The following is a 141050-nucleotide window of genomic DNA, read 5'->3' on the forward strand; positions in this document are numbered from 1 at the left end:
AAAAGCCGCGCCCAAGCCCGATGTGAGCGACGACGCCCTATGCGTTTGAGACGAGGAGATAAGGATAAGGGGCACTATGGTCATTTGGCCTTTGTTTTTCAGATTTAGAATTTTTTTAATTCGTTTAATCCATGTTCATCTGACGGACGTCAGAAACAAGGGCAAACGGGCCGTTCAGTTCAAAATAATAGGGGTAAAAACACAAAGTTGAAAAAGGAAGGGTAAAATCACAATTAGCTTACTGAACAGGGGTAAGAACACCATTTTCCCTTATCTTATTGTACGATCCGTGTATTTTAAGTACAAAAGTTTAGTTTTTCCATAGCAACGCACGGACACGCTACCTAGTATAGTAGAAAATTGGTATCTTTAGATCTCTCATCCGACATATTTTACTATTTTCATAATTATACTGTCATAATAAACAACATAAGGCCATTCTTAGTGGAGACTTTTATGCCATCGTTTTCAACATTGCCCCGTCATGTAAAGTGGAATTAAATATGAATAAAACATCCATTTTGAATGTATAGTTTTACTCTAGTGTTTCGTATATAGGTATTTAATTTCATGACTCATAGAGTTAATAATCATGTCAAGAGAGTTTTCTCGGTGAAACTCACTTCTTGTCTCTCTACTAAAAATATTGCTATGTCATAAAAAAGTCTATGTGTCCGCTCACTAAATACAGATGAAACTCATACGAAACTTCCATTGAGACTGATCACTAAATCAACCCTACTTTTTTAGTTATAGAATAATATTTTTTTCTCGTAATAAATTAACTCTACAGGTTTGTTCGCAGAGCCGTGTGCCGTGGTCCCATCCCACCACATTCAAGGCTCGATTGTGGACGCCTGGGCTAGGATTCCTTGCGTGGCAGGCAAGTGCCTCCCAGTCCTCAATCGAACACGCTCTCAGAACAATGACCCTCCCGCCCGCCCCACCAATCGAATTCAAACAAGCTGTAACCCACTGCATGCCGACCCCACTTTCATCCCCGTATGGCCCTTAACAAGCCAGTCAGCCACGTAGCCGTAGGCTTGTAGCCGAAGCGTCACCAGGAAATCGAAAACCCCTGCCGCCCTGCCGCATCGCATCCTCCTCCAACGGCTATTTCGCACGGCACCACTGACACGTGGGCCCCAACTCGCGTCCCCATCTACAAAACAAAGGGAAGTCCCCCGAGATCCCCGATTCGAAAACAACCCAAACAGCTACAAGCGAAGCAAATCGTCGAACAAATGGAGGCCATGGCCGCGGAACCATCCTCCCCGGCGCCGGCTGCCGCCGCCAATCTCCCTACTCCACCGTACCACCACTGCCCAGCTCCAGCTGATGAGGTAGCAACGCCGCCGCCGAAGCCGAAGCCGAAGCAATCAACCGCGGGGCCGGGGCTGAGGACGCCCTCGCCGTCGCCGTCGGTTCAGGTGTCCGGGCACTCTCTGCACGAGCTGCTGCTGCTGTCCCCGCCACCCCCGAGCTCTCGCCGCCACCGGTCGAGGACCCGTGGGGCCACCGGGACGAGCGTGGACGAGAGCCTGGAGATTGTTGCGGTGGTGGGGACGCCCACGCCGCCAAGGCGGAGGCGGCGCGGGGGCGCGGAGCAGTGCGTGGCGCCCGCTCTGGCGTCCCCGAGGAACGCACGACGGGCGAGGCGGAGGCTGGAGAAGGACGTCGAGGCGGCGGAGGAGGACGCCGCCAGGAGGGCCCGCAGGAGGAAGTCCACAAGGGCTGCGCCGAAAGCTGCAGCGGCCGCGGACAAGGCAGCGGCGGTGCTGAACGAGGACGAAATGGACGATACAGCCATGGCTTTGGTCCCGGCTTGTCCTGTTGCTACCTGCGGTGAGCAATGGTCTCTCGGCCCCTTCTATTCGCATACAGGATGGCTGTCGCTGTCCTGCTGTCATGTCTATTGTTCTTACTAAATGTTCTCCTGCTGTTGATGGTTATAGCCTATAATAGGATGTCTGCTTCAATTTTGCTAAGCGTTCCACTGTGATTGTTCCTCTACACATAGGAACTGACTTCGTGGAACAATCTGAGTTGGAAGGTCTCTGGGAAAGGATCGTTGAGTTGGTGATGTGGAGGAACGTGGCTAAATCGGCACTCTGGTTCGGATCTGGATTTATGTTCTTCTCATGCTCATTTTCAAGAGACGTCACCTTCAGGCATGCGAATTTCGATATTCATTTACCTGAAAATTACTGATTTACCTATGTTTCTTCGTTGTAATCTGGTACTTGGCTTTGGGTGATGATTTGCAGCCCAATCTCAGCTCTCTGTCACCTCGGCGTTATGATCTTAGGCTTGGCTTTCTTCAAGGATTCTGTTCCTCAGAGGTATGATTTGATCATATTTGATTTTTTTTTTGTCCATATGGATGATTGAACCAGAGGTAATATGAGTTTGCAATTGGGCAGGCTGCAGGTGGAGAATAAGAGAAGCTTCCAGTTGACTGAAGGAGACGTGCTTCGTGCTTCTCAAGCTGTGCTTCCGATTGCAAACTCCATGATATCCACGGCACAAGTGATCTTCTCTGGTGAACCCTCAATGACTCTCAAAGTAAGCCTCAAATTTGGTTCATGATCTGTCAGTACTGCAAGAGACATTGTTTTCCTTAATAATTTTAGGAGCCTGTGTTTGCTGGAATTTCAGGTACTGCCTGTACTTTTGTTCGGTGCTAAATATGGGGGCCTTGTTACAGTGCGGAGGCTTGTAGCTGCAGGTATAATCGAATGCACAAGGTGCAAGCAGCAACTCTTGGCATGACTGTTGTAATATAATGTTGTGTTTGCTGCAAACTGCAGGATTTTTCACCAGTTTTACAGTCCCAAAGCTATATAGCTGTTATTCAAGTCAAATTCATAAAAGAGGTGTGATTCACTTACCACTAGTGACACATTATTTGTTCGCTCTAGCAATCCTTCTCAGCTTAAGACTGAATACTCTTTGTTCTGTTACCTCAGTTGAGATTTTGAGAGATCAGGCTCTAGAAGCATGGAAGTCTTGCCCACGCAAAAAGCTTGTTGCAGCTATGGTAGTGACAATGTGCTGGAACATGTTTAGTGTGAAGATACGCGTCATGGCAGGTATCTCTAACTAATATGTCTGGCACGGTTGACATAATTTCTTCTGTTCATGTTATCAACCGATGCAGTTTCCATGAAACATATCCTTTATTTACATGTTGTTAGGTGATATAGTATTCAACCGTGCAATTATTGAGTTATATCATGCAAAATATTAAAGTTTGCAACTTCGTAAGAAACTGATTCCTGCTTAATTCAGGCAAATGTGTGGGTATAAAAATGTTGATGCTTGAAATTGTTAAATAAGATAATTTGCCTGTTTCAAAAGGCATTTGAGCTACCCTTTAGTTATGATGATTAATGTTGACGGTCTATTTAGACCAGCATTGTCAATATGTATACAACATTACAACAGTCCAATTGTGGTACAAAGTGGAAATAGGGAACAAAGTGTCATTTCTGTATGTAGGAACCATATTACTGACTCACAAATCAATTATGATAAAAAAAATAAAGACTGATGACAGTAGGCCCTTGCTACTTCACTAGAACAGTTTGCTCAACATATGCACTGTGATGCCAAATTCAGCAATCTGCCAATTTTTTTATTATCAGTGTCATTTCAGAATTGCGCGACTGAAATGTTAATGATGTAGCACTGTTTATTACCGAAACACTATTGAACTTGACAACATGCGCAACTAAAATCTGTTTCAATTCTTTGTGATTCCTAAATGATGTATGATTTGTTTTTTGAGCAGTTGTTGCCATTCTGTTTTTCTGTACTCAAGGAAAAAGAATCATTTGTAATATGCCTAACAATTTAATGTATGCTTAGTTTGTTCTCTTAATAATAAATTAACATGGACGTATATCTTTTGTCCAGCCTTTGTTTCACTTGTAATACTGCGCTATAATCAGAAGTACCACAAGGCGAACATAACGACAGAATTTGGAAGTAGCCGAGATGAGCAAGGGCAGACAATGGAGATGGATGACTAAAGTTTTCAGTACTATGCGGTCCTAAATGATGTAGGGTTCCCAGAGTGCAGCCAGCAGTGCTGCTACTATTTCTGTGCAATAATATTCAGTTAGTTCCACGTCTAGTGGTCGTACTAGCTAAGATGTATTTTCTGCACGTTGCATTGAGGGATCTTTTGTTGTGCGGACTAAAGCACACGTGGAGAGGGGCCCATTGTATGCTGATAAATAAAATGTAAAAGAGCTAGTCGTGTGCATTATAAATTTTGCATATCCCTCTGAACTTGTGGCTGAATTTAAAAAACACCCCAAACTTGAATACCAAAAAACCTACCCTCAATCTAAATGTGTTGAAAAGGATTGGAGTGGAACTTAAACTAATTTCCACTCCTTTAAAACACATGTGGATTGATGTGGATACATGCGCATCTAAAAAAAGCCTAAAATAGTTTATAGTGGCATGTGGGTCCCACAGGTCTTTGGTTTTTTTAGTTATGCCATCTTTTATTGAATATTTGGGCTCCTATATAATCTCAAATGGAAAAAAAAACCTAGAAAGTTTTAGATCTCTTTAAGCACTACAAATTCGGTATAGAGTGTCTCCATATGAGGTTGTTTGAAAAATTACAAAAATGAATTTTATAATTAGAGAACTTAAACATTTTTTTTTGAGAAAGCCAGGAGGGGAAAACCCCTACTGAACTCATTTCATAGATACAAGTCTGTACAAAACTAAAAAGAACTATACAACAAACTAAAAATAGAAAAGCCTGTCCCTAAGAAGAGATTTCTTAGTGGACCTACAACGGAGAATACAAAGAGAAAGCTCCTCATGAAGACTAATTAATCTTCCAACGCCCAAGAGAAGGAGACTTGCCATAAAAAATAATACTGTCTCTCATGGTCCAAATGCACCAGGCAGCCACAATGACGAGCTCTAGAAAAATTAGAGATCCAAAACAGGCTTTAGCTAGAGCCAAACGATCCAAAAGTGACACATTCTGAGGCCACTGTACATTCATCGAATGCCACCACCTCTCACTGAACGGACATTCAAAGAATAAATGCTCCACCGTTTCTTCCACATTACCTTGACTTGACAAGAACACAGTTATAAGATGGCAAAGCGAAATGCTTTCTTTTAAGCAGGTTCCTTGTATTGAGTCTGTCCAGGAGGAGCCAAAAAAAAGAATTTATGCTTGCCCCTGCAACTGCTTTTTCAAAGCCAGGTAAATTGAACTTGCTTCGGCATGATACCCTGTATAGCTGAATATGCTTGCTTGCAACTAAAAGTGGAACCCCACTGATATGTCCAGCAATCTGTACCATGTGCCATGGATATTTAGGATCCTCCCAGCTGCAGCTAGCTCAGTTAACTACATAGATGCTTCAATTGATAAAGGCAGGAGGAAATTATTTTCAATGTCCCTTGATAAGAATGTGATCACTGAAATTTTTGTATCCTTGGCAAATGAAAAAAGCTGAGGAAATTCCAACTTGAGCAGCCCCATATCCCAAATATCCTCCCAGAAACTCACTGATGTACCGTCACCGAAACTACAAGAAGCAAGTCCTCTGAAATCCACAGATAAGCTCATTACATCTCTCCACCAAAATGATCCCTGGCCTTTTAAAATGCGGAGGCACAGAAGAATTATAGAAGACCGACCAAGTTAGATTGACCCAGGGTGTGTCTACCTTGTTATAAATTTTTTCCGCAGATTTCAGAAGAAGAGCCTTATTCTGTGATCTCAAATTTAAAATGCTGAGCCCTCCTTCCTCTTTGGTTCTACAAGCTTTTGTCCAGGCAACCAAGCACCTACCTTGCCTGTGCAGATCTTTGCCTTCCCAAAGACAATTCTTTCTAAAGACATCTATTTGCTTGATCACTGATTGGGAATTTGAAAGTGCTCAGCCAGTACATGGGCAATGAAGAAAGCAGTGAGTTAACCAGGACAATCCTCCCATGATAAGAGAGCATATTTGTAATACCAGCCAGCCTTCTTTCAATTCTGCGTACTAGTAAGAAATTATTGCTGTTTAAAGATGGTACTAGCAAATATGCTCGTGCGTTGCAACAGGAGAGAAAAAAACTATTAAACATTCATGCAAAATGATAACGTGAATGGTACATATCTACTTATGTTTTATGCTTTTATAATTTATTTTGTGATGACCGTCACATCCATAACATAAGTTAATGCTGACAATAAATAACAAGGTCCTATTAAAACTGTATCAAATTAAAAGACACCTTGATATATTTTTCCTTCCATTGCAGAGTACATAATTATTTAGATATAAATATATCAGAACTTTAATTCCCCATACTACCCATGTGTTTCTATGGCGCAATATAGATCTTTGTAGCTTTTTTGACGCATCATATCAACCTCCTTAACTTTTCTGTTGATGTGTAAAGTATTGGTCTGTCCGTCAATGATTATGATCGGAGACCTCTCTTGATTTTTCACATGGCAGCCCTCGTCAGGAATTATATAAATACATTTGTTTAGATTTCATTAGATAATAATCTGCACAAGATTTCGGTTCACAAAATAATTAGTTGTAACATTAACTAATCCATATTTTAATAAAAATAAGTTTTGTTTCTAATCAGAACTACATCGATGGTGTACATATTTCCTCTCAAAACTTAATGTGCAAACAAATTTAATAATTGCTGAAAAGTAGGGTTATACACCGAGGCTTGCCTTGGGTTGGAACCGGACATCGAAAAGTTAATGAAGGCTTCGGGAACACCGGCGATGAGAACATCGTCCTCGTACTTCTCGGCCACCTCCGCGTATTCCTGGTCTGCCTCTCACACGTTATCGGTCATCGCCGGACCTATATATAATTGCTGAAAAATAGGGGTTATGCACCGGGGCTTGTCTTGGGTAGAAACCGGACATCAAAAAGTTAGTGAAGGCTTCGGAAACACCGATGACGAGGACATCCTCCTTGTACTCCGGCTACCTTCGCCTATTCTAGGTCTTACTGTGGCACGTACTCGGTCATCGCCGAACCTAAATGCATGAAACATATGTAAGCAAGATTTAACACACCTATAGATAAAAGCACAACCTAACAAGATTCATAACATTTATGGATAGACCATATTTTTATGAAGCTAAAAAAACTGGTTTGGTATTTTTCTGATTTTCTATGATTTTTGGTGAATTTTGCAAGATATTTGTTTTTTATAGAAAAAGAGAAATACGAAAGAAAAGGAAAAGACTTGCATGTGCTTGGTCCAGCCCACAATGAAGCAGGCATAACTGCAAGGATTCAGCCTAGGTTGAGAAAAAAGCCCACCAGGAGAGACCCACTCGGATCTGGACATTTTGCATTAGGAACCCCGATCTATTTTAAAAACTATTAAAGCCCTCCCACCTTTTCTTTTTCTCTAGCATCTTTATATTTGGAACCCATATTTCTTTCTATTCTCTTTCCCATTCCTAATCTAGGCAATTTTACCGTAACCGTGAAAGGTCGCCAGAGTGCGAGACCAAGCCAGTCTCGAGAAGGCAGAAAAAAAGACCTAGCCGGTGGCAGAAAAAAATACGGCAGAAATTTTGCCTTTTTATTATTACTAGCAAATATGTCCATGCGTTGCAACGGGAGAAAAAAAAACTATTAAACATTTATGCAAAATGATAACGTGAATGGTACATATCTACTTATGTTTTATGTTTTTATAATTTATTTTGTGATGACCGTCACATCCATAACATAAGTTAATGCTGATAATAAATAACAATGTCCTATTAAAACTGTATCGAATTAAAATACACCTTGGTATATTTTCTTTCCATTGCAAAGTGCATAATTATTTAGATATAAATGTATCAGAACTTTAATTTTCTATACTACCCATGTGTTTCTGTGACGCAATATAGACCTTTGTAGCTTTTTTGACGCATCATATCAATCTCCTTAACTTTTTTGTTGATGTGTAAAGGATTGGTCTGTCCACCAACGATTATGATGGGAGACCTTTTTTGATCACATGGCAGCCCTCGTCAGGAATTACATAAATACATTTGTTTAGATTTCATTAAACAATAATCTGCACAAGATTTCAATTCACAAATAATTAGTTGTAACATTGACTAATCCATATTTTAATAAAAACAAGTTTTGTTTCTAATCAGAACTACATCGATGGTGTACATATTTCCCCTCAAAACTTAATGCGCAAATAAACTTAATAATTGCTGAAAAGCAGGGGTTATACACCGAGACTTGCCTTGGGTTGGAACAGGACATCGAAAAGTTAATGAAGGCTTCAGGAACACCAGCGACGAGGACATCCTCTCGTACTCCTCGGCCACCTCCGCGTATTCCGGGTCTGCCTCTCACACGTTCTCAGTCATCGTCGAACCTATATATAATTGCTGAAAAGTAGGGGTTATGCATCGGGGCTTGTCTTGGGTAGGAACCGGGCATCGAAAAGTTAATGAAGGCTTCAGGAACACCGACGACGAGGACATCCTCCTCGTACTCCTCGGCCACCTTCGCCTATTCTAGGTCTTCCTGTGGCACGCCCTCGGTCATGGCCGAACCTATATGCATGAAACAAATGTAAGGATGATTTAACATACATATAGATAAAAGCACAACCTAACAAGATTCATAACATTTATGCATAGATCATATTTTTATAAAGCTAACAAAACTGATTTGACATTTTTCTGATTTTTCTATGATTTTTGGTGAATTTTGCAAGATATTTGTTTTTTATAGAAAAAAGAGAAAAATGAAAGAAAAGGAAAAGACTTACATGGGCTTGGTCCAGTCCATGACGAAGCCGGTCTAACTGCAAGGATTCAGCCCAGGTTGAGAAAAAAAAGCCCATCAAGAGAGACTCACTCAGATCTAGACATTTTACATTAGGAACCCCGATCTATTTCAAAAACTATTAAGACCCTTCCATCTTTTCTTTCTCTCTAGCATCTTTATATCTGGAACCATGTATTTCTTTCCATTCTCTTCCCCACTCCTGCAATTTTACCGTAACCGTGAAAGGACGCCAGAGTGCGAGACCGAGCCGGTCTCGGGAAGGCAGAAAAAAGACCGAGCCGGTGGTAGGAAAAAAAATACGGCGAAAATTTTGCCACTTTATTATTAGTTATATAGAGGTATAGACTATACAGCAAGACCTAAGATGGCACAGATGGCCTCTGTGCAATGGGTGCGCTGTTTGCATGCAACTCTCAAGCTCCGCCTCCCCATTAAGTATGTGAGATTTCTGCGTTGTGTCCAGATTAATGGTTTACTTGTCCAAGGCTCCTCACTTCTGAAGCGCTGATGCTCATTTATAAATCAACGAACAATCTTTTTGCTTCCACATGTTTCGTTCTCCATGTCTGGTTGTAGACTTTTCCCATTCAGTATTGGCAGTAGGAAACCATTCAGTAGCGAGGGCCAAAATCCATGAGTAACATATATTACACAAAAGACACTCATCTAGAGTTTTGGCACCAAGATGAACAAGTACGTTTTGATGATTTTCTCGCTGCTCGAGTGGTTGCTCTATAAATCGAAGGCATATTTATTGCTGAAACCTCCCAGTAATCTTCCAGGCTCCACATGATCCTCATTTTCTTGGGTCATACTTAGTTGCACCAGAGCCATACTTCTTGGCAAGATAAGGCCAAAATATGAAGTTATTTACTGAAATATCAACAAAGTAGTAGTTACATTTTTGTACAGATTATAAATCTAAATATGAGTGCAGATTGCAATATCAAAAAACTTGTATTTAAAATTCTGAAAAACACTAAAAAATCTAAAGATGAGAAAAGATCCATAAGAAAAAATAATCCACAAGGTATATTCTATCTGATAATTCATTCAATACACGCAAACATAATTTGAACTACAAACTGGAAGGGACGTGGCATACTCAAAAAAGTACTATGTTAACTTCATCCCATAACAATAAACTAGTACACTTCATGTATGGACTCCTTTAGAAAACCATACTGTACACAGTAAGAGTTTGAATAGGAAGGTAAGGATGAACATTGCAAATACCTATTGGTAGATAAGAAAAGAGATGGGATAAAATGTTTGGATCTAATTCATTGATAAGCTTTGCAAATAGTTGCTTTTTTAGATACTAGTTCTTTCTTAGATTTTAAATTGATGATTCGTAGTCTGTATTTGTTTTTAAATTATTAATTGGTTAAGAATGTGGAGATTACCTGCTTCGGAATCAGTGGAGTCAAAAATATGGATGTTAGGAACATGCTGAACAATGTGACTGTCACTTCCTTGCAGGCTTTCAACCAACTCCTTTGGCATATCAGTCAGAAACATCTGACGGAGTGTTCTAATATACTTGATACCCTTAGGTAGGGATAAAAACGGATTGAATACGAACGGATATCACCGATATTACATTTGTTTTCATATTTCTATCCGGATTCGGATTCGAATACGGATAGTGTCAACTATGTCGGACAGGATACGATTGGATATCGACATCATAAATATGCGATTTGAGTATTCGGATACGGATACGGTATCGGATGTTGGATATCCGGACTCGGATACGGACAGATCTTAACGCCTCTAAACGGATTCGGTTTCGAATACGGTTGGAAAATATCCATACCGTTTTCATCACTACCCTTAGGTACTACCCTCATATTCCTTAAACCAACAAGTTCCAGATGATGTAGACCCATCATTGTTCCATCCTCTATCTCAATTTGAGCCAGATGTTCCATATCAGCAATTTGCAGAGATTTGAGATTGGGGAACCATCCTGCACAGAAAGATAAATGTTCCCCATAATATGCCCCGAACAGCCACAGATCAACTAGAGTTAACATGTAAGAGAAGGAGCTTATAGGGTCCTTATTCAGACCAGACCAGTCCATTTTTAACTGTGTTAGCTTCTCAAACTTATTGAATATCGGTGGGAGCATGCCTATGTTTTCAGATCGGACGACTAATCGCGATTAATCACGATTAGTCGTCCTTATCGTAACCAGGTGCTCGATAAGGGCTCTCGATTAGTTTAGACCAATTAGAAAACTTATCGTCCGATAAGTTGCGACTAATCACGATTAGTCGTCCGATCAGACTAGCCGGACGACTAGTTCGGGGGAGAGAGAATTTGGCCCAGCTAAAGAATTCGGCCCACCTTTAGCTGGCCCATTAGGGTAAGAAGAAGAGGAGTGAGTGAGTGACTGAGTGACGGCACATTTCCAGCTCCCGCTGCTCTCTGCCTCTCTCTCGCAGCCGGCGGCGGCCTGCCTCTGGATCTCCCTCGTCGGCGTCCGCAGCTCCGGCCGCGCCCCTCGCTGGTGTCCGCAGCTCCGCCCGCACGTCCGTCCGCAGCAGCTCGCCCGTCCGTCCGTCCGTCCGTCCGCAGCTCCGTCTGAGCAGCAGCTCTGTCCGTCCGCCCGCAGCAGCTCCGTCCGAGCAGCTCCGCCCTTCCGTCCGTCCGAGCAGCTCCGCCCGCAGCTGCTCCGTCCGTCCGTCCGCAGCAGCTCCGCCCGAGCAGCAGCTCCGTCCGTCCGTCCGCAGCAGCTCCGCCCGTCCGTTCGTCCGAGCAGCTCCACCCGCAGCAGCTCCGTCCGTCCGTCCGCAGCAGCTCCGCCCGCAGCTCCGCCCGCGCCTCCACCTTCGCTCGCTCCTGTCTCCTCCCCTGCCGAGACCCAGTAGCTCCGCCCGCCTCTGAGGCTCCTTCCTCGACGCCTGGAGGACGGACATGGGAGGCCTCAAGCATCAAGATGAGCCACCAGTCCCACCACTCTGCCTCCTCTGAAGGTTATTGTCTCTGTCTGCTACTCCGCTGCTGTGTATTGCATGTTGCCACCAATTTGTGACACATTTGTGTGGCTATGCCGCTCTGCAGAGGATGCTCGACGGCGTGCAGTTGTTGAGGTAATTCTACCCGAGAATGAAGCTGTCTCAGGAGGGGCTGCCTCAGCGTCGTCAGCTGCTCCAACTGAAGCATCTCTGATAGCTCAAGCGTTAGCTAAATTGCCGCCAGATCTTGCTGCCATGGCTGAAGATAAGAAGAGGAAGGCAAAATCATCAGATCCTGGATGGAAATATGGGTTTTGGCCAGACATAGGGAAGAAAGAGTTCACCCAATGTATTTTCTGCAAAAAGGTTGTCCCTTCAGGCATTAAAAGGTTCAAGCAACACCTTGCTGGGGGCTATTCTGATGCAGTGAAATGTGGTGAAGCACCTGAACTAGGCGTGAGATGAATGGTTACTTGGTCACAAGGTCAAGGACTCAGGTGCAGGTACCTGCGGACACTGGGGTGGAGACAGAAACAGAAGAAGATGGAGGTGGTGCTTCTGCTGCTGCTGAAAATGAACCAAATGCTGGGACAAAGTCAAACCAAGTTCCAAGTTCTGGGACAAAATCAAAGCAAGCAAAAAAGATAGCTCAAGCATCAATCACGAACTTTGTGGTTTCTGCTCCACCAAAACCTCAAACACAGAAGCATTCCAAGTCAGTGAGTTCTTTGCTTTGCAAGAGTCCAGAAGAAGTGGTTGCAGAAAGGCACAAGTCCAAGATGTCACAGCCCACTCTTGAGTACTCCACAAAGAGCAAGGAAGCAAAGCAAATTGTAGATGACCATGTGGCTGATTTTTTTTATGAGAATGGAATACCATTGAATGCTATTAACTCAAGAAGCTGGGAGATTATGCTTGAGTCCATTGGGCAATATGGTCCTGGGTATCGCTCACCTTCATACCATGAGATTAGGAATCCACTACTTGATAGGGCAGTGAACAAGACAGAGGAGCTGAGAAAGAAGCATGAGGACGCTTGGAAGGAATATGGCTGCACAATCATGTCAGATGGATGGACTGACACTAGCCACCGTCATCTCATCAACTTTCTTGCGAATAGCCCAGCTGGAACATTCTTCTTAGGTTCAGTTGACGCTTCAAGTGAGATAGCCAATGCTTCTATGTTAGCAGACTTGTTAGAGAAACAAATTGACAAGGTTGGGAAGGAGTATGTGGTGCAAATTGTCACAGATAATGGATCAAACTACAAGGCTGCTGGAAGAATTCTTATGGAGAGGATCCCAACTTTGTTTTGGACACCATGTGCTGCCCACTGTTTGGATTTGATGATGGAGGACATTGGGAAGATACCTGAGTTTAGCTCTTGCATTAATTCGGCTAAGAAGGTGTGTAGGTTTCTCTACAAGCATGGGAGAATTCTGGATCTTATGCGAGAAAAGATTGGTGGTGATCTTGTGAGGCCTGCTGTTACTCGCTTTGCTACTTCCTATCTCACATTAGCAAGCATGCATAAGAACAAACAGGGGCTGAGGAGTTTGTTTGTGAGTGAGGAATGGCATTCCAACAGCTTGTCAAAAAGTGCTGAAGGGCGGCAGGCTGAGAACACAATCCTTTCCATACCATTTTGGACAAAAGTGGAGTACTGTATAAAAGCAACACAACCCCTTCTCATTGCTATGAGGATAGCAGATGGTGATGAAACACCAGCAGCTCCTGAGATAATGGCAGCAATGGATGTTGCAAAGAAGACCATCAAGGAAACTTTGCGAGACAAATCATCATTACTGAATGATGTAATGGAATGCTATGACAAGAGATGGGAGAACCAGATGGAGCAAAAACTATATGGAGCAGCCCTCTTCTTGAATCCTGGAAAGTACTTTGCCATAAAGGAAAAGGATAGGAGACAAGCTACAAAGCTAAGATGCATGTTTAATGACATTATATGGAAGATGGTGCCTGATGAGAGTGAAGCGAGGAAAATAAACAAGCAAGTTGATGATTATGACAGGGCTGAGGGTGAATGTTTCTCAAAGAGATTAGCAATAGTAGAGAGAAATAGCAAAAATCCTAGTAAGTAATGAGCAGTTCAGCAGTCAGCACTTTCTTTTAATTAAGCTATAATTCTCTATGTGATGAGCTACTGATTATATTATTGTTTTGCTTGTAATCTACAACTACAGTTCTATGGTGGGATGCTTTTGGTGGCCTTGCGTTCGAGCTATAGAGTTTAGCAAAATGAATTGTAAGCCTCTGTTGTTCGGCGTCTGGTTGTGAGCGCAACTGGAGCGCTTTTGCTCATGTAAGTGCAATTTCTATGGCTGCAGGTGCATGCTAATGCATTCTTATATGCTGCAGCCATCTAATGAATTTGCTCCTATTTTCTATGGCTGCAGGTGCATACTAAAAAGAGGAACCATTTGGAGCACATTAGGTTGAATAAGTTGGTATTTGTTAGCTACAACCGTAAGATGGCATTTCGTGAGCTCGGTTCTAAAGGCAAGAAATCCAACCCATTGCTGCTAGAAGAGTTTCAATGGGAAAATGAGTGGGTAGACATCAACTGTGACCCAGTTCATGCATCTAATGGCAGTGATATGCTTTAGACACATGTTGATGAAGCTATTGGTGCAACCGACCAGCTTAGAGGCCGCAATTTGCCTAGGGCTGCTGCTGCTCGTGCGAGGAATACTGTCACCCGCACATGTGGGAGGAATAACAAAAGGAAGTGTCCAAGTCCAAGGTCAGATGCACCAGCAACTGAAAGCAGTGATCATGAAGAAGAGGAAAACAGAGTTGCACCAGAACAACCACAAGGTGCAAGTGCAACAGATGAAGAAATGGAGGACCAGGGAGGGGAGGAAGACTCAAGCGGACCTGCAACAAATGATGGAAATGAAGACTTCCATGTGGACGCAGATTTACTTCTCTAGATGGCTGAATTGCTGGTTCTATGGATCAGTGGTGTCGGTGTTTCGGACCGGGGGGTCCTCAGCCGACTAGTGAATTTGTTCTGCGTGCTCCCGATTCCGGATGGTGATGCAAAGAGACACAAGATTTATACTGGTTCGGGCAATCGGTGCCCTACGTCCAGTCTGAGAGATCGAACTTGTATTCCTTGCACCGAAGTGCTCGTAGTAGGGGGTTACGAGCTAAGGGAGAGAAGGAGCTAGTCCCAGGTCTCAGCAGGGTGTCGTGTGGGCCGTCTGAGATGTTGCTCTCAAGCGGCTGGAATATGTGCGAGTGTGTTCCCCCCCCCTAAGTGGCCCAAGTCCTCTCCTTTTATAGCTGAAGGGAGGACAAGGACCGTACATGTATTACTATGCGGCGTCGTGCCAATAGGGGTGGCACGTCCGAGCCCTGTGGCCTGTTCCTGTGGCGGCGTGGTCGTAGGAGCGGTCCGTCCTTGGAGTACTGGGGCGGCGTGGTCGTCCCATCAGATCCTGTGCGTCGTGGGAGCCCCGGGAATGCCTCGGAGTGGACACGTCGGCGAACGTGCAAGCCACTGTGGACGGACTGTGCGCGAAACCGGGACTTAGTTGGTGCCGAGGCTTGTACCGCGATGGGGAGGTCTCGGCCGGCACGAACCCCAAGATCGCCGAGGCCCTGGTGTACAGTGCCGAGGCCTTGAGCGGGCGGCTGATCGGGGGTACAGCGTTTGGACACAGTGGCCGGTAATCCCCGTCGTACCCTGTCCCAGCCGGTATGGCGCGGATCGTGAACACAGTGTTAGGACACAGTGGCCGGTAATCCCCGCCATGCCCTGTCCCGGCCAGTAGGGCGCTGATGGGACGGGCTGTGCGCGAGACCGGGACTTTAGTTGGTGCCGAGGCTTGCACTGCGGTGGGGAGGTCTCGGCAGGCACGAACCCCAAGATCACCGAGGCCCTGGTGTACAGTGCCGAGGCCTTGAGCGAGCGGCTGATCGTGGGTACAGCGTTAGGACACAGTGGCCAGGTAATCCCCGTCGTACCTTGTCCCAGCCGGTATGGCGCGGATCGTGGACACAGTGTCAGGACACAGTGGCCGGTAATCCCCACCGTGCCCTGTCCCGGCCGGTATGGCGCTGATGCGACCTCGGGTCGCGTCGGCCATTCTGTGGCGTTGAGCCACCGTCCGGCTGAGATTGCGGGAGTGGTTGGAGTATTAATGAGACATGACGTGCTGTCGGGAGGTTGACCGAGGCGGGGGGTGCCGGGCTGCGGACGAGCCGGCCTTGAGCGACACGGAGAATGAGGCCTCGCGCGAGATGGAGATCAGGCTCCTTACCGAGGCCTCGCGCGAGAGGCCTCGCGCGATACGGAGAATACACCTCCTGCCGAGGCCTTCTGTGGAGAGCCTCGGGCGAGGCGGAGACGGCGTTTCCTGCCAAGGCCTTCCTTGGGGAGCCTCGCACGAAGCGGAGTTTGCGTGAGGATGCTGAGACCTCCTGCTCGAGGCTCGAGGCGAGGAGGTGGAGGACCCAGTGGGCTCGGTCGAGGCGGGTGAGGGACCCACGACTTACCTTCTAGTTTTTATTTTATTTTATTTTTAGATGGGACTTTAGCGACCCTTTCGATGTTTGCTTGGGGTACCCCGTTCTAAGGTACCCGACAAGTGGACGGACTGTGCGCGAAACCGGGACTTAGTTGGTGCCGAGGCTTGTACCGCGATGGGGAGGTCTCGGCCGGCACGAACCCCAAGATCGCCGAGGCCCTGGTGTACAGTGCCGAGGCCTTGAGCGGGCGGCTGATCGGGGGTACAGCGTTTGGACACAGTGGCCGGTAATCCCCGTCGTACCCTGTCCCAGCCGGTATGGCGCGGATCGTGAACACAGTGTTAGGACACAGTGGCCGGTAATCCCCGCCATGCCCTGTCCCGGCCAGTAGGGCGCTGATGGGACGGGCTGTGCGCGAGACCGGGACTTTAGTTGGTGCCGAGGCTTGCACTGCGGTGGGGAGGTCTCGGCAGGCACGAACCCAAGATCGCCGAGGCCCTGGTGTACAGTGCCGAGGCCTTGAGCGAGCGGCTGATCGTGGGTACAGCGTTAGGACACAGTGGCCAGTAATCCCCGTCGTACCTTGTCCCAGCCGGTATGGCGCGGATCGTGGACACAGTGTCAGGACACAGTGGCCGGTAATCCCCACCGTGCCCTGTCCCGGCCGGTATGGCGCTGATGCGACCTCGGGTCGCGTCGGCCATTCTGTGGCGTTGAGCCACCGTCCGGCTGAGATTGCGGGAGTGGTTGGAGTATTAATGAGACATGACGTGCTGTCGGGAGGTTGACCGAGGCGGGGGGTGCCGGGCTGCGGACGAGCCGGCCTTGAGCGACACGGAGAATGAGGCCTCGCGCGAGATGGAGATCAGGCTCCTTACCGAGGCCTCGCGCGAGAGGCCTCGCGCGATACGGAGAATACACCTCCTGCCGAGGCCTTCTGTGGAGAGCCTCGGGCGAGGCGGAGACGGCGTTTCCTGCCAAGGCCTTCCTTGGGGAGCCTCGCACGAAGCGGAGTTTGCGTGAGGATGCTGAGACCTCCTGCTCGAGGCTCGAGGCGAGGAGGTGGAGGACCCAGTGGGCTCGGTCGAGGCGGGTGAGGGACCCACGACTTACCTTCTAGTTTTTATTTTATTTTATTTTTAGATGGGACTTTAGCGACCCTTTCGATGTTTGCTTGGGGTACCCCGTTCTAAGGTACCCGACAAGTGGACTGGATGTTGTGTACTGCTAGTTTACTTATGGCTGAATTGCTAGTTTACTTATGTTGTGTACTGTTGTGCACAGTGTGCACTGTGCTAAACTGCTATTAGTTCCTATTTGTTACATTTGTGTACTTGGTTAAATTGTTTTCCCATGCTCTACTGCCTACTACTCTTGTACATTTTCTTTAGTCTTTACAGTTTTGTTTTTCTGCTATTTTGCCTATTTAACTGATTATCTTCTTTCTTTGTAATTTCAGATTCAGAGTTTCAGAGTTCAGACATCAGCAAGCGGCAGCAAGCAGCTAGTTTTTCTTTGGTCAGAGCAGTTTCAGAGTTCAGACATCAGATTCAGCAAGCAGCAGCTAGTTTTTCTTTAGTCAGCAGTCAGCACTCACCATGACACCATCAGGCATCAGCAAGCAGCAGTTACAGGTAAGTGGCCAAATCACCATGATAATGATTCATTGCAAACATGATTACATGCCAAACTGTGCTTGGTTGCTTGCCTCTAACATTTACCTATTTATTATGGCCATGTTTACATATATTTACATCATATATATAGTATATACATGATCGATCAGATCATCTAGGCACAAGGACGACTAAATGTCCGACTAGCCGATTAGACCGATTAGGACCGACTAATCGACCCTTATCGACGACTAATCACGATTAGTCGTCTGATCGGTGGTCATACGACTAGCCTCGATAATACGATCTGAAAAACATTGTGCCTCCCTCCATCTTTCCTGCCAGCCAGAAGAACTTAAGGTTAGGTAAGGGCCTCAGCATTCTCAAGTCAAGAATCTCATCCATATCAGACACAGAAATAATCAGGACGCTCAAGTTAGGCATTTTTGTCAGGGAGGTCCATAGCTCTGCAATGTAGCTTTGCCGCACATTCTTTATAGTCAAGCTTCTCATAAGAGTCAACTTTCCCAGCTGTGAAACCAGATCTTTATTAGCTGAAACGGTATGTAAAGATTGAAGATTCTTTAGGCCACAAATATTGCCAGGAATTTTTGTAGCACTGAAGCAATTCAGTGATCTTTCTTGAAGATCATGAACTACAGCAACATGTAAATGACGTAAATTAGTTAGCATAGTTATTTCCAATGGCTACTCCTCCACATAGCTGAACCTGAGATCTAAAACTTGAAGGTGCACGAGTTTTCTGAATGATGCCGGTATCTGCTTGACTTTTGTGTACGACATATCCAGATAACGCAAGTTATACAGTTCTGTGACCACGCACGGCACTTGTTCAATATTGGTAAATCTTAGGCCTAAGACCCTCAGCAGTCTGAAACGTGATGAGACATCATATATCCAGGAAGACGGTACAAGATTGTCAAACAAAATGAATGATCGGAGATGTGAATTTGCTAAATAGTTTTGGGAATCTGCACTTTTTTGGATGCACAAGTGGCGTGCATCATGGGAAACTTGGGTTGTACCAACATGGCCGTGTATAACCGCGAACTTTTCCTTTTCAGCAGTTATTGAGGTTACTTCCCGCACAAGATCATGCATAACAAATGTTCTTGGCCTTCCGCTTGCATTCCTTTCTATGACCTGAAGAAGAGAACGGTGAGTTAGCTCTGCAAGGTAATGCTCAGCAACTTCCTCCATTGTTGTCCCATCCCCTCACCCTTCCACAAAACCTTCCGCAATCCATAACTTGGCTATCTGTTTTCTTTGAATCCAGTGATCTTCAGGAAATAGGCTGCAGTATAGAAAGCAGCTCCTCAGATGACTTGGGAGATCATCCAAGCTTAGATTCAAGACAGTAGAGATCCAGCTTAGCTCTGAATTGTTAGCTAACTGCCAATTAAGTTGGTTGTAGAAAAATGCCCACTCCCATTCATCTAATGCATGGTATGATAGAATACTTCCGATGGCTATGATAGCCAATGGCAATCCTTGACACTTATCAACAATTTTCTTCGCCAAAGATGTGAGATTCTTAGGACATATGCTGCCCTCCAATGCAAAAAACGCCTTTTTGCAGAAAAGTTCCCATGATTCAGCATAGTTAAGAGTTTTAAGTTCAATTACACAATTGTGAACTGCCAAAGAAGACACATCTTTTCTCCGGGTTGTTATAAGCACTTCACTTCCACAATTGTTTTTGACAAATGCATAGTTCAGAAATAACCAAGCATCTTTCTCCCATACATCATCCAAGACAATGAAATATTTTTTGTCACGCAAATAGCTCTGCATTATCTCAACTAATCTCATGCGACTCATGGTCATGAAGCCACTTGCCAAACTTGCTCTCTGCTCTGTTAACTGATTCATGATTTCTCTCAGAAGCTCTTTAAGGGTTTTAAGTCTTATTATGAACTCATTTGACATTTCTGTCAGAAACATCTCATGGAGTGTCCTAATGTACTTGATGCCCTCAGGTACAACCTTTAGATTCCTTAAACCAGCAAGTGACAAAACATGTGGATTCACCATTGTTCCATCCTCTACCTCAATCCAATTCAGATGTTCCATGTCAGCTAATTGCAGAGATTTGAGATTGGGGAACCATCTGGTGCAAAAAGTTAGCTGTTCCACAGTATATGCTCCAGTGAGCAATAGATCAACAAGATTTAACATCTGAGAGAAAGAGCTAACAGGATCCTTCTTCAGACTAGACCAGTCCAATTTTAACTGCTTTAATTTCACAGAAAATATCGATGGGAGCAAGCCTCCCTCCAACTTCCCTGACAGGACGAATGACGTCAGATTTGGCAACGGCTTTAGCATTTTCAAGTCGAGAGTCTCATTCACATTGCACGTGGAAATAAGTAGTCTATTCAGGTTAGGCATCTTTGTTAGCGAGTTCCATAACTCTGCAATGTAGCTTTGTCGCACTTCCGCAATAGCCAAAGTTCTCATTAACTTCAAGTTCCCCAGCTGTGAAACCAAATCTTTACTGGCTGAAACAACCTGCAAAGCTTGGAGATTCTTTAGACGACAAATGTTACCAGGAATTTTTGTAGCGCTGAGGCAGTTCAATGATCTTAGTAGAATATCATAGACTGCACACACCTGTAGCTGCCGTAAATTAGTTAGCATAGTTATTTCCAGTGGCAACTCCTCTACGTAGGTGAATCTGAGATCCAAAACTTGTAGGTTAACAAGTTTTCTGAATGATGTTGGTATTATCTTCACTTTTGTGTACGAAAAATCAATATAGCGCAAGTTATACAATTCTGTGACCACGGCAGGCACTTGTCCAATATTTGCAAATCTTAGGCATAGGACCCTCAGCAGTCTGAAACGTGATAAAAGATCACGTATCCAAGAACATGGTACTTCAGTGTCAAACAAAGTGAATGAGCGGAGCCGTGAGCTACTTAAAGAATTCATGGTCTGGGCACCGCTTTGGATGAATAAGCGGCGAGCTTCATGGGCAATTTGGGTTGTACTGGCACCACCATGTGCAATACCAAACTTCTCCTTTTTAGCAATGATTGACGTAACCTCTCGCACAAGATCACGCATCACAAATGTTCTAGCTCTTCCACATGCTTTCCTTTCTGTGACCTGAAGAAGAGAGCGTTGAGTCAACTCCATAAGGTAACACTCAGCAACTTCCTCCATTGTCGTTCCATCCCCTCTCTCTTCCACAAGACCTTCCGCTATCCATAGCTTCGAAATATGTTTTCTTCTAATCTTGTAATCTTCAGGATAGAGGCTGCAGTATAGGAAGCATCTCCTAAGATAACTTGGTTGATCATTCAAGCTCAACTTTAAGACACTGGAAATCCAGTTGAGCTCTGGATTGTTCGCTAATTGCCAGCTAAGTTGGTGTAACACCCATGAATAGCAAGGTGTCCAAGGCTTTAGCTGACAGGTGGACCACCCACCCATGGGACCCAGGTGGAAGACCAGATGATGTGTATAAGTTCCAAGAGTATGAACTGGGGAGGCTAGAAAAGAAAATAGAGAAGAAGACAGAGGTAAGGAAGCCAGGCTTCCTACTCCGTATCGAGATCCCCTCCGATCTTCGATTGTTGCCGCTCACGTCGCCGGCTTGATCTCACCGGCGGCCACGGGTCGTGATAGTTGGTATCAGAGACGGTGTATCCTCGGCGTGGGGGGCGACGGGCGACCGCAGCTCTTCTCCGCGCTAGTTATCGGTGGTGACGACGATTGTTGGCGCGTCGGCGGCGGATCCAGTGGTCTGGAGCGGCGACTCCATCCTCTTCGGCTCCGGCGGCACTCGGCTCGGGATCCATTTTGTTCCGCGGCGGTGACTCCATCAAGCGTGTGCTGCAGCGGCTCCTCCCTGCGGCGCATCTTCTGGTGGTGTGTGGTGACACGGGTTCGTTGTGTGGAATCCGGTGGCGAGTAGTGGGGATTCCGGCGTGTGGGCGGCGGTGTGCGACATCGGTGCTGGACGGCGGGCTTGGAGCGGTGGCGTACTGGTGTTGGCGACTCTCGATGGCCGGCCGGCTTCCACTCGAGGCGCCCCGACGGCTGGCGGTGGTGACCACCACAAGTTCCTACAAGCGACATCGGCGTACTTCCTCGGATTCTCTTTGATTTGGCGGGCGACGTGATTGGGGGTGTTTGTTGGAATGTCACATCAAGAGAGTCAGCACCTAATGTTTGATTTGTCGTCTCATTCAGAAGTGGTTTGGGATGAGGAACCGCAGCAGTTAGATGGAGAGATGGATGACCCGCTGGAGTGCAAGCACACCATGTTTAAGGCAGCAATTGTGTCCACCAGTGATGCCCAGAAGGTGCTCGATGAAATGCCTAGTGTGGTTTTGTGGGATGAGGATAGGTCACCCGAGCTCCACATGAACAGTGATTTGTTGCAGCGGCTTGCTCAAGGTGGAGAAGACTTGATTGGCGAACAAAACAAGCCAACCACAGAACTATTCTCCATCGATGAGTTCTGTCATGTCCACAACACTTCCTTTATCTCAGGGCTTGCTGATGATTCTATTAATGAGGTTTTCACAGAAAGGCCTCTTGAGAGGGTGATATGGGATGATGGCAAAGCATCGTATGAGCAAATAGCAGCAGAGGTTCAGTCGGTGTCAAAGGATACTGCACACAAGGTGTTTCATGAAATTGCAACAGAGATCATGTGGGATGAGGAATCGGGGCATGACCTCAACTTGCAGGGTTTATTGCAGCATTTAGCTCTTGGTGAGGAGACGAAAGTAAGTACTGAACCCGCCATCGATGACTTGCTCACTCCTGTGAATGACCAGTTTTCTATGTTGGCAACTGGTGAGAAAAGAATTCTAGTTGCTGAGCCAGCTAAGGATGATATGTTCTTAAATCAACAACACCCACAGTCTCTTCAACTGGGCAGAGATGCTGTGTATGAGGCATTTATTGAAATCTCTTTTGAGGAGAAGGTGGCAGCAAAACCAATGAAAGAGGACACAGTGGTACAAGTGCTTCTTGATGAGATGCATTGTGAGAATGTGGTGTGGGATGAGACGTCAACTAACCTTGCTGTAGTCTCAGATGTATATTCGTGTGCACATGCTATTGAGCTAGACACCCATGATGTTCTTACAAATGTCAGCAGCTTACCACTATTTCTGGAGTTGGATGCATTCTCTGCAGGAAACATGTTAGAGGGCATGCTTAATAAGGACATAGACAAGGACATATCAGTTGGGCTTTATGAAAGGTCCTAATATGGCTAGAGGGGGGGGTGAATAGCCTATTCAAAAATCTATAAATCAACTAGAGCAATTTGATTAGTAAGACAAATAGCATAATGCAAACTTGCTCTAGCTCTACGAGGGTTGCAAGCCACCTATCCAACAATTTTAGTTGCAATGATTCCTAGGCACACAACTTACAAAGTTACTACTCACTAAGAGCTCTCAATCTTGCTACTCTAAAGAGTTCCACTAGATGAACTTAAAATAACAAAGCAAGCTCTCAATTTTAATTATACTAAAGAGCTTGCCACAACTAGTTTGCAAGAATACAAATGAGTGAGTAGGGTGATTATACCGCCGTGTAGAGGAGTGAACCAATCACAAGATAAATATTAGATCAATCACCGGGAGAATACCAAATGGCAAGAGACAACCAATTTTCTCCCGAGGTTCACGTGCTTGCCAACACGCTACGTCCCCGTTGTGTCGACCAACACTTGGTGGTTCGGCGGCTAAGAGGTGTTGCACAAACCTCGTCCACACGATTGGACACCGCAAGAACCTACCCACAAGTGAGGTAACTCAATGACACGAGCAATTTACTAGAGTTACCTTTCGGCACTCCGCCGGGGAAGGTACAACTCCCCTCACAATCACCGGAGACGGCCACGAACAATCACCAACTCGTGCCGATCCTCCACCGCTGCACCAAGCCGTCTAGGTGGTGGCAACCACCAAGAGTAACAAGCGAAATCCACAGCGCAACACGAATACCAAGTGTCTCTAGATGCAATCACTCAAGCAATGCACTTGGAATCTCTCCCAATCTCACAAAGATGATGAATCAATGATGGAGATGAGAGGGAGTGCTTTGGCTAAGCTCACAAGATTGCTATGTCAATGAAAATGTGCAAGAGATGAGCTTGAGCCGGCTATGGGGCTTAAATAGAAGCCCCCACGAAATAGAGCCGTTGTACCCCTTCACTGGGAACAACGCGGGCTGACCGGACGCTCCGGTCATGTTGACCGGACACTGGACCCAGTGTCCGGTCGCCCGATGTAAGCCACGTGTCATTCTGAGTTAAACCTGAGCCGCCAGATTTCAACGGCTATGAAGCGACCGGACGCTCCGGCACAAGTGACCGGACGCTCAGACTCCAGTGTCCGGTCGTTTCCAGTAAGCTCCCAAAACCGATTTTTGCCGACCGGGCGTGTCCGGTCATGCTTGACCGGACACAGACCAGCGTCCGGTGCTTAACCCTAGTCACTGTGCCATCCGACAACTCGACCGGACGCAGTTCCTCAGCGTCCGGTCGCTTATCGACCCAGCGTCCGGTCAGTTGACTGACGCCAGCATCTTTGCGACCAACTCCATTTCACTTCAAACTTCTTCACCCTTGCTCAAGTGTGCCAACTACCAAGTGTATCACCTTGTGCACAAGTGTTAGCATATTTTTACAAATATTTTCAAGGGTGTTAGCACTCCACTAGATCCTAAATGCATATGCAATAAATTAGAGCATCTAGTGGCACTTTGATAACCGTATTTCGATACGATTTTCACTCCTCTTAATAGTACGGCTATCTATCCTAAATGTGATCACACTCGCTAAGTGTCTTGATCACCGAAACAAAATGACTCCTACAATTTTACCTTTGCCTTGAGCCTTTTGTTTTTCTCTTTCTTCTTTTCCAAGTTTAAGCATTTGACCATCACCATGCCATCATCATTGTCATGATCTTCGCCATTGCTTCATCATTTAGAGTAGCGCTACCTATCTCATAATCACTTTGATAAACTAGGTTAGCACTTGGGGTTTCATCAATTAACCAAAACCAAACTAGTGCTTTCAATCTCTCCCTTTTTGGTAATTGATGACAACCCTTTCACAAAGATATGAATTGAGATTTAATTGAATTCACGTTGCTTGCCCAAGCATATTTACCATGTGTAAAAGAATATGGACAAGTTTCATGAACTCCAAATGGTAGCAATTGCTCCCCCTACATATGTGCTAAGAGTTTGGATTGTAGCTTACACATATGCTTAGATAGAACATATAGGAGTCAATTTCTACCAAATGATGCTAAGGTATAAGAGATAGACCTTTGAAGCGTGATACCAATCGGAGTGCACCAATATACCATCCTTAGCATCATTAGTAATTAGACATACACGAAAACTAGAGTACCCCGTGAGATCAATATTACAAGCAAAGGTCTAGTTTCCATAGAATGAACATAAATCTACTTACTTAGCCTATGCATGCTAGTTTTTCATTTCATCATTCAAACCTATAACTAGCATACACCACACAAGCATGGATATTGAAATTTAAGACTTGTGTTATGCAAGCAAATATAGAAAATGCGCATCAAAATGCAACATACAAGTTTATGAGCTTGCTCCCCCTACTTGTGTGTATTTTTTATTTGATTGATCCCCTTACAATGTCATTTCATTTGTTTGCACATCCTATCTTACTATCTTTGTGAATTTCTCTCCCCCTTTGTCAACAATTAGCACAAAAGGTGAGCTCAAATTATAGATAGGTTGGGGTGTAACCATGTGAAATGAGGATCATTTTCCCAATTTGGTTCAATCTAGATTACTTGCAAAAGATATTTAACTCGGTTTGATCCAAGGACAAGTTTCTTCACACCTCCAAATAAGGGTTATCTTGTAACATGTTGAGTTAAACACTTATAGCTCATTTTATAGATCAAACACTAGGTTTACAAGCCCACAAACATGCCATATGCTACCACTAGATTATTTCAAACATACAAGCAATAGTGGTAACATACAAGCATCAAATTCATTTGATTTTCATGAATAAGCCTAGGACATGATAGGAATGACTAGATGCACTAAACAAGTACTTAGCAATGGATGGATGACATGTCAATCAACTTTACCTTGCTTTGCTTGAAGGAGAGGCATGTCATATAGTGGGGGTGCATCAACACATATTTGAGAAGTCAAGTATGTTCAATTCATTCCTTAGCTTGCAAAACCTCTTCTCATCAAGTGGCTTGGTGAATATGTCGGCAAGTTGATCTTCGGTGCCCACACTCTCTATGCAAATATCCCCTTTTTGTTGATGATCTCTTATGAAGTGATGACGGACATCTATATGTTTTGTTCTTGAGTGTTGAACCGGGTTGTTGGTGAGCTTTACGGCACTTTCATTGTCACATAGCAATGGCACTTGCTTGAACTTGATTCCAAAATCACTCAAAGTAGCCTTCATCCAAAGTAATTGAGCACAACAACTACTGGTCGAAATGTACTCCGCTTCGACGGTTGAAAGTGCTACAATATTTTGCTTCTTTGATGACCAAGACACAAGTGATCTTCCCAATAGTTGACATGTGCCCGATGTGCTCTTTCTCTCAACTTTGCATCCCGCATAATCGGAGTCCGAATATCCAATCAACTCAAATCTTGCTCCTTTGGGATACCATAATCCAACATGTTGTGTATGCTTCAAGTACCTCAATATTCTCTTAGTTGTCTTCAAATGATTTTCTCTTGGTGAGACTTGAAATCTAGCACACATGCATATACTAAACATCACATCCGGCCTTGATGCAGTCACATAGAGTAGACTTCCAATCATGGACCGATACATCTTTTGATCCACCATGTTGCCACTAGCATCACTATCTAAGCTTCCACTTGTCCCCATTGGTGTACTAATAGCTTTACTCTCATCCATTTCAAATTTCTTGAGCATGTCCTTGATATACTTGCCTTGACTCACAAATATGCCATTCTTCATTTGCTTTATTTGAAGACCAATGAAGTAACTAAGCTCTCCAATCATGGATATTTCAAACTCATTAGCCATCATTTTGCCCAACTCCTCACAAAATTCTTGATTTGTTGACCCAAAAATGATATCATCAACATAGATTTGCATCACAAACAAGTCATTTCCAAGCTTCTTGGTGAAGAGAGTGGTGTCAGCCTTTCCCATCTTGAATCCCTTAGAGAGTAGGAAGTCCATCAATCTCTCATACCATGCTCTAGGTGTTTGCTTCAATCCATACAAAGCCTTTCTCAACTTGTACACATGGTTGGATTTCTTTTCATCCTCAAAATCAGGAGGTTGCTCAACATACACAAGTTCATTGATGTACCCATTTAGAAATGCACTTTTCACATCCATTTGGTACAACTTGATATTGTGGGCACAAGCATAAGCTAGCAAGATCCTAATTGCTTCCAATCTTACAACCGGGGCATATGTTTTTCCAAAGTCAAGACCTTCAATTTGAGTGTAACCTTGAGCCACTAATCTTGCTTAGTTACTTATTACTATTTCATCTTGATCTTCCTTGTTCCGAAAGACCCACTTGGTTCCAATCACATTATGATCATTAAGCCTCTCTACTAACTCACATACTTGGTTTCTTGTGAAGTTGTTTACCTCTTCATGCATAGCATTGACCCAATCAACATCCTTCAAAGCTTCATCTATCTTCTTAGGTTCAATGGATGACACAAATGATAAATGCTCACAAAATGAAGCCAATCTTGATCTTGTTTGCACACCTCTTGAGATATCACCAATGATAGCGTTCAATGGATGATCTCTTGCAACATTGGTTGGTTGAAGCACTTGCAATTGATTGCTAGCATTTGATTGATTACTTAGTTCAGATGATGAACTAGCCATTTGTTGATCTTGCACATTGCCATTACTAGTGCTTGCTTGGATTTGATCATGAGAACCACTAGCTTGCACATTTGAGTTAGAGAGCACTTGATTCTTATCATCTTCAACATCAATCACCTCTCTAGACCTTATATCACCAATGTCTATGTTTTTCATTGAATTGACCAATTGAGTGCCTCTAACATCATCTAGATTCTCATCTTACTCTTGGGAACCATTTGTTTCATCAAATTCCACATCATAAACCTCCTCAAGAGTACTACTAGCCAAATTCCAAACTCTATAAGCCTTGCTAGTAGTGGAGTAACCAAGCAAGAAACCTTCATCACATTTCTTTTCAAACTTGCTCAATCTAGTGTCTTTCTTCAATATATAGCATTTACAATAAAAAACCCAGAAGTATGCTATGTTGGACTTTCTTCCATTCAATAGCTCATAAGGTGTCTTTTCCATCATGGGGGATAGAGTCGGTTGCTATAGTAGCAAGCCGTGTTGATTACTTTGGCCCAAAATGAATGACTCACATTGTACTCACTCAACATTGATCTTGCCATATCAATTAAGGTTCTATTCTTTCTTTCAACTAGCCAATTTGATTGAGGAGTATACTTGACCGAGAATTGATGTCTAATTCTAAATTCATCACACAACTCATTACTTTTAGTGTTCTTGAATTCACTACCATTGTCACTTCTTACTTTCTTGATGGTTGTTTCAAACTCATTGTGAATGTCTTTGACACATGATTTGAATGTTGCAAACACATCACTCTTATCCACTAGAAAGAATACTCATGTGTATCTAATGAAGTCATCCACAATCACAAATCCATATTTATTTCCACCAATGCTAGTGTATGTGGTTGGTCCAAACAAGTCCATGTGCATCAACTCAAATATCTTAGATGTGCTCATCATGCTCTTCTTAGGATATGTGTTACCAACTTGCTTTCCGGCTTGACATGCACTACATAGCTTATCCTTCTCAAATGTGATATCTTCCAAGCCTCTAACTAAGTCATGTTTAATCAATTTGTTCAATTGTTTTATTCCAACATGACCAAACATTCTATGCCATAACCAACCCATACTAGACTTAGTGATCAAACATGTTGACAATTGAGCTTCTCTAGCATTGAAATTAACTAAGTATAGATTCTCATATCTAAATCCTTTAAATATCAAGTTAGAGCCATCTATACTTATGATCTCTACATCATCCACACCAAATATGCACTTGAAACTAAGATCACACAATTGACCTACCGACAATAGGTTGAAGTTCAAGCTCTCTACTAGTAGCATATTGGAAATGCTCAAATCATTGGATGTTGCAATCTAACCAAGCCCTTTGACCTTGCCTTTGCCATTGTCACCAAATGTGATACTATCAATCCCATTGCTCTTGTTTTCATTAATTGAATTGAACATTCTTGGATCACCGGTCATGAGTTGTGTGCACCCACTATCAAGCACCCAATGTCTTCCTCCGGCTTTATAATTGACCTACAAAAGAAAATCAATTCTTTTTAGGTACCCAAATTTGTTTGGGTCCTTGTAGGTTAGTTACCAAGGTCTTTGCTACCCAAATGGCCTTCTTCTTTGGGCCCACAATTGGTGTACCAATGAACTTAGCCTTCACACCATTGGCACCCTTAAAAAGCATATAACAAGAATCAAATTTAATTGAGGATACATTAGGTAGCTTGTTCTTGTTGGTCTTGTGCTTCTTCTTCTCATCTTCATCATTATCACTAGTATAGGGACAATTTGCTACAACATGATCGGGGCTCTTGTAATTGTAGCATCTTCTCACATACTCTTTGCTCTTGGTGTGATCTCTTCTATTTCTTGCACCATAGCCCTTCTTCTTCATAAATTTTCCCATCTTGCGCACAAAGAGGGCCATAGCTTCATCATCAATATCACTAAGATCATCATCATCACTTGATTCTTTCTTGAACTTGCCCTTGTTCTTTGATGATGATGAGCTAGCCTTGAATGCTATGCTTTTCTTCTTCTTGTCTTCTTCCTTCTTGTCATCCTTGTCATACTCCTCCCTTTCCACACGGTATGTCTCTTGTGTCATGACATCACCTAATACTTGGTTAGGGGTAATATCCTTCAATCCTCCTCTTATGATTAGCAATCTTAATATCTCAAATCTTGGAGGTAGGCACATCAAGAACCGATGAGAGACGTCATCATCCTTGATCTTCTCTCCCAAAGTCTTGAAGTCATTGACAATTGCTTGCAATCGATGGAACATCTCCGGAATGCTCTCATCTTCCTTCATCTTGAAGCTTGTCAATTTGTCCTTGAGAATGTACAACTTGGCACTCTTCACCGCCGGTGCGCCCTCATACGTTTTCTCCAATCTTGTCCACACCTCATTTGCTTTTTCACAATCCTTGATTTGCTCAAACACCTTAAAATCAATGGCATTGTATATGGTGTTGAGAGTCATTGTGTTGCATTGCTTGTTAGTCTTGTCTTGGTTGGTGGGATTGTCGGGATCGATGATAGCATAATCATTCTCGGTCACTTCCCATACTTGATCATTGATTGAACCAAGATGCATCCTCATCTTTCTCTTCCAATAATCATAGCATGTGCCATCAAAGAACGGTGGTTTACTCCCCACATGGTTGAACATAACTTGAGCCATAATTTGACACCGAGGTTGTTAAGCCTTCAATCAAACGATGACCACGGCTCTGATACCACTTAAAAGGTCCTAATATGGCTAGAGGGGGGGTGAATAGCTTGGAGTAGTACTATCTATCTCATAATCACTTTGATAAACTAGGTTAGCACTTGGGGTTTCATCAATTAACCAAAACCAAACTAGAGCTTTCACTTTACCAGCTGTACCAACCATCAACAAAAGGTGCACAGCTAGAGGGCAGTAGTATACCTCTCTCGCCAATCAACAAATGGTCTGATTCTGGTGGTGATCTTGATTCAGTGGAGCTGCACATGACAAGAGCAGAAATATGCCAGGTAGAGGCCAGTTTAACTGATGAGGGTAATCTGAAATATGACTTAGGTGCAGCAGGGAGCACACATCAGTTACCGGCCTGGAGTCATGGAATTTCCAGTCCAGGGGAAAGTGAGACACAGCTTGAGTTGTATAGGATGTCTGATACACAATGGGATCCAGGATTGTGTGCCCAGGATTATAAATACAGAGTTGATGTAGATTTCAATGAGCATCGCACAGCTCTCAGACCATTGGAGAAAGCTCTTATGCTGCAAATTCAACAACATCTCTCTACCAATGGAACTGAAAGAACCATTGTCCTGACAGAAATAAGGCTTTATTGGGCTCCTTATGTTATCAGTCGGTGCACAGTGCTAGAATATCGAGCATTTAAGTGCCAAAAATTGTGCAAACTATACAATTTCAAACGAGATGAAACTAGTCATGGAGAAGATATTCTACATGCTTCAGTACTCAATGAATTCTTGACTTGGATGGTGTGGAGATGCATATTAGTATTACATCTTGATGGTCCATGGGATCCTGGTATTTTTCATGCCGTTGCTTGGGGACAAGCAACATTTTGTGGGGGTGGAAATGATATATGTCAACGCATGTTACAGTCAAGTTGTAAAATGGAGACGCATGCTACAGTCCTGGGTGCCAATGATGTATTGCAGCATATCAGTGCTTGTTCTCTATTCCTACAGCTTGGTCGCAGAAAACTATATAGGGTGTTGTCTAGTGGTGGTGACTCTTCCCAATTCCTAAAACCTAGCATATATGTAACAAACCAAATGTTTCGGGAAATACTTGGTCAATTCTTTTGTTCTAAGGCCCAGAGATTTGCTGCTGAAGAGCTATACAGCATTCTTGACCAAGTGGATGAACTATTGTTGTTTCCTGACCAAAAGATCGGTAGACCATGGTGTGACACTGATCGGATATGTGAACTGATTCTATCTCGAAGAGGCAATGGTTTCAGCCCAAGCAAATGTTTGTTGCAACTAAAGCCATACATAGTGAGACAGTGGGATCTAGGAATTTCTGGGATCTTTAGTCATCGAGATACAATTCATGGTCATAACATTTTGTGGGGGTGGAAATGTAACACCCATGAATAGCAAGGTGTCCAAGGCTTTAGCTGACAGGTGGACCACCCACCCATGGGACCCAGGTGGAAGACCAGATGATGTGTATAAGTTCCAAGAGTATGAACTGGGGAGGCTAGAAAAGAAAATAGAGAAGAAGACAGAGGTAAGGAAACTAGGCTTCCTACTCCGTATCGAGATCCCCTCCGATCTTCGATTGTTGCCGCTCACGTCGCCGGCTTGATCTCACCAGCAGCCACGGGTCGTCACAGTTGGTTGAAGAAAAATGCCCACTCCTGTTCCTTTAAGTCACGGTATGACAGAATACTGCCAATAGTTATAATGGCCAGTGGCAATCCTTGGCACTTTGCAACAATTTAATTTGCCCAATATCTTATATTTTCAGGACAAATGTTATCTTTTGAAGCATGAAAGGCCTTTTTACAAAATAGTTCCCAAGATTCAGCATGTTTAAGGGTTTTAAGTTCAATGACATAGTTGTCAACCGTCAAAGAAGACACATCTTTCCTCCGGGTTGTTATCAGCACTTTACTTCCACAGTTGTTTTTGACAAATGCATAGTTCAAAAATAGCCAAGCATCTTTGTCCCATACATCTGTTATGACCGGCATCCCCTATGCCAGGCGCAGGCCCAATAGTGGCTAGGGGGGCCGGTCTGTTAAGGGGCTTAGAGGCCCCCAATTTATCGCTTATTTGGTATTTTCTTAGAGATATATATAGTTCCTTAATTATAGTATCTATAGGGAAGGTTAAATACCTGTAATCGGGGATGATTGGAATTAAGCAGAAAGCAACAATTAAGTTGCTGGCTTCCCTTGGGAGCCAGCCGTCCCTGCCCTCTCCCTTGCATGAACAGTACCCGCGTTACTGTAGCACTACGTGAACTCTAGGGCTGCAGCAGCAGCCGCCGCTCTCGCCGCCATGGCCCCTCGCCAACGTCAAGAGTACAGACCACGTCCTCCCCTCTTCTACCCCTATAACCTGCGCAGCAACACCGGTAGGGCATCAAGTCCTATCAATCTGGTATCAGAGATCTCTGGTTCGATCATGTCCAGCCCTCTACCGAGTTCTTCCCACCCGCCGCCGCCGCACACCCACCCGCCGCCACCAGCATCTTCGTCGGTGCTGCTGCTCCACACATCAGGCGCGTCGGCTTTAGGCGCGCTGGCGTCCTCAGGGGCGATCGCGCCCTCAGCCCCGGCGCCGTCGTCGCCCGCCGCCCTCGTCCTCACCCCGGAGCAGATGATGGCCGCAATCCTGGAATTAGGGCAGGCCGTGGCGGGCATCAGGGCCTTCCTCGTCGGGCCCTATGCGCCCCAGCCGCAGCCCCAGCTGCCACCTCCGCCGCCGCCACACCAACAGCAGCTACCCCTGCCGCCGCCGCCCTTGGCCGCGACCACGGCGCCGGTCATCTCGTACCAGTATGGGATGCCCTACGACGGGACTGCCCCATCCAGCAGATCAGGTTCCCGTCGTCGCCGTCACCGCTTCCGGCTTGGATCGTCGGTTCGTCGAAACCCATCTACACGGTGCCCAGTACCCAGCCACACCTACCGCCGCTCCCGACCACCGGGACTGTCATGGCGCCTGGCGGCGCCCCGGCTCCGGGCGTCCTCTACGGCGAGGTGGACGGGCCCCCTGTTCCACGGCGGCAGCCTGATGCCGACGCTCTCCGCCGCGTCGCCCTCGCTGGACAGCACGGGCGCGGCGCCCTTGGCCGCCGCCCAAGTTTTACAAGTTGGAGTTCGCCACATACGACGGCTCCGTTGATCCCCTGAATTGGCTCAACCAGTGTGAGCAATTCTTTCGGGGTCAGCGCACGCTCGCCTTTGACCGTACCTGGCTCGCCTCCTATCATCTTCGGGGGGCGGCCCAGACTTGGTACTACGCTCTCGAGCAGGACGAGGACATGCCACCGTGGGAGCGCTTCAAGGAGCTGTGTCGTCTGCGCTTCGGCCCTCCGATCTGCGGGAGTCGGCTGGCTGAGCTGGGCCGGTTGCCGTTTGTTTCCACTGTGCAGGAGTTCGCCGATCGCTTCCAGGCGGTGGCATGTCACGCCCGGGACGTCTCCATGCGTCAGCGGGCCGAGATCTTCGTTGGTGGCCTTCCGGATCATATCCGGGTGGACGTGGAGATGCGCGACCCCCCGGACCTCCAGACGGCCATGTACTATGCCCGGGCGTTCGAGCGTCGTGCGGCTACCATGCAGCCGGTGCCGCCTCCTTGAGCCGCTCGTCCGGCCCAGGCGGGGCAGGCCCCCGCTGCGGCCAATGCGGCCCCCGCGGCGCGCCCGTTTCGCTGCCTTACACCGGCGGAGCAGCTGGAACGTCGTCGCCAATGACTATGCTACAACTGCGACGAGCCCTATGTCCCTGGACATGTGTGTCAGCGGCTCTTCTACCTGGAGTCCGGGGACTACATTGAGGAGGACGCCGCGCCCGCCGAGGACGGGGACGCGGCCATACGACCAGAGGAGCCGGCCGCCCAGGGGCAGGCGGCCGCTAACGCATTTGTCGTGTCCCTCCATGCACTTGCAGGTATCCGGACGGAGAACATGATGCTGCTGCCGGTGATGGTCAAGGGGGAGCGCCTCTTGGCCCTTCTCGATAACAGCTCCACCCACAACTTCCTCCAGGGCGCAACCATGCGCCGCCTAGGGCTTCCGCCCACCGGGGGGCACAGCTCCGCGTCACCGTCGCCAACGGCGATCGCCTGCGTTGCGAGGGCATCGCCCGTCACATCCCCATCAGTATCAGGGCCGAGGACTTCTCCATCACATGCGTCGGCCTCGACTTGGGCTGCTTCGACTTCATCCTCAGCGTCGACTTCCTATGGACCTTGGGCCCCATTCTCTGGGACTTCGAGGCCATGACGTTGGCCTTCTGGTGCGAGGGTCGCCGCGTCCTCTGGAAGGGCGTGGGCGGCTCTGACTCGGCCGCGCCCTAGCAGCATGTGGCGGCGACCTCCGTCGACTCTCAGCAGCCCTTGCTGGACCGCCTACTGTAGCAGCACAGCGCCATCTTCGAGGAGCAGCAGGGCCTTCCACCGGCCCGTCCGTACGACCACCGCATCCACCTCCTGCCAGACACCGCTCCCGTCGCCGTGCGCCCGTACCGCTACCCCCAGCTGCAGAAGGACGAGCTGGAACGGCAGTGCGAGGACATGCTCACCCAGGGCATCATCCGGCCTAGCACTTCGCCGTTCTCGGCGCCCGTGCTCCTTGTCCGCAAAAGCGGACAAGTCTTGGCGCTTCTGCATCGCCTACCGCCTGCAGCTGCCGGAGGGCGCCCGCGTCCACGATGTCTTCCACGTGGGGCTGCTGAAGCGGCACCGCGGAGATCCACCGGCTGTTCCGGCCACCCTTCCGCCGGTCCTCGATGGTCGCGTTCTGCCGGGACCAGAGCGGGCGCTGCAGGCACAGCAACGCCGCGGTGTCTGGCGCGTGCGGATCAAGTGGCGCGGCCTTCCGGACGAGGATGCTACCTGGGAGCCTCTCGGCGAGTTCCGCGAGCACTTCCCCGACTTCCAACTCGAGGACGAGTTGTTCGCGCAGGCGGGGAGAGATGTTATGACCGGCATCCCCTATGCTAGGCGCAGGCCCAATAGTGGCTAGGGGGGGCGGTCTGTTAAGGGGCTTAGAGGCTCAATTTATCGCTTATTTGGTATTTTCTTAGAGATAGATATAGTTCCTTAATTATAGCATCTATAGAGAAGGATAAATACCTGTAATGGGGATGATTGGAATTAAGCAGAAAGCAACAATTAAGTTGCTGGCTTCCCTTGGGAGCCAGCCGTCCCTGCCCTCTCCCTCGTGTGAACAGTACCCGCGTTACTGTAGCGCTACGTGAACTCTAGGGCTGCAGCAGCAGCCACCGCTCTAGCCGCCACGGCCCCTCGCCAACGTCGAGAGTACAGACCACGTCCTCCCCTCTTCCACCCCTATAACCTGCGCATCAACACCGGTAGGGCATCAAGTCCTATCAACATCATCCAAGACAATGAAATATTTTTTGTCCCGCAAATAGCTTTGTATTACCTCAACTAATCTCATGCGACTCATGGTCATGAAACCACTTGCCATGCTTGCTCTTTCTCCTATTAGCTGATTTATAATTTCTCTCAGTAGTTCCTCGACTTGATAAGTCTGAGATACAATAACCCATGCATAACAATCAAAAGATGTTATGATCTTTTGATTCTTGTAGACGGTGCTTGCAATAGCAGTTTTTCCTAAACCTCCCATACCAAGGATGGCAATTAGAGACCGGTCTTGTTTCTCCTCAAGTAGGCATTGTGTCAGTTTTCCAATTTCATCAGCATTTCCCACTATCTCAGAATTATCTATCAGGTAAGCAGAATCTGACAGACAAAACTGACTGGAGAGCTGAAAATTGTTATTCCTGTCTAGTTCACTGACAGAGAAACCATATCGATTCCTCATTTCTGATAGCCTCTGAATCCTTGCTTCAACTTGACTGATCTGGCTAGGGAACTTCTGCCATGCTGCAATGTTCTTGATCTGGTGGAACTTTCTCTTGAAGAAGCTGCTTGTATCAACGGCTTGCGCAGTAAGGTAAGCATACTCATCAATGATGTCTTCTACCTCATGGGCAACATTTCTAACCTGGTCCAGCCATGCATCAAATGCCTTGTCACTGACTCTCTGTGCACTAACTTGGTTAATAAAGGCCTGCAGAACCGAAAGTTCGCCCTCAATTTGTTTCATGCTATGCTCAAAATCTGTCATGAGGGGTGCTGCTTCAACCACCTCTTTGGCAATCTTTTCTAGTGCTCCTTCTCCCAGGGAGAGAGCAACTTTTCTGAGAACAACGAAGAGGGCATCTGCCATATCTGCTAAACTTTTCTGAAAAAAACTGTCACCTTGTCATATATATAATTATATTTCTGAACTAACACCTGAAATGCAAAACAGCATATTATTTATTTAAACAATGGACAGGACTTTACTCAAAACATAAAAGGGAATTTATTCAAAATGGAAGTTATCAGGTACTCCCTACTTTTTCTTTCACATGGCGTATTTTATTTTGTTAGGACAATACTTTGGCCAACAATCACTCTATGACTATTAACATTTTATTTCTATGACACGATAAGCAAGTATTTATGAATAGGAAGACATCAACTTTGTGTCACAAAGATCATGTATCATAGGAGTAACCGGGAGTCAAAATACGCATCCTAACGAAATGATATAAGACCTGTAATTTCAAAGAGAGGAAGCGGGAAATGGTTGCGCAATGATTATTATTTAGCAAGAAAGGTTCGCGTACTCAGACCTACTACCGAATTCGTAAGGGGAAGAGGTTGGACTCCAATATCCAGCTATCCATGAGGACACTCATGGACCGAGCGCACAGGATCTGGCCTTGTCCAGTGCCCTTAAGGTGTTCGACGGATTGCTCCAAACAGCAGCGTGCAGTAAATCTTGGCTCTACTCTACGGGTGAACAGAGCGAGAGGAACGAAGAGTCTAATCTCCACGGTTGGTGGCACCCCAGAGCAAGGATGGTAGAGAGGGAGGGAGGGAGGGAGGAGGAGAAAGAAGGCGTACCTCGGGGAGCAGGTGAGGAGACGACGGAGAAGCAGACGAAGAAATGCAACCGAATACGAGGTGAGCTGAAGGGATGCTCAGCAGTCTGCACTTGGACTTCCATCCTGCTTACTAAACTTTGCTAGAGCCATCTAGGTTGTTAAAAAAGGTTGCAAGATCAAAATCAGAGTTGGATTAACCCTTGACCACAGTGTTTTTAAACCGTAACAACAACTTTAGGTCCAAAACAACGTGTTTTTTAAGTTGAGAGTTGGTTTGATCTTTGACCGGGGCCGTACAGACCGAGGACGCCCTTGACGCACCCGCACTTCCTCGAAATTTTGGTGCCTCTTGTTTCTCAACTCACTAATTTTCAGTCCACGCTGCTTCCATTTGAAACATACGAAAGAATCAACTGCACACAATGTGTGCCTACATCACCCCCCATGTCCACAGTTTGTGCACACTGTTATTGGCAATCCTCTAGTCTAATAATGGAATTAGCATCTAATTCTGCACTGCTGGTGAACTGGACGCATATTCATGTATGTTTCCAGCGCGCGGGCCAGCTACAATCCCTGAAAATCAATTTCAGTTGCAGATCTCTTGAAGCATATGATTTTGATCATTTGGGTAGGAACTATATGTATGTTATTGGCTTATAACAACTTTGTTAGCTATTTCATCAAGTAATTTGCATAATAAGAATATGAGATTACCTGCTTGAGAATCAGAAGAGTCAAAATTATGGATGTTAGGTATGTGCTGAACAATGTGATTGTCAGTTCCTTGCAGTCTTTTAGCCTGTTCGCTTGTTGGTTTCAGCCATGCCTTATCAGCCAGCCAACAGTGTTTTCCTCTCACAACAAACCAGCACCAGCCGGACTTATCAGCCCAGAAACCAACCAGCGAACAGACTGTTTCTATGAACCCACTTGACATATCTGTCAGATACATTTGGTCAAGTGTCCTAATGTACTTGATGCCCCAAGGTACAACCTTTAGATTCCTTAAACCAGCAAGTTCCAAAAGTTGCCCTGTTCGCTTGGCTGATAAGCCATGGCTGAAAGTACCGTTGGTTGATTTGTTGTGAGAGAAAAATATTGTTCGTTGACTGAAAAAGTACGGCTTATAAGCCAAGCGAACAGGGCGTCTTCATTGTTCCATCCTCTATTTCAATATAATTCAGATGTTCCATGTCAGCTAATTGCAGAGATTTGAGCTTGGGGAACCATCCTGTACAGAAATGTTAGCTGTTCCCCAGCATATGCCCCGAAGAGCCACATATCAACAAGATTTAACATGTGAGAGAAGGAGCTAATAGGATCCTTTTTCAGACCAGACCAATCCAAGTTTAACTGTATTAATTTATCAGGAAAAGTTTTGTGGGAGCATGCCTCCCTCCAACTTTCCTGCCAGCCAGAAGAGATTCAGGTTTGGTAATGACTTTAGTGTGTTCAAGTTGAGGATCTCATTGATATCACAAAAAAAAACTGGACCTACGGGGGGAAAGCCACCCCTTGACAGCGATGCCTAACCTTAGCCGACTATATATTTCCACGTGATATCACCGACTATATATTTCCACGTGATATCACCGACTATATATTGATATCACGTGGAAATATATAGTCGGCTAAGGTTAGGCATCGCTGTCAAGGAGTTCCATAACTCTGCAATGTAGCTTTGTTTCACACTTTCACTTCTAGTATACCCAAACTTCTCATCAGTGTCAAGTTCCTCAGCTCTGAAACCAAATTTATATTTACTGAAATGGTGTACAAAGCTTGCAGATTCTTGAGATGATTACAACAAAAGACATTTCACCATTGATGGCCTAAATACACGAGTAACACATATATTACACAGAAATGGCTAAAAAACGAATCTATTACAGCCAAGGCATTTTAACCGTCTTTGTGAGGGTCTGGTAATTTTTTGAACCAATACTTTGGTAAACTCACAATTTACATACAACTAGTACAAAGTACAAACTGTCCAAGTCTAGCGGTGGTACAATGAAAATTCTCATACAGGCCTTGCTATCATAAAATGTTGCAGGTTCCACGGAGATCAGCAAGCCACTGCCACTCTCATATCTCAATCTCTGGCAGCCTGTTCAAGCAAATGTCTACTGTTTTTTTCTGCTGGACATTTTCTGCAAATACAGAAATTTTCGACCAAAACTCATGCTTCAGCCTCCATGGAAACAGATGCTGAATATTTCCTGAATTCATCATTGTTGATGGCTGCAAATTGTTTCAGTAGCTAGGTTAAAAGCCATATATGAGGCACAGTACAAACAATGAGCTCGTCTCAAGCTCTGGCACCAAGATCAACAGCATATTGCTCGGTTGGTTCATAAAATAACTCTCGATGACTGTCACATGCCAGATGAGTAGGGGCATACTTAGTTGCACCAGGGCCAAACTTCGTGGCAAGATATGGCGCAAGGCAGAATTTATTTACTGCAATACCAACAAAACATTTTTATTCTGCTGTACAATATACAATACCTTATGGTGAATAAAGAAGACACAGAACAAAATGTTTCCGGAGTAAACCAACAATTTTTAAATACTATAGATCTTGCCTATTGGGTTAGCTTAACCTTTCCTAACATAAAATTTATCTTGAGAATGTCTCACGACACCCGTATTAGTTTTTTTGTCAAGTAATTGGCATAGCAAAACGAAATTTACCTGCTTCAGAATCAGAGGATTCAAAAATATGGATGTTGCGTATATGTTGAACAATGGGACGCTCGCTTCCTTGCAGGCTTCCTAGAAACTCCTTTGACATATCTGTCAGATACATCTGGTGGAGTGTCCTGATGTACTTGATGCCATAGGGTACAGCCTTTAGATTCCCTAAATCATTCAACTCCAAATTATTTAGACACATCATTGTTCCATCCTCTATCTCAATCCAATTCAGATTCTCCATTTTAGATAATTGCAGATAATTGAGCTTGGGGAACCATCCTGAACAAAAAGTTAGCTGCTCCCCACCATATGACCCACACATCAGCAGATAAACGAGGTTTGACATGTGAGATAAGGAGCTAATAGGGTCCTTCTTTAGACCAGACCAGTCTAATTTTAACCATGTTAACTTCTCAAAATTATAAAACATCGATGGAAGCACACCTGCCTCCAACTTTCCTGCGAGCTTGAAGAAAATCAGATTTGATAAGGGCTTTAGCATTTTTAAATCAAGAATCTCCTCCATGTCACATGCAGAAATAACCAACCTATTCAGGTTAGGCATCTTTGTCAGGGAATTCCATAATTCTGCAATGTAGCTTTGCCGCACTTCTACTATAGCCAAACTTCTCATTAATTTCAAGTTCCCGAGTTGTGAAACCAGATCTTTGTTGGCCGAAACAATCTGTAAAGCTTGCAGATTCTTTAGATGACAAATGTTACCAGGAAATTTTGTAGCACCAAAACAACTCAATGATCTTTGTTGAAAATCATGGACTGCAAACACATGTAAATGACGTAAGTTAGTTAGCTTAGTTATTTCCTGTGGCAATTCCTCTACATAGGTGAATCTGAGATCCAAAACTTGTAGGTTGACAAGTTTTCTGAATGATGCTGGTATAATCTTCACTTTTGTGTATGAAAAATCAAGATAACGCAAGTTATACAATTCTGTGACCACGCCCGGCACTTGTTCAATATTGACAAATCTTAGGCTCAGGACCCTCAGTAGTCTGAAACGTGATAAAATATCATTTATCCAAGAACATGGTACTTCAGTGTCAAACAAAATGAATGAGCGGAGCCGTGAACTAGCTAAAGAGTTCATGGTCTGGGCACCGCTTTGGATGAATAAGCGGCGAGCTTCATGGGCAATTTGGGTTGTACTGGCACCACCATGTGCAATACCAAACTTCTCCTTTTTAGCAATGATTGACGTAACCTCTCGCACAAGATCATGCATCACAAATGTTCTAGCTCTTCCACATGCTTTCCTTTCTGTGACCTGAAGAAGAGAGCGTTGAGTCAACTCCATAAGGTAACACTCAGCAACTTCCTCCATTGTCGTTCCATCCCCTCTCTCTTCCACAAGACCTTCCGCTATCCATAGCTTCGAAATATGTTTTTTTCTAATCTTGTAATCTTCAGGATAGAGGCTGCAGTATAGGAAGCAGCTCCTAAGATAACTTGGGAGATCATTCAAGCTCAACTTTAAGACACTGGAAATCCAGTTGAGCTCTGGATTGTTCGCTAATTGCCAGCTAAGTTGGTTGAAGAAAAATGCCCACTCCTGTTCCTTTAAGTCACGGTATGACAGAATACTGCCAATAGTTATAATGGCCAGTGGCAATCCTTGGCACTTTGCAACAATTTTATTTGCCCAATATCTTATATTTTCAGGACAAATGTTATCTTTTGAAGCATGAAAGGCCTTTTTACAAAATAGTTCCCATGATTCAGCATGTTTAAGGGTTTTAAGTTCAATGACATAGTTGTCAACTGCCAGAGAAGACACATCTTTCCTCCGGGTTGTTATCAGCACTTTACTTCCACAGTTGTTTCTGACAAATGCATAGTTCAAAAATAGCCAAGCATCTTTGTCCCATACATCATCCAAGACAATGAAATATTTCCTGTCCTGCAAATGGCTTTGTATTAGCTCAACTAATCTCATGCGACTCAGGGTCATGACACCACTTGTCATGCTTGCTCTTTCACCTATTAGCCGATTTATAATTTCTCTTAATAGGTTTTCAACCTGATAAGTCTGAGATACAACAACCCAGGCGTGGCAATCAAAAGATGTTATGATCTTTTGATCCTTGTAGACAGTGCTTGCGATAGTAGTTTTACCTAAACCCCCCATACCAAAGATGGCTATCAGAGTTCGGTCTTGTCTCTCTTCAAGTAACCACTCATTCAACCTTCCAATTTCATCGACATTTCCAACTATCTCAGAGTGATCAGTTAGGTAAGCAGAATCTGACATGAAGAGCTGATTGGTAAGCTGTAAATTGTTACTCTTGCCTTGTTTACCTATCGAGAGATCATATCGATTCCTCATTTCCGTTAGCCTCTGAATTCGAGCCTCTACTTGACTGATCTGGCTAGGGAACTTCTGCCATGCCACAAAGTTTTTGATCTGATGGAACTTCCTTTTGAAGAAGCTGCTTGTATCCAATGCTGCTTGCGAAGTAAGGTAAGCATACTCATCAATGATATCTTCCACCTCATGGGCAACATCTCTAACTTGGTCCAACCATGCATCAAAAGCCTTGTCACCGACTCTCTGTGCACTAACCTGGCCAATAAAGGCCTGCAGAACCGAAAGTTCGCCCTCGATTTGCTTCATGCTCTGCTCAAAATCTGTCATGACCGGCGCTGCCTCGACGACATCCGTGCCAATCTTCACCAGTGCACCTTCTCCCAGGGAAAGAGCAACTTTTCTGAGAACAACAAACAGCGCATCTGCCATATCTCGTAACTGCTGTATGCTATATTTCTGAGCAAGATCAAGAGACAGCCCTGCAACAGTCTGAATCCATAAACAGAAGATTAGTCGAAACATCACATAGATTTTGCTCGAAACAGAAGTAAGACCAGGTAACATGAAATGGTAACTAACATTTACCTTCTCCTTACTGCTGTATGGTATATTTCTGAGCAAGATCAAGAGACAGCCCTGAAACAGATTGAAACCCATAAACAGCAGATTAGTTGAAACATCACAAGGATTTTGCTCGAAACGGAAGTAAGATCAGGCAACATGAAATGGTTGTGAGATGGTAATAACTAACAAGAAAACAGCCGCCACGCTGTCCGGCTAGCAAGAAGAGATTTCGGGCTTCAGTGTGTAAGGGAAAGAACGAGGTTCAATAGCTGAGACCAACATCCCATCCGAATTCATCAGGAAAACAAGAAGAACGGTCATGGGTCAACTGCCCCGGATTTGGCGTTGCCCGATGCCCATAAGGTGTTCGACGAATTGCTCACATGACAGACGGCAGCGTGCAAGAAAGCATAAACTCCTGCTGCTCCTATGGGTTGATAACACTAACCGCAAGCGCAAGAGAGGAAAGGGGTAATCTATCTATCTGCCTCCATGGTTGGTAGCATAGCTCGCGCGTGTGGGTTGGAGGAACAAGGAAGGAAAGCGTGCGCGCTTACCTCGCCAGCAGTCTGCAGAGGACCAAGGGAGGAGAAGCCGGCAGAAAATGAGACCAAGGCAGTAGGTAAGAAGGCCGTCTTTCCCATAAAATCATAGCATCAACAAGTTTCTTTTTCCTAAATTTTTGACAAAAAACAAATCATGCACGTCCATGGGTGCAACATATTTTGGCTACAGTATCAGTCGCTGCGTCCAGATGGAACCGCACTCAACGAGGTGTGCTCACGTCGTAAGGTGCGATCAACATACATATAGGTTAGAAAACTTCGGTAACGGTTAGAAAACTTTGGTAATGAATGGTGATGGGTCACAAAAATCGGTAACAAAATTCGAGTTGACAAGAGCTTGGCCATAGTGATGGTAAACTGTTCATCACCCAGTACCAAAGTCTTCGTCTTGACAAGTCAAGGGTTGCAGCAAATGTTCAAGGGAAATTGCATAGTGTAAGTCTTCGTCCTGAAGAGTCACGGGTTGCAGCAAATGTTGAAGGGAAATTGCAAAATGCAACAAGGTTGTGAAGTACCTATCGCTCACTACAACCACCCCACCCAGGTTCCAAACAGAAGCCTATATTTATTCAGCTCGAATCAGCAATCGAAAAAAATGTTTGTAAATGAATATTACAGCATTGTGTCAAAAAAAAAAGTTGGCCAACAACTGTAGTAACTGCAGCGCATTCACGGAGTATATGGTTCGACAGACGCAAGAGCAAATATTGAAGTTCCGGCCATTCAAGTTACAACAAAATCTAACAGACTAAAGGTGACCCAAAAATTGGATTACTTGTCCGTAACCTTCCATCTCTGCCTTCATAAAGAGAACACAACCCGATTCTCCAATGGGAGTACGGGGGAAACTTTACCACCCTACAAGCTTCTGTAGTCAAGGACAGTAACTTCCTCATCAGGGGCATCGAGGTCGTTATAACTGCAACCAAAGTCAGGTATGAGTCGCATGCCATTACTAAAAATCTCACTAAAAAGTACAGTGCCATTTTTTAAGTTTCCCAAAAGAATAGTTAGCCTTCACAGCAACAAAATAACGAGATGAACATCAGAGCAAGCAAACAAGAGGAAAAGGAGATTCTGGAATTGGGGGTAAACCTTCTCAGACGGCGAGGATCATGGCGGAAATTTGGAGGCATAGCTATAATCGGTGCTGGGCCACCCATCATTGGTCCGAGCATTCCTGTGTTGCCATGTGGTGGGCCATTTGCTTCAAACGGAGGAGGTGGCCCTTGCTCTCTCAGCATATGCATGGCTATCTCTGGAGGTGCAGGAACAAATGGTCCCAAGGGACTGAAAACAATAGTGATCACAGTAGTTAGCACTTAGCAGTCCATAATTGCAATCAGAATATACTGAAATGCATGCCTTTTCACTTACCCAGCACCAGGTACTGGCATCAATATCGGTGGAGGGGGGACCTCAGCAACAAAAGGACCATTAGAGGGCCGTCCACGGAAACCATCAAACATCTGATCATCAGGCCCATCACGGCTTGGAGAGTGATCACCTCTACCATATCTGCCTCCATCTCTCTCAGCTTTATCATGTTCTCTGTTACTGCCACGGTCAAATTTCAGACGATTGTCCATGCTAGGTCTCCGTCTTCCTCTGTCCTGCAAATAAGAAGTTGGATCATGTATTAAAGATATCGGCCCAGTTCGCACTTCAATAAGCATCAAATTTGGCAGCAGTCTCCTGTATTTGATACATTTTGTTAGCAGCATACCTACTAAACATACAAAATTATCATGATCCAAATTTGAATTCCCCTGCGTTTTTAACAGAAGATCCCAAAAGCCAGAGACTGTTGATAGAACTCATTAATTGACTAATCCGCTAATGTTGTTTTGCGAGTTATATTAATTCCACCAAGGCTGCTAAAGGCTAAGCAAATCCTTTACTCCGTCACCCAAGCAAGCAGTCAGCCATTCATTCAAAATCCCCAACATGCAGACACATCAGCTACATCCCTAAGGACATAATGCTTCGCCCTCAAACGTTGGCAATGTTATGGCACTGGAGCTCTGGTCCAATGGGTCAGTATAACAAAAGGGCACAAACAGTACAATGTTCATCACCAAAAGAAAGAAAAAACTTCTAACATAGATTAAGTTGCATGAAAGCAAAATGGCCCATAAAATGACTTTAGGTGAAGCAGAAAAATAGATTTACAGAATTTCCCCAGAGATGAAGTGTGTTAACAATTACACAAACAACCTACTCTAATTGAAGTCTTAATCATTATAAACAGACACATGTGATATGTCAGAATAACACTATACTTTGTAGATTAGAAATTTTATTAAAGCAAGAACATGGAGTGTGTTGTTCTTACTGGTGCAGACTGTTGCATCACTGGGGTTCCACCTGGTGCATTAGGATCACTGTTTAAAAAATGAAAGGAATAGATAAGTATGTGTATGACCTCCTAAACTTCAATGATACTGTTCTTTAGCTGTAAATAGAGCATCACATATACATACTTCATGTAGTTTTGGAAATAAAGATCCTCTCGAACTTTTGACGTTGACTCTAATACAAGGTCTGGATGCTTGAGCCTCAAATGCTTGTGAACAAACTCAGGAGCATGAAAAAGCTTTGTACAGCCCTTGGCTCCACAGCCATATTTCCATCCATACTTCTCATCCCTGATTTTCCTGACAAGAGGTTCTAAAACTTCAGCAGCTGCTGCATCAATTTTGTCCTTGGCGGTAAGTATGACCAGTGGGTCCTGACCATTCAGTCTTTCCTGCCAGAAAGTATCCAGCTTCTTTTCCCAATCACCAGCACTGACATCAGATGTGCTAGAAGTCTTACTGTCTACTCTCACATGACGAAGGCCCTTGGCCTCATGTGACTCTGACGTGCCATAGTAATCAACACCATGAATACGCCATAAATAGGTAAGAATAGTGTCTAGGAGCTCAACGCCTTCCAGGCCTTTGACAGTCGTTAAACCTCTGATTATAATTATAGGCCCCATAGATCCAATGTGTGATTTGTCTACGTCTGACTTGTCATGATCACCACTTGACAGCACATTGCCCTCAATGCCCTTCTCAGCATCAAGCTTACGCACAAGAGCTAGAGTCTGCTCAATGTCAGCTTGGACTCGACGTGATTCAGAACTAACTGGATGAGCCTTGGAGGCACCAGAAAGAGAATCAGTTCCTTTTGCGGAATCTTTGCCATGCTTTCTTCTCTTGTCACTGTCCATATCATCCTCAGAATTTCCATCACTACCACCCGGTTTACTTGCTGCACCCGCAGTTATTCCAGGGCCTCTGTTCAGCAGGATATCAAGATATAAACAGCTCATCCATAAAAAGGCATCATGACACAAGCAATGTGAAAATAAACTCACAGGTCCAGAGTTCCATTCTGCAAATCAAGAAAGAAATCCTTTGCTATAACCTTACAACGTTCATTCCTCCTGCATAAACCGACAATAAATCGTTAAGATGAGCTGGAAAGATACCGTTCAATGGACACCTTTATACTAGAAAATATCATGTCCTAGATATTACAAGGCCAAAGTCCACACAGGAATATTCACACAGAATGCAACTCCACCTTTCGATAACAGATAACAAGTTAGTTGGGTGGTACTTGTCTTTCAACCTGCAAGTGTAAGCAAACAGAAAAGACAAATAAGTGAATGGACCACATGTAACTCCTGCATACCTAAAGGGCACACTTAGTGTCTGAAATAAAATCTCTTGGAGCGTACCAATCTTCATTCTTGTGGAGGTCAAAATAAGCGCGTTTCTGAGTAGTGATATACTCAGTTCTATATTCTTGGTACCTGGGTAACACGGCACAAAAGTTGTTAAGAAACACGATGGGGCACATGTATTATATTTCTCAACGTGTTCTTTTGTTATTGGTTTACCTGCGTTCAGCTTCACTTGGTGAAATATCATCCTCAAGAACTTGCATGAACTGTTTATATGTCATCAAACCTTCCCTGGAAAGATTCATAACTAATAAGATCACAAAAGCATGTTGCCGTAAACTCAAAATATGTTATAATACTTCTGTTTGAAATGTTAGAATGGATAACTCCAGAAACTTAAACAAATAGGAAGATTAGAAAAATGGCTGCTCATAAATATTTCATAAAATGTATGGATAAGAACATGGTATGTGCAACAGTAATCTTCAGTAAGAATCATTGATTTGTTTCATTAGAATTAGCTCAGACATCTCATCAAATGAATACCTCGTGGACTCCCTGAGGGGTATGCAGTGAGCCTGTCCAAACCCAAGAGTATCAGAATAAGAAAGCTTTTATTTGTTCCGGTGTTATTCACATGTCAAGTTGGCATGCTTCCACTTGCACATGGAGTTCATGTGAGGTCTTCAAACCAGAGTGTTTTTATTAAAACTTTAAGTGAGAATTGCTTAGAGAGATAAGGATCCCAATCAAATTCTACTTGATTCTATAGGTTCCCAATTCCAACAGTGGACAATGGACACTAAGGTTTATTGCACACAGGCACGCAATGGTACTCTGTATCTTATTTATTTATGTTTGGTAGTGGAAAAGCATTCTCCTTTATTTTTCATTTGATGTTACAGAATTTCAAAGAGACGTAAAATGGCATCATCTCATTTTGCATATGATTCATTGGTCGTTAAAATTAAAGATGGGTGAAATAGGAGAAAAATGGAATTACATAGGTGCAGGATAAAACAAATTTAATCAGGGGGTGTAACGATCTGCGCTTTTCCTTTAAGTTAGCTCAAGCATGAACATAAAACATTAAATGAGAAAGAGCAGACAAAGTATAAATCAACTCTCAACAGCATGCAAAATTATTAGGCAGCCCATTTTTAAGAGAACCAGGACCTGTAATGTTCCATGCTATACTAGGGTTCATGTCCCTCTTCTAAAGAGGTGTCATCAATTATGAGGAGCTTCATTGCACTAATGCATGAACCAATATTGTTCAGAAGTATAAGTTTCTGAAGTGTTTTAAGTTCTTAATCTATGGAGCTGCCAATATAATTGTATGCACAATGTGATACGCAGGGGGGGGGGGGGGGGGGGGGGGGGATCTGAATTCTGAATGGTCCCGTATTACATCGTGAAGGAAAAAACACTCGTGAGTTCCAAATGAAGCCTCTGCCATTTGGTTGTTAACGGATAGAGAATGTTCTCATCAGATTCTCCATTTGACTGCATCCAAAACATATCGTCCTCACTTCGAGTATATAGCTGCATCTCAATATATACATATACTAGTAGTGGTATACTGGAGGAAGCTTTGTTGTAGTAGTACAAACTGTAAAGAGAGCAGAAGGCTTGCTGGTGGTGGGTAATAAGAGTAATTAGGTTGTAAAGTAGAGAGAAACTTTGTCTTGATAAACTATCCACATCTTTTGCTTCCAAACATCAAATATGGGGAATTTTCTGAGAAGATTCTCTATCCGTTAACAATGCATAGAGCATTTAACAGTATGAGGCTTGATTCGAATTCCTCACAAGCAGTGATGAGTTCTGATGATTCTTATACAGCGATAGCAACCAATACCCACAAAGACAAAATTTTGAAGTGGCTCATAATGAGGAGTCAAAAAAACAAGCAAATAAAATGACTGAGTCATTAGTTACATCATCAGTACCTTTGGGTGACCCCTGGACCATCATTGGCCGCCCCATACCCTGAATCAGGCCAATCTGGGTATAAAAGTTGCATGTCAAGTGATAGTCATAAATCATAAAGCAAATAACAAGAAGTCATTCGTCACAAGTTATTTGTCACAAGCCATGAAAACTAAAGAGCAGCCATTTTATATAGAAGCAGAGAACATATAACTACTTAAGTTGAAAAGGTTCATGTGATCAACATTGTACTGTAATAAGGTCACACCAAGAAGAAACGAACTACTCCCTCTGGTCCGTTTTCTAAGGCACAAAGAGATGGATTCCAGATACCAGGGAGCAAATTAATCCAGCCCTTTGATGCCATGCCAAGGTGCCCGTATTAATTGGATTTGATTCCATACTATGCATGAGCAAACTGGTGCACGTGTTAAATCACAGATGCTAGTTGCTTGGAGTCCCATGGACAGACGTCTTGGAATAACCCCAAGCGTTACATACCGGACTTTAGGAAAAACATGAGAACGCCTTATAAAATGGACTGGAGGGAGTAACATCTGGTACACGAAGATCTCCATCTTTTTCAATTTTAAATTTATACACATTTGTTAGACTAGGGGCTCTTGTTGGGTTTCAACTCTAGCCTACCCCAACTTGCTTGGGACTGACAGGCTATGTTGTTGTTGTTGTTGTTGTATATTCACATTTGTTACACTAAATCTTCTATTACCAAGATTATTAATATATTCCTACAACTGAACTTTGCATGAGGAGAAGAGTCCTCACCTGGAGCACGGTTCAGATATCTGCCATGGTTCCTGTCATCTTCATACCCACCTCTGCCACCACCTCGCTCATGGTCATAACCTCCCCTGAACAACCACACGGTAAGCACACATACCCACCTGCAAACACTTGCCGCACAAAGAAACTCCCCCGACGGACGATTGAGCCAGAGCCCCTCACCTCCTATCATCGTACCCGTAACGCGGCGGGCTCCCGCGGCCCCCGCGGCGGTCGTACCCGTCGTCCCTCCGCGCCCGCTTGAACGGTGGCGACGGGGACCTCCTGGGCGGCGAGTGGCGGCGGCTGCCCCGGTACGGCGGCGGGCTGGGGCTGCTCCCGCCCCGCCCGCCGCCGCCGCGGTGGTCCCGGTACCTCTGGGGCCGCGACGAGCCGAGCGGAGGCGGAGGCGGAGGCGGCGGGGAGCGGCTCCGCTTCCGGCTCGACGCCGGGGGCCCGCCGGGTGGAGGCGGGGGGAGCTTCGGCGAGCGGTCGTCCGGGCTGTCCGGAGGAGGGGGCGGCGGGCGGCGCGCGCGCGGCGCGTCGGAGGCGGGGTCAAGCACGTCGGCCATTCGCGCGGTGGGGCTAGGGTTTGGAGCCGAGTCCAGTCGAGCAGTTGGGGACGGAAAGCCGGGGGAACCGATACTACACGAGAGTACTCGTAGATGGCAGGTCCGGCGCAACCGCGCAGGCGCAGGTGACGGAGGCGTCTAGAAATCTGGTGTTAGGAACGATGGAGATTGACGTATGGACACGTGTACGGTTCTAGATCAATCTCTGTTTTAGTACAGCTTCCCTGTCTTTTTTTTTTTTTGGAAGCTACAGCTTCCCTGTCTTTTTGTTCAAGAAAACGAGCCCATGCAATGGTCACATGGAAATTTTGACGTGGAGAAGCAACTTTCTTATAAAGCGACTTGTTACCATATATATAACTCATACAGATATAATAAAATAGCACTTCTTTTATTTTAAATTATAAGACGTTTATTTTTTATACATACATAGTAAAAACAGTGTATAGGAAATAGGAGTATATAGGACTATTAGGGCATATTTGGTATCCTTCCCAAACCAGCCCGGTCCGCACCGACCTAGCCAAGCCAAACTTTACAACCCTGTGTTGTTTGGCTGCCTGTTTAAATAGAACAAGGACACACAAAGATTTTGTTTGGTTCATAGGATGCACCAGCAAAGTTGCATGCGGCAAGGCAAAAATCGGCCACGAGCACGCGCAGGCGGCATCGATGGAAAGGAACCTCAGCTGCGTTCCTGCTCAGCCTGGCCCGAAGGGAATCTTTGCATCTGTCCAGCCTGGCTCCAGGTGCAGTCCAGGACACCAAACGCGTGAAATCAGCATGAGATGGGCCAGGCCGGTGCTGCTCCAGGTCCAGGGTACCAAACACGCCCTGACTGTCTCCAACGGTGGGAAGGCAAACACAAGACCTATCCGAGGATTTGAGTCTCACACAGGCAAAGAGTCACGGACCGAAAAACTTCCTTCTCCAACAACAGCGAACCCAAAATCCTCCGTCCGGGCGGCTCCTCCAAGACGGCGGCGCAACGGACGGCCACCGGCGCCATCCTCCTTGGCAACGGAGTTCGCCTCCGTTCGGATCTCCTCGGGCCGGCGCGCCCGCGGGAGCGCGTCCAGCACGCGGCGCAGCGCGGCGTGGTCCCGCGCCGCCACGGCGTGGTGCGCCGGGCTGTGCGCGTACCTGGCGGCGTCGACGCCGGCCATCACGGCGTCCGTCCGCGCCCGGCGAACCTCGGCCCCCCAGGAAGCTGAGGGAATCGGAGAAAAAAAACGGCGCCTCTGCTCCTCGCTCTTATCTGCGGCGGCAGCGGAAGGTAAGAATTGAGCGGAATGGATGGCGGCGGAAATCAATTGCCCAGTGATACTAAAGAAAAGAGCTTCCTTTCTTGCTTACCAGTCGCCCCCAATCTTGGAGTTCCTCCTTGCTTCCTTGCCTTGCCTCTTTGGGTTCTCTGCTCCCTCTCCCCTCTCTCCTCTCTCCTCCCTCTCTACTCCAAGCCTGGCGGGAAGAAGGGGGAAGAAGGGGGAGGAAGCAGAGCACTACGATGCAGCGACCCCGGCGCGACGGCGGCTTCAGCGGCAGAGGGCGCGGCGCTCCGATGGCTTCAAGCTTCGGCAGCGGTCCGGCTTCTCCATCGCGTGCGGCAGCGGCCACCATCGGAGATTTGCGTAGCGAGCACAGAGCGACGCTTTTTTGCGTTTCGCTTGGGTTGGCAGGCAAAGTGCGTCGCGTGGATGGGTCATCCGTTGGAGCCATTTTTTGATTGGCAAAAGCACTGTACCAGACTTATTTTTGGGTTTGGGTAGTCCGTTGGAGTCAGTCTTAGACTGTCTCCAATAACGAGACTCAAACCCAAAATGGGTCCGGCACAGTACTTTGCCTAGCCGAATCCATCGTCCAACAGCAGACCCAAAGACACGACGCATTTTGCCTGCTTGCCCAAACGCTACGCAAAAAAGCGTCTCCTCTCTCCTCGCTACGCAAATCGCCGAGCTCGCCCGGCCGGGGCCAAGCTCGCCAGCGCGCGCCCGCGGCGGCCGGGGCGGAGCTCGCCCGCACCCGCGATGGGGCGGAGCTCGCCCGCGCAGAGGCGGAGCTCGCCCGCAGCCGGTGTTGGAGGAGGCTCGCCCGCGCAGAGGCGGAGCTCGCCCGCGCCGGGGCGGAGCTCGCCCGCGCCGAGGCGGAGCTCGCCCGTAGCCGGTGTTGGAGGAGGAGCGCGTGGTGAGGCGGGGAGCGGCCATCGGGGAGCGAGGCCAGGCCGCTGGAGCAGGAGGCCGCGCGCGGGGGTGGACGGCCACGGGGCCGCCGGAGCGGGATCCGGTGCGCGGGGCCGTTGATCTGCCGGAGCTGGATCCGGCCGCGGGGCCGTCGATCCGCCGGAGCTGGACGGCCACGGGGCCGCCGGAGCTAGATCCGGCCGCGGGACCATCGATCCGTCGGAGCTAGACAGCCACGGGGCCACCATCTCCCTCCTCCGCACGGGGCGCGGGTGCGAGCTCCACCGAGGCGCGGGCGCCACCGGCCGGATCCGGGAGAGGGAGGGTCGGGGAAGAAGAAGGGGAGGGAGGGGGGCCGGATCCGGCCGGGAGAGGGAGGGAAGAAGGCAGGCCGCGTCCGCGGCGGCCGCCGCTTGCTCCGAGCGCCGCTGGCGAGGCGCTGCTGCCGCCTGGGGAGAGGAGAGTGAGGGAGCATGGGGATTTGGGGCTCATCGTTGGAGAAGTCGAGAATGGGTTGCGTCGGAGATTTCACTGTGCGTTACCTAAAGGATCGAATGCATATCCGATTTGGGTCAGCCCGTTGGAGTCAGTCTAGGCAGCATTTGGTTGCAGGTATCAAAGTTTGCATGAATCAGAGCATCCTGGATGACCACATGGGGCTCACCTGTCCCAAACTCCCAATGTTTGGTTGTTGAACTGCACGGGTCCATTTAGAACCGGACTATCCAGATGCACTGAATATTCTCGACAGATGTCGTATACTCCCGTGCGCCTAGAAACACCGAACGACACCGTCCAAGCAGAACGACTCGCACTCTCTCCCTTACAGTTACATCTCGCCTCCCTCCCTCGGTGACTCGCTTGCTAGCATGCCGAACACAGGCGGTAGTGTCACGGTGTCACCGTAATCTGTACGGGACCCAATGGATCAGGTGGAAACCAAGCTTATGTGCAAACTTTGGAAACCATCAATCTGGACCGCTGGATCTGCATCTGATGGCTTCAGATAGAGGTGGGCGCGTTTTGCAATTAAACGCCCGCAATTAGCACACTAGTTGCGTTGTTTTGCGAAAACCCCCCAGCGCAAATAGGAGCCTGGTCCGTCGTTCCGGCTGGCAGCGCGTCGATTCGCGCAAGAGCCGCGGATCGCGCGTCCTTCCATCTGGCCGCCGCCGGCGCATCCAGGTCCTTCGGTCGCAGGTGAGATCTCGCCGCGTGAGCGGCCCGCCCTCCGCCTTGCCTTTCTCCGCCGCCGCCGCCCTTCCATGCGCGGCTGGCCGCACCCGTCGCCCTGCCAAGCCGGATCGACGCCGTTGCCGGCCCGCCGAGCTGCGGCTCTCAGCCGTCGCACCTCACCACCGTGGCCGCGGCCTCGCCCAGCTGCCTCGACGCCGTTGCCGGGCCGCCAAACTGCGCCTCTCGCCGTCACAGCTCACCCCCGCGGCTGCGTCTCCGCCCAGCTGGCTCGACATGTTAGTTCTGAAGCCAATGAGAAAAGGCACTGAAGAACATAGCAGTCTGTTGCTAGTTTGCTACTGTCTGTTGTAGCCGGGTACTGAAGACAATGAGAAAAGGCACTGAAGAACATAGCAGTAGTGAAGCCAAGCATCAGCACGGACATCTAGCTGCTACTGTCTGTTGTAGTAGGAATTATTGGAAACCAAATAGTGGTTCTTCTGAAGTTTGTCAAGCTATTTTTTATGCGATGTGTATGCTGTTCAGTTAGGATGCATTGTGAAATGCAGTTCAGTTCAGTTTCATGCACGAACTTGATTCCAGTTCAGTGGAGTCACAGAATTGAAAATAAACTATTATATTGTGCATATACATTGTGAACTATGGCTTCGGCCAGATGATCAAACTGAAGGTAGAGTCGAACTGGAATAAAAAAAGGAGCAAATTGACATCTCAAATTTGACAAGCAAGTACATTGCAGTTAACTAAAAGTGTTTTCAAGAAGCATTCCATGGCTGGCGCCGCACAATAGTACATTGTTCAATTGAAATATCAGCCAACAACATTGTTTGGGCAATTGCGTGCATCATGATCCCCTTGTTGCTTACATTTTCGACACGTCCGATTACCTTTACCCTTACTTCCAGCTTTCTTCTCCTTCGTCTCCTTGCTCTTCTTAATTCTTTTGGATCTCCCTCTCGAGTTGACATCATTTGGTGGATGTATATCGACCTCTTTTGGAATTTTACTACCAAGGAAAGATTCATATTCATCCTGTTTTTCAACTCTCAAAGCAGGTGTGATCTTTCAGAGAGGCTCGACTAGGTTGGATAAACTAGAATATAAAAAGTCCATCCCTTCCTCGGAGTTCTTGGCCATTTGAATAAGATCTTCAAACTTGTTGCGTGAATCTGAAATCTTTTTCCGCAAGGCCACCTCCATAGGATCTTTAGGCTTTTCATCTAGTAGGTTACCTTCCTCATCAAAGAATAGTTCCCTATAAAATTAAATATCTGATCAAGACTATTGTACAAAACAGAAAATATAGGTAAACAGAGAAGGAGAAAAAATAAAGTACACACCTTTTACATCTTTTCTCCCATCGCGTCATAATATATAACGATGGTATCTCACTTTACTTCTCAGCTCTAAGCACTTGTATGATATGATGACATGGGATGCCATAAGACTCATATAGTTTACAAGAACACCTACCAAACATGTTTGACTTGTTCATTTGAACAACTCGGTCTTTTCCAGTTTGGCTGCTGAGGGTGAAACATTTTAGATCTTCACTCTCTGAAATACCTTGAATAATGCAATGGTCTCTTGCAGCTAAGATTTGTTCCTGAAATTTAGTGAAAACTTCATGTGTATATATCACACTACATTGCTTCTCTATGGCCCATGGTGTCATCAATTTAGGAGTGGTGTGTAGACTTGCATTGTCGGCTTTCAACTCCTCTTGGCGCTGGCACTCCAAAGCTGTGTCAAACCTTAGCCAGAACTCAACAAAGGTCAACTTCCTACGAATGAAACGGTTGAAAAAAGAATTTGCACTCTCCGATCGTGATGTAGTCCTAAGCATTCCTGCTAGAGGTATGTCCAAAAAATATACCGGAATCCATGACTCGCGAATGGCAAACCTAGTGGAAAACCAATCATTTCCCATGAGTTCATAATCTGTTATGATAGAATTCCATTGTGACACAAAATCATCTGAATTCTCGGTCCCCCAAACACACTTGTTTAGTCTTTCCCAAAACTTTTCATCTTTTCTTATAGAGGGCCCGACCTTCTCAGGCACCTTATCCATGATATGCCACATGCAAAATCTATGAGTTGTATCCGGTAGAATTTGAGCAATAACAGCCTTCATGCTCGCATCTTCATCAGTTGTGATTAGATGAGGTGCTACTCCACCCATAGCCTTAAGAAAGGTGTTAAACAACCATACATATGACTCGATCTTTTCATCTGCTAAGAATGCTGCCCCAAGGAAAACACTTTGCAAGTGATGATTGACACCAGTGAATGGCACAAATTTCATGTTATACCGGTTGGTGGTATATGTTGCATCTACCGAAACCACATCACTGAAAACACTATAGTTTTTCCTGCATAAAGCATCCGCCCAAAATACACGAACAAGTCATCCTTGTTCATCCACCATAAACTCGTAAAAGAAGGCTGGATTTACTTCCTTCTTTCGCTCAAGTTGTGCCACAAACATTTGTGCATCTGCATCCTTAATTTTGGTTCTGAGATCACGGTAATAGTTTTTCAAATCCATCAGTGTGCACCCAACATTCTGAAACCCACCCTCACTGACATGGAGAAGTCGATATGCCTGTGAGGTGCCAATGCTAGCCTTATGACAATTGAACAAAGCACTCTTTGCCCTCTCACTGATATTACGGTTGGATCTTAGCAAATGCCTCTTATCTGGCGACACAAAACCATGACTGTGTTTCTCAACCATTGAAGCTATTCGATACTTCTTGTCGCTGCCAAGCTTCACGACAATATGTGCCTCACAACCACATCTGGTTTCCATGATATTATGTGACTTTCTTTTCTTCCTAGAATCATCACTAACATTTGTTACGTTCTCCTTTCTATACCCTTCCCTTGAACAACAATACCTCTTGAATAATATTTCGTCATTTTGCTTCTTGTGCTGACCAACACGAACAGAGAAACCAGCTTCATGTGCATATGACTTGTAGAAATCCTCCACATCTGTGAGTGTATCAAAGATCATTCCAACCCTTGGCTTCAAATTTTCTTTGGAACTTGACCGTGGTGTGCTAGGATGTTCCAGTTCATCTGCAGAAACGGGATCACTTGCTCCAACGGCATCAGCGACATGATCCATGGCGGCAGCCTCGATGGAGACGGGATCTTCGACGATGACAGCATCAACGGCGACGACAACATCAGCGGGAACGTCACGCGCGCCGGACTCCATGGCAGCGGCGGCGCAGACTCACGGCCTCTTGACGTGCCTTCGCCTACAGACTGATCTGTTACAAATTAGTTACAAGCATCTCACTATCGAAACAACCATGAACGAATCCATGGTACACTCACGTACCAACAGGAGGACCGAACTCATGTAGCAACGAACTCCACGGCGGACTCCAAATCGCAACTGTCTCGATCCACGCAGGGGTCAGCTTGTGGAGGCCGATCGCTTGCCGACGAGCGCGACGGCGTCCCCGGCGTGCCCGGCTCCCGGCGGCCAGACGGAAGAACCTCTTGCCGATCGCTTGCCGACGCAGGGGTCAGCTCGTCGAAGGACCTGGATGCGCCAGCGGCGGCCAGATGGAAGGACGCGCGATCCGCGGCTCTTGCGTGAATCGACGCGCTGCCAGCCGGAACGACGGACCAGGCTCCTGTTTGCGCTGGGGGGTTTTCGCAAAACAACGCAACTAGTGTGCTAATTGCGGGCGTTTAATTGCAAAACGCGCCCACCTCTATCTGAAGCCATCGGATGCAGATCCAGCGGTCCAGATTGATGGTTTCCAAAGTTTGCACATAAGCTTGGTTTCCACCTGATCCGTTGGGTCCCGTACAGATTACGGTGACACTGTGACACTAGTGGCCTAGGTGACACTACCGCCTGTGTTCGGCATGCTAGCAAGCGAGTCACCGAGGGAGGGAGGCGAGATGTAACTGTAAGGGAGAGAGTGCGAGTCGTTCTGCTTGGACGGTGTCGTTCGGTGTTTCTAGGCGCACGGGAGTATACGACATCTGTCGAGAATATTCAGTGCATCTAGATAGTCCGGTTCTAAATGGACCCGTGCAGTTCAACAACCAAACATTGGGAGTTTGGGACAGGTGAGCCCCATGTGGTCATCCAGGATGCTCTGATTCATGCAAACTTTGATACCTGCAACCAAATGCTGCCTAGACTGACTCCAACGGGCTGACCCAAATCGGATACGCATTCGATCCTTTAGGTAACGCACAGTGAAATCTCCGACGCAACCCATTCTCGACTTCTCCAACGATGAGCCCCAAATCCCCACGCTCCCTCACTCTCCTCTCCCTAGGAGGCAGCAGCACCTCGCCAGCGGCGCTCGGAGCAAGCGGCGGCCGCCGCGGACGCGGCCTGCCTTCTTCCCTCCCTCTCCCGGCCGGATCCAGCCCCCCTCCCTCCCCTTCTTCTTCTCCGACCCTCCCTCTCCCGGATCTGGCCGGTGGCGCCCGCACCTCGGCGGAGCTCGCACCCGCGCCCCATGCGAAGGAGGGAGATGGCAGCCCCGTGGCTGTCTAGCTCCGACGGATCGATGGTCCCGTGGCCGGATCCAGCTCCGGCGGCCCCGTGGCCGTCCAGCTCTGGCGGATCGACGGCCCCGCGGCCGGATCCAGCTCCGGCAGATCAACGGCCCCGCGCACCGGATCCCGCTCCGGCGGCCCCGTGGCCGTCCACCCCCGCGCGCGGCCTCCTGCTCCGGCAGCCTGGCCCCGCTCCCCGACGGCCGCTCCCCGCCTCACCACGCGCTCCTCCTCCAACACCGGCTGTGGGCGAGCTCCGCCCCGGCGTGGGCGAGCTCCGCCTTTGCGCAGGCGAGCCTCCTCCAACACCGGCTGCGGGCGAGCTCCGCCTCTGCGCGGGCGAGCTCCGCCCCGTCGCGGGTGCGGGCGAGCTCCGCCCTAGCCGCCACGGGCGCACTCCGCCCCGGCCGTCGCGGGCGCGCGCTGGCGAGCTTGGCCCCGGCCGGGCGAGCGTGTCGATTCACGCAAGAGCCGCGGATCACGCGTCCTTCCATCTGGCCACCGCCGGCGCATCCAGGTCCTTCGACGAGCTGACCCCTACGTCGGCAAGCGATCGGCAAGAGGTTCTTCCATCTGGCCGCCGGGAGCCAGGCACGCCGGGGACGCCGTCGCGCTCGTCGGCAAGCGATCGGCCTCCACAAGCTGACCCCTACGTGGATCGAGATGGTTGCGATTTGGAGTCCGCCGTGGAGTTCGTTGCTACATGAGTCCGGTCCTCCTGTTGGTACGTGAGTGTACCATGGATTCATTCATGGTTGTTTCGATAGTGAGATGCTTGTAACCAATTTGTAACAGATCAGTCTGTAGGCGAAGGCACGTCAAGAGGCCGTGAGTCTGCGCCGCCGCTGCCATGGAGTCTGGCACGCGTGACGTTCCCGCTGATGTTGTCGTCGCCATTGATGCTGTCATCGTCGAAGATCCCGTCTCCATCGAGGCTGCCGCCATGGATCATGTCGCTGATGCCGTTGGAGCAAGTGATCCCGTTTCTACAGATGAACTGGAACATCCTAGCACACCACGGTCAAGTTCCAAAGAAAATTTGAAGCCAAGGGTTGGAATGATCTTTGATACACTCACAGATGTGGAGGATTTCTACAAGTCATATGCACATGAAGCTGGTTTCTCTGTTCGTGTTGGTCAGCACAAGAAGCAAAATGACGAAATATTATTCAAGAGGTATTGTTGTTCAAGGGAAGGGTATAGAAAGGAGAACGTAACAAATGTTAGTGATGATTCTAGGAAGAAAAGAAAGTCACATAATATCATGGAAACCAGATGTGGTTGTGAGGCACATATTGTCGTGAAGCTTGGCAGCGACAAGAAGTATCGAATAGCTTCAATGGTTGAGAAACACAGTCATGGTTTTGTGTCGCCAGATAAGAGGCATTTGCTAAGATCCAACCGTAATATCAGTGAGAGGGCAAAGAGTGCTTTGTTCAATTGTCATAAGGCTAGCATTGGCACCTCACAGGCATATCGACTTCTCCATGTCAGTGAGGGTGGGTTTCAGAATGTTGGGTGCACACTGATGGATTTGAAAAACTATTACCGTGATCTCAGAACCAAAATTAAGGATGCAGATGCACAAATGTTTGTGGCACAACTTGAGCGAAAGAAGGAAGTAAATCCAGCCTTCTTTTACGAGTTTATGGTGGATGAACAAGGATGACTTGTTCGTGTATGTCGGTGTTTCATACAAGCACCGGCAAGTAAATTTATAGTAATGCGCGTTAGGCTCGGATGGTGCGCTAAAGGACACAAGATTTATACTGGTTCGGGCGGAACGTCCCTACGTCTAGTTTGCTGCTGCTTGTGTTATTAGCACCGTGAACGGTCTGTAGTAAGGGGTACAAACTGTCGAGAGAGGGACTGGTCCCAAGTCTCTGATGGAGGGATTGAAAGGTCATCAAGAGCTTCGTAGCCGCTTGAATGTGTGTATGAGTGCGTTCTATTGTTCGGTCCTATTTTTCCGTCCCCCCTGATGGAGGAAGCGCATCCCCTTTTATAGATGAAGGGGCTGGCTTTACAAGGGTGAGGGCTCTAGGATGTGTACTCTACTTAGTCATGTGGCTCACGTTTACCTGGTCAGGTCCTCCATTCTGATGAGTGCGAAGGAAGATAAGTGCTTACCCTGTTGTCGATGTCTCTGTAGGATGTCAGATTAATCCCAGAATGCTGCTGGCAGGGTATGGGCTGTAGTACAGTGGTTTTGACTTATGAGCCTCCCTCCAGCCTTGCTCCGCACGCCTTCTAGTTCCCATGATTCCTTGTTGGGAGAATTCGGGGTCGGGGTCCGGTGTAGCGCCGCGGCCAAGGCCTTCTGACTGGGAGGACCTGAGGGATCGGGAATAGGGCGTCGCTCCCTCGGGTCCACAGCATGGTGACGGAATATCCGTCGTTCATGGAGATAGCCAATCCGTTCTTGGAGCGCAGCGGTTGTCGTATATCTTCGTTGGGTTCCGTGTCCCAGAGCTAAAGACGGCGCCTACAACTCTACAGGGTGAGACGCACGCACCTGTAATACCTTTTGGGCTCTACGGCGCCCGGAAGGGTCTAAAGCATCAGTCCTGTCGTTCCCTGGCAGTCCTTTTCCTGCCAGGGCGCAGGGTATGGTCGTTGGAGCCATGGTTGACCTGAACATCTTGTCTCGTCCTGTACCCATCATTATGAGGGATAGATATCGATCAGGGCGAGGCTCATTCTGGGCCGTCGGGTGAGGCGGAGACCAATCCCTATCTCTTGGGCGAGACTAAACCTATCCCTCTAGGATCGGGCGAGACGGAATCCATCCCTTTGCCTTCGGGCGAGACCGAGCCCGCCCTATAGGCGTCGGGCGAGACGGAGATTAGCCTTGAGCTTTTGGGGCGAGGCAGGGTTATCCCACAAAGGCGTTGGGTGAGGCTGACCCCGCCCCTCTGGGGTCAGGCGAGACGGAATTCATCCCTCAGCCCTCAGGCGAGACCGAGCCCGCCCTCAAGGCGTCAGGCGAGACGGAGTTTATCCCTCGGCCCTCGGGCGAGACCGAGCCCGTCCCGAAGGTGTTGGGCGAGGCGGAACCGAACTCCTGTCACTCGAACAAGGGATGACATGGAGCCCTTATGCGTCCAGAAGTTTTTCACATTCGGTGGTCATCGGTTCCACCTTCTGGGGTACCCTGGTATTAGGTCCCCGACAGTAGCCCCCGAGACTCTAGGTGATTCGGGTAGAACCGCCTGGAGGGTGTTTTTGATTTCGTTGAAGCTAATTTGCCGGAGGGTGCGCGCGAGCGCACCCGATGGGTGTAGCCCCCGAGCCCCCGGGTGACTCGAGTAGAGTCGCCCGGGGGGTTGTATCGACCCCTTCGCGGGTAAGGCTGAAGGACTTAGTTTTTCATCAACTGGGTGTTTTTCCGAGTGGGTCGTGGCGTCCCGTTCGCTAGGGACTGATTCGAGGCCGTCCAAACTGGTGCTTCTGCCCTTGGTGGCAGATTGTTCGTGGATTCCTTCTTAGTTGGGCCGGCCGGCGAGTTGCTGGGCCCTAGGTGGGCTAAAGAGAAAAGAACAGGCCTTTGTGGCTTGCGCTTCCCCAGTGGGTAGAGAGTCTGGATTCGCTTGGGGAAGGCGAACCGTCCGCCGAGATTTTTGGGATGAGAGGATAGGGACTGCGGGCGCGTGTCCCGCGACGTGACGCGGTGGCGCGCGTGGCAGGCCCGGAGATCGAGGCGGACGGTTGCCATTCTCGCGTCCGTCGCCCCCTATAAAACCGCGGGGTTCGCCCCCAGGGTCCCATGTTTCGCTCCCCTTCCTTTGCGTTCTGAAACATCCGCCGCCAATCTTCCCAGCCTCTCGTGCCCGCATCGCCACCGTCGACCGGCCTGCGTTCGTGTTCCAGCCGCCGTTAAGCTCGCGCCTGCCCTTCCCCCCTACTGCTTCAATGGAGTTGTGGGGCAGATCAAGCATCACTTCCCGGCGTCTGGAGGGCCTCGTCCGCCGTGGCCTTCTCCGCCCACTATCCGCCGTCCAGGAGTGGTTACTCCCCGGCGACGAGGGTGAGCCGGTGCCGCCTGAAGGGTATGTCGTCTCCTTTGCCATCTTCCATGAGCGGGGATTCGGGGTACCCGCGCATAGATTCCTTCGGGGGCTATTAGATTACTATGAGGTAGAGCTGCAGCATCTCACTCCCAATGGGATTCAGCATATGGCGGCGTTCGTTGCCCTGTGCGAGGGTTTCCTGGGGATCGATCCCCATTTTGATCTGTGGCGGTATTTCTTTAGCATTAGTCTGTCGAAGAGGAAGATTGGGGGGAAAGAAGTGAACGCGCCGATGGGGTGTGCCAGCATTCATCTGTGCCATACCCGGTCGAAGGATTACCCGTACATGCGTCTGGCTACATCCAACAAGGGATGGCATTCGCAGTGGTTTTATGTTAGGGATGATGTGAGTGCCACCCTACCGAAGTACACCGGACGTCTTATTGTGGATGCTCTGGAGTCGTGGGGCTGGGGCGTCCAGACTAAAGACAAGAAACATATCTCCAACCTTCTCTCTGCCCTCCATGCCCTGAAGGGTCGGGGTGTAAAGGGGTCGGGGATTATCGGCGCCTACCACGCGAGGAGGGTGGCACCACTGATGGCGCGTGTGCTTCCCCTGCATCGGATGATGCCCGGGATATCGTTCGAGGGGACGGTGCTCGTTGACGAGGTGCTCCCTTATTCGGAAGTGGCGCAGCGTATCAAGGAGGCGACGGAGCCGATGAAGGATTCCGCCGGCAGGGTCCTCGACATCGTGTATCCGGTGCCTGGGCATCCTCCAATGCGGCCGGAGCCTGGGTTCTTCGAATTTGTAAGCCCTCTTCTCCTGCATTCTTTTCTTTCTCCTGAATCTCCCTCTTTTAACACTTGCTTTTGTAATGTTGGGGCTAGCCGAGGGGGCTAGTCTTCAAGGATAGTCCGGCCCCACTGCCGAAGGACAAGGTTGTGGCGGCGGCAAATCGACTCGCGGCCGAGCGGGACAAGAAGGCAAAGGAGGAGATGAAGAAGGCGAAACGACTGAAGCAGGAGGCACGGGATCGGGGAGAGGACGTGAGTAGTGAGGATGACGACGATGACGACGACGAGGTAGCCGTCGACGTGGATTGGGGCGTCCTGGAGGATGAGGAAACGCTGACAAGTGGCCACCCACCCGTGTAGGGGCCCTTCGCTTTCCACGCAGAGGGAAGTGAATCAATGAGGTCGGTGGAGGCCGGCGAGTCCGCCGCTTCGCACGGCGTGCCGGGCGGGGATCGGTGGATGGGGGACGGCGGGCTTGCTGCCGCCGACCCTGAGGCAATCGTGGAGGGGGGGTGGCACCGGAGCCGCGCCCAGCTTTGGTGCCGCGCCTTGTGAGGTAATGGAGGGGAGCAGCTCCGGTGCTGCACCCCGTGAGACGATGGAGGGGGACGGCTCCGGTGCCACGCCCGACGAGACGATGGAAGGGAGCGACTCCGGCGCTGCGCCTGACGAGATGAACCCCCCTACCCCGGAGCAGGGGGCAGGCATGAAACGGTCCCGTCCGGACGAGTCAGGGCAAGGATCTGGGGATCCGTCCCCAAAACGCCTCCGCCGGCCGAGGACGTCAACGTAAGCTCTTGACTCCTCTGTTTTCATCTTTTTTCCATTTTTATTTTGACTTAACGGTTATTACCTTTGTGTAGGTTCTTGCGGACGGGTCACCCCCTGGGGCTGGCGCCCAAGAAGAGTCTCGCCCTTCAAGTGGGACAGACGGCATCGCCTGGAGCCACCCCTGTTTCGGGCAGGAGTGGTGCCGATGTCGGGGCCGCGTTGGCCGAACCGACGGCGTCCATGGTGGCTCCTACACCCGCGGAGGTTACTGAGTGAGCGGTCTCTTCCATGGCGGGCGTGGAACAGCCAGCCGAGGACCGCATACCGCCGGTGAAGGTGATCGTGACTGCGCCAAGCCAGGATCAGCCGGGCACGGTCGTGGTGGCACCCGAGGGCGTGGTGCAATCCGCGCCGCCAGGCGCCCCTGTGGATCCGCCCGTGGCGCCCGAAGCGGTCCAGACGGAGGAGGGTCCAGCCGGAGGGTCCTCGAGTGCGGCGGTGGTGCTGCACAGGGTCAGGAGGGAGCCGCCACCGACCCCTTTGTCGGGAGGAAGCCGCTCCCCTGCGCGGGGGGAGCAGCCGCTCCAGTGGATGGCTGCTCAGGACCCGACGTCGGCTCTTTTCTCGCTCGATGATCATTCCGAGAGCATGGAGCGGGAGGGTCTTGACATCGGGATCTCGACCATGCTGAACGCCTTGGACCAGGACAGAGGAGCCCTCCGTGAGATCGGTATCCCTACCACTCAGGTATTTTCTGGACTTTCTTCTTTCTTCATGTGTTTTTGTGTTCTCGCATTCCTGATATCAGTCTTCTTCCTCCTCAGATTCTTGTTGCTCGTAGCCGGAATAAATCCCAATTCCTCCACGAACAGAAGGCGGAGAGGGACCTCCTTTCCGAGGAGGCCCGGCTGCGAGCAGACTTGGCCGCCCAGCTTGCTACTGTCCAGGAGCGGGAGGCCCAAGCGTGTCAGGATGCGGAGGAGGCGCACGGGATGTTCGAGGACCTGTCGGCGAGGTCTAAGCTGGATGGAGAGGAGATTGCCAGACTCAAAAAAGAGCGAGACGAGCTGCTGCAGAGGAATGCCGTGGCCAATGAGAAGGCCGGTGAAGTCCTGAAGGAGCTGGAGATGGAGCGGGACCTCCGGCGGAAGGCCGAGAGTAGGGCCACAGCCCTCCAGTAGAAGGTGGACGAGGACGTCGAGGTGGTCCGCTCTCTCCGGGTGGAGCTTGATGACGCGGTGAAAGGAAAGTTGAGTGCTGAGAACATCGCCACCAAGCTGGAGAAAGAGGCTGCCTATACGCGAAGGGCCCTTCAGGTTGAGAGCGATGAGCACGATCTTCTACAAGCTGCGGTCGGGGTGGTCCTTAGCGCCCTGAATGTGACGGAGCCGGTGGAGACCAGCCCGCTCGCGGCCCATGTCGGAGGTATCACAGCTCGGGTGGGCCAACTTGAGGAGAGTGCCTTTCACGCCGGGATTACCCAGGCCTTCACCGTCGCCCACGCCCATTATGAGAAGGAAATAAACCTGAAGGTGATGAGCGAAGGCTTTCCATCCACCTACGAGGATGAAGAGCTGGAGGAAATGGAGAAGATGGTCGCTCCCCTTGCGAAGAACCTGGCAGACAATCTGAAAGAAATGGTTCTCCCTTCGCGGGAGTAATTAATCGAACAATTTTGAGAATAGCTTATATGTAATATGTGGACAAGTGTTGGTACTTTTCGAGTCTGGACGCCTTTCGTGCTTTTGCGTCTTAATTTCGTTTTGTTTGATTTTTTGCGATTTCATTTTTTACGGTCTTACCAATATGTTCCCCTAAATTATGCCGCTGATTATAATGCGAGGAGATTGAGGAGGTAGCCGTACCTTAATAGCCCCCGAGTAAGGTCCGACCCCCGCACCTGCTGGGGTCGGGTGTTACTGGAGACCGGAATCGTGGTTTTGGTGACAATGGATGTCATCGCAATAATCCCCGCCCTGTCTTCCAACAGAAATCCCAACTGGGGACTTTATAGGCTCGGCAAGGTGGGGCCTTTGTCCCTGCATTATTTGGCTCGAGCCCCCGAGCCTTGTTAGGGTCTGATAGGGGTCGGCCGTTATTTGCGTGTTACCCCGTCCTCGGTTTTCGCAATCGGAGGGGCTGAGTGAACGATACTTGCCTCGACGGCTTGAGTACCGCACTCAACGAGCTCGCTAACGGGTACGTTCGTGCGGAATCTGGGTCCATCATTTGCTGATGGGGTCGGTAGAGCCCTCTGGTGGCACTCCACAACTTCTTAACCCGCCTCCCGGCAGATGCCTGAGTCGTTCGATAAGCTCAGGGGGCCCGATGGCCTCTCCTTGATGGAGATTCTGTGGGTTTGGCTCAAGGTTAGAATCGAACAAGAGAAGGTCGAGACGTCCCGGTTTGCTTCTGAGCGGGGTCGGGCAGGGCCGCTGGGGCTCGTCTCGGTTATCTCTCCCTGGCTCTGTTCGGCGTGAGGCGGCCTCGAGCCCTTTGCGGGCCAACCTTCGAACCTCAGCCTGTGGTTGCCTATATCGAAATGAGGCGATAGCCGTTTCGTGGTGCGACACGAATCGTTGGGATGCAATTTTTTGCATATGAAATATTTTGAATGCAAGATTTAATTGAAAGTAAAGGTGGTGACGTTACCTTGGTGGTATGAGTGGCGGAAAAGCTCCTACTTGATGGGTTCGGGCCCTGACATTTGTGACGAGGTTGGAAAAACCTGCGTAAGAATTGCTATTCTTTGTTTTCGTGTCTTGGTGACAATCCGAGCTGTTCGATTAACTTGGGCAACCTGACAGCTTCTCCTTTGGGGGAGATTCTGTAGGCGGACCCCTCCGATCCCCTCTTTGGGAAGGGAGACGTCGAAACTAGAGACACGAGGGGCGTTGAGCATGATTTTTCTGGTGAATAGAAACACCGTAGCAATCGGGGCGTAGGGTTTGCTAGTTCGTCCAGTTTTACTCAAAGCTTTGTGCCTGTATGTCGCGCCCTTAGTTTCAAGCGTACGGAGGGGTCGGGTGGAGAGGATGTCTAGATTGGTAGTCATCCTCGACAGCCCCCGAGTGATGCTCGCGTCCCTGCTATTTGACGGGGTCAGAATCTTGCGAACAAATTTTAACGCATAAAGTGAGAAAGCTGAGAGGCTTATCTTTCTTTGGTCATTCGTTCGTCGTGTCTTCTGGGCCGAACGGCAGACCTAGGAGATCTGAAAGGTCCCGTCGCCGGGTCGTCCGTGGTCCTGCATGGGGAGGCAAAAAAGTTGTCTGCCTATGTGGGTGCCTCAATCGCCGCGTCCGGAGCGGGTTAGTGGCGGGCCATACCCAGGCAGTGTTCAGTTTGACCAAAGAGGGACGCCTCGTAGACCGGGGTTCGTCCCGTCACCTCTGGCGCGTCCCCTCAGATATCAATCAGCATTGATTGCGTATTAAAAAAGGGGAAGGGAGAGGGTTTTTCGTCCGACCTTTCGCCTTTCCTTAGTTACAGCGCTTCCTCTTTAAATAGGGAGGGGAGAGGAGTTCTCATCCCACCTCCCCTTCTGCCTCCGAGCCGCCATCTCTCCTTCTTCTTCCTTTCCGCCAAATGCGTCCGTGCGTCACGGTGGTTCCTGAGTGAGGAAGAGTAATGCCAGAGAGAGATAGAGAACTTACAAACTTGCTCGTGAGTCTGGTGCGTGATGTCGAGCCGGAGGTTATCCAACGTAGATGAGATGGTGTGCGCGGCCCTTGCTGAGGAGTCGCTGCTGCTGAAGGAAAAAAGGCGTCGGTGGGCGTCGTACGTCGTTGACTGCGCCGTCGTTCGCTGCGCTCCTCCCTTGGCAGGAGGCGTTTCCTACCCATACGCCGTTGTTAGGGTTATAGCTGGGGATGATGGCGTAGTCCCCAGACGCCATGGTGGTGGCATTGCTGCTAGGGTTGTGGCTGACAACGATGGCGTAGTCCCCGGACGCTCCGGCGGAGGCGTCGCAGATGGTGGCGCCTTCGAGGATCGAGCGAAGATGTCGCCGATGGAGAGCATGGCACGGCGACCGCAGTAGACGAGCTGGCCCATGTACACGCCCCAGACATCACCGATGGAGAGCGTGGCGCGGCGACCGCAGTAGTACTTGTGGTAGAGCTGAACTGAGACTGTAATGAAATAACGTTGTGGGGAAGCCCCCGAGTAAACAGTCCTTAGAGTATATTGTTCCTTTTTTGTAATGACATCGCTTTGTAAGTGGGGAATTTGTGCAAAAAATGAACAAAATTACATCCTTTGCTTATGGCAAGTCATTTTAACGCTTTCCAACTCTTCTCATGGTCTAAGTCATAGGAAGCTAGGAACATCCTGGGAACTAATTCTGATTGAACTGGTGAGCAAAGAGGTTGCAGCCGCTGGAGCGTGGGTGTCTCGCAGTCCTACCAGTTGTATTCAGAATTGGTTCCCAGGATCTTAGCCCTTGAGACTCGTTTACGAGGCGAATGGAAAACTTAGAGAATGTTTGTAAGTATAACACAGGGATTTTTTACAAACGTAATTGTCGGTGTTTTGGAACCGGGGGTCCCTCAACCAACGAGTGAATTTGTGTTGCGTGCCTCTAATCCCGGATGGTGATGCAAAGAGACACAAGGTTTATACTGGTTCAGGCAATCGAGGCCCTACGTCCAGTCTGAGAGATCGATCTTGTATTCCTTGCACCGGAGTGCTCGTAGTAGGGGGTTACAAGCTAGGTGAGAGAGGGAGCTAGCCCCAGGTCTCGACGAGGGTGGCGCGGGCTGCTTGAGGCGTTGTTCCCAAGCAGCGTAGAAGTGTGTAGTTCTATCGGTGTGTTCGTCTTTCTGCTTGTTGCCCCCTTTAGAAATGGCCCCGGTCCCTCCCTTTTATACTCTAAGGGAGAGCCAGGAACGTACATATGTTGCTACATAGCGCTTTATAAATGGGGGTGGCGTGTCCGAGCCCTGTAGCCGGCCACTGTCGTGGTATGGTCGATGGAGTGGCCCCGTCCTTGTCGTGCAGAAGTGATGCGCCGGTCATACTTGGTCTTGTGCGTCCTGGGGCTCCCGTACAGCTTAATGCAGGACATGGTGGGCGACGTGCTGGTCATCGTGCGATGACGTCGTAGGGAGCCGTGGCTCTGTAGATGCCGAGGCCGAGCCATCGTGGGGGGCTCGGCGGACATGGATCCTCAGGCTGCCGAGCCCCTGAAGCAAACTGCCGAGGCCTTGGAGGGAATTATTGGTCCTGGGTACTGATTCCGAGGCCACAGTATCCCAGACGTGGCTCCCCATGCTGCGTTGTTCTCGGAGCAGGAGTTGGCAGCACAGTGAGGCATGGGCGTCAACCATGTGCACAGTGGTTGGCACAGTGGCGGGTAACCCCTGCCCAGTCCTGCCTCCTGTCCCGTTAGCCATTCCGCGGTACTATGCCGAGCATGCGGCCGATGTCAGGGGCAGCAGTTGGCTGAGTTAATGTGACACGACGTTTTGTCAGAGGGACGGGTGAAGGAAGAGGCAGCGGAGTGCTGCCGAGCCCGCCTCGCGCGAGACGGAGGGTCGGCGGCCCGGCCGAGGCCTGCGATGAGAGGGGGTTGGCCGAGGCCTTTAGTGGGGGATCGCCCGAGGTCGGCGGTGAGGGGGCCTCGGGCGAGTCGGAGAATCGGCCGAGGCCAGCGGTGTTTAGCTGGTTTCGATTTTTACGAAGTCTAAGCAGTCGTTTTTTGGTTCTTGCTTAGGGTACCCCTTCTCATGGTATCCGACAGTAGCCCCCGAGCCTTGGAGGGAGTGGAGGCACTTCCCCTGAGGTTCTGACGAGAATTGGCTCTTGATAGTTCCTGTCGGGATGGTGTTTTGTACTCGAGGTTTCGGTGGGTGCGCGCGAGCGCACCCGCCGGGTGTAGCCCCCGAGGCCCTGGAGGAGTGATTTCACTTCTTCAGGGGCTTTTTTCTCTTTCGAGTGAGGGGTTTTCATTGTGTTTGCCGGGCCCGTGGGTGCGAGTTCGGATCGCAGGGCCTCGACGATGCTGTGGAAAGAGCCCCTTAGCCTCCGCCTGGAGCGAGAGGGCCGTCAGGGGTTCCCCCGGCTTTTTGTAGGACCCTCGTGCTTCCTTTTCGCTCGGAAGGAGGGGTGGAAGATGCCATGCTACCCTCGGTGGGCGCGAGCGATGGCATTTCCGGTGAGCTGTTATCGGGTAAGTCCGAGTGGAGGCCCGTACCCCGTTCGCTGGGGGTCAGCTAGCGGTCCGGAGACGCGCTCCAAGAGTACCGACGGGTTTCTCTAGTGGGTGCCGAGGCCGTTCGCTGGGCCTCGGTGGCTCGGTGCCTCCCTACGGTGGGATCCCATTCGGAGACCTCCCTGCCGGTCTCGGACACGACGCAGGGCGCGCTCGTACAGGCTCGCCCATAGTCGTCCCTGACTCTTTTGCCCTGGGGCAGCTGTCGAAACCCCTGGGGGCCCAGCCTTCGAACCCCTGGACCGTAACGGGCTTGGGTCGCTTGTCTTTATCTTGGGTGCAGGAAGAGCCCCCGAGCCTCTGCACGGAGCGAGAGGGCGGTCAGGGGTCCTCCCGACTTTTTTGTCCGTCCCCCGCGCGTCCTTTTCGCTCGGACGGGGGGCTGTTTGCCGAGCCCACTCGTGTGCAAGCCTGAGCCGCTGGGTCTCGGCAAAGTTGCAGGAGGAGCCCCCGAGTCTCTCGCACGGAGCGAGAGAGCGGTCAGAGGTCCCCCTGGCTTTTGGTTCGCCCCTCGCGCGTGAGGGTCTGTCTGCCGAGCCCCCCTCAGGTGCGAGCCTAGGTCGCGGGGTCTCGGCGTCTTTTGCAGAAGGAGCTCCCTAGCCTCTGCACGGAGCAAGAGGGCTGTCAGGAGTTCTTCTGGCTTTTTGAACGACCCTCGTGCTTCCTTTTCGCTCGGAAGGAGGGTTTGTTTTGCCGAGCCCCCTCGTGTGCGAGCCCAAGTCGCTGGGCCTTGGCAATGGTTTGCAGGAAGAGTCCCTTAGCCTCTGCGTGGAGCAAGAGGGCCGTCAGGGATTCTCCTGACTTTTTATTCGACCCTCGCGCTTCCTTTTCGCTCGGAAGGAGGGGTGGAATGTGCCACGCTACCCTCGGTGGGCGCGAGCGATGGCATTTCCGGTGAGCTATTATCGGGTAAGTCCGAGTGGAGGCCCATACCCCGTTCGCTGGGGGTCGGCTAGCGGTCCGGAGACGCGCTCCAAGAGTACCAGAGGGTTTCTCTAGTGGGTGCCGAGGCCGTTCGCTGGGCCTCGGTGGCTCGGTGCCTCCCTACGGTGGGATCCCATTTGGAGACCTCCCTGCCGGTCTCGGACACGACATAGGGCGTCCCAAGCGTTTCGCTTGCTTGGGTCTCGGCCTCGTACAGGCTCGCCCGTAGTCGCCCCTGACTCTGTTGCCCTGGGGCGGCTATCGAAACCCCTAAGGGCCCAGCCTTCGAACCCCTGGACCGTAGTGGGCTCGGTGCCCGGTCCCTTTGCCTGAAAGGAATCGGGTGGGGGTCATTTCTCTTCCTACGGCTAACAACGGCAGGCGCGTCTTTTGAGGCGGCTTTTTCGGGGAGGCGAAACGGCGCCTGCAGCTGCTACAGTTGGACGCGACGTGGCATTAGCCGACGGGACGTGACTGCACGCGCAATTAATGAGGAGGGAGTGGGTGCGTGGGCGGTAAGACCGGATCTGGATAACCGCGCCGGATTTTTTGGGGGAAACTTCCCCAATTTCGTCGCCCGGTGGTTTCGTCTCGTCCCGCCATAGCAGCGTCCTCCACCGCGCAATGGCTGGTGGTTCCGTCATCCTCCCGGCGGATCCCTGGGAGCGGTCTAACGTCACCGAGGAGAAGCTGCAGTCGCTCGTGGAGGCCGGTCTTCTTCGCCCGATCACCGACCCTGACGAGCCGGAGTGGATCGCTCCGGGGAACGAGTCAGAGCCGAGGCCGCGCGACGGCTACGTGGTGAGCTTCATCGTCTTCCACGAGCGAGGCCTCGGGTCGCCGGTGGATCAGTTCATGCGGGCGCTCCCGCATTACTACGGTGTGGAGCTTCACAATTTCAGCCCCAACTCCATCGCGCAGGCGGCCATCTTCATCGCCGTCTGTGAGGGGTACTTGGGGATCGCTCCCCACTGGGAGTTGTGCCTCCACTTGTTCCGAGCGACGTTCACCACCAAGCCGGGGGGAACGAGGGGGGCTCGGAAGGTGCAGAGGGCCGGTGGCTGCACCCTTCATGTGCGCCAAGACCGGCAGTCCCTCTACATCCCGGCCCAGCTGTCATCGTCCAACCGTCGTTGGCACGACAGCTGGTTCTACCTCCGCAATGACGACGGAGGACTTCCTCCTTATACCGGGCGGGTTGTAGAGAGTCAGCCAGAGAAATGGGGATACGGCGTTATAAAGGTTGATCAGCCTAGGCTGGAGCCACTCTTGCGGGCCTTGGGGAAGCTGCGTGACCACGGCCTTTCGGCGGCCGTGGTCGTGGTGGCTTTTCACCGCCGGAGGGTGTTGCCGCTGATGGCCCGGCGGTGGCGGCTGTTCGAGATGACCCCGAGCGATCCGATCGCCGGTATCAAGATGTCCGCCTTCGCCCTTACCGACGACGAGACCCTACATCGGGTGAGAGAGGCGGTAGACGGGAAGCCGAGGATTGATGATTTGGTGCCGTTCCCGATGCGCCCGTCACGGGGGTATGTCTCACTGGTAAGTTGGATGTTGCTGAGGCTTTCGCGGCCTTCTTGTTTTCCGCCTTTTTTGTCTGTTGTCTTACTTCGTCGTTCCCGCAGGGGATAAGAGACGTGCGAGACTCCCCGCCGCCCGTTCCCGAGGACGCCCGGTGGCGAGCCGTGAACAGGGCGCGCGCCGAGGAGGAGAAGAAGAAGAAAGATGCCAAGGAGGCGAAGCGCACGAAGAAGCTCCTCGCGCGCGAAAAGCTGGACGCCCGTCGCCGGCGTCAGAAGCTCGACGGTCTCCCGTTGGAGCCGTCTCCCTCGTCGTCGGTGTCGGATTCTTCGGGCGACGGCGGCGGGTGCGAGGTGGGGACGGCCTGCCTAGAACACCTCCCCGACATTAGGGAGATGGTGCCCGGGGCGCCAGCAAGGAGCCTGACGCTCCTAGGAGGAGGAGGAGGTGTCCCGGGGCCGGTGGCTGCCCGTCCCGGGGCCGAGGCCGACATGCCCAAGGCACGGGTGTCGGAGGAGCGTGCCGTCAGCCCGATGGGTTCGACGGTGGAGGTGGAGCGAGCGACGGTGGGGGCGACCCCATTGTCTCTGCGAAGGGTCGAGGAGGTGCCGGGGTCCGGCGGAGGCCAGCTAGCACCGGTGGACACCGAGGCTGCGTTGCTGCCGCCACCGCCGCCGTTGCAGAGGAGGCTGGCGGTGCCGAAGCGGCTGCATCCCCGCTCGCGGTAAGCGTCTTTTCTGGTGGAGTCCGTAGTACTTCTTGTTTGCCCCTTGGTCGCATGCTGACCTTGGGAGTGTCTTTGCTTCCAGCCAGAAGCATCTGGTGGAAGATCCTGCCTTGGCGCCCCGTAAGGCGCTCAAGGTGAACGTTAGCTCCTCCGCCCATCAGGCGGCGGAGGCGCAGGCTGGCGTGCAGCGTGGCGCGGCGTCGGGCGGGGCTGTTTCGGAGGAGGCGGCTGCCTAGGAAAAGGGTGCCGAGGCGGCCGCGGAGCGAGTGGAGGAGGAGGAGCCCACGTCTCACGATGTCGTGGGTCTTGGGGCGAAGGAGGCTGGGGCATCCACTGCCGAGGCCATTGAGGGTGAGGCCGGAGCCCCCAAGACCTCCGAAGTCAGGGCGGTGGACGTCGGGGCCACCGAGGTAGAGATGGTGGAGGCCAGAGCCCCAGGGTCCGTCGAGGCCGAGGTGATGGAGGTGGAGACAGAGCAAGTTTTGGCGCCGCCCCTGGTTCAGACAATCTCGTCTGATGATTCCTCCCAAGGGAAGGAGGTGGCGGACGTCGAGGCGGCCAGTACCGTGGAGCAGCCAGTCCCAGATCCCGCCGAGGGGAGTTCGGCCCTTGTCCGGCTACGGCCCGAGCCCCGTGGGTGGAACTTCCCGCGTGTTTTCTGGCGGAACCGGGCTGACCCCGAGGGGGAGCCCGTGTTCGCCCTTGAAGATATCACAGAGGGGGGCGATGGGATACCCTCGAGCAGTACCGCCAACTGGCAGTGCGGTCGCTGCAGACAGCGATGACTATTATGGGAGGGGACTTGCCCGGTGTCACCCAGGTAAGTACTTTCCCTTCTCGTGCCGTGTTGTTTTCTCTCCGAGCCCCCTCGCAGTGTTTGACGTGCGTTTTTTGCCTCTTTAGGAGCTCGAGACCCGGACCCTTGGGAAATCGGTGTTCCTGCGAAGGGAGAGGGATATCTGGGACTAGCTCTGGCGGCAGAAGGGCCTGCTTGCTGATGCCCAGTAGCTTTTGTTGGCGCGGAGTGCGGAAGTGGAGGACCTCCGCCTCCGTTGTGCTGACCTTCAGGCCGAGTTGGCCACGACTAAGGAGCAGTCTGCCCCTCTGGTGGCGAAGATCAAGGAAATGGAGGAGGAGCGAGACTCCTTTAGGTCTCGGGCCCAACTAGCGACGGCCTCTGCCAAGGCCATAGCCGGGCAGCTGGGTGCGAAGTAGAGCGAGCATTAGCTGACGAAAGTTGCCTTGGCAGAGGCTACCAAGGCGGCCGAGGCCTCTCGGGTCGAGGCCTTAGCCCTGAAGAGCAAGGCCAAGGGTAAGTTCTGCTGAGTCGTGCTCCTTGTTCCATTTGTTCTGGTTCACGTTTGACTCCTGACCCCTCGTCGCGACATAGATCTGGAGAAAGAGGCCTCCCAGGCAGCTAAGGCCTCCGTCGCAGCGCAAGCGGCGCTGGATGTTGAGGTCCGGGAGCACGAGGCGCTACGCAGCTCTGTCCGTACTGCCTGTGAGGCCCTGGATGTCGAGGGGGTCCAATCAGCCAGCTCCCTTGGGAGCCGCCTGATTGCGTTGAGCAGCCGCGTCCGCGAGAGGCTCCGGGGGGCGTTGCACACGGGCGTCAAGCGCGCCCTGGCCGTCGTCTCCTCGCACTACGCCATCAACCTCGAGGCTGTTAGCGACGGCTATGTGTTGCCAGAAGATGACGAGGAGGCTGATGCAGAGGTCGTGAAGTTGTTGGCGGCGGCCGAGGCACCTGGCACAGCGCTGGCCTGTCTATTTGAAGAAGAGGTGGTCCCTCCCGCGCCGGTCGCCGATCCTTGAGCTTTGATCTGGGCCAAAAGGGGCCATGTAACCGGATTGAGTTAGTTGCCATACCGTGACATTTTTGTGGCCGTCGAGGCCTTTAAAGTATTTGCGTACGTGGGTCTTTTAACCGTTATCTGTTCTACTTCCGAGCCTGTGCCCTCTGTCTCGATCTTGGGAACCCGCAAAGAAATCCCTCGGAACCTAAGCCGTCCTTCGGCGAAGGGTGGTGAGGGAGCTGCCGTAGCCCAGAGGCATAGGCCGTTCTCACGACTCGATTGGCCCTTTGGCCTCGAGACAAGCTTTCGGTCTTTGGGTTTCTTGTGAAGGTCCCGTCGGAGCGCGAGAGAGTTTGGCGTAGAAATTTTTTGAAAGACCATTAACGAACAGTGTTCGGGACTTAGGGGGTTCCCCCTTTTTAGCCCCCGAGGGAGGCTCGGCTTTGCAGAGGCAGAGCCGAGTCTCCCTTATAGCGCTATTGTGACTTCGAGCCCCTATTGATAGACAAGCTCTCTGCACAGAACTTCCTCGGAGCCTAAGCTGTCCTTTGGGTGAAAAGGTGGTGAGGGAGCTGCCGTAGCCTGGAGGCATAGGTCGTTCTCACGGCTTGGCCGGCCTTTTCGCCTTTGAGATGATCATACGGTCCTTAGGTTCTATACAATCGACTTGTCTATAGAGGGGCTCCTCGAAAGATTATAACAACTAAGAACGCTTCTTTATTGTATTTCGAGAAACAATGTAAACAACGTTTGGAAATTTAAGGGTAGAAACGACGTAGCTGTTCTATGTTCTAAGCGTTGGTGAAGATTTCGCCCTTCTCGCTGGCCAGCTTGTAGGTCCCAGGCTTCAGCACTTGAGCGATGATGTACGGCCCTTCCCAGGGTGGGGTCAGCTTGTGGCGGCCCTTGTTGCTCTGCCTCAGTCTTAGCACCAGGTCGCCCACCTTCAGGTCTCGGCTTTGGATGCGCCGGGCTTGGTAGCGTCGTAGGGCTTGCTGGTACCTGGCTGAGTGTAGCAACGCGACGTCTCGGGCTTCCTCTAGTTGGTCGAGGGCGTCTTCGCGGGCCGTGCGGTTGCTTTGCTCGTTGTACGCCTGTAGCCTCGGGGAACCGTATTCTAGGTCAGTGGGGAGGATGGCCTCGGCTCCATAGACCAGGAAGAACGGTGTGAATCCCATGGCTCGGCTCGGGGTGTTTCTTAGGCTCTAGATGACTGACGGGAGTTCGGCAAGCCATTTCTTGCCAAACTTCTTCAACCAGTTGAATATTCTTGGCTTAAGGCCATGTAGGATCATGCCGTTGGCACGCTCTACTTGGCCATTCGTCCTTGGGTGTCCTACGGCCGACCAGGCCACCCGGATGTGGTGGTCGTCGTAGAACGTTAGGAACTTGCGACCAGTGAATTGTGTCCCATTGTCAGTGAGGATGGTGTTAGGAACCCTGAACCTGTGGATGATATCCGTAAAGAACAGCACCGCTTGCTCGGATTTGATCTGAGTGATCGGACAAGCCTCGATCCATTTGGAGAATTTGTCGATGGCTACCAACAGATGGGTATAGCCCCCGAGGGCCTTCTGCAGAGGCCCAACCATGTCCAGCCCCCATACAGCGAATGGCCATGTGATGGGGATGGTTTGGAGGGCTTGGGCCGGGAGGTGCGTCTGTCGAGCGTAGTACTAGCATCCCTCGCAGGAGCGTACTAGCTTCGTGGCGTCGGCCACCGCCGTTGGCCAATAGAAACCTTGACGGAAGGCGTTACTCCTCGAGGGCATGCTTCATCGGACCTTAATGGTAAGGACAGGGCTTCTTAAGCATGTCGTCAAATAGCCCGGGGCCCCGGGGGCCTCGGGGATTCCTGCGTTCTGCCGTGGCGACATGGCCGGCCTCGAGGACCTCCTGCTTCCCTAGGCGACCCTTCTTCTTTCTCTTGGGGATGCGGGTGGGCGAGGCCTCGGGGGCCTCGTCCTTCTGCTTCCCCTTGGCGTCGTTGTTGGGGAAGATGGCCCCCACCGCCTCTTCGCCCGAGGCGAAGTTGGTGGCGATGTTGAGGAGTGCGGCCGCTGTGGTTGGTACGTTCCGGCTCAATTCTCGGACCAGGTCTCGGTAGGAGGTGCCAGAGAGGAATGCTTGGACGATTTCCAAGTCACCGACGCAGGGCAACTCGGTGCATTTCTTGGAGAAGCGTCGGATGAAGTCTCAAAGGGATTCGTCCAGCTTCTGGCGGCAACCTTTGAGGTCCCAGGAGTTCCCGGGGCGCACGTAGGTGCCCTGGAAATTCCCGACAAAGACCCTCACCAAGTCGCGCCAGTCGTGGATCTGTGCGGGGGGAAGGTGTTCGAGCCAGGCTCGCGCTGAGTCTGACAAGAACAAAGGGAGGTTGCGGATGATGAGCAGGTCATCGTCCGCACCGCCTAGCTGACAAGCCAGGCGATAATCGGCTAGCCATAGCTCGGGGTTCGTCTCGCCGCTATATTTTGTGAGGTTGGCAGGTTGCCGGAACCGAGCTGGGAAGTGAGCGTTGCGAATGGCTCTACTAAAGACCCGAGGGCCAGGTGGCTCGGGAGAAGGACTGCGGTCCTCTTCACTGTCGTAGCGACCGCCTCGGTGTGGGTGGTAGCCCCGGGCGGCCCCGTCGTCGTGGCGCCGTCGCCTGCCAACTACTTCGTGGTCGCCTTGTGCCTCGCATTGGTCTCTAGGTCGATCGCGCACCGAGGGGGCCCTGTTGACCGTTGGCGCGCGAGCGGCCTCGGGACGGACCGAGGCATCCTGGCCCCGGCGAGGTTGCGCTGTGGGTTGCTCCGAAGTGCCTCAACGCCGGCGGGAGGCGGAACTTTCGGCCTGCTGCACCGCTGCGGTCTCAAGGAGGTCGCGGAGCTCTCCACGGACCCGTCGCCCCTCGGTGGTGGAGGGCTCGGGCATCGCTCGGACCAGCATCGCAATCGCTGCGACATTCTGGCTAGCGCGATTAAAGACTGGGGGTGGCTCTCCCCCCTCGTTGTTGTTGATGCGGTGATGGACGTCGCGGGCCCTCCCTGGGGCTCCTCCGCCCTCACCGCGCCCTTGCTGCTCCTGCTCGAGAGTGTCCCGAAGCTGTTGCAGAAGGAGTCGGTCTTGTTCAACCTTGGCTTGAAGCTCGCGGAGCTGCTCCAGGTCTGGGCGTCGATGCCCCCCGCGAACGGGATTCTCGTTCCGTGCTGCCGGGGCCTCGAGACACGGAGGTGTGGCGTCGCCCGCCCTTGCCTGGGGCGGGGAATGGTTGCCTGTCCCCTCGTCCTCTTCGCCTGCCCTTGGCATCCCGAGCCCGACGTGGAAGCACTCACAAGACGGATCGTAAGTCCCTTCATCGTCAAAGTCAGAGTAGCCGAAGCAGTAGTCGCTTGCGGCCATGAAGCGATGCATGGCTTCAGGGTCACAGAGGCCTGAGAAGTCTGCTCCGACCCACGCCTCGTCCTCTTCCGAGGACTCAGCGCGGGTGTAGGCCGAAGTTCCGGCGGAGAAGTCGAGGGCGAAACATTGGTCTCCCGAGGGCTCCGAAGGCTCCGCGTGAGTGGAGGCATAGGCGAGAGCGTAGATGGCGGCGGCATTTCTCAACCCGAAGGGGTACAGAGATGGGGCCACCGCCGGGTTCAGCTCCGTCGGAGTTGGTTCCTCAGGAGGCGGCGGGGCAGAGCTTGCTGATGGGGCGTTGCTGCGTGTTGCCGGCATCTCCCTTTCGCCCAGACTTAAGCTGGATAGGTCCCCAGCCAGGGACTCCATACCGATAGCCGGGTGGGGAGACTAGCGGTGCGTGGAGCGTCGCCCTAGTCTTGCGTGATGTTGAGGTGGTCCCGCGCACGCCGTGCTTGTCGGTTGCGGTGGGAGCGTCGGCCCGAGCGCCGCCTGCGCGCGGGCTGCTGGTGCGTGGCATCATCGTCGGTTGATGAGGCTCTGGGTGAGAGGAGTACCATATCGTACTCATGTCCTAGAGAAATGAACTCTAGGCTCCCGAACCAGACTATCGTGCCGAGACGTAGTGGTTGAACGGGGTCTGCCATCCGGAACTTGCTGGGACGATGAAGCTAACACGCAGCGGCCCCTACCTGGCGCGCCAACTGTCGGTGTTTTGGAACCGGGGGTCCCTCAACCAATGAGTGAATTTGTGCTGCGTGCCCCTAATCCCAGATGGTGATGCAAAGAGACACAAGGTTTATACTGGTTTAGGCAATCGAGGCCCTACGTCTAGTCTGAGAGATCGATCTTGTATTCCTTGCACCGGAGTGCTCGTAGTAGGGGGTTACAAGCTAGGTGAGAGAGGGAGCTAGCCCCAGGTCTCGGCGAGGGTGGCGCGGGCTGCTTGAGGCGTTGTTCCCAAGCAGCGTAGAAGTGTGTAGTTCTATCGGTGTGTTCGTCTTTCTGCTTGTTGCCCCCTTTAGAAATGGCCCCGGTCCCTCCCTTTTATACTCTAAGGGAGAGCCAGGAACGTACATATGTTGCTACATAGTGCTTTATAAATGGGGGTGGCGTGTCCGAGCCCTGTAGTCAGCCACTGTCGTGGTATGGTCAATGGAGTGGCCCCGTCCTTGTCGTGCAGAAGTGACGCGCCGGTCATACTTGGTCTTGTGCGTCGTGGGGCTCCCGTATAGCTTGATGCAGGACATGGCGGGCGACGTGCTGGTCATCGTGCGATGATGTCGTAGGGAGCCGTGGCTCTGCAGATGCCGAGGCCGAGCCATCGTGGGGGGCTCGGTGGACATGGATCCTCAGGCTACCGAGCCCCTGAAGCAAACTGCCGAGGCCTTGGAGGGAATTATTGGTCCTGGGTACTAATTCCGAGGCCACAGTATCCCAGACGTGGCTCCCCATGCTGCGTTGTTCTCAGAGCAGGAGTTGGCAGCACAGTGAGGCATGGGCGTCAACCATGTGCACAGTGGTTGGCACAGTGGCGGGTAACCCCTGCCCAGTCCTGCCTCCTGTCCCGTCGGCCATTCCACGGTACTATGCCGAGCATGCGGCCGATGTCAGGGGCAGCAGTTGGCTGAGTTAATGTGACATGACGTTTTGTCAGAGGGACGGGTGAAGGAAGAGGCAGCGGAGTGCTGCCGAGCCCGCCTCGCGCGAGACGGAGGGTCGGCGGCCTGGCCGAGGCCTGCGACGAGAGGGGGTCGGCCGAGGCCTTTGGTGGGGGATCGCCCGAGGTCGGCGGTGAGGGGGCCTCAGGCGAGTCGGAGAATCGGCCGAGGCCAGCGGTGTTTAGCTGGTTTCGATTTTTACGAAGTCTAAGTAGTCGTTTTTTGGTTTTTGCTTAGGGTACCCCTTCTCACGGTATCCGACAGTAATACTTGTATTACACATGACATATGTTACGATCACATGCCAGCCCCCGAGTGAGGTCTGACCCCTCGCGATTTGCAGGGGTTGGAAGTCACTAAGGATCGGGGGCTGTTAAGGCAAAAACTGATAAGGAAAAGTGTAAGCTTATTTTAAGGATAGAAATGACGTAGCTGCTCAATGTTCTAGGCGTTGGTGAAGACCTCGCCTTTGATGGTTTTCAACAGGTAGGCGCCTGGGCGAAGTATTTCCGCGATGATGTAGGGCCCTTCCCAGGGCGGGGAGAGTTTGTGGCGATCCTTGTTGCTCTGCACAAGACGGAGGACGAGGTCTCCGACGTTGAAGGCTCGACCCCACACCCGTCGGCTGTGGTACCGCCGTAACGCTTGTTGGTACTTAGCTGAACGGAGGAGGGCGATGTCGCGGGCCTCATCCAGTTGGTCCATGGCGACTTGGTGAGATGCCTCGGCTCCCTGTTTGTCATATGCTCTGATTCTTGGTGCTCCATAGTCGAGGTCCGTCGGGAGAACGGCCTCGGAACCGTAGATCATGAAGAAGGGTGTGTAGCCGGTGACCCGGCTAGGAGTCATCCTTAGGCTCCAGAGCACAGCTGGGAGCTTCAGCGAGCCAACGCGCGCCGAACTTGTTCAACCGGTTGAAAATTCTGGGTTTGAGGCCTTGAAGAAGCAGGCCGTTTGCGAGCTCGACCTGTCCGTTCGTCCGGGGGTGCGCGACGACTGCCCAATCGATTCGGATGTGTTGTTCATCACAGAAACGAACGAATTTCCTATCGGTGAACTGCGTGCCATTGTCTGTGATGATGGAGTTCGGTACTCCAAAGCGATAGATGATGTCGAGAAAGAACAACACAGCTTGCTCGGATTTGATTGTGGATATTGGCCGAGCTTCAATCCATTTTGTGAACTTGTCTATGGTGATAAGCAGGTGGGTAAAGCCCCCGGGCGCCTTTTTAAGTGGCCCAACCAGGTCAAGCCCCCAGACCGCGAAGGGCCACGTGATGGGGATCATCTGGAGAGCCTGGGCCGGGAGGTGTGTTTGCCGAGCGTAGTATTGGCACCCTTCGCAAGTGCGTACAATTTGCTCGGCGTCGGCTACTGTGGTGGGCCAATAGAAACCCTGTCGGAATGCCTTCCCAACCAAGGTTCTTGGTGCGGCATGGTGACCGCATGCTCCACCGTGGATGTCGCTCAGTAGGAGTTTTCCCTGTTCGCCAGGGATACAAAGTTGCAGAATTCCGATGTGACTTCGTTTGTAGAGTTCGCCCTCTACAACAACCAAGTATTTGCGCATAAGGCCGCATTCCTTGTATAGGTGCTTGGCCGGGAAGGCGTGGTTTGGGCATGGCCCCTCGAGCATTTTCTCGAAGTGGTTCGGAGTGCCCTCCGCGGGCTTCCGGCCACCTTTGCGGTCGGCAGCGGCCGCGAGTGAGTTGTCGTGCCGTTGCTTCTTATTTTTCCCTTTGGCAGGACGGTTGGAGGCACCTTCGCTGGCGTCCTCGTCCCGCCTTGTCTTTCCGTCAGAGCGATCAAAGATGGCTCCGACCGCCTCTTCTCCAGAGGCGTGACTGGTGGCGATGTCCAGGAGTTCCTTGGTAGTTCGCGGGCCCCTGCGTCCCAGCTTGTGGACCAGGGATTCGCAGGTCGTCCCGGACAGAAAGGCTCCTATCACGTCGGCGTCGGCGACGTTCGGGAGCTCATTGCACTGTCGGGAAAAGCGCCGGATGTACCCGCGGAGGGTTTCATCGGCCTTCTGACGGCAGTTCTTGAGGTCCCATGGGTTTCCAGGGCGTTTGTACGTGCCCTGGAAATTACCCACGAAGATCTCAGTCAGATCCGCCTAGCTCTGAATAGCATTGGACGGTAGGTGCTCCAGCCATGCTCGTGCCGAGTCGGCCAAGAACAGCGGGAGATTGCGAATACTGAAGTTATCATCACTCGCACCACCGGCCTGACATGCAAGCCGATAGTCTTCGAGCCAAAGCCCGGGATTTGTTTCGCTAGAATATTTAGGAATGTTCGTAGGCGGTCGATACCTTAGAGGGAACGCAGCGTTGAGGATGTGCCGGCCAAAGGCCTGAGGGCCTAGCAGGACGGGGCTCGGGCTTCGGTCCTCGTTGCTGTCGTAGCGCCCGCCACGTCGGGGATGATAGCCGCGGCGCGCTGCTTCTCCCTCGTCGCCGTGGGCACGTCTCCGGGCGTCAATGATGCTGCATACGTCGCGGCCACGACCGAGGCGTTGATGTACAGGGACGACGGAGGGCTGCCCGCTGGCTGGCGGTGTTTGGTGTACGGATGCGTCCTTGGTGGGACGCACTGAGGGCGTGCGCTGGCTGGTGTCGGGTTCGCGTCGTTGAGACAACGAACTTTTCGCCTGCTGCGCTGCTGCATGCTCGAGCAACGTGCGAATCTCCCGATAAGCGCGTCGATCCTCGGACGTCGTGGCCTCCGGGAGGCCATGCAGCAAGGCGGTTGCTGCGGCGATGTTCTGGCTGGCTCGAGCAAAGTGAGGAAAGGCCCCATCGTCGGTGAGGATCCTTTGATGTACGGTGCGGGCTATGGCGCGCGCGCGCCCCCCGTCTTTGCGGAGTTCAATCTCGTGATTGATGTCCACGTATTCCCGTGCGAGCCCTTGCCCGGCCTCATCGATCTCTTGCTGACGAGCCCTTAGCTGCTCCATCCTCAGGTGAGATGGGGCTTTCCCCTCTTCCCCGGATCTGCTGTCAGGATTGTTTGTAGGGGTGGCCTCTTCCCTGGAGGCGCTTTCGACGTGACCCTCGGGGGTCTGCGTCATGTAGCATTCCCAGGAAGGGTGGTGGCTCCCCCTACTGGAATCTGAGGTGGAGAGCGATACAGGTTCCTCGTTGAGAAGCTCATAGAGGGTCTCCGTATCCCGCTCAATCGCCCCCACGAACTCGATGTCCGTGGGTGGTTGAACCACACGTAGCGCCAGAAGGAGGCCAGCGGTTGCCGCAACGTTGCGGAGACCGAACGGAAACGCTATCGGGGTGCTCCATACGGACCCTTCCGGACACATGGTGGCGTTGTGAGAGGCCTCCTTGGGTGACGGGACTCCCCGGGAGTTGCCCGGTGGGCCCCTAAGCCTGAGACGGCTAAGGTTGATCGAAGGGGGAGATGGGGCGGCTGAGTGAGTCAGCGCCAGCTCTCCTCCTAGTGTGATGATGAAATCCAAGTCGCCGAAACGCACGTGTGCGCCCGGGGCCCAGGTGATTGCGTGGGTGGCCATCCGAGACCTGATTTAGAACGCGCAAAGCCCCTACCTGGCGCGCCAACTGTCGGTGTTTCGTACAAGCACCGGCAAGTAAATTTATAGTAATGCGCGTTAGGCTCGGATGGTGCGCTAAAGGACACAAGATTTATACTGGTTCGGGCGGAACGTCCCTACGTCCAGTTTGCTGCTGCTTGTGTTATTAGCACCGTGAATGGTCTGTAGTAAGGGGTACAAACTGTCGAGAGAGGGACTGGTCCCAAGTCTCTGATGGAGGGATTGAAAGGTCATCAAGAGCTTTGTAGCCGCTTGAATGTGTGTATGAGTGCGTTCTATTGTTCGGTCCTATTTTTCCGTCCCCCCTGATGGAGGAAGCGCATCCCCTTTTATAGATGAAGGGGCTGGCTTTACAAGGGTGAGGGCTCCAGGATGTGTACTCTACTTAGTCATGTGGCTCACGTTTACCTGGTCAGGTCCTCCATTCTGATGAGTGCGAAGGAAGATAAGTGCTTACCCTGTTGTCGATGTCTCTGTAGGATGTCAGATTAATCCCAGAATGCTGCCGGCAGGGTATGGGCTATAGTACAGTGGTTTTGACTTATGAGCCTCCCTCCAGCCTTGCTCCGCACGCCTTCTGGTTCCCATGATTCCTTGTTGGGAGAATTCGGGGTCGGGGTCCGGTGTAGCGCCGTGGCCAAGGCCTTCTGACTGGGAGGACCTGAGGGATCGGGAATAGGGCACCGCTCCCTCGGGTCCACAGCGTGGTGACGGAATATCCGTCGTTCGTGGAGATAGCAAATCCGTTCTTGGAGCGTAGCGGTTGTCGTATATCTTCGTTGGGTTCCGTGTCCCAGAGCTGAAGACGGCGCCTACAACTCTACAGGGTGAGACGCACGCACCTGTAATACCTTTTGGGCTCTGCGGCGCCCGGAAGGGTCTAAAGCATCAGTCCTGTCGTTCCCTGGCAGTCCTTTTCCTGCCAGGGCGCAGGGTATGGTCGTTGGAGCCATGGTTGACCCAAACGTCTTGTCTCATCCTGTACCCATCATTATGAGGGATAGATATCGATCAGGGCGAGGCTCGTTCTGGGCCGTCGGGTGAGGCGGAGACCAATCCCTATCTCTTGGGCGAGACTAAACCTATCCCTCTGGGATCGGGCGAGGCGGAATCCATCCCTTTGCCTTCGGGCGAGACCGAGCCCGCCCTATAGGCGTCGGGCGAGACGAAGATTAGCCTTGAGCTTTTGGGGCGAGGCAGGGTTATCCCACAAAGGCGTCGGGTGAGGCTGACCCCGCCCCTCCAGGGTCGGGCGAGACGGAATTCATCCCTCAGCCCTCGGGCGAGACCGAGCCCGCCCTCAAGGCGTCAGGCGAGACGGAGTTTATCCCTCGGCCCTCGGGCGAGACCGAGCCCGTCCCGAAGGTGTCGGGCGAGGCGAAACCGAACTCCTGTCACTCGAACAAGGGATGACATGGAGCCCTTATGCGTCCAGAAGTTTTTCACGTTCGGTGGTCATCGGTTCCACCTTCTGGGGTACCCTGGTATTAGGTCCCCGACAGTGTATTTTGGGCGGATGCTTTATGCAGGAAAAACTATAGTGTTTTCGGTGATGTGGTTTCGGTAGATGCAACATATACCACCAACCGGTATAACATGAAATTTGTGCCATTCACTGGTGTCAATCATCACTTGCAAAGTGTTTTCCTTGGGGCAGCATTCTTAGCAGATGAAAAGATCGAGTCATATGTATGGTTGTTTAACACCTTTCTTAAGGCTATGGGTGGAGTAGCACCTCATCTAATCACAACTGATGAAGATGCGAGCATGAAGGCTGTTATTGCTCAAATTCTACCGGATACAACTCATAGATTTTGCATGTGGCATATCATGGATAAGGTGCCTGAGAAGGTCGGGCCCTCTATAAGAAAAGATGAAAAGTTTTGGGAAAGACTAAACAAGTGTGTTTGGGGGACCGAGAATTCAGATGATTTTGTGTCACAATGGAATTCTATCATAACAGATTATGAACTCATGGGAAATGATTGGTTTTCCACTAGGTTTGCCATTCGCGAGTCATGGATTCCGGTATATTTTTTGGACATACCTCTAGCAGGAATGCTTAGGACTACATCACGATCGGAGAGTGCAAATTCTTTTTTCAACCGTTTCATTCGTAGGAAGTTGACCTTTGTTGAGTTCTGGCTAAGGTTTGACACAGCTTTGGAGTGCCAGCGCCAAGAGGAGTTGAAAGCCGACAATGCAAGTCTACACACCACTCCTAAATTGATGACACCATGGGCCATAGAGAAGCAATGTAGTGTGATATATACACATGAAGTTTTCACTAAATTTCAGGAACAAATCTTAGCTGCAAGAGACCATTGCATTATTCAAGGTATTTCAGAGAGTGAAGATCTAAAATGTTTCACCCTCAGCAGCCAAACTGGAAAAGACCGAGTTGTTCAAATGAACAAGTCAAACATGTTTGGTAGGTGTTCCTGTAAACTATATGAGTCTTATGGCATCCCATGTCATCATATCATACAAGTGCTTAGAGCTGAGAAGTAAAGTGAGATACCATCGTTATATATTATGACGCGATGGGAGAAAAGATGTAAAAGGTGTGTACTTTATTTTTTCTCCTTCTCTGTTTACCTATATTTTCTGTTTTGTACAATAGTCTTGATCAGATATTTAATTTTATAGGGAACTATTCTTTGATGAGGAAGGTAACCTACTAGATGAAAAGCCTAAAGATCCTATGGAGGTGGCCTTGCGGAAAAAGATTTCAGATTCACGCAACAAGTTTGAAGATCTTATTCAAATGGCCAAGAACTCCGAGGAAGGGATGGACTTTTTATATTCTAGTTTATCCAACCTAGTCGAGCCTCTCTGAAAGATCACACCTGCTTTGAGAGTTGAAAAACAGGATGAATATGAATCTTTCCTTGGTAGTAAAATTCCAAAAGAGGTCGATATACATCCACCAAATGATGTCAACTCGAGAGGGAGATCCAAAAGAATTAAGAAGAGCAAGGAGACGAAGGAGAAGAAAGCTGGAAGTAAGGGTAAAGGTAATCGGACGTGTCGAAAATGTAAGCAACAAGGGGATCATGATGCACGCAATTGCCCAAACAATGTTGTTGGCTGATATTTCAATTGAACAATGTACTATTGTGCGGCGCCAGCCATGGAATGCTTCTTGAAAACACTTTTAGTTAACTGCAATGTACTTGCTTGTCAAATTTGAGATGTCAATTTGCTCCTTTTTTTATTCCAGTTCGACTCTACCTTCAGTTTGATCATCTGGCCGAAGCCATAGTTCACAATGTATATGCACAATATAATAGTTTATTTTCAATTCTGTGACTCCACTGAACTGGAATCAAGTTCGTGCATGAAACTGAACTGAACTGCATTTCACAATGCATCCTAACTGAACAGCATACACATCGCATAAAAAATAGCTTGACAAACTTCAGAAGAACCACTATTTGGTTTCCAATAATTCCTACTACAACAGACAGTAGCAGCTAGATGTCCGTGCTGATGCTTGGCTTCACTACTGCTATGTTCTTCAGTGCCTTTTCTCATTGTCTTCAGTACCCGGCTACAACAGACAGTAGCAAACTAGCAACAGACTGCTATGTTCTTCAGTGCCTTTTCTCATTGGCTTCAGAACTAACATGTCGAGCCAGCTGGGCGGAGACGCAGCCGCGGGGGTGAGCTATGACGGCGAGAGGCGCAGTTTGGCGGCCCGGCAACGGCGTCGAGGCAGCTGGGCGAGGCCGCGGCCACGGTGGTGAGGTGCGACGGCTGAGAGCCGCAGCTCGGCGGGCCGGCAACGGCGTCGATCCGGCTTGGCAGGGCGACGGGTGCGGCCAGCCGCGCATGGAAGGGCGGCGGCGGCGGAGAAAGGCGAGGCGGAGGGCGGGCCGCTCACGTGGCGAGATCTCGCCTGCGACCGAAGGACCTGGATGCGCCGGCGGTGGCCAGATGGAAGGACGCGCGATCCGCGGCTCTTGCGCGAATCGACGCGCTGCCAGCCGGAACGACGGACCAGGCTCCTGTTTGCGCTGGGGGGTTTTCACAAAACAACGCAACTAGTGTGCTAATTGCGGGCGTTTAATTGCAAAACGCGCCCACCTCTATCTGAAGCCATCGGATGCAGATCCAGCGGTCCAGATTGATGGTTTCCAAAGTTTGCACATAAGCTTGGTTTCCACCTGATCCGTTGCCCCTAGAGTAGACTGTTTTGTACTATCACATATCATTGCAGAAGCAACAAATCATTTCAGGAGGAACAAATCAGTTGCGACTTGTCTCGCTTAATTTAGTGCGTGTGTTGGCGGGGCGGCTTCTCCTGCACCTTGTACCGTAGTGATACTGTTTATTGAAGTCGTTTTTCTTTCTCTGTCAAAATGAACCGGGAGCCGGAAGAAGCCATGATCGAGGCTCCTCCGGCTCCGACTCCTATCGTACTGTAGCACAGAGACGGAGCCCGAAAAAGCCTTGCCAATCACGCTCTTAATTTTATTATTATCAATTATTTGTGCACTTACCTCAGATGGATCCATAGAAGCAATCAAACATGATCTTGTACTGAACAGTGTTACCCTAAACGCTAAACGGTAAACAGTTGGTCACCTACCGTTTAACCCATTATTCGGGCAAAACGGATGTTTAAACGGGAAAACGGCCGTTTAAACGGTCAAAAACAACCGATTAAACGGAAACGGTGTACCACCGTGTAGCGTTTAAACGGTGTGTAAACAGGCTAAACGTCCGTTTAGGTGAAGAGTGGTACTGAATCACACCATTCCATACACCCATCCAAACAAAAATCATATATCATCCCATACCGGTAACCAAACAATCGAACACGTACCATGTCATCCTGACTTGTCTCGTTCATAACCCCCACGTCCAACCAAACACTGTACTCCTTTGTCCTAGATACGGATTTACCCTACACCATAGTAACCAAGCAATCCCTATATTTTGATATGAAAACCTTCGTCACTGTGCTATTCTTGTTGGACTTAATTGGGCTTAACTCAACCTTGGGTAGTTCGTTAAATCAAAAAAAGTTAAGGTTCACAATAAATGTTGTGTGTAATAACTTTATTAGTCTCAGCGAGGGAAATTGACTAACCAGATCTAAATTAGAAACCATGTACATACGACAACCGAGACCGGCCCTAGCCCATTTTGTATCGATTCGCTTAGTCGTAAATGATCGTGGATTATAAACCAGAACAATATTTTTCTCACGTCACACCAACAGCAATAATAATCCACCATTATTTCCGACTAAACGAATAGGCCGTCCATTCGGTGGCTTCCTGCAAAGGAAAAAGTCTACTTAACCCCCCACCTTTCATACATGGTCTACTTCACCCCACAACTATGAAACCGTCTGTTTTACCCCCTGAATTTTCCAAAACCGTCTATTTTACCCCCCGGGCGGTTTTTGACAGCGGTTTTGCTACAGTAACAGCGGTTTTGCTACAGTAACGTTGGGTTTGCTACAGCAATGGTGTGCTTGAATTTCCTTTTTTTATTTTCGGTGAATCTTTGAAAAATCACAGTAAATCATAGAAAAATCATAAAATAAAAAATCTAGTTTTGTTGGACTCCACATGAGTAGATCTACATAGTGAATATATAATACGGTATGCTTTAGTACAAAATTTTCACTGTAGCCTTGGATTAATTGGAAAATCTAATTTTATCTGTAATTAATTGGAATAATTCATAGCTGCAGCTTCTATGGTCCAATTGTGGCGAAATTTTTATGGTACGCTAATTATTGTATGCTTGAACTATAGTAAAAATTTCGTACTCATTGGACTATATATAACTTAGTTATAGATAAATTCTAATTAATTATAGACAAAATTGGATTTTCCAATTAATCTAAAGCTACAAAAAAAAATTTGTACTAAAGCATACCGTATTGTATATTTACTGTGTAGATCTACTCATGTGGAGTCCAATAAAATTAGATTTTTCATTTTATGATTTTTCTATGATTTTTAAAAAATTCACCGAAAATAAATAAAAAAAAGAAAATTCAAAACCACCGGCACTGTAGCAAACCCACCGTTGCTGTAGCAGACCCGCTGTTACTGTAGCAAAACCGCCGCTGAAAACCGCCCAGGGGGTAAAATAGACGGTTTTAGAAAGTTCAGGGGGTAAAACAGACGGTTTCATAGTTGGGGGTGAAGTAAACAAGTATGAAAGGTGGGGGGTGAAGTAGACTTTTTCCTGGGGGGTGAAGTAGACTTTTTCCTCCTGCAAACGCCCACTCCGCTCGTTTTAGCGGAGCCAGGCTTGGCTAGCGCGCGCAGAGTACTCGTCTCACCGCCCGTCGCTCGTTCACCCCCTACGCGCTCGCACGCCGCCGCACCTCTACCCCCTCCACGCTCGCACGCCGTCGCTCGTCCAACTTCTCTACGCTCGCGCGCCACTGCTCCTCCACCTCCTCCATGCTCGCGGCAGCGGGGTCGTCCGGCAGGGCTCACGTCGCGCGGCGGCGTCACGACCTTGGCCTCGCCAGGCGGCAGGGTCACGGCCGTTGGCTCGCTCGGCGGCAGGGCCGCCCGTGGAGCTCGTGTGGCGGCTTACCTGCATCCCCAACTTCGACGAGAGCCGAATGTAGATGCAGATGCAGCGGCGGCTAGACGCGGAACTGGTCCTGCCAAACGAGCGAGGCGCAGGCGGATAGATGGAGCCGCTCGAGCGAGGGGAACGCGCGGAGCACCTGCACGCGGAGGCGGCGGCGAGTGCGGCCCCGGTAGGTGCACGCGCGGAGGCGGCAGCACGAAGGCGAGGGTCTCGAGGGCGGAGAGGCGGGAGGCCACGGTGGCGAGCGGGCCCGACGAGGCCTTGATAGTCGCGGCCGAGTTGTTCTGCTTCCATGGCGAGATTGAGTTGGGAATGGAGCATGTGCTGTCGCCGGAGCAGTTGGCGTGCAACCGGCCTCTTCCACCTCGGTCACGTCCTTCCAGATCTCGCCGCTTCGGGTGGCAACGATGCCGCCATGGCTGTGCACGCCGACGAGCAAGAGCAAGCGGAGGAGGGAGAGAGGAAGAGCAGGCGCAGAGCAGGTGTTCGATGAAGGGTCTCTTTGGCACGGCCTGTGCCGACTTCGGCTTCATCTATTTTGCGCAAATCGAGGCACTGCAGCGTGAAGTCGTTTTGTAAGTCCGGGTTAAAATGAACTAGAAGCCGGAAAAAGTCAGTTTTTCTAGACTTCACCGGCTTTGGCTTCACCGGTGAAGACGTTTTGGATGAGCCGTGCCAAAGGAGGCTGAAATGTTTCAATAGGGGTAAACTTACCTGTTCATGGATGTGGTAATTCTACCTAGACAAAGCATCCAACCAAACGCATCCCAGGAAAACCAGGGTAAGCCAACCATTGCAACCAAACAAGTGTGTCTTGCACTATCCAAGTCAGGCTCTAGTTGTCCAGGCTTAGTTGGCTTGGCCGACGAGCTCTTAAACATGAGCCAAACACACCTTATATGTCGTGGCTACAAAAATTAATAGCATTGGGACTGCACTGAGACGGAGAAAAATGAAAGTCATGATGCGACAACTACGACAACCTCTGTCTCATGTGACTAGGCCATGACATAAGTAGCATGATGTCGGCGGTGGTTTGTCGCTCCTAGTTGTAACCCGTGTCAATACTGAAAAATGATAAAATCTACTTCTACTTGAACTGAGTGATGTAATAAAAGGGTCTCAGAGCAAGAGACATAAGAAATGGGATGGAAGCAAGGGTCTAAACTTGTCATTCATAAAAGTAAAAAAAAAAGGCGAAATGAGGGACAACGATGTAACAGAAAGAAGAGAAGAAAAACTGTGGAAGTGAGGGTGACATGAAACAGAAAAAATTTAATTAATGTGCTTTAATATTATATAAATGATTCAACTAAAAAAGATAACCACAACTTCACTAGGATTTAAGAATTTTGAAAGAAGACATAATGAATTGAACCCAATTCCTCGGAATCTATAAGAACTATTCGTTCGCACGTTAAAATAGCAAGGAAAACACAACCATGCTAACAAATCACCCTCCAAGGGTGCGTTTTGTAAGGACCTAGATTATCTTCAAAACGTTTGGGGTTTGGATTCTGTCGACAACACATTTCATGTGATGAATCGGAGCCATTTCATGTGATTGTCTAGCTAATAGGCTAGATATTAATTTTATAATAAGATATAAATTTTTTAAAATCATATAAATAACAATATATTTTAAGAACATTTTTGAACCAAGAAGAACTTAAAACTTAAATAGAACTCATTTTAACTTATGACAATAAAAAATATTATATGCAACTAAAAAAATACAATTGTTAGCTTACAAGTTTGGCAAAGAAACGTAGATGATTTGTATGCGAAGCCAACCTTTTGTTGATCGCTAATGCTGTGCTAGGGACGTTCGGACGAACGGACGCTTATGTTGGTGGGCCACAACAACCGACCAGCACTCTCCACTTACGTATCCGCTCATCTACTTGGCCCAAACATATCCGCTCATGAGCCCGGTCGTCTATGTTCTCTTCATTCACCCCATCATCGTGTCCGCACCGCCGCGGCGCTCTCCACCACGCCCGACCGGCCGCCATCCTCTCTCTCCACCGCACTTCAGCCCACCCGCTGTCGTCCTCTCTCTTCACGGCGCTCCAGCGCCGTCGCCCGCCGCGCCATACTTCCTCTCCACAGGCCATTCGCCTGCCGCGGCGTCCTCCACCTCGCCGAGCGCCTTCTCCACCGGAGCTACGCGCCACTCCACAGCATCGAGCTCTGTGCCGATGTCGAGTTCCGCATTGACGAGCCTCCATTTTCTCAAGCAGCAAGAAGACGTTGCGCTGAAAGCATGTTGCTATCGTATGTTTCAAGTGTTTCAGATGTTTCAAAGGTATGTTACAAGTGTTTCATACGGATGTTGAAAAAGTAGATCAGAATATTGCATATGATATAATTGTTCACGTATGTTGCAAACGTCGGTTCCCAATGTTTTATCTGTTTTTCAGACGTATGCTGCAAGTTTGTTTATCTGGATGTTGCATATGTTGTTTCACACATATGCTGAAAGTGTTTTATCTGGATGTTGCGCATGTTTTCAGGTGTTTTCAATTGTTTTTGTAAGTGTTTCAGATACATGTTTTCATGTATTTCATCTGTTTTCTTTTATATATTGCAACTGTTGTATCTAGTTATTTTAAAAGTGGCATACGGGATAGGAAGGGCGCGAGCGGTCCCGCGCAAGCAACGTGGCATGAGCCCCCGCATGGGCACGAGCAGGCGATGTCTGGGCAGCGTAGGCCCCACGTGGACGTGCCAAACAGACTGCAGCCACGGGACGTCCGGGGAAAGAGGGCCGTTTGCCGATTCGATGACAGGGTGCAAAAATGAGAATCATCCCAGGCCGATTCTAGTCGAAAGATTTCCGTGGTTTAGCCGCTTGGCACGGATTCTTGGTTTCAAAGGGCAGAATCCAGCAGCCTGTTTGGTTGGCTGATTCGTATCGTTGCTGGTTCATGAAGAAGTACTGCTGGCTAATTTACGTGAGAGAAAAATACTGTTGCAGCTGAAAATTTACGATCGATTACGACAAGCCACAACCAGACGAATAGGCTGCAGAACGTTTCCGTGTGCCGAAAGCTCGTAAGAACTGGGATCTTTGTATAACTACATGCACATAAGTAATGAACTTCATCGGTTCTTAACAGTCACGACTCACGACTCAAGATAAGAAACAAATTCGCTATAGCCGCAACGGCTGCAAACATGATTACACGGGATAAAACACTGTCGCAGCTCTTAAAACCTACAGGACGCAAGGATAAAAGGATTCCATATCTAAGCAGGCTCCAACTCAAGTTATAGTACAACACCTGACCGCCTACTGCAGAGATGATTGCGGGATGATGCTCGTGGCTTTACCCCATCGCTGGATTAAACACCACTACTTGATGACTCGTGGCCATTGGCCATGGCAGCTGCAGCATTCTCTAGCTCGGAGCCATGCACAGACATGGCACTTCCATTCTGCTGGAAAAAGTAGACAGCAATTAAGTTTCAACCAGTTAATTATTCAGAATACAAAGGCGTACAGTTTATATCAAAATAAACAAGGCATACAGGAGAAAGTAATGGAAGCTGTGAAAGAGCTGGAAGAGGATGATAAGATAATCCATCTTATACCGTCCCTAAAATACTATGAACTATGAAGAACCCTATCACTTTGCTAGCCTCAAGTGAAAGCAAGTAGATAACAATTCACCGGTAGTAATGGAAAGAGAAGATTAACAATAACTCTTGTTTAGTGGAGCAATAAATATATTTTTTTCGGTTTAAGTTTTAAGTCTATGGGAGGGATAGATGGAAAAGGCATGCACCTACTGTACTTGACAATGTTAAAAAGATCTGATCCATTTGTTAGAATTGGATACAATTACTAGGACAGAGATCATGTAAGGTGCATTGCTAGTCAAATACTCCCTCTATCCCCAATTAACTGTCGCCGTTGGTTTTCATGCTGAAAGTTTGACTCGATTTGTACAAAATACGTGCAACATTTGTATCTCCAAATAAATTTATTAAAAAACTAGATTCAAATATCTATCTAATGATATTAATTATGTACCATAAATATTAACATTTTTTTATATAGTCAAAGTTGTTTCTCGGGAAGCGAAAACGACAGATATTTAGGGATGGAGGGAGTAATTAGATAAGGAATCAACCAATGTGAGCCCAAGATTTTCACTTACAAACTTATAGGATAAGTCTAAAGCAAAAAGGATCCCCATCAAGCTTAGGTAGAAAACATATGCAAACAGAGAAAAGAAAAACTTACACCACCATCTAGAAGCGGAGCTGATTGCATAGCTTGAAGAGGTACAGGAGATTTTGATAGGTCCCTCAGGAGACCCTATAAAGACGTGAATGGACGATCAATCCTAGATTTACTTGTGGTTACATAATACTTCGTCTAAATTTACATGAACAGATTAATAAAACAAACATAAGTTTCTTAGTTTTAAAGGAGTCAGAAACAATTAGGTTCCACGTTGCAAGGTATTTTCTCTAATGCAATCATAATAAAAAACAGAAAAGATAAATGGGAAATTTTTGCATTTTATTACTAAAGCAGAAGCAGACAGAAAAAAAAGAGCGCAGCACCACCAGAAGAGTGCATGAGTACAGATTACAGACTACAGTGGCACAATATAAAAGATAGATACAAAGTGTTTTGTAAATTACAGGGTCAGCAAAATTTCAGTTTAGCATCGTGATTGTCAAGTAAGCACCCAAGGCACCCAGCAATACTTTCTTTTTCAATTTTTTTGAAGAAATTTAATACTAAGACAGTGGTTACATGTTACGTTGGGTCCATTTTATAGTTTACGAAAACAGCAATTGCCTTTCCAAGCACATTGGGGCAGGCTAAAAGGGGACCAGTAGCAAGGGTCATGGTTCTGGAACGTGGATTTCTTATTCACACGTGCCTCTTGGTCCATTACATAGTCTAAGCTATAAATAAATAAGTTTGAAGTTTCAATGATCACTAAAATCTAGGATCGTAATTGTACTGCTAAGCAATCATAAATACCTTATTTGCCCACATGAGGCCACAGGCATTGCATAGTGTTCTTGGTCCATCAGGTCCACGACGCATCATTGGTGTAGCTGTTGCATTAGTACCACAATGATGACATCTGAAAGAATTGGACGTCAGAACAATTCAGAAATGATATATTTATTACTTTTTAAATATTTAAAAGGAACTCCAATCACATGAAACATGAAAACATAATATCCACAAAACAAGAACCTTTTGAAAAAAGCATGTGTCAATACATGCTAGGTACCAACAAATGTTTCTTTTTCTTTTAGCAAACTAGCTTGTAATGTTGCACAACAGTTTGAAGTTTGACTAACCAGATCATGCCTAAACCAGCAGGAAGCTAATCTTAAACCACATTGTGGTACTAATATAAAAGGGCGGGCCTGGTGCAAGCGGTAGAGTCTTACCGCCTGTGACCGGAAGGTCCCGGGTTCGAGTCGCGGTCTCCTCGCATTGCACAGGCGAGGGTAAGGCTTGCCACTGACACCCTTCCCCAGACCCCGCACAGAGCGGGAGCTCTCTGCACTGGGTACGCCCTTTTATAGTCTGTGCAGTAAAGGCCTATCTAATCACCAGAACCAGCAAAGCTGGAGAATCATGACTGATGTGCATGGTAATCTTAGGAAGCAGAACAAAAAAGATTTCAACAGCTACGAACACCACAACATTTGATTGCTAAGATTGTAGGGGCATATCATGGGAGTAACAAATGAACATTCTATGTGCGGCTAGATGAGAACTGAGAAGTATTGAGGTACTATCATACTATGGTATCAACCAGCAAGATGTATAGTAACCACAGCATAGTTTATGGATTTTTTGTATTACATCTCAGATCTGTACTTCTTTCTTGTAATTGTTCCACTACAATGAAACTACAAGAAAATCTGCAATAGCATCTTTTAATCATCTCAAAACATTGCTGCATAAGTCAAACACCTGCAAACCACAAGCAAACTGGAACACTTCAGTAACTTACTCAGCAGCAGATGGAGGTCGGCCTTCAACTAATGCCCAATTTGGGGAGCCATCTACAGCTGCCATTTCTGATGCTGCTATTTCATCGGGCTTTGGTTTTGAAGATGTAAACTGACCTCGATTGCGCTGCATCCTGCAAATACAATAACCTTCTATGAGGAGGACTATTTAGCAGGATCCAATTGCAACATCCAACATACCACTTAATCTTATATATAAATCAAGAAACATCACAGCAATATCCACAACCATTGAAACAACAAAGCTGCTACGCAACCAAAAACTACTCAACACTCAACAGACTGATTAAGAAATAACGAAAACTAGTTAATTAGCTGTGTGACATACATGAAAACAGGTGAAACGAGAACATACAGCCACTTATGATTCGAAGCATTCCTAATGACTACCAAACAATATGAACTACTAAAAAAGAATACATAAAAAACAGGGCTGACAAAAAAATCGATCTATTCTAATCAGAATAACTTGGAAAATGCCACGGAGTTAGGACGTGCATCTCCCCACTAGGAACTACTTACATTTGAACAAATGTGCACAAGAGATGTACTCAGTTTCAAGGGGAATAGGATGTCATAAAAAAGGACAAATACTTTGTTTCCGGTATCACAATTAAGTTTATTGAGTTCCGACACAACAAAATTAATGGCACTTCAGATAGCACGAATAGAATACCCAGCCAAAGTTTAACAGCTATCACCAACCTAAGCGCAACTTCCTTCCGGACTGTGTAACGGATCTTCTTATCAAAATTCCGCTCCTTCCGCTTTTCCCTAAATCTCATCAGTGATGCCACCCGATGTGGAAAATTCAACCTCTGAAAGGAGAAGAGCAAATACACGCATGTGAACCATCCATTCCATTTTGCAGTTACTACGGACATAACTCACAGGCATTATACATAAGATTCAACGTCACTTATCCTAACCTTACTATAAGGTGCAGAGGACGACGCTCCACCCAGGCTGCTCAGCTCCCTCCCTCCAAGCAGCAAAAGCACGGCTTGGACCTGCAGACAAAACCAACAACTCTCATCAGTCCAGCGAATTGCATTGACTACAGGCAGAGAAAACAAGTTCACATCTACAGAAAGTGAGCAGGTGAGGAGAGGGACCTTATCAGGGGAGACGGAGTCGAACACATAGACCTCGCCCTGGAACGACAGGGTGAGCTGGTTGGTCGCCATGGGTGGCACGGTCCCAGGGACCATCGCCGAGTGCGGGTCCATCTGCGCGCCGGCGGCCGCCACCGCCGCGGCAGCAGCATCCGCGTCCATGGGAACGTGCTCCCCACCGATGCCGCCGTGCTGCCCTTCCTGCTCGTCCTCCTCTTCCATCTCGTCTTCCTCCTCGTCCTCGTCCTCTTCCTCCCCAACCTCCTGCTCGTGCACCTGTGGCTCCGCGGCGAAGCGGTTCAACGCCTCCGCCTCGGCGGCGGCCGCCACGAGGTGCTCCACCGACGGGGCAACGGCGGCGGGAGGCGGAGAGGCGATCTCGTCCGCCGGCTGCGGGTGCCGCTCGGGCCCCCGGCGGGGCTGGTAGGGCTTGCTTCCGTCGTGATGGGACATGGCGGTGAGGGATCGGATCGGACGATGGGGATGGGGGTGGAGGGTAACCCTAGCCCCTAGGATTGCGATCTGTTTTCGGTTTGGAGGGTGGAAATGGCTCCGCGACTGTCCGGGTTTTGTGGACAGATCGCAGCCGTCGGATCCACTAGTTTTGGTATACAGTGTTCCTAGGGTGTGTGTGAATTGTGGTATTGTTTGGTTTACTCTCACCTATTTAGTCATTTTTATCCAAATACTATGCTTAAATAGGACTAAAAAGTGTATTAGCCAACTAGTCATCCAAGTGTTGCTAAATGGGACTAAAGCTCATATTTTAGTCAGGCTACCTCACCTTTTAGTCACTTTGGATCCAAACACCCTAACTAAAAGGGACTAAAAGATCTCTTTTAATCTTTTTTAGTCCACCAAACCAAACAGTAGATGACTAAACTTTAACAGCTGGTTTATATGACTAAACTTTAGGAGGTGTGAACCAAACACGCCCTAAACTCTAAATAAATTTTTGCACCCTCCTATATAAGACCAAGTAAAAGGTTAAATACATTTTTTCTTATTTGCCAAGTGTTTTTGCCAGACTTTCTAAACAAATAACAAAAGATAACTTGGCTGCGTGGAATTATGTTCATAGATAGATTTATTATCAATAAAAATAAATTCCTCAAAAATAGTTTTACCTTGTATACCTAACCAATGTCATAAATGACATATTTTTTCAATAAAGAATACAAATTTATTAAAAAATTCATGTGTTTCTTATATTTTTGTTGTAAAAATGAATTGGTTTTCTATAAAACTCTCAAAAGTATTAGGGTTTTTATCACAATATAGATCCCTTATCGCTTCGGCTTTTCTTGCTAGCTATCTACTGTGGCAGAACCGCCTAATTTAATGCCTCACAGGAGTGCTTGTCTTTCATTAAACACTAAGCACTCGAGGGAGAACACTAAATTACTCGGTTCCGTCGGACACACCCTAGGGGAGAACCTGAAGATCCACAGTTTTGCCATCAGGATCACAAATGAGAGAATAAAGCTTACATCATTCGTAACCAGTTCTTCATCACTTTACATGTACATCAGAGTATAACATTTACTGTTATAACAGCGGAATGAAATCATATTATCAGAGTTATAAATAATTTAATTGAACAGCGGAATAGAAATATGTGAACAGAGTTACAGCGAAAATAAATATTTATTAATGACATGATGAAGTATTGATATATAGCCTACGACAACAGATTATGAAACTTTCATTTATAAAAGTATTTGGTGAGAGTCATAAATAACAACTACGATCGCAGCGTAAAGGAAATCCTCTCTGAGCCCACCAGGAGGAATCCACACACAAAGGTCAGCTCAAGCCTCCACCTGTTATCTGCAACAGGGGGAATAAAACCCTGAGTATTCAATTGTACTCAGCAAGACTTACCCGACAGGAGAAAAGAAAAGACTCCAATGATATGCAAGGCTATCTGGCTTGTGAGTTTATTGCATTGCAGGAAGCATTACTAAGCGTGCGTCCTTACATTCGATTTTTATTAATAGCTGCATTGGTTCATTAAGTAACCATTCTATGTAAGCACCTGTGCTACTTTCAAGCAGGTGGTAAGCAATCAGATTTCCTTTGTTCATCTTCCATCTTTCATCTTCCAGTTCTTACTACGATGCTAAACCATAGACAAGCCGTACCAGATAGTCCGGCGATTCACGAATCAATGCCCCTAGCTGGGTACCCTGAAAACACACGCCCCGTTTATACCCTAGGCACAAGCAGAACCAAGCCATCACTCTCCTGTCCCGGGTGTCCAGGTCCCCGTCCAAACTGGGACTCCAAGCCCCCGCCCCTGAGTCCCAGACTCAGTGCGGTGCAAGGACCTCCTCCACCAAAATAAACCCTAGCAGTCGGTCCGAAAAGAGCCGGATCCACGACAAGAGAGCAACAAGTCTTCTAAGCGCCCATACACAAGTATATGCTCGGGATAATAAGTCTGTGACCTGCCTAGAGTCATATGCAACGATCGGTCCTTAACCGACTAGACAGGGAAAAACGGTGTAACCAAGCTATGACCCGCCTCCGTGGCGACACAACTTCTTAAACCCACCAATACCCAAACCACATCCCTGCCCGGTCACCATTTTTCTTTCCACCATTTTATATATTCCAAGCGATAATCATATAGTAACATATTTCCTATATCTCGCGAGTGACAGGCAATCACTCGACTTCTACGAGAGTCCTGTAGCATAGCAATCTACACGATCCTGTCATACTAGTAAGACTCATAGGATAAAGATATATATATACAAGTGGGTTTCATTCGACTCCTTAAAACTTAATACACAAATATAATTTAAACTGCAGAAAAGTAGGGGTTATGCACCGGGGCTTGCCTGGGTAAGATATATTAAAAGTTAGTATCTGCATCTTTGAATCACCCACCATCAACTGGATAACAAGCCCATTGCAGCACCTCCTGGAAAGAATACCAGTACACCATCTTCAGATTCCCAATCATCCTTCGATCGATCCGTTGATCCATCATCGTACCTATATGATATGTATGCGATGCAATGCAAAGATGTAATTAGTCAACTGTAATCGTGACTCGTATAATACTACGTACGCCTCTCAAGTTAACGGGCTAGTTCTAACGACGACCGTACTTAGCTACGTATCCATGTTGTCGAACAAGACATTATTTCCCAACAGTTGTTTTTAGTTATACAAACCAACGTTGTTTCTTCATTCCTTCTATCTGATTTACTATATTCAGATTAGGACATCATTGTCTATCTAGCAACTAATTATTGCTAGAAATCTACTGTTGAATTTTTAGAGCTAACGCTATTACCAATTTATCCGGGAAATTCCTACAAGTTCATCTTTTACAATATTAAGCATTTTAAAATAATTATATATCTCTCAAAAATATTACCAAACTATGTGAACAAAATATACTAACTAGTAGAGCATGATTTTAGGAGACTAACAAAACTGGTTTCATAAATTTTGGATCACTACACAGATTTATATTGATTTTATAGTTTTGTCTTATAAGCGAATTTAGAAATTGCTTAAGAAAAATAAAGAGGCCAGCAATCACCTACTCGGCCCAGCGGCGGTGACAATCGTGGACGGCCCAGCAGCGGTGCGGCAGTGATGCAGGTGGCCCAGTAGCGTACTGGCGGCCCAGGCGGGGAAGCAGCAGCCTAGCCCGGCGTGCAGCAGCCAGCGGTAGGCAGGCCAACAGCCCACGCGCGGCGTGATGAGCAGGCCGGCCCACCCAGCCAGGGCCAGACAAAGGCGGCGGCGTTTTTGCTAAATGACCCCTACGCTTCTACTAAATCACGCTGCAGTATAATCAATACTATTCCAATGGCTCACGTATTCACAGTAAAGACCTCGTATAAATTATTGTCTTGGACTTTCACCTAGCTCACCTTCGATTCGTCTTCTACATCCAGAGGAGCAAATGAGGCTAGCCGCCGGTAGGGCGACAGCGAGCGTGGCCCAGCGGGTGCGACCTAGACGGTTTGCTTGACCGGCGGCAAGGCAGCCCGACGGCGGTGGCCGAGGAGCAGGGAGGGAAAACGGTGGGACGCCGACGCGCGAGACACAGGCGCGCCATGGCGGGGAGGAGTAGCGCGGGGTCACGGTCCGGCTGAGCACGACAGTCATGTGGCCATGACAGGACGCGACGCGGGGAGTGCGCTCATGCGCAGTGGCCTGGCAGCGGCGCTGCAGCGGCCACAGCGGGGTGCGAGCGGCAGCAGCAGGTCGTGGGGAAGGGCACGGCAGCGCTCTAGGGCGCGGTAGCTGCGACTCGGCTGAGCGCGTGCGATTCTGGCTAGGGCGCAGCATGGAACACCGGCGGCTCCTGCGGGGGACTCGGCGGCATGGCTAGCTCTGAGACGGCGTCGGCACTGGCGACTCTAGCACGGTACCCGGTGGGGCGCGGCGCTGCGAGGTAGGACCGGCATAGGTGGGGAGCTGCGGCAACGGCGTGGTGCGCGGCAGCAGCACGAGCCTGGGCGCTTGGAAGGCAGCGCGGGAGGAGAAGCGAGGAGGGCGCTGGTGTGGGCGTGCGGTGGAGCAGAGGGAAAAGCCAGAGCTGGGACTTCGACTCCCGCACGGAACCAAGGCTTTGCGCGCGCTCAAGAAGATGAAGAGGAGGGTAGCAGACAAGCGCACCAGGCCGACGTGGCGTAGAGACAACGTAGAGACCGTCAGAGATAGCGGAGGCAGGCAAGCAGTGGACTAATCAAGCTACAGGGCAAAGAAAAAGGACGCGGCTCTCGCGCGACACAGCGTACTACCTCGGTCCCAGTTTAATTGGACGTCTCGCGTTCCCAGAGTACGGAGTACGGAGTTTATTATTTATTTGCTGCTTCTGTAGACCGAGTGCAACCATGGCATATTAAAATAAAAGAAGAAAACCTGATAGGGCTCTCAGTTGCTTGTCATCACGTGTATCTATATTTATATATACACATACATACATACACACACAGTCAAATTGCAACGTCTAGGCGTAGGAAAATTTCAGCAAGCTCAAATTTAAATTTGATTCAAAAGCTATATATATATATGTATATCATGCTATTTATTAATGGATTTTATTTTATTTATAAATGTTGCTTTTCATGCTTAATCTAGTAGAACGAACCGTTTGCTATCGATTGGTCCGAATTGCCGTTCGACGTTCCTAAATATTTCTACGCCCGGCGTTATTTAACTTGAGCGTTTACTTGAGTCCGCGAAACTAAGTCACACAGGATTCGTGTATCGCGTCGAATACGTTTTAAATCAAAAATCCGAGAAACTCGTTTCGAAAATTTGACTTAGGCCTAAATCGTGGTGCTAATTAAGCTCGTAACACCATGGATGTTACATCTACTCCCTCCTATTGTAATTACTATATGTATTTTGTCAGTTTCACTAAGATTAGGTTTGGACTGACAATTATATCTCAATAATATGCCATTTATGTGACACAAAATCATATAAGTATGCATTTAGATCACCACTGCTGTCCAAGTTAAGAAATTTGTCTCTCTGTGGATCTGAATCCAAAACATCCACCTTACACCATGAAAGCCCTAGTTTAGTTTTGGATAATTGATAAAACATAGGACTAATATTTGATCGAAGTGTGAGAATTAGATAAGATAGTCCAATCCTAGCGGTGGAGCTAGATGATGGTCATGGTGAAGGTGGTGGCTACAAAAGAGATGATCAAGTGCTCTAACTTAAAAAGGAAGAAAGAGAAAGACAAAAACAAAGAAGATCAAGGGAAAGGTATCAAATAGATTTTTGTTTTGGGTGATCAAAACACTATAGAGAGTGTGATCACGTTTAGGATCGATAGTCATACTATAAAGATGGAAAATCTTTGGCTAAGCGGTTATCGAGTGTCACTAGGTGACATGATTTTTGCATATGTATTTAGGGACCTGGTGTGCTAACAATTGACCCTTATAAAATGTTTTAAAAAATGCTAATACAGGTGCACACAAGTTACACACTTTATGATTAGCAACTTGGAAGAAGGGCGAAGAGGTTGAGGAGATAGAAAAAGAAAAGAGGCTGCTAGTCTAGGACCGGACCCTGGCTCGGCCAGGACCGGACCCTGTCCAGCCTGTGTCCGGTCACTATTGGTGGTGCGGCCAAGAAGGCTTGGAGGCAACTGGACCTAGGCGCGTGAGAGGACCAGACATGACACCCAGAGTTTGGTTATGCGGCTTGCTGGTGGCATGGACGTGTGGCGCACACAGGGTGACCAGACTCTGAGGCTGAGTCCGGTCATGCTTGACCGAACCTAGTCTAAAGGGTTTGGGTGCTCACTAGACGGCTCTAGACATGATCGGACCCTGCTGACTTAGAGCGACCAGACCTATAGGTGGTGAGTCCGATCCTAACCTTGGTGGCGCACGGCGCAGGCGACGTAGTGAGGACCGAAGCCAAGCGTGAGTCCAGTTATGGTAACCGAACTGAGTCTGGTCGTTATTTGAGCCTCGAGGAGCTCTCTGTTTCCCTTCAGACCAAGGTGGCGATGAAGACCGGACCCAGGCGCTGTGGGTCTGGTCTAGAGGTGTTGATTGCGCTGTGCTTTAGTGACCATTGGACACATGGATGGCCAGGAGCGATTAGACCCAAGTGACCGAACTTTGCTCAGGGTCCGGTCAGTGGGTCGGGTCCTGTCTGCGCAAGCCCAACGGCTCTCTTAGCAAAGGGGGCTCTATAAATAGGTGTTGGCCGGCTTGGGGCTCTCACTCTTGGCACTTTGACATACTTGACATCCTTGTGAGCCTAAGAAAATACCTCCCACTCGTCTCTATCATTGATTCATCCTCATGGTGAGGTTGGGAGTGATCTCAAGTGCATTTGCTTAAGTGATTACATCTAGTGACACTTTGGGATCGTTGCGGCTGTGAATTTCTTGTTACTCTTGGTGGTTGCTGTCACCTAGATGGCTTGGAGCAGCGGAGGAGCATCGACATGAGTTGGTGATTATTTGTGGCCATCTCCCAGTGATTATGAGGGGTCTTGTACCTTTCCCGGTGAAGAGCCAAAAGGTAACTCTAGTAAATTGCTCGTGTGAAAGGTCCTAATATAGCTAGAGTGGGTGAATAGCCTATTTAAGATCTACAAGATCACTAGAGCAATTTGATTAGTATGACAAATAACGAAATATAAACTTGGTTTAGCTCTATAAGGGTTGCAAGCCACCTATCCAACAATTCTAGTTACTATGATCATTAGATACATAAGAGGCTATGTTGCTACTCACTAAGAGCTCTCAAACTTGCTACACTAAAGAGCTCCACTAGATGAACTTAACTACAAGGCAAGCTCTCAATTCTAGTTACAGCTTGCTACAACTAGTTTGCAGGAAAGTAAATGAGTGAGTGGGGTGATTATACCGCCTCATAGATGAGTGAACCAATCACAAGATGAATATCAATTCAATCACCGGAAGAATACCAAAGGACAAGAGACAGCCAATTTTCTCCCGAGGTTCACGTGCTTGCTGGCACGTTACGTTCCCGTTGTGTCGACCAACACTTGGTGGTTCGGTGGCTAATAGGTATCACACACCTAGCCCACCACAAGAGGCACTGCAAGAACCTACCCACAAGTGAGGTAGCTCAATAACATGAGTAATTTACTAGAGCTACATTGCGGCTCTTCGCCGGGAAAGGTGCAAGACCCCTCACAATCACTGGAGCCAGCCATGAACAATCACCAACTCATGCCAAAGCTCCTTTAGTGCTCCAAGCTGACTAGGTGGTAGCAACCACCAAGAGAAACAAGAAATCTGCAGCCACAACGATCCCCAATTGCCACTAGATGCAATCACTCAAGCAAATACACTTGGAATCACTCTCAATCTCACTATGATGATGAATCAATGATGGAGATGAGTGAGAGGTGTTTGCTTAGGCTCACAAGGATGACAAGTATGTTAAAGTGCCAAGAGAAAAACCTTAGAGCTGGCCAAACACTATTTATAGATGTCCCCAAATGAATAGAGCCAAGAGAGGCTGCTCTGCGTACTGATCGGACACGCCGGTCGGGTTGATCGGACGCGCTGGCCTCAGCGTTCGGTCACTGGAGGGACTCCACGTGTCACCCTTTCAAATCTCAGCCACTAGATCTCAACGACTATTTTCTAAACACGCGAAACATTAAGTAACGACCGGACTCAACGCTAGAATGACCAGACTCATGTATACTGAGCGTTAGGTCATTTCTAGAAAGGTTCCAGAGCCGAAAATTACCGACCGAACGAGTCCGGTCAATGCCGACCTAACGCGCCATGGCGTCCAGTCCTCACTGGCCTCTTCTTTGCACGCTCAATGTCAGCATACGTCAGCAAAGTTGCTTTTCGCTTGTGCGTTCGGTTGCATGAACCCACCAGCGTCTGATCACGCCTCCTAGGCTGCTTCTCCTCTACGCATGATGACCGGACACACAACTAGTGTCAGGTCGCTATGTTCGATCGCATCTCCTTGCTCTTAGCCAAACAGCACCTTTGCCTATAATTGATCGGATGCGTCGGGGTGAGTCTGGTCACCCCGCGGCCAGTGGCTAGTCATGGACCATCTCCCCTTTTTTCTTTTTCTAAGTTCACAACCGCTTCACCCTTGCTTCTAACTTACCAACCACAAAGTGTAGAACTTATGTGTACGTGTGTTAGCATTTTTCAAAGCATTTTACAAGGGTCACAAGGTTAGCACACTAGGTTCCTAAATGCATATGTAAGAATCATGTCACCTAGTGGCACTCGATAAATTGTTTAGCCAAAGATCTCCCCTCTTTATAGTATGGCTATCGATCCTAAGTCACTCACACCCTCTATGGTGTCTTGAGTATGAAACAAAAATGGCTCCTATCAATATACATTTGTCTTGAGCCCATTTTTGTTTTTCTCTTCTTCTTTTCCAAATGTGAAGCACTTGATCATCTCTTTTGTGGCCATCACCTTCACCATGACCATCATTTAGCTTCACCACTTGGATTGGACCACCTCATCTAATTCACATGCTTAGATCAAAGGTTAGTCCTAGGTTTCATCAATTATCCAAAACCAAACTAGGGCTTTCAGTGGGTGCTCCAACGAGGACTAGTGGGGAGTGGTGACTCTCCGATACCTTAGAAAAACATCGATGCATTCCTCTCCCTCTCCTTACTTTGAGCATTTATATTTGAGCAAATCAATTCATGTCTTTACATTTCTAGAATTGCCATGCTAGAGTAGGATTAGAACCTAGGATGTAAAATTCTTGTGGGATAGAACAATAGAAACACCTCTAGGCACAAGGGGGTGAAATGGGCTAAGTGTAGGGCTTAATTATTGTAAGAAATTTAGAATTAGCCCAATTCACTCCCCTCTTGGGCATCTTGATCCTTTCAACATGAATCGAGGAAGTTGGAACAAGAGGCTCAATCCACATCTTACTAGATCAATGAGGATCGAAAGAGGGGTTAAGAGGAGATAGAAGAATGGTTCTGGCATTCTCTCATCCTACTCGTCATGGCAACAAACGGAGGATGAAAGAATAGAGACACAAGTCTCACAATTCCTTGATCCACACAAACTCATAGGGCACCACGACCTTTGTGCAACTAAATCAGCACAACGCTATCTCTAGGGTCTGTAGCGGTGAGGTTGTCACCATGAGAACCAAAGAAATGCTATGGTCAATATGGCACAAGCATGCGAGATAGGTAGGAAGAACGAAAGAGCAAAATAAATTGGTGCATCCATATAGAATTTGATGGTAGGAGTGTGCCTTTGTTCTTGAGTTGGTTTCGGGTCTTGAGTTTGTTTGGAGTTTAGAGTGCACAAAGCCATAGCATAAAATGGAAAATCATTTTCCTCTCTTTCTACACTAACCAGCCCACCTCCTGCTCTTCTTGGGCTAGCTGCCCATCTCCTCACCCTGCTGGCCCATTTCTCCTTTTCTCCTGTGGCCTAGCTCATGCCTTCTCCCACCTGGCCCAACCCATGCACAAGGCCCAGCTAGCCACTACAGCCCACCTATGCTTGACCAAGCACTGCAACAAGCCCATTTTGTGGCCCAGCTCATGAGTGTAGCCCCCCCCATAAACCCTAGGAGCAGATCGCTCTATGGGCAGCTGCTGCTGCTCGGTGGGATAGCCGCGCCCTATGCCCCCACGCCCTACCTGCTTCGCCTCTCGATGGATGCATGCCACGTGTCCCTAGGTACGGACGCCGAGGTTGTCCGCCGTCCGTTGTTGAGGAACCCTAGCTACACCCTATAAAAGACGCAGCCATCACCATTCTCCCTATTCCTGCCAACCACTATCGCCATGGTCCGCCAGCACCTGCCCTTGCTCAAACCCCGCCTCTACCTCCAAACCTCGGCAAATCCCGCCTCCGCCCATGCGTTTCTCCACTGACTACTGAGTGCCTATGGGCTTTGTCTAGCCCACCATCATCTCGTTAGAGATGGAGAAGCTGATAGAGAGTTTTGATAGGCTAGCATGTAGAGCGAACCTCTACGATGAAGCCAACTCGATGGTAGGTCCTCGTCGAACTCTAACTCTCCTCTAAAGGATCCGGTGAATGTAAGCCATATATAGGTACATTAACGACTAGTGGCCACACTATGAGTTGCCTTCGTCAAACAGTACAATCTCTTAGGCTACATAGAGGACAAAGACGAAGATGAGAACATTGATGGTGAGGAGAAGCAAGAGAACTAGCTTGCTAAGGGGTAGGTTCCTATAACACTTCATATGCATTGATGCACTTAACTTTGGTTTTAAATGGCAATATCTGTGAGGTATCCTTTGTTTTAAGAAAACAATATTCTCTTATAAGACTACATGATGATGGGTATTTGTATGGAGATGATTGCATTATACCATGATTCATCACTATTATGCCATGTTTCATCTGCATTGTGCCATGATGGAATTACAAAATAAAGTTCATTTAACCAAACATGTATTAAGCATGGAAATGATTAAGACAAGGAAAGTCTGCCTCACCCATCACATGGGTATTGCTAAAGACAGAGGCTTTGGGCAAGAGTACCACTTGAGAGTGGGTTAGCCCACACCTTTAAGTGGCTATCCTAGCATTTAGCTCACTCACCGTCACCCTTCTCACTTCTACATGCACTTGGATGGTTGTCGATAAGAAGGGGTGCTTCTATTTATAGTCCATTGGGTCTCATAGAGAGATGACATGTGTCCTCCTAGAACCTCCTAAGATAAATATCAATATTTTACATTGTTCTAATGTTTTCATGGTGATAATATCTAGTGACTTCATGCAAAAAATCAATGATCGTGAGTTGTGGTTAATGTTCTAGAAAGTTTGTATTATTATCTTCAACAGATGTGGTACTATAATTAAATGTGCCCACAAGCAACTCTATCAATGATCCTTTGCTCTTATAGAAATAAATTCATAGACAAAACATTATTGTCATGTTGTTGGAGACATGCTATTTAAAAAGATCTTTATATGACTATAGGACATTTCAATAATTTATTCTTTGAACACAATTGATGCATACATTGAACATAACATTATGAAGCAAAGGAGCATATTTCAGAGTGACATGGAGCCTTTTTGTACAGAGCTTTTAGGCCAAATTCCTTTCTACCATAGCACTAACTTGTAAGGTAGAAGTTACCTTCGTTTGCCCCGTTCCCCACTGTTGAGGGGTAGGCAGCAGGTGGTGACAACCCTGTCCATCCTTTGTAATCCCCCATGTTCGGGTTTGGCATAGAGCTATAGGCCGACATCGCCTAGCAGACTAGGTGCAACCCAGTGCCCAAAGCAAGTCTATAGTGACAAGGTTATCTTCACTTAGGATCTCTACCCTTAGAAGAACCTTACACACCCATTCCTTTAGGAAAATACGATACCCTAAATACTTTTGGACAAAGTGCTACAATGGTGTATCCGTGCGCTTGCTGATTCCTTCTGCTTACACTAAGAAACACCAACACATGGCATGCTGTGTTTGGGCTCTGGAGAAAGAGGAGGTTACTGAGCACCTTTCTCAAATTGAGGAACATGGTCCAAAGAGATTGTTGGGTTCATAAACCCAGGGTCCCTAATGGGCCTGCTTTCTAGTAAAAGCTCGGCCCAGCAGACAACATTACAAACGACGCACAACTCCTAGGTCGGCCTAGATACCTAACGATAGGCTAGAAGAGTGATCCAGTCTCCGACTAGAAGGCTTGACCAGGGAGGGGCAACACTCACTTCTGACTCCGACCCGCTTCTCTGACCTAAAGGCCTGGCCAGGGAGGGGTGACGCTCGCTTCCGACTCTGACCTGCTTCTCCGACCGAAAGGCCTGGCCAAGGAGGGACAACATTTGGTTCTGACTCTGACCCGCTTCTCTGACCGAGAATACACCGAACCTCTGCCTGTGGCTCTTCTCCGACCGGCGCAGTCGGAGCCGACTAGGAATGGTCGGCCAAGGACACCCACTTGGTGAGGAGCTGAGAAATCAGGCGGAGCAGATAAGGTAAGGCGCTCAAGTCAACCATAATACCGCGGACCATACCCTGCACACCTATAGGACAGTACTGTCGGGTCATGTTAGAAGGGTACTTTATAACCTTCCAGACATGTCAGAACACGAACCGTGTTGTGGGCACCGACATTTGTCCTACAGTATGGTAGGCGCCGACATTTGCCATACTAAAAGAACACGATGGACCCTACCACATGCATCTGGACATCAACAGTATTGTGGGCGCTGACAAACCATCTTGTACCCAATGGCATGGGCAATAAGACTAGGTAGCACACACGCTCTCTTTCTCTCACACTCTCTCTCACTTGTAAGGCCATCCCCTTCACCTATAAAAAAGGATGACCCCCCTCCTAAGAGGATAGACAACAAACAAACGAATGATAGACAATTCATTTTGACTCCCTCTGCCTAGCTCTAGACATCCTGAGCACTCGAACAGCTTCATAGCTCTAGAACTCTAAAGCTACACAGAGCATACGTTTGAACACTTAGCGCACATTGGAGCTCCCGCCACTCTTGGCCCTTCAGTCTAGAGTCTGACCGAACCTCTAACACCCCTATCTTTTTCCCACTTGTTTGTAACCCCACAACAAACTTCGAGCACCTGGGCTCAAGAATAAAGTCACTGACCGACTCAAACTGGACGTAGGGCACATTGCCTAAACTAGTATAAACCCTATGTCATTGAGTGCTAGGCCACATCCGATCACAATGTATGGCAAAGCGACAAATATTTACTTGTTGGTCACTTTTTGCATCGATAGTTGGCGCCGTCCGTGGGGAGAACATCGTACGTTCATGCTTTTGGTCATCAAATGACCCACCTTTCCGCCATCTTCAGCATGGCGAGCTCAAGCGATATGACTCGCTTTGGCTCGCTGGAGTTTCCCATGCTCCCACCTATTGGGATGTGGGTTCCTCTCATCTTCGAGCCATCCCAGACCTTCCTCTTCGGAAGCCTAGACTTCATTGCCGACCAGTTCGGCATGCTTTGCCTTCACGAGGAGGCACTTGTCCTAGTGCCCATCAGAGGAGGAGTGCCCTCCATCAGCTTTGAGACACCCGGTGACCTCAACGACGAGGCTCCTACGCTCCACTCCAAGCCCACGCTAGGCTCAAACCCTACTGTGAGTAACGTACATATTGTTCCTTACTCGCCATTTAATATCTTCCACTGACTTTCTGGAGGGACCTCGTTGTCCCCACCATGACCGCCATGCAACCAGTTCCCCTACGGCCTCACGTCCCCAACGGACATGTACGTGTGGGGGCTCCAAAAGATGCTAACGTGCCCCCTCTCACATCCAAATTTCTAGGGATGGCAGGCTATGCTCCTACCTCTTTCCATGACCTCGTGGATGATAAGGTTGAAAGCGACGGCTCCAGCATCGACAACGTCATGGCACCTAGCCACCCTCTGCCTAGGAGTGCACTATGGCGGACGTTCCGGGATAGTCACCGATGGTAGCAAAGTCTCTATAGACTCACACCCCTCTGGACCCTCATGCCAAGGCCCTCATGCATGCGCAAGAGCACGGCGAGGAGCTGTGACAAAGGTGGCAGAGCCAGCCGCCACCTGCTCCGATGTGCTTGGCGCAGCACGCTGCGCCATAGGCACATAACCTAGCGAGCGGCACCCGGGGTCGCACCCATCGGGTCTAGCGCAACATCATGGATGGAGAGAACTATCCCCCATAGTTCACTCAGGCTAGCCAGAACATCATCGTTGCGGCGATGCTTCTGCGCGGCCTTCTAGAGCCTATTGACCCCTAGGAGCAGGCGATCCACCGAAACCTCCGGGTGCTGGTGGAAACCGCCGCCATTCAACAAGCAGAGAGCTCCACGTCGCGACACTGACTCACGGCCTCTCTCCCCATAGGGGGAATGGGGGCGCACTAGTCAAACCGCTCCATTCGCTCATCACTACCGTCGCCAAGCGTGGAATAGGAGGATGCAGCTACACCATGGCCTAACCTAGCACCCGCTCCACACCGACCGCCTATGCATGAATGACTCGGGCCGAACTGAGATGCTCGTAGCATCATCAACAATCGGTGTCAAGCCTAGCATGATGATGATGTCTATCAAGGGGCGGTGAGAGCAGGTGGTATGGGCCTTGGTTAGACCATCGAGGGGAGTAGGGAAATGCACCCCATGCATGGTCACTGACCAGACGACCGAAGTCCCATCCTAGATGGCCCGACACCATAGGCCTTTGGCCATTGCATCTAGAGAGCACCATTCTCACAGCGCTTTCGACCTCCTACCAACATCGCTAAATATATCGGGGAGATGAATCCTGGCATATGGCTCGAAGACTTCCGGCTCGCCTACCAAGCCAGAGGAGTGGATGATGACCACTTCATCATTCAATACCTCCCCATCTACGTGGGGAAACATGTTCAAGCATGGCTCGAATTCCTCCCGCATGACAGCATCTGCGACTGGGCAGATCTCAAGAGGATCTTCATCAGGAATTTCCAAGGGACATATGTCCATCCTAGGAATTCCTAGGACCTCAAGAGCTGCCAGCAGAAGCCCAAGGAGTCCCTATGGGACTACATCTGTAGGTTCTTAAAATGATGCAACTCCCTTCCTGATGTCGTTGACGTGGACGTCATCAGCGCGTTCCTCTCTGAGATAACCTATGAGTCCCTGATCCATAAGCTTGGTTGTCTGAAGCCCCACACCACCCGCGACCTGCCCGATGTCGCCACGAACCATGCCTCCGGTGAGGAGGCAGTCGGAGTGGACTTCAGTGGAGGCTGGTACAAGGGCAAAGCCAAGCACGAGGACCAAGATGAGGGCCCCTCCATGTAAAGGGGCAAAAAGAACAAGAAGGATCGGCGCCGACCGGGCAACTCCGCTTTGGTCACCATGGCCAATCGTGTGGGCAAACAGCCCTAGCAGGGCCAACCCAACCACTTCGACAAGCTCATGGAGAGCCCATGCACCAACCATGCCTACCCCATCAAGCATCTCTATAAGGACTGCAAACTCCTTAAGCGCTTCCTGCGATAGGCTGGCGGACCAAAAGAAGGAAAGGGCAAGGAGGCAGTGGCCAAGAAAGGAGGCATGGCAAGCAAGGATGGGATGACTTTCCTTATCCTAAGGAATGCCTCATGATCTTTGGGGGATCCGTTGCCATCTACTCTAAGCGCCAACACAAAGTGCGCTACAAAGAGGCATGCATCACCGAGATGGCCGTCCCCTCCTTCCTTAGCTAGTCAGAATCTTGGATCACTTTTTATCAAAGGGACCATCCTTCCTATGTTGCTAGACTAGGTCGCTACCCACTCATCATTGACCCCATTGTCCACAAGAAGTGCCTCATCAAGGTGCTGATGGACGGAGGCAGCAGCCTCAACATCCTCTACATCGACACCCTTAATGCCATGCACATCCCCTGGTCGGAGCTCTGCCTAGTGAGCTCTCCCTTCCATGGCGTGATCTCGGGAACACAGGCATACCTACTTAGGTAGATCGACCTACCCATCATGTTTGGTGACCGAGCTAACTTCTGCTCGGAGGTCCTCACCTTTGAGGTGGTGGACTTCCTAGGATCCTACCATGATATCTTGGGGCAGCCATGCTACGCCAAGTTCATGGTGATCCCCAACTATGCCTACCTCAAGTTGAAGATGCCGAGACCGAATGACGTCATCACTGTGCGACCGTGAGCATTACGAGCTCACCACTGCCGTCGTCAACTTAGCCAAGCTCCCTCAGCTCAGAGAATCATTGACCCTAGCAGTCCTAAACTGCAACAAGCCAACCTCCTCAACTGCCTTCCACCCACTCAAGGAAACTAAGGCGGTGGGGATCGACCCAACCAAGACAGTGCAGATCATCGACCAAGTCATGAAGGAGCCCTTTTACAAAATCCCCCTCATGGCAGCATACTGCCAGGAGGTGCGCAAGCTCAAGGACAAATTCCAGGGGATCAAACTACATTATGTCCCCCGAAAGGACAATGATACTGCCGATTTTCTCACAAAATTGGCTGACAGGCAGGTTCCGTCTCCAGATGGGGTCTTCATCAATGACCTTCACAAGCCGTTCACCTACATCCTAGAAGGTTCAATCTTGATGCACCCCAATGCCAACCTAGCGCTCGGGGGCTCTGGCCTCGGTGCCTCCATGATGACATCGCCCGCCGACGTCACCAAGGTAGCACTCAATCAAGCTAACTGGCAAGCACTGCTACTCACCTACCTCCTCAAAGAGGTTCTCCCACCCGAAAGGACTGAAGTGCGATGGATCGCTCGACATGCCAAGATGTTTGTCACATTCGGTAATGAACTTTACAAGCGATGTCTGTCAGGAATACTCATGAAGTGCATCCGTATCGACCAAGGGAAACAACTCCTCCTTGAGGTCCATGCCGAAATCTATGGACATCATGTGGGCCCAAGGTCGCTGGTTGGAAAAGCCTTTCGACAAAGTTTTTACTAGCCCACCGCGCTACGAGAGGTAGAGGAGGTCGTCCGTAGGTGTGAGGGATGCTAGTTCTATGCTCGGTAAACTCATTTGCTGGCATAGGAGCTCCAAACCACCCCCATCACCTGGCCATTCATGGCCTAGGGCCTCGATATGGTAGGACCCCTCAAAAAGTGCCTGGGTGGCTTCACTCACTGACTAGTAGCGGTGGACAAATTCACCAAGTGGATAGAGGTGAAGCCCATCACCAACATTCGCTTGGAAAGAGGCGGTCAAGTTCTTTCTCAACATCATCTACCATTTTGGCATTCCTAACTATATCATCACTGACCATGGAACTAACTTCATCGGGAAGGAGTTCCTGGACTTCTGTGATGGATATGGCATCAGGATCGACTGGGCCTCAGTCAGACATCCATGTACTAATGGTCAGGTCAAGTGGACCAATGGCATGGTCCTCCAAGGACTTAAGCCATGCATCTTCGACTAACTCAATAAGTACGCCAGATGATGGGTTGTAGAGGTCCCAATGATCCTTTGGAGCCTGAGAACAGTCCTAAACCGATCCAAAGGGTTAACACCCTTCTTCCTGGCCTATGGAGCTAAAGCAGTGTTGCCCTCTGACCTCGATCATGGCACCCCAAGAGTGAAGGCCTTCGATCGAGACTAAGCCATGGAGGCTTAGCAGTACACAGTCGACCTAATCGAGGAGGCTCACGAGACGACCGTCATCCGCTCCGCTCGCTACCAGCAAACTCTCTACAAGTACCATGAAAGAAAAATCATAGGAAGGATCCTCGAGGTCGAAGACCTCGTACTTCAAAGAACCCAATCAACCAAGGAGAAACATAAACTCTCTCCACCATAGGAAGGTCCCTATACGGTGACCGAGGTGATCCGACCGGGTGCCTACCGACTGAAGGACGACAATGGCAATGTTCTCACCAACACTTGGAACATTGAACAGTTACATTGTTTCTTCTCCTAAAAATTTGGTCTCATCACTTTCTTTCATTCAACATTTGCTCCTACAAGCACCCCAGCCTGAGCACTCTTAGCCTGGGTCACTCAGGGGCTCCATGAGGGTGCAATACCACCTCTCTTTTTTACTATCATATAGTAAATATTTTTTTCATCCGAACGAAAGGGTAGTCCGTTCCTTTAATTACCCTATGTAACTTTGTTTTAAACTCTCGACTGATCACACCCCGCCATGACCTATGGTTATAAGCGGCTGAGCCTCGCGGGCCACGCCTGGGTTCTTAAGGTTGCGGCCTACGGGTCGAACGGGCGGGTGTGAAAAAGAAAGGATAAAAAATAAAACTATGCTAGGGTAAAAACAAGGAACAAATGGGACAAGCTTTCCCTTATGAAGTGATTCCATCACAAAATGAAATTAAAATATTCATGAATATAAATAATTGTTCACACGGCCCCCCCATGAACTTATCCTTTACATTTGCTGACTGTTTCTACCCTAAACTCTATTATGGCTGCCCGGCGGCATCGACTGATGGCGCGACCGACAAAGATAAGGGTTGCTCGCTCTCCAACATCCCGTAGAACATCCCGTTGGAGATAAGCACCTAAACCTCATTCGGGCCCTCCGGTAGCTGGATGGTGGGCGTGCTGGTGCTCAACGTCGACCCAAACACCTCTGAAACAACGACCTAGGCGACGTTGTGGATATGGTCGAGATCCCCTCTAGAGCATGTCGCTCTTCAAGGGACTTGGCTAGTGCCTCTATGCTCTGACCAATCGCCATCTTGGCTGTCTCCAGCTCCCGCTCTAAAGATCTAAGTTTTCCGCCTAGTTCTAGAAAAAGCACGACAAGTTCAGAAGCAAGGGAAACCAAAAACCAGGACATCAACCATAGGCAAAATAGGAACATATCGAGGTGGGTGTTCTCGAGGATGGAGAGTCCTTCCTCCTGCTGGGTCACCTTCTCGAGCAGCCGAGCGTTCGACTCCTCTGTCCCAAGCACCCGCCCTCGGAGCGCGAGCACTTCCCGATCAACCTCCAACCAGGCCTTTCGCTTCGTCTCTAGAGCGTCCAAGGACTTATGAAATGTCACCTCGGTCTGTGCCAGGTGGACCTTTCTCGTGTTGAGTCCCCGCTCGGTGGCAATCGCCCATTCTACCATGACCAGTTCCACCGCTCGAGCTCCCGTCGCCTCGGCCACCCAGTATTGTGACTCACGGCGGGCAGACTCCAGTTGGCGCTCGAGCTCATCGACCCGCTGTGACATCATGGCTTCCCACTCCATCCGACCATGCTCCTCCCAAAGGAAACATGACTTGCAGATCAACTTCGCCTCTAACTCCTGTAAAGCAAGAAGCAAGCACGCTAACACAACCAGTGGAAGGCCAAGGAGTTAAGGGCAAACACAAAAAACACAGAAGGCTTACCTTGCGACATGTGGTAGGTTGACTGAGACTGCTTGATGGACGAGCTCAACCCGCTCCAAGGCCTCCCTGAGCTTTGCCTTGGTTTGGGCGAGATTGGACTCCATCGATAGTCCTCTCTCCTCTAGGAAGTGCCTGAGTGCCACCTCCTCATCATCGCGAAGGACGAACCAAGCCTTCCTCGGGTCGCCTGGCAGGGCCACACCAGCTTGCGAGTCGCCCCCAACCCGCTGGAAGGCCCAGCCGACGACCGGACCATCACCAACTCCTACGACGGTGGGATGGCCGGGGGCTCCACCCTGGTGCCTACCTCACCGTTGCAGGGGATCTCCACTACCTCGACCCTGTGGCCCATTGATGGATGTTCTACCTCTGTCCTAGCTGCAGCACCTCCTGACACCTCCAGCTCCAACTAGGAGGGCAAGGCAGGGAGCTCGGTCTCCCTCCTCTCTTCTGCCATAGCTAGTGCAGGAGGGATCACAAGGGTCACCTCTGACCCAACCTCTGCTGTCACCATGACGATCACCGCCATCACCACTAATGCTATTGCTACCATACTCGTGATCGGCCGGGAGGGTGCAACCCCTGGAAGGGAAGGCCGCACCGCCGCTAGTCTGCTTTCCCCACCACTCATCGCGACTCACTATAGGCTGGGTCTCCACTCCTCCCACATGGGAGGTAGGGTGATGCTTAATCTCGTCAGTCCCTGGCCGCTGTCAAATAAGTACAGGTCAATCGTGCTCAAAAGCTCAACTATGAGATCAAAAAGTAACATGGATGCATACCTAGATGAAAGCGATAGGGCCCTGAAACCCCAACCCACTGGCAATGAGCCCATCGGACAAGGACCGCTCACAGGTCATGACCCGCGCCCCTCACATTAACCGAGGGGGGAGTCGACCTGGCTGGTTTCTAATCGGCCCACAAGTCACTGCGACCGGCAGCGTGTGGCGCACCTACCGGGACAACTGATGGGGCATCTCCCCATTGTGGCTCGCGTGCATGCACCAACCCTAAAGATATGGGGGTATGGGCATGCTGCTCCGACTGGCCAACACGCCCCGCCCTACTTGGAGCAGTGGCAGGCAAAGCCAACAACACCTACGAAGGGCGTGGCAATCGCGCCCGCTTCACCTCTCGCTCGACAGCGGCGTCTAAGCTCATGGCATGCTTCCGCATCCCACCCACCACTAGTGGATGCAGCCACAAGCGTACGATGCTCCACCGAGGTCACAACGATGCCCCAGTCTTCGTTGTCCTCGGAGGTGCTCGCGTCGCCACCCATCTCCGTGGGCTCCTCCGACTCGAGCTCCGCCTCCACGTCGCTCCAATTTTCACTAGCCCGCACCCGCCGGGTGATCTCCTTCTCCTTCTCGTGCCTCCTCTGAGCCTTCTCAGCTCTGTTCTTCTTCTTGGCATATGCCGCCTCCTTTAGGACAGCTTGCCGAGCTACGCCCTCTGGCCCCCTCGGAAGATGCGACCGGGATTTGTAACCGGCAAGTCCCTACGAAATAGACGACTCAAAGTCAAAATACAGGAGAGCAAAAGGGAAAAAGATATGGAATAAGGAGAGGGGAGCGTACCAGAGTGGACAGTTTCATGGTGTGAAGGGGTCCAGGCTTTCCTTCTATGGACTCTTGGGCCCTCAGTTGCAGCACCCGGTGGAGCCGACTCCAGACCTCGTCCTTCGCCAACTCCTCCAGCGACGCGTGGTCGGGATCTGTTGGGCCTAGGTAGTTCCACATCGACCACCTCCTCTCCACCAGTGGGGTGACTCGATGGTGGAAGAAGGTGTGGAACTCCCGCAGCCCATTGAGGCCATGCTGCACCAGCTTCTGGAGCTCCGCCTTGATGACCTCCAGCTTGTTCTGCTGACTGGAGGGCCCCCACGACCAGCACTCCCGTGTCTCTAGCCCCTTCCGGTGAATGGCGGGAACGATGCTTCTGCTGGGTTCCTAATATAGAACCACTCCCCATGCACCCTCGATTGGAGTTGTAGGGGGAGTACACAGGGTAGGAGCCTAGTGGGCTCGACTTCTTCTACAACATGAAGCCCCCAACCAGCGCGGTCCTAGGCGGCTTCCCCTCCGACAAGGCTTGCCCAGTGAAGATCCACCAGAAGAAGTCCATGTGCGACTACATCCCAAGGAAGGCCTTGTAGATGGTCACAAAACTAGCAACGTGCAGCACCCTAGTCGGATTAAGGTGCTGCAGCTCTAGGCCCCACTCATTAAGGAGCCCGCGCAAGAACCAATGCATGGGATATCCTAGCCCATGCTCATGGAAGGCAAGGAAGGAGACAACCTTGTTAGACCAAGGTCGTAGAACAGCCTCCCCCAACGTAGGAGCCCTCTAGTGCGCCACCTCCTTTGGTAGAAGCAGCCCCTTCTCGGTGAAGGCGGCCAGCACCACCTCATCTACATTGGATGTCCTCCAGTTTGATATTGTGCTCTAGATTCATGAACAGATCTATGAGTTCTCCTCTCCCTCGCTTTACCCTCTTTTCTCCTAGGAACCGCCGCGGCACACGAACGCGCTTGGTGAGAGGGAAGAAGGAGGAGAGGAAGTAGTTGGAGAATAGGCGAAGGAATGGGACAAAAATTCTCTCCCTTCCCCTATTTAAGGAGGAAAGGCAGCAGTTGGAGAAAGGCAAAGGATTGGGGTGAAAAACCCTCTCCCTTCCCCTATTCAATGCGGATAGGCATGTGGTGGGATGTGTCCTGACTGATGGGACGTGCCCTGCCCAACAAAATGATGCCTAGTTAAGCAGGATGTGGCCTGGGCATGGCCCACCACTACCGCACGCCAGGTGTAAGAGACAAGGCGTAACTGCACACAAACGGCCCTCTGCCTTCCTAGGTAGGGCTTGAAAGGGCCCATCGATAGGATCTCCATAGAGAAGAGACCAACGGGCCACCTGAGTAGATCAGATGGCTCAAGCGACTGCTAAGAGATAGGTAAGGGGCAGTGGGATGCCCCATGCAGGCTATGCCGACTCTGCCATGAACGACAGACACGGATCCCATTCGGACATATTGGATAAGAGCTCCTCAAACTCGTCACTCGAGTCATCACGGTAACTCTACCAAACATTCTTACTTTATTTTCTGATGCATGATCATACATTCATCCATTCTCATACACGCATTCACACATTCATTCATACAATCATTCATTCATCCCATACATCCAAAGCATCGCATATGCAATTAATGCATCATAACGCTTCGTGTTGTGTCACAAAGCGGTAGTTGCCTCATTCAACATGAGCAACGACCGACCAGGGTTCGAAGGCCAGCCTATGAAGGGCTTGAGGCCACCTTGTGTCAAATAGAGCCAAGGGAGAAAACACAAATAAGCCCTAGTGGCCCTCACCCAGTATGCTTAGAAGCAGACAGGGTCATCTCAACCTTCTTGTTCGATCCTAACCTCGAGCCATGCCCATAGAATCCCCATCAAGGGAAGGACAGCGGGCCACATGAGTCGGTCTCTAGAATAACCTGGGCATCTGTCGGGAGGCGGGTTAAGGAGTAGTGGAATGCCACATGAGGGCTATGTCGACCCTGTTATAAACAATGAACCCGGATTCTGCTCGAACGCACCCGTTAGGGAGCTCATCGAGTGCGTCACTCGAGCCATTGAGGCAAGCGATGTTAGCTCAGCCCCTCCAGTTGTGGAAACCATGGATGGGGTAACGCATGAAACTAGACCAACCCCTACCGAACCCAATAGAGCTCAGGTCGCTCGACGCCAACTCAGGAAATCAACCGACCGCACAGGTCACGGGCGGGACAAACACGGGCAAACACCCGAAATGGTAGAAACACAAGAGTCTACAGCCCTAGGAAAGAGTGCTAAGATACTCAGCCTCCAACCAACTCACCAGTCGGATGCAGACTCGGGGGCTACACCCACCGGGTGTGCTCGCGCGCATCCGCTGGCATGTAAAAAAACCTAGATGATTCTACCCGAATCGCCTGGGGGCTTGGGGGCTACACCTACCGGGTGCGCTCGTGCGCACCCACTAATAAAACAAAAAATCCCTTAGACGATTCTACTCGAATTGCCCGGGGGCTCAGGGGCTCCTGTCGGGTTCATAAACCTGAGGTCCCTAATGGGTCTGCTTCCCAGCAAAAGCTTAGCCCAGGAGACGGCATTACAGATGATGCACAACTCCTGGGTTGGCCCAGATATCTAATGATAGGCCAAAAGAGTGATCCAGTCTTTGACCGGAAGGCCTAGCTAGGGAGGGGCGACGCTCACTTTCGACTTCGACCTGCTTCTCCAACCAGAAGGCCTGGCCAGGGAGGGGCGATGCTTGCTTCTGACTCTAATCCGCTTCTTTGACCGGAAGGCCTAGCCAAGGAGGTACGACGCTCGGTTTTGACTCTGACCCGCTTCTTCAACCAAGAATACAACAAACCTCTACCAGCGACACTTCTCCTACCGACGCAGTCAGAGCCAACTAGGAGTGGCCGGCCAGGGACACCCGCTCGGGGAGGAGCCGAGAAATTAGGTGGAGCAGATAAGGTAAGGCGCTCAAGTCAACCGCAATACCGAGGACTGTACCCTACACACCTGTAGGACAGTACTATCGGGTCATGTCAGAAGGGTACTTTATAACCTTCTAGACATGTCAGAACATGAACAGTGTTGTGGGCGCCGACATTTGTCCTACAGTATGGTAGACACCAACATTTGCCATACCAAAAGAACACGATGGAGCCTACCACATGCATCTGGGCGTCAACAATATTGTGGGCGCCGACAAACCATCTTGTACCCAATGGCGTGGGCAACAAGACTAGGTAGCACACAGACTCTCTTTCTCTCACACTCTCTCTCTCTCACTTGTAAGGCCATCCCCTTCACCTATAAAAGGGGATGCTCTCCCTCCTAAGAGGAGGACAGACAACAAACAAACGAACGACAGACGGTTCATTCTGACTCCCTCTACCTAGCTTTAGACATTCGGAGCACTCGAACAGCTTCATAGCTCTAGAACTCTAAAGCTACACAGAGCATACGGTCGAATACTTAGCGCATGTTGGAGCTCCCATCACTCTTGGCCCTTCAGTCTAGAGTTCGACTAGACCTCTGACACCCCCATCTTTTTCCCACTCGTTTGTAACCCCACAGCAAACTTCGAGCACCTAGGCTTAGGAATAATGTCACCGACCGACTCAAACTGGATGTAGGGCATGTTGCCTAAACTAGTATAAACCCTATGTCATTGAGTGCTAGGCCACATCCGATCACAACGTACGACAAAATGACAAATATTTACTTATTGGTCACTTTTCGCATCGACAGGGATGGTTGGCGGTGATGATGAAGTCTTTGCGACCAGAGGAACTGGTTTGGGTGTCTGTTACCTTGTGGACAATTTGGTATGCAAGGAGGAAAGTTGTTCATGAAAATATCTATCAAAGCCCACTCTCGACACACCAATTTGTTTCTAATTTTGTGGCAAATCTTGAGCTTGTGAAGCCTCTAGGGAGGTCGTGGCCTAGCCTGAAGAACATGGAAGCTCGGTTTGGTGGATCCCCCTACCGATCAGTTTGATGAAGATCAATGTTGACGTTGCTCTAGCCAAGAATTCAGTAGTCGTCGTAGCAACTACAGTTGCAAGAGACGCTGCGAGGAAGTTCTTAGGTGCCTCGGTCATGGTGATGGAAGGTCGCATGGAACCTAAAACGGTGGAAGCAATTGCATGCAAAGAAGGCCTAGCACTTGCTAGTGATCTAGTCCTTCATGATTTTAGACTATTGTGTGATAATGCAGAAGTCATTAGGAGTATCTAGGAATGGAGCATGGGCTCTTATAGACATATTGTTCAAGAAACTAGAGCTAGATCACGCGAGTTCAATTTTATTGAGTTTGTTCATGAAGGGAGACAATCACATTTTGATGCCCATGTCTTAGCTAGAAGTAGTGTCTACGATGAACTTGGTAGATATGTTTGGTTTGTATCTCCACCAAATGGCATTTGTATTTTTATGAAGCTCAATAAAGGTTTTTGCTTCTATAAGTGCAATCAAGCCCTAAGTGTGTTTTGGTGATGTTGATGACATAATTAAAGCACTAATGGCTTCTCTAAGTGTTTGACAATGTATCATTAGTCGTGGGTGTAAATAAACAAAGGAGGAGACCCCCCAATTCAAATGGATGGTTGCAAAGGCTCAAAGAGCTAGTTTAATTCTTTTTATATTTTGAAATTGAGTTATAGGACAAGTCATACTATCAAGGGGGATACTAATAGTGCGCTGGGAGGAACCAAGTGCTCAAAACTCCATATACAACTCAAATTATCCCACACACAAAAAGCCAGCCGAGCTAAACTCTTTTTTGTGCTAGCTTGCACGGAACCTCAGCGCCTAGTCACGGAACCTCTGCGGCATGAAACCTCCACGTGTAAACGCAGAGGCTCTAGGATCTATATGACCAGACCATTTTGTGGGTGCTAGGGTGTGGCAGAATCGCCCGAAATAACATGCTTCTGGAGGCATTCGCCTTCCACTAGACACTAAGCACCTCGAAAGGGAGCTACATCGGATAGTTCCATCGAGCACACCCAAGGGAGAACTCAAAACAATCCACGTTTTATATCCAGAATCCAATAATGAGTACGAGCTTACAATACTTAGTCCATTTCATACAACAAGAGTTCTTAGAAATTATTTATTATAATACTAGAGTTTAGAGTGTGATAATTAAACATCGGAATAAAAATAAGCATCTAGCAGAATAATACAAGGATCCATCTATGCCCACCAGAAGAATTCTCCACACAAGAGCTACTCCTCAAGCTGCACCTACAACAGGGGTAAAATAAACCCTGAGTACATAATGTACTCGCAAGACTTACCCGACTAGTGAGAATAGTTTCTCGACTCCAAGGAATTGATAGGCATTATGGGTTTCCTGTTTTCTTTTTGTTCGCGAAAAGCATTACTAATAGTTCATCCTTACAGTCAAGTTTATTGGTAGTCATGATTACTTCATTAGCCAATCATTCTAGGTAAGCACTTATTCTACTTTCAAGGAAGGGTTGAGCCCTCAGAACCATTTTACCATCTTTCATCTTCTAGTTCTTACTACGGTGCTAGACCATAGCCAAGTCGTACCGTCTCATAGAAATAGTGATTCATGAACCAATGTATCCTAGCTGGGTACCCCGAAACACACGCCCTGTTTGTACCTCAGGCACAAACAAGACCAACCCATTCCACTCCTGTCATGGGGTCTAGGTCCCCATCCAAACTTGGACTCCAAGCCCCCACACTTGAGACCCGGTCTCAGTATGGTGCTTAGACCTCCACCTTTCCCCGTCTCCGATCAGTCAGTCCAAAAAGAGCCAGAACCCATGATAAGAGCGTAACGAGCCTTCTCGCTCCCATAAGTAAGTATGTGCTCAGGATAATAAGTCTATGACTTGACTACCATCCACAGCAACATACGATCCTTAATCGACACGAACAGGAAAAACAGTGTAACCAAGCCAAGTTCTGTTGGCCGTGGGCATAATATGTTAGACCCACCAATACCTATACCATACCCCTGCCCTGTCTCCATTTTTCCTTTCATCATTTTATCATGAGAGTAATTATAATAATCACCTATTGTGAGTAATGGCAGGTTACTCACGCTACCGAAAACCTAAGCATAGTAGCTACTCGAACCTGTACTAGTAGGACTTCATAGGACAGTTATATCTATGCATGTGGTTTTCATAAAATTCCTGTAACGTAAATGCACATAACATATATAAACAATAATTATCCAAAAATAAGGGGTTGTGCACCGGGGCTTGCCTTGGGCAGGCGCGGTGTCAGCTGAGTTAGTCAGTGGTGGCTCTAGGACCTCCTCCTACATGAGAATCTTCTCCTCGTACTCCTCGATGATCTCTGGTGGTCACGATCCACCAACTCGTTCTCTATATGCATGCGATGATAATGTAACACTTAGCATTTATGCAACAACAACTCTTAAAATAAGAATATGCATACTAAGCTACTAAGCTAGCTCTAATGACTAAGGTACTAAGCTAACTACTATTTTTACCAAGCAAAGTGTTGGGTTCAACTAACAAACACCTAGCTTTACAAATGAAGAATATATCTTATTTCTACTAATGATTCGATGTATATTGAAACAAAAAAGCATTTAACTACCCTAATGCTTAGTCTATTCTAAAGACACAAAAATTACAGTGAGCACATAATAATGCAATAAAGCTACCATAAAATTTCAGAACTAAAGCTATCACCAATTTACCACAAAATTCCTACAATAATTCTCCTAACAATATTAAATATTTTCAAATGATTTAATAGCTCCTGGTATCAATATGTACATATATGAACTAAATACACTAATAGATAGAGCACAATTTTAGGAACTTAACAAAATTTGTTTCACAATTTTTAGACACATACATGATTTTATATTATTTACTAAACATCAGCTCAAAAATTATATTAGAAAACTATTTCTAATTCCTTGTGAAAAAGAAAAAGAATTTTCCCACGCGGCCCACACGCGCGGCCCACGCAACGCAGCGCGTGTGGAGGCAGCCTGCGGCGAGGAAACCCCTCACGCGCTGACGCTTTTGCTGAAACGCCCCCGCGCTATCCTCTATTAACACAACAACTATGTGCACTATTTTTACAGACAACGTTTATGCAAGAAGACCCTCGGATTAACCCATCTTCGCATCAGAGAGGTCCTCGACACCTCCGCGCTCATCGACGCGGCATTGACTGGCACTAGGCCGCTACGTCGGCCAACTGGGAACCCCCTCGACCCATCTAGAGGACCGATGCTCACCTACGGGACAGCGTGCAACAATGGGCAGCGATTCGGAGACCGAAGACGAAACAGGGTGACCTATCCACGTCGGCGGACAACCTGTGGTGGCGACAACGATGTTTCGGTGAGCCACGACGCTAAGGAAGCAGTAGAGGTAGCGGGTGAGCAAGGCTGGCCGCGTACACGTGGCGAGCTCGACGACGAGCCACGGCAGACATGACCACGTCAGCAGCATTGGGATAGCGGTAGGGGTACGGCTCAGGTGTACATGGTGAGAAGGGGTTTGAGGCGAGTCTAGCAGTACAACCAATTTGGCTCGAGGTGGTCAAATAAGAGCTGCCCTCGGTGATGGGCGGACTTGGCCTTATCGGCACAGTGGCGGGAAAAAGCTCCAAAATTAAAGCTCGACCGGGCACTATTCAAGGTGAGGTGGGGACTGGTAACTAAGTAGCTGTGGGACGGAGCCAACAACACGATGAATCGACTTGCGGTGATCTCTCCTTGACGAATTTAATGGCGCGCTCGACGACGGCAGTAGAGGGAGAAAGAGAGAGAAAGAGCGCGGCAAGTGGCTCGGCTCGTCCTCACCTTGGCAGGACACGAGCAACAAGATCAGGACACCCACACGCAGGCGCTACGGACAAGGCATGCGCGCGTTCGATCGGCGTGGCCCACGTGGCCGTAGTGTCTTAATGACAAGGCGACGGTGGCTCAGCCACGTGCGTGCGGTAGTGGTGGCCTTGAACTGGCCGGCAGCGGCGCAGAGAGTATAGCGGACAGGCGCGGACGCGACGACGATGCGACGACAGTGGCAGCGTCGTGGCACGAGACGGGTCGGCAGTGCGACGAGGCAGCAGTGGGTGAACGCGATGGCAGCGCAGCGCGGCCGCGGCGGCACCAATGGCGGCAGCGCGAGGCTAGGCAGCAGGGCGCGGAGCCAGTGGCTCGCTGCGGACGGCCTTGGCCAAACCCAGGCGGCTCGACCGACCCAGCATGGCGGCACGGGATGACCACGTGGGACGTGGTCATGTACGCGGCGCGGGGTGGCCGCGCGCGCAGCGCCAACCATCCTGAGACTGTGACTTGCACGAATTTTAAAGCGCCCAAAACGACTAAACGGTTGCTACAGGAGCCAAACCATCTTTACCATGCTCAAGACGGCATATGAGACTACCAAATTAAGCTATAACATTATACCACCCCTTAACCCAATCTCTCAAAATAATTTGCTAAATATAGCAATGTCTAGCTGTTGACAGACTTGGAAATTTTCTAAGTTTTGAGCCGAATTTGATTTTAATTTGTGTTTTCTAAGCTAGTAGAAATATTAGCTAATAATATTATTTTTCGACAGCAAGTATTTCACTGTCATCTACAAAGTTTGTACTTCAAACTTTATTTAAGCATCACACACATGTTCTATAGTATTTTTGCTTAATAAAAATTAGTTTTCAACCCTACTTGATATACATGAGCTATTGAATCAACTTTCGTTTAACATTTTTATTAGTCATTTTAAGTTACAAAAAAATTATCTACACATTTTATCACGTGCATTAACCCATAAACATGATGTTCATGACATGTTTTAGTAAATGATTTAAGGTGTAACACCGAGGGTGTTACATAGGGGAGGGTACTTCTTCCTCCCTCACTCAGACACGAACTGAAGCGCTCTCTCTCTCTCAAAGCTTAGTGCTCCCAACTCACTTTCTCAAATCTTTGTGATTCCTTAAGGAATTTGGCATTTGAAAGTGTGAGAAAGCTCGAGAAGATCCTTCTCCTCCGTTCTTGTGCACATGGTGAAGCCCTAGCCGCTTGGTGTGTTCGTTACTTTTAGAGCTTGGCTCCTAGATGACTAGTGGTCGCCCGAGAGCTCCCAATCCTTTGTGGCTGAGCACCGAGACATTTGTATTACCCTTTGTGACTTAGTGGAACACTCTAGCCTATTTTCTTGATGATAGGTTGAAGAAGAGGAGCGAGTTGAAAGAGACTCCATAGCCTTTGTGGCTAACCTCAACAATGTGGATGTAGGCAAGCGTTTGTGGCGAGTTGAACCATGGGATAAATCCTCTTGTACCTTGTGATTGTTGCTACTGTTGCTATTACTTATGATTTGAATTGATTTCTAGGGTTTTATCCCGATCTATGAATCCTCCAACAACTAGGCTTAACCACTGGTTTGGATAGGTCAACATACGTCCTAGGAAGGCTTGTATCACATTTGATCTGATTTTCATTCATTGTATTTCGTTGTAGATCGATTTTATACTTCGATCCCTGAAAGCTCCGCGCCCTGGAACCTCCATGTCTCGAAGGTTCCGATTCACCCCCTCTAGGCCACTTGCTAGCTCCTTTCAGCTTCCCCTCAAAAAAAATTAATTGGCCGGTCGTACATATGTGCGTGGCCACGGCTTCCAGAAGGTTCCGGACTACGCGACGCCACCTACCTCGCGGGCCCAGCTAGCATAGTCCATGTTCACAAGGATAATAATACGTATCAAGTATCATGCTTCAATACATATTCGTGTATCCCGGCCAGCTCGCGCTGTATACATACACGTACGGACGGTCGATACGAGACTGGCCACCTATGCACCTAGCCATAGTGGCTTGCTTCTTTTCCATGCATGCATGTTCTTCCATGTATTCCATTTTTCTTTTGCACACACAAATACAAGTGTGCGTGCATACACGGAGAGTTTTAGATTGGCCAAAATCCATCAAACATCATGCACATGTGAATAATTTTTGTCCAAAATCTCGTCAAACACTGATCCTGAAGGAGAATTACTCTATGAACAAGGTATATCATGAAGATCATGTTTTGGAATGTTAGAAGCCTAAGGAAGGCTTATAGAAGATCTTTAATGAAGAATCATGTGATTCAGGAGGACTTAGATGTTGTAGCTCTGCAAGAAACCATTAAGCAAGATTTTGATGATTTGGAGCTAAAGGATATAGCTGGGAATAGAGACTTCTGATGGATTTGGTCCTTTGCTAAGGGGCATTCAGGGGTTTGATTACTGGAGTAAAATCTGATTCTTTGAAGATTGAGGACTCTGTGGTTGAAGATTATTTTTTGGGGGTTTTAGTGAGACATAGGATGTCTAATTTCAGATTCTGGATCATTAATATGTATGGACCTGCACAACATGAGTTCCCTTTGGATTTTATTCAGGGGCTTTCTAGGTTCTGTACTGACGAGTTATTGCCCATTTTGATGGGAGGAGATTTTAATCTGATAAGGAGTAATAGAGATAGGAATCAGGGACAGGGAGACTAGAGGCTGATGGATATTTTGCAATGACTTTATTGGCAATTTTCATCTACGGGAGCTCTTTACCACTGGGCCCAGATTTACTTGGCCCAACAAACAGAGAAATCCAACCATGGTGAAGTTAGATAGGATTCTGGTATCTGGAAATTGGGAACTTCAGTATCCTACTTGTTTCTCCTGGTCCAAAGCCAAAATTGGATCTGACCATTGTCCTATTCTTCTGAACTCTGGGGAAGATGGTGATTCAAGACCTAGATATTTCGTCTTTGAAGATCATTGGTTTCAGAAAGAGGGTTTTGATAGTCTGGTAAGAGAGAAATGGTCAGAACTAAGCTACGGAAGTGGGTGAAACTCTTACTCTTTGGACAGATGACATGGTTGCCTCCAGGGGATGAGGAAATACCTAAGGGGTTGGAATTTAAGACTGATAGGGGAGCAAAAGGAGGCTAAAAACAAGTTGGTTGAGATAATTCATGCCTTAGACACAATTGCTGAGAGTAGATTGCTATCTATCTAGGATTGGGAGGATAGAATTCAGTTAGAAAAAGATTTGGAGAATATTCTTCGAGCAGACACCTTTTGGAAACAAAGAACAGGGACCAAATGGATACTGCAGGGGGACACTAATTCTCATTTTTACCATCAGTTTGCAAATGGGAGAAGGAGAAAGAACACCATTTCCTTTCTGAATTCTACAGAAGGAGAGATTAGGGAGCAGAAGGAAATTACAGAACATATAGTTAATTTCTAGAAATAGCTTTTTGTGCCTAGTTTGAATTGTTTAATGCATTTGGGAGAAGGTTTCTGGCCTCCAAACTCTAAACTCTCTGAAGAACAAAAAACAGATTTGATCAAATAGTTTGAGAAAGAGGAAATTCACAAGGTGGTGATGGATTCAAAGGAGAATTCTGCACCTGGACCTAATGGTTTTGGTCCTGATTTTTCAAGAAGTGTTGGGAGACATATCAAGAAGATTTTTATGCTATGTTCCAGGATTTTTACAAAGGGGATCTGGACATCAAAAGGTTGAACTTTGGGGTTATCACTTTGGTTCCTAAGCTGAAAGAAGCTAATACTGTCAAGCAATGCCAACCTATTTGCCTTTTGAATGTAGTTACAAATGCTTTACTAAATTTTTTACTAATAGGCTTGTGCATGTAGCTCAAAGCATTATTGACTCAAATCAAACTGGTTTCATTAGAGGTAGAAATATTCTTGAGGGTGTGGTGGTGCTCCATGAAGTGCTTCATGAACTTAGAATCTCTAAACAAAGGGGGGTAATTTTGAAAATAGACTTTGAAAAGGCTTATGATAGAGTGAATTAACACTTTCTTGAACAAGTTACGCAAGGAAGAGGGTTTCCTGCTCAATGGATTTCATGGGTTATGAGTACTGTTATTGGAGGCAAGGTGTGTATCAATGTCAATGGGAAGAGAAGCTCTTATTTCAGTACTCATAGGGGTTTGAGACAAGGGGATCCCCTCTCCCCTTTGCTTTTTAACCTTGTGGCTGACTCTTTAGGAATCGTGAGGATACATCAAGGGCATTTTAGAAAATCTTATTCCTTAGGGTATTTCTCACATCCAGTATGTTGATGACACTGTCATCGTGATTGATGGGGCTGATGACTCTATTGCAAATCTTAAGCTGATTCTTTATTGCTTTGAGTGGCTAACTGGCTTAAAAATTAACTATCACAAAAGTGAGATTTTTGTGTTTGGGGTGTCTCAAGGGGAGAGAGAGAGATTGGCTAACATGTTGAACTGTGTTTTAGGTGAATTACCCCTCAAATATTTAGGCATTCCAATCAGTGACAGACATCTGTCCATGGGGACTTTCACTCCTATCCTCTAGAAAATGAGCAAAAGGTTAGATCCATGGAGAGGGAAACATCTAACTTTGGAGGAAGACAAATTCTAACTAATTCATGTCTAAGTAGCATCCCCTTGTACTGCATGGGCTTTTATTGGCTTCATGATGGGGTGAATGAGAAAATGGACAGTGTGAGACCAAATTTCCTTTGACAAGGCACGAAACAAAAGTTTAGATATCATATGGCTAAATGGAAGATGGTATGTAGGCCTAAAGACTTGGGGGCTGGGTATTATTGATACTAGAAGAATGAATGATTGCCTTCTAGTTAAGCAGATTTGGAAACTTCTTCAGGGCCTGATGCTCTGTGGTTCAAAATCTTAAAAGCTAAATATTTTTATAACTGCTCTTTCTTTTCTTCCAATAACAAAGGGAGTTCCCAATTTTGGCAAGACCTTCGCAAAGTAAAACATCTATTTAAATGGGGGCTATTTTTAAGGTTAGAAATGGAGTGAACTGCTGGTTCTGACAAGATTGTTGGCTGCTAGAGGCCCCATTAATGATTGCTTATGAAAATCTATACAAAATGGTGAGAGACCCATATTGCTCAGTAGCTGACTGTTGGGTTGATGCGGAGTGGTATGTGGATTTCAGAAGAGCACTTTCTATAGGGGAGCTTGAAAATTGAGGATCTTTACTTAGTTTACTACAGCAAGTCTATTTGAATGATGATTGTATAGACTCTGTGACTTGGGCCTTGGAGAATAAGGGTCATTTCTCTACCAAGTCACTTTACAGATTCTCAGGGACGAAGCTAGGAAAAAATTTAGGAGGGGCTAAACAACGACAATTAGTAAGAAAAGAGGTTCAGCAAATCTCAGCTCCTCCTACCTGTATATCTACAGCTGAAATTTCAGACGGCGGCTCTACGGGGCTTTGCTTGCTCGCGAGCGGTAGGGGGGGCTGAAGCCCCCCTAGCCTCACCGCTGGCTCCGTGCCTGCAGATTCTTGTCTAATAGAGGTTTCCCTAGTAGAATAGCTGGTATCATTTGGAAATGCAGGGTTCCTATGAAAATTAAAATTTTCTCGTGGAAAGTCTTCAATAACAAATTACAGGTTGGCAAGAGCCTAATCAAACGTGGTTGGAAGGGCAATGGCAAATGTTTTGTTTGTGACAGATGGGAAACAATTGTCCATATTTTCTTTCATTGTGTGCTGGCCAGACTGGCCTGGAGTATTTGTGGGGAGGTGTTTAAATGGAGTTTCACGTCGACGTCTTTAAAGGAGTTGTCTGAAATCTGGCTCATGGGCAAGGGGCCCTTACCTAAGAGATTAATCATGTTTATATTTGCCGGATTTGCCTGGGCACTCTGGACTACCAGGAATAAGATGTCCATTGAACAAAAGTTTCCCAAGGCTCCAACTGATGTAGTATATCTTGGGTTATCGTACCTGCAGAAGTGGAGCGTGCTGCTAAAGGATGGATTGGGAACGCATGGAGGTGATCAATGGGGAGATCATGAGCTGGCTAAGGTGCTTTAAGCCAAATGAAGTGATGGCCTCGGACATCATAGAAATCTAATCTCTGTAATAGGCTTATTTTGTTACTATACTGTTCTTGGAACGCTGGTTTCCCTAGTGATGTATCGGTTACACTTGCTTTGCTTTCTATAAAAGCAGAGGTTTTCCTGTTTTCATAAAAAAGGGAGCAGTTGAAAATAAAAAAATTAAAAGTAATTCTTTATTTGACAGAAAATGGAAGGAACGCTGGACAGCTTGCAAGCAGAAAAGAACCTGATGTAATAATGATTGGTAGATAAGGAAACAAATTAACCCTGTTCGTTTCTTTTATAATCCGTCTTTTGCAGCTTATTTTTTCAGCTGAAGCAATATTTTTCTCTCACAACAAATCAGCCGGAACAGTGTTTCGACTTGTTTTTTCAGCGAAGCGAACGGGGCCATTGTCAGTTTCACAAGAACCCCGAAAACAATGCTCACAGCCCTAATCAGGGAATTGACATATCAGTATTGTCATGAAATTTTGTTTATTTTCGGATCTTAGCATACCCATATTGCCAAGAATAATTCAACGAACCTACAAAACTAGACTGTACTTGTTTATAAATATTATACATGGAACAGATGACACAAGCTGGAACCTATCTTAGGTCTCTGGCCTTGACAAGTAAACATTGTGGTCTGAATCATCTGTTGTGAACAAATTATGATATAGTGATGGCTCCCAGAACAGGGAACCAATTGCCAGCTTCACAAGAAGGTCGAAAACAGGTCAGCGACCCGAACCAGGGTTAGCATATCAACATTAAACCAAATGTGAAATCTAAATTGGTCCGTGGCAGATCATACTTCCAATAATCAATCAACCTACAAGGCTACAAAATTGGAGTCATGGCGACAAACATTATACACAAGAAACATAAAGGAAATAGTCTTAGGCTCCTGGTCTTCACAAGTATACACTGTGGTCAGAATCCTCCGTACTGTGTCTCCAGAGAACCTGTTCATCAATTTTGGAAAGCTTTTCATCATCTAGCAGCTTCCAAGTCTGGATCGATTCAACTTCCATCCACGACCACTGCCCTTTCTTGAGTTTACTGTTAATTATCCGAGCTCTCCTTGGCCAATGGGGTCTTCCATAGGCATGATAGCCGAAGCCACCACCATAACAGAACCAAATCCCATTGAGGTTGCCACAAAAATCATTCAGGTGGTCGTGACCAAGAAAGACGGCTTTTACATCTCCCATGGAGACAAGGGTCCCAAGGACACCAGAATTTACAGATGAGCAAGCCACTCCCTCCTGATACTGACCCTTGAAGCCTGAGTACCAGAGTCCTCGGACCTCTGGGATTGGGATGTGGAAGAAGGCTAATGCAGGGGCATGTGTTTTTTTCTGTCAAACATAGGTAAATTTCAGGTACTACATAACGAAACTACACGCCTTTGCCATTATAAAACATAACCTATAATCTGTATCCAAATTGCCCACCTATGTCATTATGAAAATTAATCTAAAGTAACCCATAAATTTGCATTCAAGTTACCCACCTATGCCATTATTCAAAATAACCCAGAGTAACCCCTAAAATCTATATCTAAATCATCTACATAACATTATTAAAAAAGAAAGTATTCCAAAGCACTAATATATATGATTCTGAAATTGCCCACTTATGTCATTTTTAATATAGAAAATAGAACCTAAACCAATTCATATATGCATTATGTGTGTCATCACGACTACCAAGTATACATGCATCGATTTCTACAATTAACACATAGCTCAAGGTAAGGTTTCAACTGAACACATGGAGGTGAGATGCAAAGAGGAAAAAGTCGTGGATTAAAAAGAATATAGAGTAATTAGTAGCTAAGTTTTATTACAGTCGGATAAAGATTACATAGTATATATTCAAGGATTGTGTATGAATATGAACAAATGATATCTAAGCAATCTTGATCAACTGTTGGTCCCAGATTTGTTCACGAGTTTGTAACACTTTATGTTTTTAGTGTACTAAAATTACAATAACAACTTCAGATGTTGTGATATGGTTATCAATAATAGTCAGAAGTACCTGAAGCTCCAGTGAAGTAGCACGAAGCCAGGCGAGTTGAGATTCTTTGATCCATCCATATGTTTTGATGCCATTCACCACTTCACGATCACCGCTATCCAGGAAGTAAAGGTTAAACAGGCTAGTATTTACCAACTCGGATCCAAATGGCCCATGGATGCCAATATGATAATTCCCAAATCCATGTACCAAAAAACCAGGTGGGTTTACTTGAGATACCGAGTAATCCATAAGAGACATGAAGGTCATCAGCTCCTCTCGCGTCATTGTTGACTCTTGGTCATGATTACCTAAAATGGCAGCCCATGGCACCTTGTATTCGATAGCAGGGCTGATTGCTCTGAGCAGTGACTCTGCTGCATCAGTTGCACTGCCCCCAAATATGTTGTCCCCTGATCCAAATTAAACCAACGTGAGCATTAAAAGTAATCTAGAATCCTCCTCCCCCCGCCCCCAGCCCCTTTGGTTATAAAGGAAGAAAAGGGAAACAGCAGCATAGTGTAGGAACTCAAAAGGGTAAGTCGTTCACTGCGCGCATTACCAAAATAAGATGTTTCCAGATTTTACAGAGAGCAACGGAAGGTCGTAGTTACACTTGGATGATAGAGTTTTACTAACAAATTTGCTTAGGATGTACTGTATATGGAGAAGTTTATAGCTAGTGATTATAGTCTAAAACTTCCCTACCTGGACAGATAATAGCAATAGCTGTTGGTTAATTGGTTTTGAAAAGCTTTAAGCATGTCTCCACATTGATTTTTAAATGGGTCTCCACCGCATCACACAAAAAGCGAGCAATAAACTGCTAGAGAATAGTAAACCATAGAAGCTGAAAACTGGCAAACTGTGCAAACATGCAATAAATAAGAGTCAAGAGTGCACCGCATAACTAAAGTCCCAACCGTCCCTCTGAATGCACCTAGAAACCATTGACAAACCCAGCTAGCAAATTCCACAATACGGAGCATTCCCTTACTCAATTGCCCAGCGGCCAGCGTTACAGGTAAATTAACTAGCTAAACAGCCGTATCTATCTCAAAGCTACTATGCTTGCTCAGCAGGAGGTTTGCACACAGCACATTACGAGCAAGGGGCAGTTTCTCCTCGCCCTGCCCGGCAAGGATACTAGTTTGGTAGCGCAAAGAATTTTGCTTTGTCCAGGAGAATCAAAATTGCCACTCGTGCGCTGGCAAAGGTTGGCTGCTAGCGCTGGCGCCTCGACAGCCGAGCGCAAGGCTGCCGAAATCAAGCCCGGCAATGGCCGAATCGTGCTCCCCTGCTCACAGTCGAGCTCAGCGCGAGCCCGGCGACAGCCAAATCGAGTTCCCCGACCACAATACGCTCGGCGACGGTCGAGCTGCTGCAGCTCTAATTAAGTAGAAAGAGAGGAGAGAAGCGCACCGGTGAAGGCGATGAGGTCGGGCCTCTCGGCCTCGATGACCCGGCGCAGGAACCGCGTGGTGTTGAGGTCGGAGCACAGCGCGCCGCCGCCGTCGGGGCCCACGTCCCGGCAGCGCGTGGCGGCGCCGTTGCCGAAGTGCATGTCCGCCACCTAGCAGCAGCAGCGACAGAGAGCGAGATCAGCTCATAAGCTTCCGAGACGAACGTGCGGGAAGCGGACAGGAGGGCTGGGGCGCTGGGGGAGCGAGCGGCACGCACCTGGAGGATCTTGAAGGCGCCGTCATGGCGGAAGCGGAGGGGGAGGGGCGCGGCCGCCTTGACGCGGGGCACAGCGGCGTCGGGGTCCGGGTCCAGCACGGCGGCGAGGCGGAGCAGGAGCAGCGCGAGGAGACAGGGGAGCAGCAGGGAGACGAGAGCTGCCAGGTGGGACGAGGCCATCATCGGTCTCGGTCTCTCGGCCTCGCCGCCGGAGCAGCCGCAGCGCACCGGGTTCTGAAGAGTCAAACCGACCAGCTCCAGCTCAGCTGCCTCCATGCCGCTACTCGCTACCGAATCGAACCCACCAGCTATACCGTTACCTAACCAAACCAACAGCCGCGTGCTCCCGTTGGTTCGGCCTGTTCGCTGGGGCGTGAAGGATCGTAAATTTTCAGTTAGAACAGTATTTTAATAATCCATAATTATATATGATCATTTTAGCCCTAGTCAAACAGGCTGAAGTAACTTGTCGTTGCGACGCAGGTGCAGCTCAGCTAGGCCGTTTGTCCGTTCAGGTTGTGGATTCATCAGGCTTGGATTGGTTTCTTCAGAAGTCAGCACAGCCAGCACGGCAGCATCTCTCTCGTCCCCTGTCCGTCAGCTTCAATGGCGCAACGGCTGCCATTACCAGCCAGCCGCACGCGCAGCCCCGTTCACTTGAGCTACTTTTCAGTTACACGAAACAATGTTTTTCTCTTACAATATTTTAGTATAAATATTAGTATAAGCCAAATTTCATGCTACCGTGAGCTACCTGCTGTTTGCAAGTTGCAACGTCGAATCTGTTACAATTCGCTGCCACTGAATTCATGGAGACAAATATTAGTACCGTACTGTCTACTGTAAATAGGATCCAGTGCCAGCCGAATTCACTCGGTCAATTGCACAGTTGCATATCTGGGAGTCCAGCCAGCCATGGTCATGTTCTTGATGGTTGCTCTTGCATACAGCAGAGGCAACTAGGAAACAAATCCATCCACAGACGCATATAGAAGCACTTTCGTCCACCAACAAATCCATGGTCATGTACTTTAAAAATACTCTCTTATTTTTTCTATTATATAGGTTCATGTAATCATGTCCCAGTCGCATATATCCGTGAGTGTAACATGGCTGCAAACTTTACTGCTTACCAGCATTCTAACTTTCCAAGTCGGCAATCGTCAGAAAATTGGCCCATTCACTGTACGTCGGATCGAGACATGATTTTACCTCTGTATGTAAGTAAACACTAACCAGCGACAAAATTACATGGCGGCTACCGCAACTTGACGTCTATTAGTATGTTGCATTGTGAGTCATAGATTGATGACCGGGGTCTAAAATAAGATGCTTGATGGTCACAGGTTGGCGACCTCATGCTACCAAGTCTTGGCCGTCCAGGTAAACAAAGGCATCATGGTTGAATTTTGTGGCCACACATACGGTTCCTTGAGTTTTGTTCTAGACTCCGTTTGAGTGCTGGTCTGCCGGTGCATATGCAGTCATGCACAATGTAAATATCAGCAGAAATGCATATCCACAATGGGTTGTGCGCCCACCCCTTAGCTCCCTGCGTCCAAAACGTATTGTGATTCGTGCTCCCACTGCCTCCCATGCCTCACACACTTTGTGATTCATGCTCCACTCCCCAATGTGCTGGCCTGGTGCTCCCACTCCATAGGATAAGGGGTGCTCGCCCTCCCCATTGTGGAAAATTAGCTCAATACAACATACATACAATGATTATCACCAAAAGTAATACTATCATAACCGATAAGCGCCCGCGTCGCCCACCCGCACGAGCAGCTTGGGCAGAAACCCTAGCCGCCGCCCCAACTCCACCTCCTCCCCTCCCCTCCCCTCGCTGCTGCCAGAGGGAGCTACTGGGATGCCCGCGTGGTTCCCTAGGACGGTGGCGGTGAGGCTCTTCGCCCTGCAGCGGGACGCGAGCTCTCCGTGCAGGAACACGCTTGTCGCCCTGGCTCTCCTCTTCCTAGTCTCCGGCTATCTCCGGCGGCTAATCCCGCCTCTCGGAGTCCATATCTCCACCAGCGGAACCGCCTGACGCTCCTCTCCCCATCTCCGGCTACCTACGGCGACCGGCGATGCGGACCCAGCCTCCTGGGCCCGGATCCACCGCACCCTCCGCAGGATCTGCGAGCCCGGGCTTGGCTCCACTGGCTCCGGCTGGCAGGCCATGTTCGCTGCCTGCGCGGCGCGGTGGCAGCAAGCGCACCATCCCCGCGCGGTGCCCCTTCCCCTGTGCCCGGCTCTGCCGGTCTCGGGCGAATAGGGAGTTCGGACCTTCGCTCGGGAACCAATGGCGTCACGCGCGAGTTGTCCTGGTGGGCAGGTGCAGCTCCTTAGGCCACCGTCTCAGGCCAGATCTAGGAAAGGCCCTGCTGCGGAGTGGGGCGGGGCGCGCAGTTCGATCGTGGGCGAGCCGGTGGTGGGGCAGCGTGCCTCCTCTTCGTGTTCCTCCGCAGGGGCCCAGTAGCGGCGTCGTGTGCGCAGTTTGGCCGCGGGCTTACCGGCGGTGGGGCTACGTGCCGTAGGTGTCCTCCCCTCTGTGCCGCTCTCTCTGGTTGTTCCCCGGCTGTTGAGAGCCTTTGCTGCCTATTACGGGAAGGCAAAGCGCCGTCTGGGCAGCGCACCGGCGTCACTAATGAGTGAGCTTCGGCTTCCCCCTGTGCTGCTCTCCTCGACCGGTCCTGGCCGATGGGGGGCTGGTCTGCCTCAATGGGGAGGACGAAGATCCACTCGGGGGAGGGGAGGCAACCTTGCTCGATGGTGTAGATGACTTCTGTTGCGATGGATTCTAGACGAAAGTCTTGCTCGGCTTGTTGCCGGTGACGATGACGATGGCGCCCGTTGTGCGTCATATTCCTTCTTGGAGGCGTCGTCGAGTCTCCATCTGCCATCTTGTTGAGTTAGATTTCCGGGTGAAAACTCAATCTGGTGATCCCGGACAAGCAATGGTGGCATCTTTTGATGTCACTATCTTCCTGGAGGCATTGCTTGGGAGATCATTTGCACCCCCCACCACGCCGATGACCTAGCCATCCCCCTCTCTATTGATTTTGCACAAGTTCTAACCCGCAAACTATGCCGCCTGTGTCCTAGCTTTGTTATTCTCCATGATTCTTGATTGCCTTATCTCATCAAATGCCGGTAACGAGACCATGATCCCCTCTCTTGGATCTCCTCGCGCCCCTTTTGCCGGCCCTCCCTCCATTGTGGTTTCCTCCCCTCAATGGGCGTTGGCGGGCGTCAACTGGGTCCTGGATGTGCTTCAAGACATTGTAATCACGGCTGTCGTCTGTCATTTTGACTCAAAGCTTCACAGTCGCCATTGGAGTGGAGGTCGCCGGAGTTCGGTCGCTGCTGGTGGTGTTAGTTGGTGAACAACTCATGCTTATCATGGGAGTCCTTTGTTCCCCTTTCTGTGTTTTGTGGTTGTCCTCCGTTCTCTCGCGTGTGTTGTTGGTGGTGGTGTGTTGTAAGTGTGCGTTCTCTAGTGTATCCTTTTGAGTGGTAATTTATATTAGCACTCCATTGCAATATATTCAGGTGGGGAATTCTCCGCCCCCGTGACACTTCAAAAAAAACATACATACAATACTATTATGTTTGTATTTAGGAGGGATCCAGTTTCTAAAAAAATATCTTTATTCAGTTGATACTGTTTCCATTATTTGTCTCTGTGACGTCACCTCCCCCACCTGTCTTCTCCATCTTCTCCAACCGCTTCTTCTTGCTCTCCGGCGCCCTACCTCCCCCACAGCCTCATCCCCCGCCACTCCCGGTGCGTGGTTGCCTCACCGCCGGCCACCGCCGCCCAACGACCCCGCCCTCCCCCCAAAACAAGGAAGGTCACCGGCGGCGAGCCTCGTCCTCGCCCCGCCCCTGCCCCCCCCCCCCCCCCCCCACTAACAGCTGGCGGCGAGCCGCCTCGCGCGCGCCGCCTGCAAACCCACCCACCCCTCAACCCCACCACCCTAACCCTAGGGCAGAGTGTCGGCGAGCTCATCGTGACGCCCCTTCCCCGACTTGGCCTGGCGGTCTCCAACGCTGCAAGGGCCCTAACACCACCCGCCGAAGTCCCCACCGCCTGGTCGGCCTGCCTCCCCGAACCCCCTTCTATGCCCACCAGATATGGAGAAGAGAGGGAGAGTCGGAGAGAGAGGGCGGTGAACTTACCAGACACCGACGAGGTTCTCGCCGGACCCCTAGCCATGGCCGCGGGTGTGGTCCAGCATGGGCGCAGGCACGGGCTCGGCCGTGTCGACTAATGGATAAGCAGCACAAAAAGCGACTGAGAAGGAGTGTATTTGTGTTATTTATCAGTTGACCCCAATATGGATACAAGGTAAGTTTTTCTCTAGTATGTTTGCCTTGTTCCCGCATTGGGGCGAGCAAATTCACCTGAGATCTCAACTACCATGGTAGCCACGGAGATGGTCACCAGAGATCGATCACCATCACGGTGACCAAGCGTACGTCCCTTGGGCGTACGGCAGTCGGCACCGGCAGGCAGGATGAAACCAGGAGAGACCAGCAGGAGTCAAAAGCCCTTGCGCGCATGCCAGGGCAGAGGCCATCAGGCCACACAACTGGAGGATACGTATGCGTATCGTACGTGTCGTCGACGTCGACACGACACGGCGGAGACTCGGATGTCGTCTATCTATATATGTCTTCCTTCATTTCCCAGCCGAATTCTTGGAGACGGCCGGCCACAGTGGGTGAGCGAGTCACTGAGCCGGTATCAGTATGGACTTCACCAGGGAAGTCGTCGTCCCGGCGGCGCTGTCCGAGATCCTCGGCCGGATCTTCGCCTTCCTCTTCGACAGCCTCCCCCGGCCCTCCCCGAGCGCCAGGGAGCTGCACCGGCGGCGGCTGCTGGGCAACATCGGCAGCATGGTCGAGGAGGCCGAGGGCCGCCACATCACCAACCAGCAGCTGCTCTCCCACCTCCAGGCGCGAGGGGATGTACCGCGGC

At 49.1% G+C, this 141050-nt stretch overlaps 7 protein-coding genes and 5 pseudogenes across 15 annotated transcripts; 4 read left to right on the forward strand and 8 right to left on the reverse strand.

Annotated features, from left to right (window-relative positions):
* The first annotated feature begins 1215 nt into the window (after nt 1-1215).
* LOC136528467 (reticulon-like protein B17) lies at nt 1216-4280 on the forward strand. 2 transcript variants are annotated; one of them, XM_066521428.1, is made up of 8 exons: nt 1216-1845; nt 2021-2171; nt 2268-2342; nt 2424-2565; nt 2659-2728; nt 2811-2876; nt 2970-3092; nt 3919-4280. In XM_066521428.1, exons 1-8 carry the CDS (start codon nt 1245-1247, stop codon nt 4032-4034), a joined length of 1344 nt encoding a protein of 447 aa, XP_066377525.1. In that variant the 5' UTR covers nt 1216-1244; the 3' UTR covers nt 4035-4280. The 2 variants fall into 2 exon arrangements, with proteins under 2 accessions (XP_066377525.1, XP_066377526.1); XM_066521429.1 differs by having other exon boundaries at nt 2054-2171.
* Nucleotides 4281-8893: 4613 nt separating this feature from the next.
* Nucleotides 8894-37565, reverse strand: LOC136526983 (disease resistance protein PIK6-NP-like). Of its 2 annotated transcripts, XM_066519573.1 has the most exons (3): nt 37472-37565; nt 35934-36814; nt 35556-35843 (listed from the first exon to the last, which is right to left on the reverse strand). In XM_066519573.1, exons 2-3 carry the CDS (start codon nt 36744-36746, stop codon nt 35775-35777), a joined length of 882 nt encoding a protein of 293 aa, XP_066375670.1. In that variant the 5' UTR covers nt 36747-36814; nt 37472-37565; the 3' UTR covers nt 35556-35774. The 2 variants fall into 2 exon arrangements, 1 of the variants encoding a protein (XP_066375670.1); XR_010776651.1 differs by lacking the exons at nt 35556-35843; nt 35934-36814; nt 37472-37565 and adding exons at nt 8894-9692; nt 10226-10661.
* LOC136526984 (uncharacterized) lies at nt 11763-15068 on the forward strand (annotated as a pseudogene).
* LOC136526519 (disease resistance protein RPM1-like) lies at nt 19133-21689 on the reverse strand. The gene has a single exon (XM_066519163.1). It carries the CDS (start codon nt 21353-21355, stop codon nt 19133-19135), a length of 2223 nt encoding a protein of 740 aa, XP_066375260.1. The 5' UTR covers nt 21356-21689.
* A 392-nt stretch (nt 37566-37957) lies between the features above and the next one.
* LOC136526521 (disease resistance protein RPM1-like) lies at nt 37958-39482 on the reverse strand (annotated as a pseudogene).
* Nucleotides 39257-44032, reverse strand: LOC136526981 (disease resistance protein RPM1-like). Of its 5 annotated transcripts, none has more exons than XM_066519566.1 (4): nt 43603-44032; nt 43067-43117; nt 40153-42970; nt 39257-39918 (listed from the first exon to the last, which is right to left on the reverse strand). In XM_066519566.1, the coding sequence occupies exons 1-4, from the start codon at nt 43687-43689 to the stop codon at nt 39767-39769; spliced, it is 3108 nt and encodes a 1035-aa protein (XP_066375663.1). In that variant the 5' UTR covers nt 43690-44032; the 3' UTR covers nt 39257-39766. The 5 variants fall into 5 exon arrangements, with proteins under 5 accessions (XP_066375663.1, XP_066375664.1, XP_066375662.1 ...); XM_066519567.1 differs by having other exon boundaries at nt 39257-39699; nt 43061-43117; XM_066519565.1 differs by having other exon boundaries at nt 43061-43117.
* A 124-nt stretch (nt 44033-44156) lies between these two features.
* LOC136526982 (serrate RNA effector molecule-like) lies at nt 44157-50671 on the reverse strand. 2 transcript variants are annotated; one of them, XM_066519572.1, is made up of 13 exons: nt 50186-50671; nt 50006-50091; nt 49240-49294; nt 47504-47578; nt 47342-47416; nt 47185-47232; nt 46976-47044; nt 46095-46895; nt 45947-45995; nt 44989-45224; nt 44707-44901; nt 44431-44530; nt 44157-44397 (listed from the first exon to the last, which is right to left on the reverse strand). In XM_066519572.1, exons 1-12 carry the CDS (start codon nt 50572-50574, stop codon nt 44470-44472), a joined length of 2139 nt encoding a protein of 712 aa, XP_066375669.1. In that variant the 5' UTR covers nt 50575-50671; the 3' UTR covers nt 44157-44397; nt 44431-44469. The 2 variants fall into 2 exon arrangements, with proteins under 2 accessions (XP_066375669.1, XP_066375668.1); XM_066519571.1 differs by having other exon boundaries at nt 44157-44530.
* A 4090-nt stretch (nt 50672-54761) lies between these two features.
* On the reverse strand, nt 54762-57180 carry LOC136526522 (protein FAR1-RELATED SEQUENCE 5-like; annotated as a pseudogene).
* A 2163-nt stretch (nt 57181-59343) lies between these two features.
* On the forward strand, nt 59344-86958 carry LOC136526523 (protein FAR1-RELATED SEQUENCE 5-like; annotated as a pseudogene).
* A 6537-nt stretch (nt 86959-93495) lies between these two features.
* Nucleotides 93496-98098, reverse strand: LOC136527404 (GATA transcription factor 20-like). 2 transcript variants are annotated; one of them, XM_066520124.1, is made up of 7 exons: nt 97574-98098; nt 97388-97468; nt 97164-97276; nt 96440-96571; nt 95446-95551; nt 94690-94764; nt 93496-93878 (listed from the first exon to the last, which is right to left on the reverse strand). In XM_066520124.1, the coding sequence occupies exons 1-7, from the start codon at nt 98024-98026 to the stop codon at nt 93786-93788; spliced, it is 1053 nt and encodes a 350-aa protein (XP_066376221.1). In that variant the 5' UTR covers nt 98027-98098; the 3' UTR covers nt 93496-93785. The 2 variants fall into 2 exon arrangements, with proteins under 2 accessions (XP_066376221.1, XP_066376220.1); XM_066520123.1 differs by having other exon boundaries at nt 93496-93881.
* A 34848-nt stretch (nt 98099-132946) lies between these two features.
* On the reverse strand, nt 132947-136380 carry LOC136528181 (probable inactive purple acid phosphatase 28). Its single transcript, XM_066521108.1, has 4 exons — nt 136067-136380; nt 135809-135959; nt 134408-134799; nt 132947-133722 (listed from the first exon to the last, which is right to left on the reverse strand). The coding sequence occupies exons 1-4, from the start codon at nt 136340-136342 to the stop codon at nt 133276-133278; spliced, it is 1266 nt and encodes a 421-aa protein (XP_066377205.1). The 5' UTR covers nt 136343-136380; the 3' UTR covers nt 132947-133275.
* A 3952-nt stretch (nt 136381-140332) lies between these two features.
* Nucleotides 140333-141050, forward strand: part of LOC136529372 (disease resistance protein RGA2-like) — a 2189-nt pseudogene continuing 1471 nt past the window's right edge.

This window comes from Miscanthus floridulus, chromosome 19 (assembly GCF_019320115.1).
Source record: "Miscanthus floridulus cultivar M001 chromosome 19, ASM1932011v1, whole genome shotgun sequence".
Classification (NCBI taxonomy): domain Eukaryota; kingdom Viridiplantae; phylum Streptophyta; class Magnoliopsida; order Poales; family Poaceae; genus Miscanthus; species Miscanthus floridulus.

Excerpts from the sequence above, each read along its gene's own strand:
- LOC136526981 (XM_066519565.1), bottom strand. The coding sequence starts at position 43,689 with ATGGGAAAGACGGCCTTCTTACCTACTGCCTTGGTCTCATTTTCTGCC. Across the intron at positions 43,118-43,602 it reads CTCTGCAGACTGCTGGCGAG|GGCTGTCTCTTGATCTTGCT; the intron begins GTAAGCGCGCAC and ends AATCTGTTTCAG. Across the intron at positions 42,971-43,060 it reads GCAGTAAGGAGAAGGTAAAT|ACTGTTGCAGGGCTGTCTCT; the intron begins GTTAGTTACCAT and ends TTATGGATTCAG.
- LOC136526519 (XM_066519163.1), bottom strand. The coding sequence starts at position 21,355 with ATGGGTGGGTGGTCCACCTGTCAGCTAAAGCCTTGGACACCTTGCTAT.
- LOC136528181 (XM_066521108.1), bottom strand. The coding sequence starts at position 136,342 with ATGGAGGCAGCTGAGCTGGAGCTGGTCGGTTTGACTCTTCAGAACCCG. Across the intron at positions 135,960-136,066 it reads GCGCCTTCAAGATCCTCCAG|GTGGCGGACATGCACTTCGG; the intron begins GTGCGTGCCGCT and ends TGCTGCTGCTAG. Across the intron at positions 133,723-134,407 it reads CTACTTCACTGGAGCTTCAG|AAAAAAACACATGCCCCTGC; the intron begins GTACTTCTGACT and ends TATGTTTGACAG.
- LOC136526983 (XM_066519573.1), bottom strand. The coding sequence starts at position 36,746 with ATGGCAGATGCCCTCTTCGTTGTTCTCAGAAAAGTTGCTCTCTCCCTG. Across the intron at positions 35,844-35,933 it reads GTCGCATGAGATTAGTTGAG|GTTATAGGGGTGGAAGAGGG; the intron begins GTAATACAAAGC and ends GTTGATGCGCAG.
- LOC136526982 (XM_066519572.1), bottom strand. The coding sequence starts at position 50,574 with ATGGCCGACGTGCTTGACCCCGCCTCCGACGCGCCGCGCGCGCGCCGC. Across the intron at positions 49,295-50,005 it reads ATATCTGAACCGTGCTCCAG|ATTGGCCTGATTCAGGGTAT; the intron begins GTGAGGACTCTT and ends TTTTATACCCAG. Across the intron at positions 45,996-46,094 it reads TATTTCCAAAACTACATGAA|TGATCCTAATGCACCAGGTG; the intron begins GTATGTATATGT and ends TTTTTTAAACAG.
- LOC136527404 (XM_066520123.1), bottom strand. The coding sequence starts at position 98,026 with ATGTCCCATCACGACGGAAGCAAGCCCTACCAGCCCCGCCGGGGGCCC. Across the intron at positions 96,572-97,163 it reads CGGAAGGAAGTTGCGCTTAG|GATGCAGCGCAATCGAGGTC; the intron begins GTTGGTGATAGC and ends TTGTATTTGCAG. Across the intron at positions 93,882-94,689 it reads CTCCGCTTCTAGATGGTGGT|CAGAATGGAAGTGCCATGTC; the intron begins GTAAGTTTTTCT and ends TACTTTTTCCAG.
- LOC136528467 (XM_066521428.1), top strand. The coding sequence starts at position 1,245 with ATGGAGGCCATGGCCGCGGAACCATCCTCCCCGGCGCCGGCTGCCGCC. Across the intron at positions 1,846-2,020 it reads TTGTCCTGTTGCTACCTGCG|GAACTGACTTCGTGGAACAA; the intron begins GTGAGCAATGGT and ends CTCTACACATAG. Across the intron at positions 2,343-2,423 it reads AAGGATTCTGTTCCTCAGAG|GCTGCAGGTGGAGAATAAGA; the intron begins GTATGATTTGAT and ends GCAATTGGGCAG.